At 60.6% G+C, this 116,382-nt stretch overlaps 1 protein-coding gene across 5 annotated transcripts; it reads left to right on the plus strand.

Annotated features, from left to right (window-relative positions):
- Positions 1–11,385: 11,385 nt before the first annotated feature.
- Positions 11,386–114,964, plus strand: GSE1 (Gse1 coiled-coil protein). 5 transcript variants are annotated; one of them, XM_054269535.1, is made up of 17 exons: positions 11,386–13,326; positions 48,678–48,840; positions 98,827–99,045; positions 103,049–103,248; positions 104,541–104,722; positions 104,858–105,055; positions 105,443–105,634; positions 106,153–106,457; positions 106,812–107,136; positions 108,719–109,299; positions 109,810–109,922; positions 110,741–111,011; positions 111,115–111,237; positions 111,344–111,712; positions 112,663–112,923; positions 113,289–113,392; positions 114,719–114,964. In XM_054269535.1, exons 1-17 carry the CDS (start codon positions 11,386–11,388, stop codon positions 114,851–114,853), a joined length of 5,682 nt encoding a protein of 1,893 aa, XP_054125510.1. In that variant the 3' UTR covers positions 114,854–114,964. The 5 variants fall into 5 exon arrangements, with proteins under 5 accessions (XP_054125510.1, XP_054125511.1, XP_054125515.1 ...); XM_054269536.1 differs by having other exon boundaries at positions 12,788–13,326; positions 111,130–111,237; XM_054269540.1 differs by lacking the exons at positions 11,386–13,326; positions 48,678–48,840 and adding an exon at positions 50,485–50,537.
- Positions 114,965–116,382: the final 1,418 nt, after the last annotated feature.

Consider the following 116,382-nt stretch of genomic DNA (forward strand, 5'->3'; position numbering starts at 1 on the left):
GGATGGGCTGGGTCACAAGGGACATGGTCAAGGGACATGGTGGGGCTGTGGGACCATCATGAGAATGGGAGAGTTTTCCAGTCCCATCTTCTGGTGCTCTCAGCAGGGTCTGGCTGGGGTTTTATCCTGTCTCCCAGTGCTCTCTCCATATGGGTGATTGCTTGGCATAGGCCTCTGGCCCAGCAGAGCTGCCTGCCCTGGGAGAGCTCCTGAGAGCCACAACTCGGCCTGTGGACAGGTATCTGCTGCTTTTCACAGGCTTTGCTGCTCACCTCCAGCTTTTCCATTGATCCTGGGGGATTTGGGGGATTTGATGCACTCAGCATCCTGCCTATGCCATCCCACCCCGGAGCACCTCACTGCAGGTGAGCCGCTGGCAGCTGAGCCAGCCGGGAGCTGCTGCTCCCCCACCTCCTGCTCTCCCTCCCTCCCTCCCTCCCTGCCGAGCGTTTGGACAAATAAAGTTCGGAAAAAATCCGAGCTGGAGCTGCTGACTCCTTGTGCAAGCGGTTTAAAATAGGCCACGCTGTTCCAGGCTGGCGGCAGCCAGCTGGCCCCGCGGCCTCCCCGCTGGAAAACAACCGGCAACAAAAACACGGGAGCCCCGCGCCGGGCCTGCCACCGCGGCCAGGACGTGACCTGCTGCCACCCGGGGCTGGGTGACACTGCCAGGAGCACGAGGGCAGCTCCATGGACATTTCCCTTGGCCGTGCAGGTGGGATGCCAAGTCTGCGATGGGCAAGGAGCATCTCCGGTGACATCTCCGGTGACATCTCCGGTGACATCTCCACCCGCGTCGCTGCCGCCCCAGCGGGGTCCTGGGCAATCCCCCCGCTGCTCCCATTGTGTTTTTGTTGGTTTTGAAGACAAAGCAGCGGCGCTGCTGGCCGGGAGCCCGGCGGGAAGTGGCCCCAGGTGGGCTGGACAAGGTGCCGGGGGGCAGAGCCGTGTCCCCCCGGGGCTGGCCGGTGCCGCAGCCCACGGTGCCTTTTCCGTGCTCGGCGCTCCTTCGGGGACAGGAAGGGCTGCATTGTAAGATGGCCTTCCAGGATTTCCTCCAGCGGCCCTTGGGGCAGGATGCGGCGCTGCACCGGCTTCCAGGGGAACCTGCAGGGATGCTGGGTTGTCCTGGACACTCTCCACAGCTCCTTTGCGAGCCCAGGTGGTGTGGTCCTGGTAATCCCAGGATTGGGTAATTCCTCGGGGGAGGGCCAAGAATCCAACAAAGACACAAGAGCCCCGTCAGCCCTGAACTGATCCAGCTCACCCAACAGGCCCATTCACCACCCTGACCCCAAAGAAGTGTGTGAAGAGAGCAATGGGATCCCAGTGCAGGTGGGTTAGCTCAGAGATGATCCTTGGCAGTCTCAGGGGATGGATGATGTGGCAGTGAGAGCTCAGCTGAGCACAGAGCAGGAGGAGCACAGTCCCCTGAGGGAGAGCTGAACCGCAGGTGTGGTGATGCAGCTTGTGAGGATGTGAGCCATGTCCCTGGGCTCCCAGGGGTGTCACCCCATCCCAAACCTGCCTGCACACACAGTGAGACTGTCCCTGCCTTGCTCTCTTGTCCCTGGACACCCCTGCTGGCACCTGCTTTGCTTCCCTTTGTCACAGTGAGCATTTTGGATCTTCCTTCCAATGTGCTCTGGGGAAGCAGGAGGGCAAGGAATCCACCCACAGGGACAGAGCAGCTGTTGTGTGCTCCAGCAGCACATCAGCCCTGGCTTGGGGCACCAACCCAAACCTCTCCAAGGAGTGCAGCAGCTTCCCTGTCACCTCCACGGGGGACATCAGCACTGCCCCTTGTCCTCTGTGCCCTGATGATGGCAATTCCTCGTTGCAAGGTTTAATGGTTGTGTGCAGCTTGCCTCAAAGAGCTCTGCACCTTGGCTGGGGGGAGGAGGAGGAGGAGGAGGAGGATTTGGCAGCCGGGAGCAGGGGGATTAGCAGAGATTTGCTGGATCTCAAGGAGAGAGGTGCCAAGTTTTATTTGTCAGAGCAGGAGTCCTGCGGGCAGGGCACGTCCCCCGAGGATGCTGCGTGTCCCTGTCAGCTGGATGCAGCACCCAGGGCTGGCTCAGGGGGATTGGGGCTTTCTGTGTGGGGAACCCCACGGGCCACTGCTGGGGGAGATTCCAGGGAGACAGATTTTGGTTTGGAATAACCACAGGCTCCTGGATGAGGATGTCCTGGAGGATGAAGCTCTGTGGAGCAAACGTGGCGCTCCTGGAGATGTGCAGGTTAAAACCAGCTTGGTTTTAAGCAGAGCCCACGCAGTGCTGGTACCAAAACGCCCTCAGGATGCAGATCCCTGCTGTTGGGGAAGATGCTAGAGAGACAGATTTTGGTTTGGAATAACCACAGGCTCCTGGATAGGGGTGTCCTGCAGGATGGAGCTCTGTGGGACAGCATGAGATGCTCCTTGAGATGTGCAGGTTAAAACCAGCTTGGTTTTAAGCAGAGCCCATGCATTGCTGGTCCCAAAACGCCCTCAGGATGCAGATCCCTGCTGTGGGGAAGCAGGGAAGGTGGTGGGAGACAGATTTTGGTTTGGAATAACCACAGGCTCCTGGATAGGGGTGTCCTGCAGGATTGAGCTCTGTGGGACAGCATGAGATGCTCCTTGAGATGTGCAGGTTAAAACCAGCTTGGGTTTAAGCTGAGCCCACGCAGTGCTGGTCCCAAAACGCCCTCAAGATGCAGATCCCTGCTGTGGGGAAGATGCTAGGGGGACAGATTTTGGTTTGGAGTAACCACAGGCTCCTGGATAGGGGTGTCCTGGAGGATGGAGCTCTGGGGCGCTCCATGAGATGTGCAGGTTAAACCCAGCTTGAGTTTAAGCTGAGCCCATGCAGTGCTGGTCCCAAAACGCCCTCAGGATGCAGATCCCTGCTGTTGGGGAAGCAGGGAAGGTGGTGACTCCTACCCAGGGCACGGCGAGCCTGCAACATCTTGTGTAACAAGGAGCGAGCATCAAAGGGAAATGCCTGAGCGAAGCAATAACCCATGCTAACAACAGAGAAAAAAAAAAACCCTCTCCCCTTTCATTTCCCTCCCTCCCCTCTTGACCTTGAAGAATGCTGGAAGGTGTCATGTCATCAGCATTTCCCAGCCGCTGGGAGCTTGGGGGGGATTTTTTTCTTCCTTCAGGGCACCCTGCCAAGAATAACAGCCGACTCCAGCAGGTCGGCACAGGAAGGGAACGGCTGGAACCTGATTTGCAGTCAGACGCTCCGAGAGCCAGAATGCGTTTTATTGAAGAGGTCTCCAAGGAGGCATAAACCTTTCCCTCCCCTAAAATAAAAAAAAAAAAAAAAGGAAAAGAAAAGAAGAATTTTTAAAAAAGCCTTTCCGATGAAGCTGTATTTTTTTATATGGGTTTTTAAAAGTCTTTAAGATAGATTTGCTTTTGGGTCATGCTGCTGGTGTTGATTTAGGGCAGGAGCGGGAATGGGGAGGAACGGGGTGCATGGAATCCCTTGGATGAAGGGACATTTATTTTCCTGGTGGGATCAAGCCTCCTCCAGCAGGGCCCTTGGGATGGATGTGTTTAGCAGAGGTCAGAGAGAGACACAGGCACGATTCCTCCCAGGAAGGGGATGTTGATTGTCCGGGAGACAACCTGGGCACAGGTCAGGAGGTCCAGTGTCCCCATGATGACCAGTGCTCCTGTGTCCCACAGTGTGGGAGGTGTGGGGGCACTGAGAGAGTCTGGAATGGGAAAATCCCTGCTGGAAACCCGGGTTTGGTCAGGGAAGTGGTGAGCAGGACAGAGGGATGCAGCTCAGCTGGACAGACAGGACAGGAGCTGGCAAAGGAGGCGATGCTTGGCCCAGGTGGAATCTCTGGGATGAGGGCAGCTCTGGGGCTGGTGGTGCCTCCCAACAGGCACAGGGGGAGCAGGGCTTGGAGCAGGGGAGCCATGAGCTGGTGGTGATGGCAATTTGGAAGGGCTGGGCTCACATTCCTGCAGATTCCTTGCCTCAGTTTCCCCAGGTGGGACAGCTGCAGTGTGTCTGGAGGGAGGTGCCCATCACAGCTGATGGGTTCCAGTGCCACGTGGGCAGGGGGAGCCCACAGTGACAGAGGTGAGTGCCCATCTCACCTGGATGGTGGCACCTTTCCTGGGCATCCATGCTTGCCATGGTGGGGCTGGACCCTTCACAGGCTGCTCTGGCTGCTGCATGGCCACGGATTTCTGCCCCATTATTGCCAACAAAAATCTTTCCAACACGGGAGTTTCTCTGGTCACCCTTTGGCTACACAAGGGGACAGTGATTCCTGATGTGTTCCATTGATTCCTGATGTGTTCCACTGATTCCTGATGTGTTCCATAGATTCCTGATGTCTTCCATTGATTCCTGATCTGTTCCATTGATTCCTGATCTGGTTCATTGATTCCAGATCTGTTCCATTGATTCCTGATCTGTTCCACTGATTCCTGATCCATTCCATTGATTCCTGATCTCTTCCATTGATTCCTGATGCATTCCATTGATTCCTGATCCACTCCATCCTGCCTGCACCAGCCTGCCCTCAGAAAAGAGCCAAACCAAACCCCATCCATTGCTCGGCACCCCAAGGCACAGAAGAACCTCCCAAAAAAGCTCTTCCACCAACTCTTAGAGGGAAAACGCTGGTGGCAGCCCTTGATCTCTGGGGATGAATCTGCTGAGCTCCCAGCCCTTGTTCCTCTGATCACATCCCCCAGCTCTCTAAATCCAGCAAGACATTCCCAACCAGGAGCAGAGACCAGGCTGCTGGGTTGTTTGCAGAGCTCCATCCTTGGGAACATCTGGAACCGCTGGCTCGTCCCACCTCCAGCTGGCTTTGGGGCAGCAACAACCATGGGTGGTCACCCTGGGGTGCCGCAGGGCTGGTGACAACATCCATGGCATGGATCTCTGTGCTGGCGGCTTGGACCCTGCTGAGCCACCCCAGGGCTGGTGGCAGTGACAACATCCCTGGGATGGATCTCTGTGCTGGCAGCTCCTGGCACAGCCCCATCCCAGCCCCGGGAAGCTCCAGGCAGGAGCAGGATCCGAGGGTGAGGTGATCCATGCAGCTCCCAGCTCCCCTCTAATTCCTTTCCCAGCTGCTTTTGCTCATGGCCATGACCAGGCTGTAACCGGAGCAGGTCAGCGTTTTGCTGATGGAATGTTTTTCCATCGGGAAATACCAATTTCTGTGGGAACATCTCAATTTTGACCAAAGTTGTCTCTTTTTTTTTTTTTGTTGGGGAGGTGGGGGAGGGACAATACTTGAAAACCAGGCTTTTCCAGAGGTTAACCTTCTGCCATTGCTTGTGAGATGAGCACAGAGGGTGGCTGTGGCATGGGAAAGGTGGGAATGAAGGGTGGTGTGGGAATAAAACCATCGTTGCAGACATCTTTTATGGAAAATCTTTTCTTTAGGATTTTTCTTCTTGAGAAGCTGAGAAGCCTCAAGAACAAAATGTAAACAATGATTATCTGCTGCTGTGGAATGCAACAGGTAGATCTTTGATTGGCCCATATTAGATGTTTGTAATTAATGGCTAATCACAGCCCAGCTGGCTCGGGCTCTCTGTCTGAGCCACAAACTTTTGTTATCATTCTTTGCTATTCTATTCTTAGCTAGCCTTATAATGAAATCCTTTCTTCTATTCTTTTAGTATAGTTTTAATGTAATATATATAATAAAATAATAAATCAAGCCTTCTGAAACATGGAGTCAGATCCTCGTCTCTTCCCTCATCCAAGAACCCCTGTGAACACCGTCACAAACCACGGCTAAGGACAGACCATGGTGCAAAACGGTAAGCAAGAATATTTTTTAAAAAGTCAAAATGAAGTGAACTGGTGGATTATCCTCAAAAATACTTTCATTCTGGGTTTTGGAGTAAGATTTGGGCTTTGTCTATCTCTTCCTCTGCTTGGTCTTTTCCCAAGTGCTGTTACTTGAGCATCCCCTGCACCCGCTCGGGTTTGACATGCAGGCAGGAGGGAGAGGAGATTCCAAGGGGGATTTTCAGCTGGGCAGGAGCTGTAAGCTCCACCTGCCTCCCAAGGGGATGAGGTGCTTGGCCCCGGCTCCATCCCCATCTCCCGTGGCCACCCTGCAGGGCAGATCCACCTTGGGGCGCTGAATAACGGGCTGGGAATAGAAAGCTGAAACCAGAGACCTCATCTTCCCGCTGCATCTTCGCAGCCATGTGAGAGGCTCCTTCCCTCCCATCCCACTCGGCAGCAGCCAGGGCTTGCCTCGAAATAGCTCCTGGCACTCAGGGGCAGGACCTGGACCCTGCCCATCGCGGGGAGCCCGTGCCATGCCCGGCCCTGCTGTGGATGGAGCCCTGCAGCAGGGCCCGGAGGCCAAGCAGCAGCACAGCAGGCTTGGAACACCCTCGGAGCTTGGAAAACACTTTGTGCCGCCCACAGGGGATGCCGAGTTGCCGGGATGGGTTTGTGCTCTGGAAGGACACGGGGTGCAGAGTCCCCGCTTGGTGCCAGCGCCCAAGGGCGCTGCAGGGGTCTGGCTGCTGCTCCCGGGTTTTTACTGCTCTGCAAACTGTTATTATTTGCAGTGACAAACCTTTTCTTCTCTTTTTCACCCCCCCTCTCTCCCTCTCCTCTCCACCCTTTTTTAATAGCAGCCTCTAACAGCCACACTCATTCTTCTTTGTTGACACGGCCCTTTGGCATCAGCACTTGGCATTTGCAGAGCTGCTCGCCCTGGAAAGGAAAAGAAAAAAAAAATCTCTTTTTTTAAAAAAAAAAAACTTCTGAAAAAGCCCCACAGGCAGCAACTGGGCCCTTGTGCCTTGCAGGGGACGTGGCTCCCTCCTGCCCATGGGAACATGGGGGGAATCAGGGCTGGTCCCACTGGAGGTGAGCAGGAGGAGCAGCACGAGGTCAATGCTGTGGGTGCCCATGGAGGGATTTGGGGCATGGACTGAGGGTTCAGGATTGTCCTCTTAAATTCATGGACTCACAGGGTGCTCCTGCTTGGACTCAGCCCCTGTGACCATTATGCCAGGCACCAAATGTGTCCCCACATGGCTTTGTCCTGCAGGAGCAGCCGTGTCTTTGCCACAGCCTGGGAGCACCCAGAGAGGCTCAGAGTGTCCCCAAAGGGCTGTGGTGGCCGTCAGTGGTCCCCTCCTCTCCCCAGAGCCACCTCCCTCCTTCCTGCCTGCTGGGGACCCTGCCAGCAGCATCCTCCCCTCCTTCCCTGGCTCCTCCCTCAGCCTGCAGCTGGGACTCCATTGTGGTGTGGCCGTGTCCCCGTCCCCTCCACCCTGTCACAGCTCCCTGTCACCTGTGCGCAGCTTTCCCTGGGTCATTATTTTTTGATTCCAGGCTCTCCGCTGTGCAGAGGCAGATGTTGCTGCTCTCACCAGCTGGGATCTTGGCCAGGAGCATCCTTGACTCACCTGCATGGCCACGCGAAGGACTGGGGGAAAACAGTTTGCAGGAGAAAAACTGCCTGGACTTTTCCAGCGAAAAAATCAATGAAGCCAGTCCAGAAGTTCAAAGAAAGGTTGAAGCAGCAGATAAGGGATATATCCCCACCATTTCCATGAACCAGCCCTATCTCTCCCATCTGAAAAATCAGCACCAACCGAGAGCAGAGATCAGCCTTTTTTCAAAACAACAGAAAAAAAAAAAGGAAATAAAACTTGCCGAGACAAATACAGCTGTTAAGCGCAGAGTTCAAGGTCGCTGAACTCCAGACCAGTGCCCCAGCATCCCGTGGCAGCCACTCTGCCACCTTCACCCCGGGCAGGTGACACTGTGGAGCTCAGCCTGGCGGCGCCGTGCCTCAGTTTCCCCAGCGGGAATCATCACCCATGCTGGCACGTGGTGGCATTTAGCTGGATTTTGGGCAGGGATGATGCCAGGGCTGGGCTGCCCTTCCCAGTGCCCTTCCCTGCCTGCCTTTGCTGTCGGGCAGGACGCCAGGAGCCCACGGGCAGAGGTGGGAGCCTGGACGGGCGCCGTGCAGGCAGCGGCTGTTCTGCCTCCCTGGCCACTCTCAGCTGGGAATTGCCTCCTTGGAGAAATATTCCCTTCTCAAACACCAGGCCCTGGCGGGGATTATCCAGAGGGGGTGGCTGGGGCAGCAGTCACGCTGTCTCGAAGGCACTGTGTTGTTTGAAATGCTCTTTAAGGCACTTGATGACTCACAGCAACAGCTGGAAGGAATAAGCAGTTGGTAATTTCCATATTAACCTCCCGCTCCCAGGGATGTGGGATCTGCAGCACGTGCCTGCTCCAAGGGATGCCAGGGAATGGGTGCTGCCGGGGCCTGTCCGGCAGGGCAAGAGGGCAAAAGGGACTGGGATAGGAACAGGGACAGAGATGGGGATTGGGACGTGAATGGGAATGGGGATGAGGAGGGAGATAGGGGTAGAAATGGGGATGAGGATGCAGATGAGGATGGGAATGAGGGTGAGGATGAGATGGGACAGAAGTGGAAAAAGAAAGGGCTACAAGGATAAGGATGGCAACAGGGACAGGAGTGGAAATGGGAATGGGGATGGCGATGAGAATAAAGATAAGGTTGAGGCTGGCAGTACAGATGGAGGAATTGAGGCAGGAATGGGGATGGGGACAGTAATGGGAATGGGGACAAGGATGGATCCAGCACGCTGTGGGCTGCTCATGCCTCCACCCTGAATCCCTGCCCCATACAAGCCAGAGGAGCCCCACGGGGCCGGTCACAACTGTTTGCACACCTTGCACAACTGCTGCTGAGTCCTGACACAAGACAGGGCCTGTCCCCTACCCTGTAAGGGACATCTGTCCCTGGCACTTGTCTTTGAGCAAGGCACAGTGTGACATTGGCCATCCTGAGCGAGCCAGGAGCCGCCTTGCCCTGCCTCCCGGTGTGCTCACAGCGCTGTGGTGGGGGAGCAGACCTGGCTGTCACTGTCAGCACCCCAGCCCAGCCCAGGGGTGTCTGTGCAGGCCCAGCTCTGGCAGCAGGGCTGCGCGCCGGCCGCGGGAGCCGCGCTGGAAAATCCTGCGCTAGGCTCGCCTTGATCCCCACGCGCCCCGGGGGACGCGTTTGCCGCCAGGGCATGTGTTTTCAGTTCTTGCCGAGGCCGACTTGAGAAATTTTCTCTCCCTCCCAGCTTCTCTGTTGCAAACAGCAACCGCAGGGCCGGGGCGGCTCAGGATGATAAATGAGCTGCTCTGTCCGGGCGCAGCCGAGACCCGGGGAGCTGCTCCGAGGCCGCGTCCCAGCGGGGCACGGGGGGAACGGGGGAGCCGGGGGCTTGTGGAGCCTCAGGAGAGGGGCACGGGGGGTTGGTGTTCCATGGCAGGCTGGGGAGGGGGGTTTGGCCCTGCTGAGCTCCGGACTTTGAATACGGCGCGTTGTTTCTGGCCCATCTGCGGAGCAGGCGGGGGAGCATCTGTCGGCTGTGCTCGAAGGGTGGGCTGAGCTGGTGGCCGCGGCTCCCGGGGGAGCTCCAGCTGGGCAGCTGGGCTGAGGCATTCCCGGATCCGCTGCTGCTGCTGCTGCTGCTGCTGCTGCTGCCTGGGGTCAGGGATCCATCCGGCCCAGTGGCCCCTTTCCATCCGGGAACAGAGGTGACACCGAGACACCGTGCGCGGCTTTAAAGAGCATCTGAGTCATGCCCACCCCGAGGCGCGGCGCTCCCGCTGCCCTCGGCGCATAGAGCAGCCACCACATCAGCCCTATAAATAAATAAAATACAACGAGGCCCTGCTGTCTTCTGGAAACCCCTGAAAAAGCCCCGTGGAGCCAGTTCTCCCAAGGTATCGTGTTCCCGCTTTGTGCGTTGCCTCCCACCCCCTGCTCCTTTACTACCGGAGCCATCTGCGTGGAAACTGGACCCGGGTCCCCGAGGAGCCCTCGTGCCCCTGCCCGCGCTCCAGCTGATGTCACACAATCTGGTTGATCTCAGGGCCAGTTGCCGGGGAGCACCGGACGCTGTCACCCGCAGTCCGGGTGGGAGGTGACACTGAGGCTTGGCCAGCCCCAGGGGGACCCGGACGGGGCGGCCCGAGCAGTGCTGAGGAGCAAGGGGCAGCGTGGCTTCTGCGCATCATCTGGGTGTGCTGGCACGTGGCTCAGGCATCCGTCCTGCTGTCCCTCTGTCCCTGTGTCCTATCCAACCTTGCCTCTTTGGGTTTCATCCTGCACCCTCCCAGCTCAGGCGGATTTGCAAGGACAGCACCTGGGATATTGCAGTGACTTGCTGTGAACTCAAACTCCACAGCGCTTCCTACTAAAACGACTGTTTGAAAAAAAAAAAAAATCCCCCTTCCAGTTCCTAATATATTTATTTAATCGGGAGAGCCGTGCCGAGCCGGTGGGCACGCTGACGAGCCGCTGGGGTGGTTAATCAGTCAGGTTTAATTGAGGCTGGCCCTGGGCACAGTTTGCGCTTCCGCGGTGCCTATTGTCCAAGGACAGCAAAGTGCTTTCCAAGCATTAAATCTTATCGCGGGCTGCGAGGCAGGTAAGGATATACCGGGATTATTGCATGCGCCGCTGAAACGCCGCCAGCTCCGGCTGGGAACGCATCAGCTATTTACCAGTGAGTGGCAAAGCGACGCAGCATTTTAGGACCGAGCGGGAAATAGAATCTGGTATTGAACTGGAACAGCGGCAGCAGTTTGAAAGTGGGAAATAAATTACCGGGGGTGGTCGGGACACCGAGTTAATGGCTGGAAAGGGCAGGAAAGGGCCGCTGCTCTCGGTGGGATCCGTGAAGCAGGACGCGGTGCCTTTAGTGGGTGCGAGCCGCACAAAGCGCCGTGGGGCGGCTTGGGGGTGCCGGGTGGGACACGGGTGGGACACGGGTGGGACACGGGTGACGGGCGCGGAGGGGACATCGCGCGGGGGCCGGTGCGGGGATCCCGGTCACAAAACGCTCGGGGGCCGGCCGTGTAAATCCCCACGTCCCTCCCCGCCGTGGGGTCCCTGGGCCGCGCTGGCTCCGCGCTGGCTCCGGGCGGGCTCCGGGCGGGCGGGGGGTGGCAGGGGCTCGTTCCTCCCTCCGGGCCCCCCCGGGCGGGCAGGTCGCGGCGGGGGGGCCGGGGAGGAGCCGGGCCGGGGGCGCCGGGGCCGGGAGGCGGCCGGCAGCCGCCCTTCCTCCGCGCCGCCGGCGGGACCCAAACTTTCGCACCGAACTTTTATCCCGGGTTTATTTTTGTTGCCGTCCGTGGGTATTTTGTTGTTGCCGCGGGGAGCTTTTTTGTTGTTGTTGTTGTTGCCGTTGTTTTATCATAATTTTTTTTTTCTTTCCTTTCTCGCTGCCTTCCCCCCGGCGGGAGGAGGCGGGCGGAGGGGTGGGGGGGGGAGCGCTCCGCAAACCCGCCCCCCGAGCCTGCGTGTCCGGCGGAGCCGCGGGATGAGCCGGGGGCGGCGATGAGCGCGGCGGGGCCGGGGGCGGCGGCGGGGCCGGGGGCAGCGGCGGCGCCGCTCTCCCGCAAGCAGCGGCTGATGGCCGCGCTGGCGGCCGGCGAGGCGGCGGCGGCGGCGGCGGCGGCGGCGGGGGGGGGCGGCCCCGGGACCGCGCAACCCTCGGCGCCCCCGCTCTGCTGCTTCATCTGCGGCGGCGGCATCAGCCGCGGCAAAGAGCTCAAGCTTCAAGTGCGACCCCCCCGCGACCACCGGCCCTTCTTCCCCTTCCTGCAGCACCAGGAGCCGGCGCCCGGAGCCCGCGCCGTCTCGGCGGAGGGCTGCGCCCTGGTCTGCGCTGTCTGCCGCTGCTTCCTGGGCGAGCAGTGGGACTCCTTCGAGCGCAGCCGCACGCCGGTGGAGAAGCGCATGTACTGGCTCAAGCGGCCCCATCAGTGCGAGGCGGCGGCGGCGGCGGCGGCGGGGGGAGCCGGGCTGCGGCGGGGGGCCACGGGCTGGGACCCCGCCGCGCCGCCGCGCCGCGCCGCCGGCCACCCGGAGGAGGAGGAGGAAGAGGAGGAGGAGGAGGAAGGGCCGGCAGCCGGCTCCGAGCTCTCCGAGCTCTCCGACGCCGAGCCCCTGTCGGAGCCCGAGGGGGCGGGCGGCGCTGTGCGGGCCCCCCCGGCGGCGGGCAGCGAGCGGGGGCCCCCCTGCTGCTCGTCGGACAGCGAGATCAACATCACCAGCGAGGAGGAGGAGGAGGAGGAAGGCAGCGAGCGGCCCGCTTGGGCACCGGGCACCGCCTGCTACATCTGCGGCAGCCCCCTGGCACCGGGCGCCCAGCACCGCGTCCACGTGCAGAAGCAGGAGAAGAGCTCGCCGGGACCTTTCTTCCCGTTCCTGTGGCTGCACAGCCCCCCGGCGGGCGCCCAGCCGCTGTCGCCCACCGGCAGCACCCTGGTGTGTCCCTGCTGCTTCGCCTCGCTCATGCAGCAGTGGCAGAGCTTCGAGCTGGCCAACGTGCCCGTGCTGCAGCGGCTCTACGTGGTGCCCCTGGGCGCCGGGGCCATGCCCGCCAAGGGCCGCCGCGGCGTGAAGGAGGACGGCTCGGGCATCCCGCCGCTGCCCGAGGCTTGCTACCTGTGCGGGGAGGAGTGCGGCAAGGAGGCGAGGCCGGTGGCGGCCAGAATCACCAACGGCAACGCCAAGAGCACGATGCATTTCCCCTTCCTCAGCCTCCTGCCCTGCCCGCCCGGCGCCAAGGGGCTCAACAAGCACTGGGAGGTCAGCAGCTGCCGCAAGTGCTTCGGGGTGCTGCAGGACCTGTGGGCCATGTACAGGGCCTGTCACAACGAGGAGCTCATCTCCTCCGTGCAGAGCTTCCTGGGCAGGTACCACCAGGTCTTCTCGGCCGGTGACCTCGCCGGCCACCCCGCTGCCATCAAGCCGGGTCCCACCTCCGTCTGCTACATCTGCGGGGCCGAGCTGGGGGCTGGCAAAGAGTTCCAGCTGAACGTCAACCCTCCGGGGCGCTTTGGGGAGAAGGAGCCCTTTTTCCCCTTCCTCACCGTGTACCCGCCCGCGCCGCGGGCCAGGCCGGCCGACTCCACGGGGCTGGTGGCCACCTGCATCCTGTGCTACCACGACCTGCTGGGACAGTGGCTGCAGCACGAGGGCAGGAACTCCCACCACCCCAGCAGCGCCTGGTCCCGCCAGTACAAGGTGGAGACCTTCGTCTGCTTCTTCTGCCGGCAGGAGAAGAAGCGGTGCCTTGGATTAAGGGCGGTTCAGGTGGCCAGGCTCCCCGTGTTCCTCTACACGCTGCGCGTGGCCAACAGCCTGCTGGTGGACGATGGCAAGCAGCTGACCATCGGCGCCTGTGCCGAGTGCGGGGCTGTGGTGCTGGCTGGCAAGAGCGTGACCCCGCCAGAGCTGCTGGCAGTGGCGCCCCCGGCTCTGCTCCCCAAGGTAAGGCAGCTGGCCAGGTCCCCGTCCCTCCTTTCCCTGCGCTTCCCACCTCTGGGATCCGGGAGGAGTTGGAGCGGTGACATAGATGGATGCTCGCGCTTTGGGTCTGGGTGCTGGGGGTGGATGCTAATGGATGGGGTGCCTTTAGCAGTGAACTTTTGGAGCTGTCAAGCTGCGAAGGAGCAGATGAAAACCCTTCCAGGAGGTGGGAAGAGCCAAGGGCTGTCCCGTTCCAGAAGTGTCGGTGTTGTTGGCAGCTTCGCGTGAGGGAGGTGGGAGCCAGGACAGAGGAAATGCCAACCCTGTCCTGCTGGCCATCAGGGGTGCTCAGAGGTGCCAGGGAGGGCTGCCTGGCCTGCCCTCCTTGGAGCATCCTTGGGAAGCTGGAAGGAGCTCATGGGCTCTGTAGGAAACTTCCCAACTTCTCCCCAGTTTTACAAGGTGCCTTAATGAGGGGATTTCCCTTGGAGGAGCCCCAGTTCTTCCCACAGCTGCTGGGTGAGCACAGGGCTGGGTTCCCCCCACTTATCCTGCAGTGAGGGCTCCCCAAAAGCCCTGCAGCCCTGAAGGTGTCATGGGTGTTGTGGCCCAGGTGCTGCCAGATTCCCCAGCTGCTCCTTTCTGGGGTTACGCAGGTTGCTTTGGGGCCATCACCTCAAAAGCACATGGCAGAGCAAAAGTTTATTCCTCCCAAGCTTGTCTTTCTCGTGGGATGGGAAAATAACAGCTTTTCCTCCCAAATTTCCAGCTTCTGGGAGCTCTCCAGAGCCGCTGCTCTGTACCACCAAACCAGGCCCGGGCTGGGCTCTGTCAAATGCCAACATCCCAAATCCCCGAGGTCATTTTCAAAGCCTTTCAGCTCCATCCGTAGCCAGAACCCTGCGGCTCTCAGAGGCGCTGGCATTTTCTTTAGAAATGTAAACCAGTCCTTCCCAGACAGCACTCCTTTTCTCTCCCACCACTCTCCCTTGGCTGCTCACAAATATAATTTCCCATTCAGCTGTGCTGGCTCCTGACCTGGGGGGACACTTGGAGAGGCACCAGGCAGGAGCTGCATCCACCTGGAGGTGCCAGGATGGCACAGGAGGTTGGGTTGGCACCAGTGCTGGGAATCCTCTGGAAGTTGTTCCTTTTGGGGGGTTCCCCAGCTCTGTCAGCCTGAGCTGGGTGGTCCTGACATAATTTTGGGTGGTTTGTGGATGGATTTCCATGGTTGCTGGGTGGGTTGTGATGCCCACGTGGTCATGGGTCTGGTGGCATTTGCAAGGTGGCCACGGAGGACTTGGGATTCAGGTGAGCAGCCCGTGGTGCTGATCCAGGGTGGGTGCAGCTGATGAGAGGGGCATCACCTGCATGTCCCCAGCTGCTTCTTCAGGCCTCTGCCCCCTTGGTGTCCCCATGATTTAAATCATTAAATTAACGTCCCTCGTGGGGACGTTATCAGCAGCAGTTTGTTCCAGCATGGGTGGGTTCCTGTGTGGTTCCTCAGTGACCCCCCCAGTTCCCAGCGTTTTTCAGGCACTCCCGTCCTCGTCCCCACTGGCCCCAATCCCAAACTCCCAGGAGGACACAGAGTGTGTCCCAGGGAAGGGACACTGTTGAGCTCCTCCTCTTGTTCCAGGTTTGCTAATGAGCAAATTAAGGGGCTGCTGCAGGGGGTTGGTGGCAGGAGGGACAGCAGGGCTGCCTGGGGACATCGTGGCCTGGTGGGGACTCTGGCTGGCCACAAGGTCCTGGCTCATTTTCCCTCCCTGTCCCCACATGCTTTCCAGCAGGCTGAGACCTCACAGATGTCAAGGTTATTTAAAACACGGCTTAATGCTTGGGCAGGGCACTTGGTTAATTTAGCTGTACCCTTGTTCAGCCATTCTTGCTGCTCAAAGTCACCCCAGATGAGCCTTTCACTCTTGTGTGACACCCAGGGCCCCGTGATGGTGGGACCAAGCTGGAGGGAATGAAATTAAATCATTAAATTAAAATGATTTAAATTTAATAAATCATTAAATTAAAATGATTTAAAAATCATTAAATTAAAACCCCAAAAGCCGCCAGACACCCCCACATGTCCCTGTTTGGGGCTGAGGTCCCCTTTGTGACATTGTGGAGGTGCTGATGAGGGACCCCCACATCTGGGGCTTGCCAGGAGGGAGGAGCCACTGATGTTTGGTATGGGTGGTGCTGGTTTGGTGGTGGGGAGCAGTGGAGCAGGCAGGGCTCTGGGGAGCTGTGGTGGTGCCTGAAGCTCTCCCTGCTGCAGGAGGATCTCCTGGAGGTGAGCTCTGCACAACCCTGCTGTGGTTGGCACATGTGGGGCGGGTTTGGGTTGTCCCTTCCAAGAAGAAAAGGCAATGCTGGGTGTAGAAGGGGAATCTGGCTTGGGCATCCTTTGGCTTGTCACCCTTGGTGCCCAGATGTGCGCTGTGGAATGGATTTTCTGTCCAGCTGTGCCCCTTACAAGGGGAAGATCAATGCACTTATTAGTGCATTGGGGCTCTGATTTTGGAGTATCCAGGTGGGATTCTCCTGCTGATCAGGATAAATTCCCTGTGCATCCCCCTGGGGAGTGCCTGAGCTGGTTCCTCGAGCGGCTGCTGCTGGGAGCCATGGCTTTGCATGGACCCCAAAATGCCCAGGTTTGGTCGCTTCCCAGAGGTGACAGTGACCTGCTCCAGGCTGGCTGTGCCTTCTCAAGCCACCCCCAGGCTCTCCAGCCTCTCCTCAGGGGTGGAGTGATGCATTCCCAGCTCAGGGCTGCTTGTCCTCAGCCTGTCTGGCATCCTCAGTGTTCTTTGCTCACCAGGAACAGCTTCCCCTGTCCTCCAGCTCTCCCCATCCTCACCTTCCACTGCTCCCCCTGCACTTATGTACGACTAAAAGTGACTCTTGAGGTTTTCTGGGTTTTTTTCCCCCTTAAATGCAACTTTTGGGAAATACTTCCAGGTGTTTGGAAAGCTCTCAAATCCTACCATAACTCAGGCACAGCTGTTTAGGACAACCGAGTGATCAGGCCCAGCCCACACAGGTTTATAACCAGCAGGAATTGTCACCTGATGTCCTGTGACAAGGTGACCCACTCGGTGGCTCAGGGATCTTGTCTGTGTGGATTTTAGTAAAGGCTTTGGCAGCATTTCCCTGCAGAAATTGGCTGCTCATGGCTTGGATGGGTTGCTGTTCCTTGGGTACAAAACTGTCTGGGTGCTGGGCCTGGAGGGTGGCAGGGAATGGGGACGTGTCCAGGTGGTGGCTGGTCACCAGGGGTGTCCCCAGGGCTCAGCGTTGGGGCAGCAGAGCTGGGAAGGGGCTGAGGGAGCTGGGCAGGGGCTCAGCTTGGAGAAAAGGGGGATCAGGGGGGCCCTTGTGGCTCTGCACAGCTCCTGACAGGAGGGGACAGGCTCCACTCCCAGGGAACAGGGACAGGAGCAGAGGGAACAGCCTCAGACTGGGCCAGAACAGGCTCTGGGTGGTTATTGAGGAAAATTTCTCCACTGGAAGGATCACCAAGCTCTGGCACAGCTGCCCAGGGCAATAATGGAGTCGCCATTCCTTGAGGGATTTAAAAAACGTGGCACTTGGGGACATGGTCACTGGTGGCCTTGGCAGTGCTGGGAGAGCAGCAGAAAGATGATCTCGGAGGGTTTTTCCATTTTCCAGCCCAAACAAATCTGTGGTTCTGTGCTCAGTGTCCTTTGGTGCTGTGGAGGTGTTGGCATGGATCTCACTGCTGTTCCTCGGGCTGGTTTCTGGGAATCTCATGGAGTTTTCCAAGCCCCATTCCCGCTTTTCAGAGCACACCTGGGGCTGGCGGTGTGGCTGCTCCCAGCTGCTCCTCAGCCTGGTTTCTGGGAATCTCGTGGTGTTTTCCATACCCCATTCCTGCTTTTCAGAGCGCACCTGGGGCTGGCGGTGTGGCTGCTCCCAGCCTGCTCCTCAGGCTGGTTTCTGGGAATCTCATGGAGTTTTCCATGCCCCATTCCCACTTTTCAGAGCACACCTGGGGCTGGCGGTGTGGGGCTGTGCCTGGCAGGGCACAGCCAGGCCCCAGGGGCTGAGTTCTCTGTATTTGCTAATTGCCAGCAGTGCTGTTGGCTCAGCTGGGGATTTGGCCCCTGCTGCAGGTTCCCAGCTCCAAAGGTCATGGCTGCATTTCCAAATCACTGCGTGGAGCTGACAGCTGTTGGTGGGCACTTTCCTTTTGGCTCTCAGAAAGGGCTTTGGGCAAAAATCAAAGAGTTTCTTGTGTTCTCCACTAAACCTTGTCCCACTGATGCTGAGCAGCAGCCAAAGCTCCTGGGTGCCAGGAAAACAAACCCAGAAGGCAGGGAGTGATGCCTGAGCACTCCTCCTGCATTGCACCAGGCCAGATGATGGGATATTTGGGTGCACTGCAGCATGAGAATTGAGAGACCTGTGTAGGAAGAGCCCCAGGCACTTCTTTGCATCTTTCATGGATTTTGAAGGAAATCAAAAACCTTCTGGCCACTGGCAGTGTTCTGGGTGGTGGTGCCTTTTTGGCCAAGCTGGTGGCACCTCTGTGTCCCTGCCCAGGCACCATGTGTGGGCTCCAGGGGGGTGGCACAGGCTGCGCTTGGCTGCTCCTCATCCCTTAAATAAGGAGCAGAGCTGGTCTAACTCACCTCAACCTCTTGGCTTCCAGCTTGGGTTGGTTTTGGTGGTTTTACCTTTGCTTTGTGTGGCAATTTTTGCCATCAGGAATTCCAGCAGATTCAGAGCAGAGTTTTAGCTAACTCTACTGGGATAAACCTGTTCAGTCTGCAGATTCAGAGCAGGGTTTTAGCTAACTTCACTGGGATAAACCTGTTCAGTTTGGAGATTCAGAGCAGGGTTTTAACTAACTTTACTGTGGTAAACCTGTCCAGTTTGGAGATTCAGAGCAGAGTTTTAGCTAACTTTACTGAGATAAACCTGTTCAGTTTGCAGATTCAGAGCAGAATTTTAGCTAACTTTACTGAGATAAACCTGTTCAGTTTGCAGATTCAGAGCAGAGTTTTAGCTAACTTTACTGAGATAAACCTGTTCAGTTTGCAGATTCAGAGCAGAGTTTTAGCCAGCTTCTCTGGGGTAAACCTGTCCAGTTTGCAGCGTGTGAAGTTGTTTTTAGTGAGGCCTTTCAGCAAAGCAGCTGCTCAGCCAGCGCCGACCCGGGCTGGCATTTTCAGCTGAGATCTCAATCCCAGCATGGAGGTGGCAATATAATCATGAGATGACTTCATGTCTCGGGGCACGGCCTCCCCTGGGATCGTGTTCCCACATGGCAAACAAAGAAACAACTCGGGGAAAATGCACCCTGGGCTGTGACAGTGTTCACAGGGGTCCCGGGATGAGGGAAGAGATGAGGATCTGACTCCATGTTTCAGAAGGCTTGATTTATTATTTTATTATATATATTATATTAAAACTATACTGAAAGAATAGAAGAAAGGATTTCATCAGAAGGCTGGCTAAGAATAGAAAAGGAAAGAATGATAACAAAGGCTTGTGGCTTGGACAGAGAGTCTGAGCCAGCTCACTGTGATTGGCCATTAATTAGAAACAACCAACACGGACCAATCACAGATGCACCTGTTGCATTCCACAGCAGCAGATAATCAATGTTTACATTTTGTTCCTGAGGCCTCTCAGCTCCTCAGGAGGAAAAATCCTAAGGAAAGGATTTCTCACAAAAGATGTCAGTGACACTGGGCTTTCCCCTGCCACTGAGCTCAGGGCTGCCCTGCCGAGTGGGACCAGCACCTGGCTGTCCCTCCTCATCCTCACCTGACACTTTGCCTGTGTCAGTCACCCCTGGGGTTTCCATCTGGGGCTGTTTGTCCTTCATCATCCCCGCTGTGGGGAGCAGCACAGGGGTCTTTGCTCAGGCCAGGCTGACCTTGCTGGACCAGCTGTCCCAAATTCCAGGGCTGCGCTGCCAGCGCCGCGTCCTGCAGGCCTTGTGCTGACTCCACAGCTCACCAGCTGGCTGCTATATATTTATATTTATTTTTCACCCTGCCCTCCCTGCTCTCTGCTTTCTCCCTGCCTTTCCCAAAAGCAGCAGCTCCGGCAGGCACCTGCCACAAACGCTGCTCTGCCAGCGTGCTGCACGCCCTGAAACACCACCCTGGGGACAGGCAGCGGCTCCGCTCCCACCCCATGCAGGCAAAACGCTTTTGCAAGCTCTGCAGCATCCCCTGGAGCGGCAGCCAAGTCGGGGACGGGGTGAAGGGCCGGCTCTGGCTGCTGCAGACGGACAGATGTTGTGTGCAGGCTCTTGGCCCTCCCCAGCCGTGCGGGAAGCTCGGTCACGGGGGGCAGCCCGGGATGCTCCTTGGCCGCTGCCCAGCCAGCAGGGACTTCCCTGCACAGCAGCGCGGGTGCCTGGCCTTCCAAGCGCATCAGCAACGGCAGGAGTTGGCTTTTCACCCCTCAGGAGACCGGCTGGGTGCTGTCCTCACACCCCTGTCACTGTCCTTGGGCGGCGAGGAGCCGCCTCCGTCTCCCGAGCAGGTTTTGGGGACCCACAGTGTTTTGGGGCAGGTTGTGGGGACCCACAGTGTTTTGGGGCAGGTTTTGGGGACACACAGTGTTTTGGGGCAGGTTTCGGGGACACACAGTGTTTTGGGGCAGGTTTTGGGGACCCACAATGTTTTGGGGCAGGTTTCGGGGACACACAATGTTTTGGGGCACTGGGCAAACCTGCTTTGCCAGGAGCCCGTTTACACCTCTCTGGCTGCAGGAGGTGCCCTGGATATGTTCCCACACTGTTTTTTTGGGATTGGGAGAGCTCTGTTTGCCCCCTGATGGCACCTTTGGCTCCTTTTTTAGAGATGATCCTGTGCTGCTGGGCAGCATCTGGCCAGATGTTCTTCCCTCCAAAAGGCCATGATGCCATCCTGGCTTGGTAGGGCTGGCATGAAAGTGTCCCTCTGGTGTGTCAGGGGGACACTGCCCTCCTTGGGGACTGCCAGGGTGGGCATTGGGTGCAAACCCAGGGAGATGCTGAGGCAGGGGCACCCCTGGGAGCTGGGGCAGAGCCTGGCTGGCTGTGCCAGCCTCCCGGCCGTGCCAGGCTCTGTTCCTCAGGGAACAGCTGGCACTGGGACCCTTTCCAGCAGCACGGCTCCCCCAGGCCCCGTCCCAGGGCAGTGACAGCCCCGGGTGCCCACGGCCAGGGCGGGTGGCAGCGGTGCCCCGGGCGTGCCTTGGCTCCTGGCGGTGCCACTGCGGGGCTGCTCCTGTGCCAAGGGCAGCACTGCCAGCCTGGGTGCCCTCCCTGGGCCCTGTGCAGGGTGCCAGAGCCCGGTGCCAGCCCAGGCTGCTGCGGGCAGGTCGCGGTTTGCTCCCAGTGCTGGGGGAGCAGCTGAGCCGTGCCCTGGCTGGATGGGCAGCCTCGTGCAGCTGCTCTGGCTGCTGAGTGACTCCTTCTCCCTGCTGGATCTTCGGGAGCAGGGCAGGGATGGAGGGGATGGCTCCAGGGTGGGTTTTTGGCTGGGCTGGGAGAAGGGTGACGTTACCTGGGCGCTCTTCACAGCCTGCCGTGGGCATGACGCTGCTTCTCCCTCTTTGGTTTCCTCCTTTTCCTCCCCCCTTCCCCGTTAGCACAAGTGCTGCTGGGCTTTAGGAGCTCTCTTCAGGGAGGCTGAAGTCATCTGTTTACCCACGGAGCTGTGCTTGGAGCAGCAGCTGCCCCGGCTTTGCCTCTGCAACCTGCGGGAGAGGGGCCTGTGCTGAGCGTGCCGTGACCTGCACTGGGGCAGGGCGAGCCTGGGGGGCTCCAGGGTGCCTCACATCCAACCCCATGCCATGCCATGCCATGCCATGCCATGCCATCCCATCCCACCCCATCCTACCCCATCCCGTCCCAACATGGGCCTGAGGTGTCCATGCTGTGCTGTGCAGGTGTAGGAGCTCCTTTCATCCACAGAACTCCCAAATTTCTGTGTTTTGGTGGCCATATCCAGGCACCAGTGCTGGATGGGCCGTTCCTGGTGGCACAGGGACCTGCTGCAGGATTTACCAGGGGTTATTCCATTCCAGCATTGCCTGCCCTGGTGTCGTGGCAGAGCCAGGTCTTGGCAGGGGTGAGCAGCTGGGTTTTGGGGCTGGCTTTGGCCAGGAATTTGTGGGAAGGGTCCTTGGTCAGGAATAAGTGTGTGTATATATATATACATTTAGATTTAGATTTAGATTTATTTATATATTTCTATATATATATATGGATGGATGGATGGATGGATGGATGGATGGATGGATGGATGGATGGATGGATGTCTCCTGCCCCTCTCCTTGTCCTCACTGCCAAACCAGCCTCATTTTCCTCTCCCCGTCTCTCCCCCTGGCTGTGGGAGCAGGCAGCAGGAGTTATCCCCGAGTGCAAACACTGCAAACACAAACACAAGGCCTTTCAGTTCTCGCTGGAGGCAGCGCTGCCAAGGTCAACCTGCTGTGGGGACAGGCCTGGCTCGTCCCTGCTGGGCCTGCTCTTGGTGAGGGTGGCACCCCAGAGGTGTCCCAGTTGTTCCCAGTGTGGCACCCCAGGGGTGTCCTGGTTGTTCCCAATGGGGGCTCTGGGGGTGTCCTGGCTCTTCCCAGTGTGACATCCCAGGGATGTCCCAACTGTTCCTGGTGTGGGGCTCCCAGGGGTGTCCCGGCTTTTCCCAATGTGGGGCTCTGGGGGTGTCCCGGCCATTCCCAATGTGACATCCCGGGGGTGTCCCAGTTGTTCCTGGTGTGGGGCTCTAGGGGTAACCCAGGTCTTCCTGGCTGTCCTGGGATGTCCTGGCTCTTCCTAATGGGGTCTCTGGGGATGTCCTGGCTCTTCCTGGTGTGACATCCCGGGGCTGTCCTGGCTCTTCCTGGTGTGGGGCTCTGGGGTGTCCTGGCTGTTCCCAAAGGGAGCTCTGGGGGTGTCCAGGCTATTCCCAGTGTGACATCCCAGGGGTGTCCTGGCTGTTCCCAGTGTGGCACCCTGGGGCTGTCCCAGTTGTTCCTGGTGTGGGGCTCTGGGGATGTCCCGGCTGTTCCCAGTGTAACATCCTGGGGGTGTCCCAGCCGTTCCCGGTGTGACACCCCAGGACTGTCCCTGCTGTTCCCAGTGTGGGGCTCTGGGCTGTCCCTGCTTTTCCCATTTTGGGGCTCCCAGGGCCGGGGGCAGCCGGCTCTGCTGCTGCAGACACAGTCCAGATGCTCCGGCTGCGGCGTCTCTGGAGGGGGAGATGAATTCGCTCCTGCCGTCTTCTGTTTTCAGTCCAGAACATCTGCACAGTAACTGGGAAATCTGGGCTTTCTCCTGCTTCTCAGCCAGCTCCTGTCAGCCCTTTCCTCTTCCAAAAAGGGGTTTGGTGGTTGTTATTTTTTTTCCCCTTCCCCTTCCCGCTATTGCCTGTGCTGTGTAACCTGCTCCCTGCTGTGCATCCTGTCAGGGCTCTGCTTGGGTTTTACTCCAGAAGGAGCATTTGGAGGGACCTCCCCACCTCAGCCACCTCCTGAGCTCAGGGATGTGGATCCCCAAGAGCAGATTTTCCTGCTCTTGTGGCACTGGCATCACCCAAGCTGCTGTATCACCCATTCCAGTTTTTTTCCTCATGCTGCTCCTGGAGCCTGGGTGCTGCACGCTGAGCGCCTGGGGCTGGACAACCCCTCCCAAAAGCTGGCACTGGGAAGCACTGGAGGCTGCAGGGTGGCCCCCACCCTGCTCCCTGTTCTTTCCAGCCCTGAGTGGCTTGGCCAGGCCGGCCCTGGGCTGGCCAGGCCAGCTCTGGGCTTGGCAGCATCCCACGGGGTGAGGTTTGTTCCGCAGCCGCTGGCTCCGGCTCCTGGCACGGCTCTGGTGGGTACTGGGCACCTCCTTCTCCTTGCTGCTGCTTCCACCGTGCCATGGGGACCCTCAGGAAACGTCACCCCAATAACTGAGCCCCTGGATGAGGAATAAATCCTGCTGTTGTGTCCTTCCTCCCTTTCCATGCAGCCTGTGCTCTCACCCTGACCTTCCCCACTGGAGATGCTGGGGTCCAGTGAGCCCAAACCGGGCTCCATCCTTTATCCACCCTGCTCCTTCTGCTTCACTCACACCGATTTCCTGCCTCTTTGCTCCTCTTTTGGTCCTTTTGCTGTGTTTTGCCCCACCCCTTGGTGCCCTAGTTGTGGCTGTGCTGGCGCTGTGCCCGGTGCCCTCTGCTCCGAGCGGAAGGAAGGGCTCCAGGGAGGGATGGCAGCGTTGGGGTGATGCCAGAGGGGTTTGGCCTTGCTTTGGACAGGGAACTGGGCTCCAGGGAAGGATGGCAATGCTGGGGTGATGCCATCTGGGACGGGGGACTGGGCTCCAGGGAGGGATGGCAGCGTTGGGGTGATGCCAGAGGGGTTTGGCCTTGCTTTGGACAGGGAACTGGGCTCCAGGGAGGGATGGCAATGCTGGGGTGATGCCAGAGGGGTTTGACCTTGCCTGGGACCCCTCAGAGGGGCTCTGGGGTGCTGGGATCATGGATATCATGGGTGCTGCTCCCCCAGGTGGAGAGGGGGCTTGCAGGACACAAAGAGACAGTGGAGGAAGGAGATGCCACCTCTCTCTTTGGGGACCTTGGGACAAAATGCAAATGGTGCTGCTCCCCCTTGGAGGAAGGGGGGAAACGCTCAGGATGAGATGATTTTGGGTGGCCTTGAGGGGCCAGCAGGCTGCCTGGGGGGATGGCTGGCTGCGAGCTTGGCACCCGGAGGTGACGTGTGCCCGCTGTCCCTGTGCCGGGGACAGCCACACAGCCCCGGCCTCGCAGCTGCTATTTCTGTCCAGCCACCACCGTCGGGGCCAGCAGCTGCTGCCCTTTCCCTCCCCATGCCCTCGGATCCGTGGGATGCATGGAGACAGGATGAGGAATCCCCCCAGCGTGGGCAGCAGCTCAGTCCCCCTCGGGATCTCCCTTCCAGCCCCGTTTTCCTCCCGTTTAACCCCGGGCTGTGCCTGAGTTTGGCAGAAATAGCGCTGGGCTGGAGAGAGGAGGGTGGCAGGGCCGGGAGGGGGCCGGGGTGCAGGGGGAGGTCCGGTTTCTCCCTTTCCTGGAGGAATTGGGGAGGCCACATGCTGCCAGCAGCGTTTGGCTGGTAGAGGCAAGCGGAGGCTCCGAGGAGGCGAGCAGGCGTCTGCACAGATGGAAATTTGATCACCCACGGCTCAACAGATTGTTTGATTTATTTTAAAATCAAGCAGATGGCTGCAACAGGAGTTTGTTTAAGTTCAGCTCTGAGCTGGGCCAACGGCCAGGATACTCGGGGGTAGGCGTGCCAAAAAATGTTCAATGACTTTGGTCATCACCCACCTCTCCTCCTCCTCCTCCTCCTCCTCCGCCTCCCTCCTTGCCTCGCTCCAGCACACACACACCCTGCTCCCCCTCTTATCGCATCCTCGCCTTCATCTCTTGGCTCCTGCAGCTCGCTTTGTCTCTCCCGGCGGGCGCAGCCTTGCCCTCCACTTTTCCTCCCCTTCCAGGGGCTCCGGAGGGTTTAACTCTTCCCCAGCCACCCCCTCGCCCTGCTTCCCTTCTGCTGGAGGGGATTGAGGGAGAGCCCCCATCCCTGTCCCCTCTGGGACCAGTCTGGGGGGATGGAGAGCTCTGGGAGCTGGCTGGATGCCCAGAGGGACACCCTGCCCCACACCCTGCCCTATTCCCTGCTCCACTCCCTGCCCCACACCCTGCCCTATTCCCTGCCCCACACCCTGCCCCACACCCTGCCCTATTCCCTGCTCCACTCCCTGCCCCACTCCCTGCCCTATTCCCTGCCCCACACCCTGCTCCACTCCCTGCCCCACTCCCTGCCCCACACCCTCCCCACTCCCTGCCCCACTCCCTGCCCCACTCCCTGCCCCACACCCTGCCCCACACCCTCCCCATTCCCTGCCCCACTCCCTGCCTCACTCCCTGCCCCACACCCTGCCCCACTCCCTGCCCCATTCCCTGACCCCATGGCTGTCCCTCTGTGGTGAGGAGGGGGTGGATGCATCCTGGTGTCCCCCAGCCTGGCTGGGTTGGGGTCCCAGCAGTGTGGGACCCCCATGGTGGGCTGTGAGGGCTGATCTGGGCACGGAGCAGAGCCCCTGCTGCAGCCCTGGTGGCTCTGGGTGAGTTCCTGGCCTCGCTGCCACATGGCCAGCGGGGCAGGGGCTGGAGGAGCCAGTGGGACCGGCCTGGGGTGTGCTGAACTGCTGTAAATGGGATGGGGCCTGCTACGCTCAGGCCTTTAAATCACCCAGCGCCACCAGGCTGGCACCACCCGGGGGTGGCACAGGGTCCCCAGCACGTGTGGCCATGTCCCCCCAGCCTGCCAGGGGCCATCTGGGATGCTCTCTGTGGCAGGGACACGGAGCTCTGGGACAAGTGGGTGGGATGCTCCAGGACCACCGGGCATCCTTGGTGCCCTTGGGATACCCCTGTGCCCCACAGGACCACAGCAGGCTGAGTGCACCCTCTCCCTGCAGGCTTTCCTGCCAGAGAATCACCCATTTTCCCATTTTTGGGAGCAGATCTGTGTAATGGGACCCCTCCCCAGCTCCCCTCTCCCCTCCAGGCGGGGCTGGGGGCTGCGGCTCCTGCCGGGAGCAGCGTGTGGGGCTGGAAGGGGTTAAGGCAGGCAGAGGAAAACAAGAGTGCTGCAGGGCCTGGGTGGCTGACAAGCCAAACAACTGTTTTTGACTCACTGCTGCTGCCTTGCCAAGTGCAATTGCTTCCACATTCCCATCCCCTGGCTGCAGGGGCGCGGGGAGATGTTGGCTTCTTGTGGTCAGCAGCGGAAGGGGGATGCCGGGGGAAGGGCTGGCTCTGCACGGCTTTTCCTCAGCTCTTCCCTCTTCAGTTCCCCTCCCTGGCCAGGGGCAGGGGTGATGGTGGTGCCAGGGGGGTGATGGTGGTGCCAGGGGGGTGATGGTGGTGCCAGGGGGGTGATGGTGCCATGGTGATGGTGGTGCCAGGGGGGTGATGATGGTGCCATGGTGATGATGGTGCCAGGGGGGTGATGATGGTGCCAGGGGTGTGATGGTGGTGCCAGGGGGGTGATGGTGGTGCCAGGGGTGTGATGGTGGTGCCACAGGGGTGATGGTGGTGCCAGGGGGGTGATGGTGGTGCCAGGGGGGTGATGATGGTGCCAGGGGTGTGATGGTGGTGCCAGGGGTGTGATGATGGTGCCAGGGGGGTGATGGTGGTGCCAGGGTGGTGATGGTGGTGCCAGGGGGGTGATGGTGGTGCCATGGAGGTGAAGGTGCCAGGGGGGTGATGATGGTGCCAGGGGGGTGATGGTGGTGCCAGGAGGGTGATGATGGTGCCAGGGGTGTGATGGTGGTGCCACAGGGGTGTGATAATGGTGCCATGGGGGTGAAGGTGCCAGGGGTGTGATGGTGGTGCCACAGGGGGGTGATGATGGTGCCACAGGGGGGTGATAATGGTGCCAGGGTCACTCAGCCCAGCTCCTGGTGGAGCATCCCCTGTGCCAGAGTTGAAGGTGGGAGAGGGAATGGGGGGTAAAATGCACCCCCAGGGTGTCTGTGCTGCCTTTCCCTGCTGTTTGTCTGCAGGGAGGAAGCTGAGGAGTGGCTCCTTCCCTCTCAGGGGGTGTTGGGGGCCAGCAGCTCCCATTTCCCCCCCTCTCCATCCCTTCAAGCCCCACATCCTCAGTGTCCCCATTCCGACCCTCCGCAGGGGTGGGGAGTGATCCCATTGCTCTGAGATCTGAGCTCTCCCGTGGGGCTGGGCCCCCCACCTTGCCTGGGTGTCTGCAGGCTTTGGGGGACACACACACAACCCCAATAAAACCCCCAGGCCTCCGGGTGCTGGTGCTGCGGTGCTGGAGACAGGAAGAAATCATTCCTTGGAGAAGAGGCTGGGGAGTTACAGCGAAGATTTGAGCCGCTCAGGGTCGCTGCTTTGTGGAGTTAATTATCTTTTGAGTCTGGGTTTTTTGGGTGTTTTTTGAGTCGGTGGTTTTTGGTTTTTTTGTTTTTTTGTTTTTTTTTTTTTTCTCCTTGGGATTATTTCTTGGCAAATGAGGCGTCGTTGTGAAGCGCTGAGCTCTGCTCCCTCCGAGCTCCTGGCTGCTAAGTGCTGTGGAGGAGATCCTGCTCTTAAAAAAAAAAAAAAAACAAAAAAACCCCAAAAATCAACACGTGCAAAAAAATAAAAACCACCCTCAAAAAAAGCCCTGCTGCTTTTGCAGTGTGAATATGGGGTCTGGGATAGCTCAGGGGGATTCTGTGCTCCTGGAGGTGTCTCTTTGGGGAAGCTGGAGCAGGAACCTCCTGTGGGCAGCTCTGGGATGGGCAGGGGAGGATGTGGAGGTGCTTGGAGGGTACCTGGGCCATGCAGGGCCAAGCTCCAGCCTGGATTGGGGTCTGGAAGGAGCCCCCAGCATTTGGGAAGCTGTGGGGGTGTGCTGTGAGCTGGCCCTTGGGTGAGGAGGGCGTTTATGGGGCAGCTGTTTCCCCATTTGGGATGTTGGGATATTGCTCCAGCACCGCATTCCCGTCACCCTGCGGCTCCTGGGGCTCTGCTGCTGCCTCCCCCACTTTGGAGAGGCCATTTCCCCCTGCTGGCTGTGGGGAGGGTCTGGCTGTGCTGGGACAGCAGGGCTGGGGTGCTGAGCATGCCTGGATGCTGTGGGATAAATGGGATGCACACCTGGAGCTGCTCCTGCAGGCTCGGGCTCCTGCTGCTGTCCCTGGTGAATCTCAGCCTCCTTTGCTGAGTCCCAGGGGAGCAGGAGCTGCTGCTGCTGGAGGTCAGCATGGAAATCCCTTCCCCTGTTCGTGCTGCAGGAAGGAGCCCCAGAGGTTCCTCCAAAACATCCCAATGTCCATGAGGGATGGGAGAGGCTACACTGGTCTGGCAGCTGAGACTGCACCACTGGGACAGACAGAGAGACACAGTATCCATCACCCCACCTTCAGCAGGGCTGCAGCCCCATCTCTGCCCCTGTCCTGAGCACCCAGCACCCTGCAGGACCCACCCACACCATCCACACCATCCTGACACCCTGCAGGACCCACCCACAGTATCCATCACCCCACCTTCAGCAGAGCTACAGCCCCATCTCTGCCCCTCTCTGAGCTCCCACCACCCTGCAGGACCCATCCATGCCGCTCCCACCCCGCTGGCGCCGGGGGTGTCGCCAGTTTGGGTGCAAACCCCCAAACTCTGCCCATCACGCCCAGGGGCCCTCCCAGCCGCGGTGGCAGGGGACGCTGCTGTCCCCTGTGATGTGGGACACCTTGCCAGCCCCTAATCCCGACATGAGAAGGCAATTAGGGGCCGGGATGGGCAGATGGGGCGCAGTGCCGCCGCCGTGGGGCTGCTGCTGGGGCTGGGGCTGCCTGGGCTGCCTCTGCCGCCTCCTCCTCCTCCTCCTCCTCCTAATGTGTTTGCAAATCCTCCCCAGCTGAGGGGATTAAAGCCGGCATCTGGCTCGCTTTAGAATATTAAAACAAAGGGAGTTGTAGGCGCCATGATCGGGGGCAGGCGAGGGAGGGAGCGGGGCCGGGGCTGGGGGGGCTGCAGGGAGAGCCTGCAGGAATCCCCCCCTCCCTCCCCAGCCTTCCCACCGGCGTTTCCCTAAGGAATAAAGCATTTCCCGTGGCTTGGCAGCAGGGCACAGCACCGGGGCGCCGGGGGGATGCTGGAGGCGGGTGGGCCGCGCTGGGGGTGCTGTTTGGGGGGGGTACAGGGAGGTTTCTCTCTCTCTCTCTGTGCTTTTTCCACCCCGTGGAGCTGTTCTGGAAGCGGCAGGAATTCAGGAAGCCGGCGTGCGGCGGGTGCCAAGTCAGGCTGTACCGCAGCCAAGCCCCTGCTTGTTTTCTCGTCTTGCTGGAGCCAGTAAGTGACCTTATTAGCTTAGGGGGCAGCTGCCTTATTAACACACATCTGGCGGCGAGGGGGCCGCATAGGCCCGATATTGTCTGCCTGCCTGCTCCCGGCGTGGCTGGGGGGCTCCCCCCGTGGTTTTGCCACCCCTCCCATCGGCAGGGCTGGCATCCAGGCAGCCCCACTGCCCCCCATCCATCCCCGTGCAGGATTAAGCAGATGGGGTTAGGATTTGTTGAGGATTAATAATTTAAGGTTATAATCTGTGTGAGGTTATAATCTGTGGTGGAGAGGGGGAGTGGGGTCCCCCAGCAGTGTGCTGTTGGCATTCCCATGGATGCTGCCCCATCTCCCATCTTGCTTTTTGGGGCACAGCATCGCCCTGCAGGATGGGATCGCTCCGAGGGGCTGGACCACCCATGCAGCATCCTCGCATCCCTGCCAGCAGCCGGGGTGGGCACTGGGGTTTCCTTCTGGATTGGCGTCAGCGTCTCCTGCAGCAAGGAGAGCCTGGAGCGTGCTGGGTTCGGGGCTTTTCCAGCACATTTGGCTCCTGAAGCCGGGGGGTTCCCAGGAGGATGGGAGCTGGGAGGCTCCTGCTGTGCCAGCACAGGGAGCTGGGCGCTTTTTGCTGGTGTTGAACCACCCCGGGCTCTGTGGGTGCCCATCCCATCGCAGCCACCATCCAGCCCTGTGCCAGCGCCCAGCCTCACCCAGGGCTGCCCATCTCCCCTCCCTGGCTGCAGTCAGAGCCAGGCTGGGAGCGCCCCTGTGCCCCATGCCCTGACCTGGCACATCCCTGGGGGGCACCGGGTGCCCGCCCTCCCCTCCAGCACACAGGGATGCCCTTTGTCCTTCTTGGCCTGTGGTGGAACTCGGCAGCTCTTGGCTTCTCCCTTCTGTTTTGGGAAACTCAAAACATTTGCAGGGCGGCCCACTCGCGCCCTGCCGCCACGGAGAGAGGCACTTGGCTGACTCCTCTGCTTTCCTTGGCCGCTGCTCGCGCTCGGGGGGGGGCTTTTCTCCACCTCCTCACCCCTCTTTTTTCTTCCCTCCCCCCCTTTTTTTTTTTTATTTTTTAAAAAATTTTTTTCTTCCCTAGGCTGTAAGCTTGGAGAAATATCCCCAGCCTGCAGGAAGAGCCCAGGGGGGCTTTTCTTCACCTCCTCACCCTCTTTTTTCTTTTTCTCCCCCTTTTTTTTTTTTTTTTTTAAATTTTATTTTTTATTTTATAGTTTTGGGGGTTTTTTTTGTTTTTTTTTTCTTCCCTATGCTGTAAGCTTGGAAAAACACCCCCAGCCTGCAGGAGGAACCCAGGGGGTGGCTTTTCTCCACCTCCTTACCCCTCTTTTTTCTTTTCCCCCCCCAATTTTTTTTTTTTTTTGGGCTTTTTTTTAATTTAATTTTTTTTTATTATTTTATTTATTTTTTTCTTCCCTATGCTGTAAGCTTGGACAAACACCCCCAGCCTGCAGGACGAGCCCAGGGGGGGCTTTTCTTCACCTCCTCACCCCTCTTTTTTCTTTTACTCCCCTTTTTTTTTTTTGGTTTTTTAATTTTATTTTTTATTTTATGTTTTATGTTTTTTTTTTTTTCTTCCCTATGCTGTAAGCTTGTAAAAACACTCCCAGCCTGCAGGAAGAGCCCGGGGGGGGCTTTTCTCCACCTTCTCGCCCCTCTCTTTTCTTTTTCTTCCCTTTTTATTTTTATCATTTTTTTATTTTTTCCTTCCCTATGCTGTAAGCTTGGAGAAACACCCGCAGCCTGCAGGAAGAGCCACCCAGGGGTGGCTCTGTTGGTGCCCACCAGCCCCTGGCACTGACCTTGTTGTCTGCTGGGAAGGGCGGCTGTGCCGGGTGGCCGGAGCAGCCCCAGCACTAATGAGCTCTGCCTGAGCAGCAGGATTAATTAGCTGCTGGGAGGAGAGGGGGGAGCATCCTTGTGCGGGGGCTCGGTGCCACCCGAGCCTGGCACAGGGGTGGGATGCTCCAGGAGGAGATGTGGCTCTTCCTGGAGCAAACGCCACGAGCCAGAAGGGGAGAGGGAATCCAGGTGCGAGAGCTGCTGATCAGTCATGCAGGCTCCTGCTCTCTGTATTCTATTTTTTTTTTCCCCAAAAAAAAGCGTTGTAGGTTTTTTAATTGATGTTCTTGTGCTGTTTCCAAACCCAGGGTGTGACATGGATGTGTTCCATATGTCCTGTGCAATGTAAAGTGACACTACAGGGGACAAAGTGGCAGCTGGCTGGGAGCTGAGTGTGGACAGGGCCTGACTGTGTGCTGGGGTGAGCCCTCACCCCAAAATCCCGAGGGATTGGAGATGATCAGGAGCGTTCTGTTGGTGGCTGTCACCCTCCTGGAGGGTGTCCCCAAACCTGGCTTTAGGTGTCCCATTTATCTGGGTGGATTTTTGGGGGGTTGGCTCTGTGCCTTGTCCTCCTCCAGCCCCTCAGTGCCCCTCTGCTCTCCAGAGAAGCATCCACGGGGCAGAGGTGACATCAGGGGGCCCTGCAGAGACAAGCAGGGACACGGTGACACGGTGTCGGGGCCGGGAAGGTCGCGAGGACGCGGAGCTTGAACTTGAATTAGACGGTAATTGCGCCGTGCCTAATTACAGGCAGGGAGCAAATCACTGCGGTGCCGCACAAAGTGTCTGACGCGGAATAACGAGCGTAATTAGCAATCAGACGGGAAGCTGCTGCCCCCCCAGAGCCCTGGGGAGCCCCTCACGCAGCATCTGCCCCTGCCTGGGGTGGTTTGTGCCCCCCAGAGTGGGACATCTGCCCCCCAAACCCCCCAGAGGGGACATTGGTGCAGCAGGGACACCTGGGGTGGGCTGAGGTGCAGCTGGTGGCTGTGTCCATCCCTGTGTGTCTGTGTGTCCAGGTGTCCGTCCCCATGCAGATCCGTGTCCAGGTGTCCCTCCCCATGTGTGTGTGTGTCCAGGTGTCTGTCCCCACACGGATCCGTGTCCAGGTGTGTCTGTCTGTCTGTCCCCTCCCAGATCTGTGTCCAGGTGTCTGTCCCCACACAGATCCATGTCCAGGTGTCTGTCTGTCTGTCTCCACACAGATCCATGTCCAGGTGTCCGTCCCCATATGGATCCGTGTCCAGGTGTCTGTCTGTCCGTCCCCACACATATCCGTGTCCAGGTGTCTGTCCCCTCCCAGATCCGTGTCCAGGTGTCCGTCCCCACACACATCTGTGTCCAGGTGTGTCTGTCTGTCCGTCCCCACACAATCTGTGTCCAGGTGTCCGTCCCCACACACATCCGTGTCCAGGTGTCTGTCCCCACACACATCCGTGTCCAGGTGTCTGTCCCCACACAGCCCCATGTCCAGGTGTCTGTCCCCACACACATCCATATCCAGGTGTGTCTGTCTGTCTGTCCCCACACACATCCGTGTCCAGGTGTCTGTCCCCTCCCAGATCCGTGTCCAGGTGTCTGTCCCCACACAATCCGTGTCCAGGTGTCTGTCCCCTCCCAGATCCGTGTCCAGGTGTCTGTCCCCACACGGATCCGTGTCCAGGTGTCTGTCCCCTCCCAGATCCGTGTCCAGGTGTCTGTCCCCACACACATCCGTGTCCAGGTGTGTCTGTCTGTCTGTCCCCACACAGATCCGTGTCCAGGTGTCTGTCCCCACACAGACCCATGTCCAGGTGTCTGTCCCCACACACATCCGTGTCCAGGTGTGTCTGTCTGTCTGTCCCCTCCCAGATCCATGTCCAGGTGTCTGTCCCCACACAATCCGTGTCCAGGTGTCTGTCCCCTCCCAGATCCGTGTCCAGGTGTCTGTCCCCACACAATCTGTGTCCAGGTGTCTGTCCCCACACACATCCGTGTCCAGGTGTCTGTCCCCTCCCAGATCCGTGTCCAGGCGTCTGTCCCCACACGGATCCGTGTCCAGGTGTCCGTCCCCGCCCCCGGGTGTGTCCAGCTGTGCAGCCCGTGCCTGCTGCCAGCCGTGCATTAATGCAGCCTGACGCTAGAGCGCACCAGCAGCATGTCGTGACATCCTCCCTCCCTCCCTCCCTCGCGGGGACACGGCTCCCAGCAGGGCCACCTGCCCCGGCCACCCTGCTGTGACCTCCCCTGGCCCTGGTGGCCGCAGGGGACATCAGTGTGTGTCAGGGCTGGGAGTGACAGTGCCTGATTGCGCTCGGAGGGAGTGGGAAGGGAGGAGAGCTGTGGCACCCCAAAATCCCCCCTGCCATCCCAGCCTGGCTGCTGTCACCCCTTGGGGACCGGGAGGAGGGCAAGGAGTGTCTGGCTGCTAATTAGCTGCACTTTTAACGATGCCGCTGTCGGTTTAGGGAATGTGTGTCCCCCCCTCGGGGAGGCTGGGGAGCTGATCCTGAACCTCCTCTCCTCTACCCCAGCACCCAAGGGCTGAGGAATTTCCTCCCTGTGGGCATGAGGGCACCTCCCAGCCCCAAAACGCCCCTGCCCGAGGGTGCCAGGCTGCTTTGGTGACTTCACTCCAACTCCTGCTGGCCCTGGAGCCACCTCACTCCTGTCCCCAAGTGCCATCCCTCTGTCCCCTTCCCAGCACCTTCTGGGAATCCCAGCAGGATTTTTGGACTGGTTTGTCACTGGGTTTTTAGAGGGGTCTGAGCACATCAGTGGCACCATGGGGATGCTGTCCCTGCTGTCCCTGAGTGCTGGGGCAGGGTGAAGGTCACGCCTGCTCCTCCTCCTCCTCCGTGCCCGTCTCCTTCCCGCCTCCCCTGCTGCCTTCTCCTTTTTTTGTTTCCCCCTCTTGGAGCAGCTGTTCTCTAATAAGCTGTTAATGATGATACAGTAAGTAGGAGCAGAGAGTCCTGCGGGAGCTGCCACGATTTGTGTAATTGGCCTCAGAGGAGACAGAAGTATCTAATATTTACATGCCGGTATTAGTCCCCCGGGAGCCCGGCTGGGCTGGCACTGAGGCAGCTCCAGCCTCAACCTCCCTGCTCCCCCCTGATGGATCCTCAACATCTCCTGTGGCTGGGAACTGCTGGATGGGAATGGGGGGGATCCCCCCCAAAAAAACGGCCGGGGGTGGCTGAGATCCCCAGCAAATCTGGGGTTTTATTTCAGGTGTTGGATTGCTGCAGGAGTGGCTGAGCATCCCCAGTAAAATCTGGGGGCTTTTTGCAGGTGTTGGATCACCCCAGGAGTGGCTGAGCATCCCCAGTAAATCTGGGGGCATTTTGTAGGTGTTGGATCGCCCCAGGCTCTGCACATCCCACTGTCCCCACGTGCCACCAGCCCTGTGCCAGTGCCCAGCCTCACCCAGAGCTGCCCATCTCCTCTCCCTGGCTGCAACCAGAGCCAGGCTGGGAGCTGCCCTGTGCCCCATGCCCTGACCTGGATGTTTGTGGGAGCAGCAGGGCTGGGCTGAGCTCCCAGAGGGGCATTGTGAGGTTTGGGGAGCGCTGTGCTGGGCAGGGCAGCTGGGCATGCCCTGTGCCCATGGCTGGGGTGGGTCCCTGGGAGCTGAGCTGCCCCTGGTGCTGCTGCCTGCAGCCGTGGGGCCGGAATGATGGGGGAAACTGAGGCACGGCTGGGGAAACTGAGGCACACCTGGGGAAACTGAGGCACGAAGGGCTGAGGAGCAGCCTGCCCACCCTCCTGCCCCTGTGGGGTGTTGCCCTGGGCTCCATCCTGTGCTGTGGTGTGGACAGGGTGCCACCAATGCTCTCCCACGTCCCTCGGTCCCCCTGGTGTCCCCAGGGCTCTGGAGCTGTCCCCTCCTGCTGGGGGTCAGTCTGCGGCCAGGATCCCCTCAGCTGAGCTGTTTTGGGGTGCTGGGGCTGTGCTCACTCCAGTGCTCACCTTCCTGCACCCCCAAACCTGCAGAGGGTAGGGACTGGTATGGGGGCACCAATGCAGGCAGTGGGAACATCCCAATTCCCTGCCTGGGGTGGAACTGGGGGTCCCCCCAGCCCATCTCCCTTTGCATCCTGGGGAGCCCCCAGCCCTGTGGGATTGCATCCCAACCTTTCCCACCCAGATTCCCACTCTCCATTGCCCTGGCAGCCCCGGAATGGTGGCTCAGCTCAGGGGATGTCTCACTGTGTGCCCTCCAGGGAGGGTGAGGGGGATGTGGGGGCTGATGTGGGTGCCCAGGGGGGATTTCAGTGGGGTGCCAGGCTGGGCACAGCTGCTCACCCTGCACAATCGAAGGCTCGGTGTTCTCCAAGTGTTTTCCAGAAGGCAAATGGGCAGCTTTGCTTTGGAAGTGGGATGGGCTGGGAGCCACCAGGACCTGGCATGCAGGGGTCTCCAGGGGGCTGTGGTGGGGAAGGGCTTTGGGGTGGAGGTGGCTGAGCCCTGGCAGGGCCATCACACGCTGAGCTGGTGGCAGGATGGAGCCCCGTGGTTCTGTGCTGCTGTGGCGATGGGGGTGAGGAGCTGCTGCCTTCTGTTCTTCCCTCATCCCTCCTGTCACCCCTCCATCCTTCCCTCTGCCCGTCCCTCCCTCCCTCCGTCCCTTTAGGGCTGTGCTCGCTGCTCAGGGCGTTCCAGGCTGTCCCTGGCTCCCTGCCAGCCCTTTCCCACACTCCCTAATCCCGGCTCCAGCCCTGGCTGCTGCTGCTGCTGCTGCTGCTGCTGCAGTCCCCCCCCCCGAGCCAGGGAAGCAGGACCTGGCCCCTGACCTCCCGGGGAGCCTGGGGGTGGCAGCTTTGGCCTGGGGACAGCAGGGGTGTCCCCAAGTCGCCTGCTGCGTCAGCCACCCCTCGGCCAGGGCGGATTGATGTTGGCAAGGGGTGCAGTTTGGCGGAGCAGGGCAGCACCGCTGGGTGCTCACAGGCTCTCATGGGGTGCAGGGGGGCGTTCACAGCCCCTCACACCCCCGTTCTGTGCGTGTTTGGGGGGGACACCCCCCCCCCCACCACCACCTCCTTCCCTCCCTCCTGCCTGATCTGTTCAATCTGCTAAGCAGGGGAATAGTGCAGCCGCCATCTGTGAGCCTGCCAATAATGGGATTAACTCCTTCCCCTGGCCGGGCGCTGCTTCTGGCACCCCCTTCCCGGGGCACCCCCTCCTCCCTCCCGCCTGCCGATGCTCCAGGACAGCCCCGATTTGCCCGAGCCACCAGCACGGACTCGCCCTCTCCTGCCTCAGTTTCCTCTCTCTTCCCTCCATGTCCCTCTTGCCTCAGTTTCCCCCATCCTGCCTCAGTTTCCCCCTCTCCTGCCTCAGTTTCCCCCCTCCTGCCTCAGTTTCCCCTCCAGCCTAGCGGGGTGGATTTAGGGCATTCCAAAAGGCTTCCCAGCGTGAGAGTGGGAGCTCACTGAGCTGTGCGTGAATCCCTGCGTGTTTGTGGCAGAAGAATGCAGGATTCGAGCCCACCCCCTTCCCCTCGGGATGCTGCCCGGGCAGGGACGCAGGGATGCAGGGTTGGAGCCCACCTCCCTCCCCCCTGGATGCAGGGTTGGAGCCCACCTCCCTCCGAGACGCTGCCCGAGGCTGGGGCAGAGGCGACCCCGCACGTGGGGGGGTCCAAGGGACCCCCACCCCCAGCCGTGCAGCTCCAAGCCCTTTTGCCGGGGGCGGGATGCCCTCGCTAATCCTCTTAGGCTGCGCCCCGGAGCAGCTGGCGAGGCCGCTGCCCATCCTCCCTCCCATCCTCCCTCCCTCCCAACAGGTGCCCCCCGGCCCCCTCCCCGCCGGGGCTGGGCGGGGGGCTCGGGGCTCCCCGCAGCAGGCAGCCCCCCCTTCCCCTTCCCTTCCCCTTCCCCTTCCCCCGGGGCCGGCCCGGGAGCGCTCATTAATTATCTAATCTTCCCTTTATGTTTAATTTACAGCCCCGCGCGGCTCTGGCCATATGCTGCTTTTGTTGTGTCTGGCTCTTTGTTGTGGCAGGCAGCGGGGGCTGGCGAGACCCCCCCCCCCCCCCATCCCACCCCCAGCCTTTGATCCCCCCTCCCTCCCCTCGCAGCGCCACCCCGCAGCCACCCCCGCGCACGGTGCGAGCCCCGCCGAGGGGTAAGTGCCTTTTTCTCGGGTGTTAATTCGCTGACCCCCCCCGGCTCCCCCAGCAGTGTCTGTGTGTCTGTCTGTGTGTCTGTCTGCGTGTCCCCCGCCTCTCGCTGCCGGCTCGCTCGGATGTGATCTGGGATCTGTGATCGCGCGTGTGCGTGTGCGCGGCGCTGCCGCCTCCTCCTCCTCCTCCTCCTCCCGCTGCCGCCGCCCGCCCGCCGGGGTCACCGCGCTGCCCGCACCGCGCCCCGCGCCGCAGGTACGTGCAGGGCAGCGGGCTGCCCGTGCCCTGCCCTCGGAGCGTGCCCCCCGCCCTGGCTGTGCCCCGCTCACACAGCCCGAGGGTACCCCCATCCCATCCCATTGCATCCCATTGCATCCCATTGCATCCCATCCCATTGCATCCCATCCCATTGCATCCCATCCCATCCCATTGCATCCCATCCCATCCCATTGCATCCCATCCCATTGCATCCCATCCCATCCCATCCCATCCCATCCCATCCCATCCCAGTACTGCCCCTACCCCCGGTCTGCACTTCCCTCCTCTCTGCCTGTACCCCATTCGCACTTGTACCCCTCCATCCCCATCCTAAATGCCCCCCACCCCTCTGTGCCCCCCGATGCAGTGTCTGTATCCACCCTGTGTACCCCCAATCTCTGCCTGTACCCCCTCACACTCGTACCCCCCATTCCCATCCTTAATGCCCCCTGTATCCCCTCCTGTGCCCCCCTTGTACCCCTCCATCCCCATCCTAAATGCCCCCCACTCCCTCCTGTGTCCCCCCACCCCTCTGTGCCCCCCATGCACTGCCCATGCCCCCCTCACCTGTCTGTACCCACCCTGTACCCCCAATCTCTGCCTGTACCCCCCTTGCTGTAGCCCCCCCTCCCACCCCTGCCCAGCCTTGAGGGAGGTTGGCACCCCATGGGGGTTGTTGGGGGGATAAACCCTGTGTCCCCCCTGACTTGTTGTGTGTCCTCCTCCCCAGTTTTGCAGGCTGTGTTTGGGGTGGCTGTGGGGGGACCCCTGTGTCCCCCTGACCCGGGGGGGGGGGGGACTTTGTGGAACTTGCTGCAAACTTTGTGTGCTGCTGCTGCCCGGTGCCTTCTGCACTTCTTGTTTTGGGTTTTTTTTGGGTTTGTTTTTTTTTTTTTCCCCCTGTGGTTTTATTTTTAAAAAGTAACAGAATGGGTTTTCCTGCATCCCAACAGGCCCATGCACAGCTCTAATGGGGTGCACAGGGGGGGCACCCCAACCTTGGGGTGGCAGCAGATGTGCCCACCTTGGGGGGCTCAGTCTGGCTCCTGGGGGGCAGTTGGCAAAGGGGTTTGGGGGGCAGTGTGGGGCTCTGTGTGTGGGTGATGGTGGCACCCCCTGGTGCTGAGCTGGGGTTTGCTGGGCTGGGGTTTGTCCCCCAATGAGAGATGCTGCTGACGCATGGGGTGCCCCCTTTGGGCTTTGCCAGTCCCGTTGTGGGCAGGGGATGCCCAAACCCCCACCCCAGAGCTCAGGGCGGCACACAGGGGGCTGTGCTGGTGCTGTCTGTCCGTCTGTCTGTCCGCAACTCCCGCCAGCCCGGGCTGGGAGGGTGGCTGGCTGCCCCGTGGCAGGGTGGGTGCCAGGCCAGCAGCCTGCCTTGGCCAGGGGAGCCGAGCGCTGTGCCAGGAGCTGTGCCAGGAGCGCTCTGGCAGCGGGGTAAGGTCACTGTCACCGCCAGCCAGGTGGCCATGCCAGGGCGTGCTGGCTCCTGCTGCGTGCCAGGAGCCACGGGGTGGTGGCAGGAGCTGCAGCTGGGGTCACCGAGCCGCTCACCAGGTGAACAAATCTCATTTCGTGGGCACAGGAGGCAGCTGGCTCTGCAGGCATCCTGCTGCCCGGCATTGTGGGGTCTCTGGAGGGATTCCTTGTCCCCAAGGGGGTGCAGTGGCTTGGGGAACCCCTGTCCTAAAGGTGGGATGTGGCAACAGGGGACAGTGCCAGCTGCTGGCGTGGGTGATGACATGAGGGTGGCACTGGATGGCCAAGGCACCTGTCCTGGCAGCACAGAGGGAAACAGAGTGCACACCACCAGCACTCCTCGTCCCTGCATGTGGGGCTGGCTGTCCCCATGCAGCCCATGTGCCATCAGGGTGACAGGACCGGCCCTTTTTGGTGTTGTTTTCTGCCCACCAGGTGTGGGCAGCTGAGGAGGGGTCGTGCCACCATGGCAGGTGCTGCCATCTGTCCCTGCCTGTCCCCATACAGAGTCCCAGCCCCACACTGAGGGTCCCTTCCCGAGGGAGTCACCCCAGCTCTGTGTCACAGCCAGTTCACACTGCGTGCCACAAGGAGCCACAGCACGAGGCCGGGGTCCCCCCACGGCAGCCCAGCCACCCCCTGCCAGCTGGGGAAACTGAGGCAGTGGGGCAGGACTTGGCTTGCCCAAGGCAGCCGGTGCCAGGGCTGGGGAGAGCAAACAGGATTCTTGGCACGGGCTGGCAGTGCCGTGCTCTGCCTGCAGGCCAGGGTTGCTCTTTGCTGGCTGTGCAGTTTTGCTGCTGCTCTGCACCCCAGCTCTGGCTCCCTGGGGGCTGTGCCTGTGTCCCCACAGGTGCCGCCCCTCACCTTGGCACTGCTCAACGGGGCGGTTGTTGTTGCCACCCGGTGCCCGGCGCTGTGTGTGGCAGGGCTGGCACAGAGAGAGCAGCTTGGCCTTGGCCCCCTGCCCGCTGCCGTGCCCTTTTCCAGAGGCAGCTGCCTGTGGGCATGGCTTGGCAGCCGTCCCTGCTGCGGGCTGGGCCGGGGCAGGACCCTGTCCCCTGGGTCACCCCCGTGCAGCCTTGCAACATCCCTGCCGTGAGTTTGCAGTTCTCAGCTCAGCCGTGGCTCTTCCTCCCGGCTTTCTGCGCCAGCTCCGTGCCCAAAGCAGAGCAGGGGATGAGCAAGGAGCTGCTTCTCCGCAGAAAAGTCCCTCTGGAGAGGCGCCCAGTGCCGTCACCCCTTGCAGAAGCCACGTGTCAGCTCTGAAATCCCCTGGTTTTCCACCTTGGAGAGCCGTGTGTGCGGGAAGGGGGCGGTTCTGTCCCCGCTTCCAGGGCACCCTGGGGGTGGTGACATTCCCTGCTCCGTGCTGGGCTCCCTGCATCCCTCCCCTCCCAGCTCGCTTGCCAGCTAATGGCGCGGCTCATTCCTATGGCTTTTTAAGTGCTTAATGGCGCGCGGGGCTAATGATGCAGCTCCCTGTGTTCCTGCCGCCTGGGTGGAGGGATGGATGGGTGGATGGATGGATGGATGGATGGGTAATGGATGGATGGATGGAGTCTGATTTCGCTGCCCAAACCTCCAGGAATGGGGACAGGGACATGAGGAGGGGCACAACCGGTGCCCCGTGGGGCTGGGAGCGTCCTCCTGCCTCTCCTCCCTCTCCCCTGCACGGCTGCTCGGAGCAGTAATGTCACCATAAACGATATTTATCACGAGGTGATAAAAATCTATTTCCAGCGACCTCTTGGAAATGGCCCTCATAAAACCAGGCAGCAGACGGAGGCAGGAGGCAGACAGCGGGGAGGGAGGGAGGGGGCACGGGCAGGGAAATGGCTGTAATCAGCCTGGGAGCAGAGGCTGGAGCTGCCGGGGAGCCGGCCCTGCCTTTCCCGACCCCGGGAAATTGATGGCAGCCGTCAAGGCCAGAGGGCTGCCCGGGCACAGCTGGGAGGATGCTCGGGCATCCCAGGGCTGGAGCATCCTGGGAATGGAGTATCCAGGCTGGGAAGGGAGGGCCAGAGGGGTTTTTGTCTTTGGGTGAACGGGATGGGAGGGTTCTGTTCCCAGAGTGACACCTGAGGGATCCTGGGCTGGAGTTGGTCCTGGAGCAGCACGCTGGGATGGGATGCTGGGCTGCCAGCTTTCCTCCAGTGTTGCCAGCCACAGGGATGGCCCCTTCCACTGGCAGGCACTGCTGGGTCACCCCAGTGCCCCCTTTGTCCCTCCTGGGGGGCCACCATCGGTCCCAGAGCCCCCCCAGCTCCATCCCTTCAGTACCAATGGCCAGGTGCTGATTCAGCGTGCCAACACTAATTACTGAGCCCACGGTGGATCCTGGCTGTAAATTCTCCATCAGGAGTGGTGGAAAACCTGCCTGGCTCCTTTCCCTGCTGACCTGAGCAGGGACTTGTGATCCCGTGTAATTCACTGGGGTGCTGAGTTGGCAGGAGGTGTCTCATCCTGCCCCACCCAGCTTTGGGGCTCACTGCCCCCTAGGAATCCCTTCTCCCTCCCCACAGAGGTCATTCCTGGCTGTGTGATGCTCCAGCTTTGTCCCCACTAGCACTAGGGACAGCCTGGGTGACCCCATGTCCCCTCTGCACCCCGGGTGATGCTGCTGCTCTGGCCATTCATGGGGGTTTCACCAGGCTGGGAGGACAGAACACACCTGAACCACCTTTTTGGGGCTGGGGAGGTGGGATTTGCTCCTAAAAACGGGGACAGTGCAGGACCCCCCCTTGTTGTCCCCTGGGGGAGGAGATTGTGAGGGAAAACAGCTCCCAGCTGCAGGGTCTAATCTGCTGCCCCGATGAAGAGACTTTAATCACTTAAAGTAATTAACCAGGTGGGGCATTGGCTGGACCCCCCCCCACACGCTGGGTGTCCCTGCCTGGGGTGGCTCCTTTGGGGAGGGGGACACGGGCTGGGCGTGCAGCTCCCACAGGGATCTGTGCCAGGAGGGGACAGCAAGGACCACAGGGACATCCAGGAGGGTGGCGTCATCATGTGCAGAGCCTCAAGACCCCCGTGGAGGGACGTGGTGCCGCTCAGGGCCTCGATGGCACGGCGGGGTGTGTGTGGCAGGTATTATCCTGCATTAAGGTTTCCCCTTGCAGATGGTTCACATTTAATCTGAGGCTTAAGGCAGCGCCGGACCTGGCGGTAAATCTGTCTTTAGATGGCAGGAGGGAGCCGGGAACGGCGCTGAGCTGGAGAAGGGGGACACGGATTGGGGCTTTATTGCCACCGTGCCACCAGCTGATGGCCCTGGCTGGGATTGCCGTGATGTGCCCCCCCAAAAGGGATGGGGACCCCCCCCTCACCCAGCAGAGAGCCTGGCTGCTCCTCCCTGCCTCAGTTTACCCCTGGGGATTGTTACGTGTGGGAATGTCCCGAAAACCTGAGCCGCTGTGGGGTGGGTGGGGTTTTCCAGAGTGAAAAGCCCCTTGTGGCTGCCTCTGCTTCCCATGGCAGGTACTTAGGGTGGCGGGGAGGGGACACAGGTCACAGACTGCCCGGCAGCTCTGGAGTTGGAGGTGGGTGAGCTGTGCTGGGCTGTGGTGTCCCTGAGGTGGGAAAGGTGAGCTGTGCTGGGCTGTGGTGTCCCTGAGGTGGGGATGGGAGCAGGGGCTGTGTTGTGGTGTCCCTGAGATGGGAAAGGTGAACTGTGCTGGGTTGTGGTGTCCCTGAGGTGGGAAAGGTGAGCTGTGCTGGGCTGTGGTGTCCCTGAGGTGGGGATGGGGAGCAGGGGCTGGGGCTGAGCAGCAGCATGAGATCTCAGCAGGATTTGGGTGGCAGACACCAGGCTGCATCCCTCCCATCCCAGCTTTGGGCCCTGTGGCCTCAGAGGGACCTACACCAGGGCTGGTGGTGACAGAGGGAGGTGGGAGCTGCAGGGACACCTGAGGCCAGGGGGTGACTGTCCCAGCCAGGGCAGTTTGTGTCAGGGTGGAATGGCAGCACTGCAGCTGTTAACTCTGGACTCTGATGATGACAGCGAAGCCTCTGTGCTGCTCAACCTTGAGGAAATCCTTGTGGATTTGAAAAAGCTGATTGTTCCCTGCAGGGCCGGGACCAGGAGCGGCAGCGCTGCCTGCCAGCCCTGCTGTCCATGCATGGGTGGGATGCTCACACCCTCCTCTGCCTCAATTTCCCTGCTGGAAAGGAGGATGAAGGGAGCATTCCCTAGGCTGGTAGGGACTGGTAAACACGAGCCAGAAATGTCCCTACAGTGGGACAGGGACTGAGCAGGTCCCATCCAGCCTGGTGCTGGGGTGATGGAAGGATGAGCGCAGGGGGAATTTTGTGTGGATGTGGAGCATTGTGGAACACAGCCTGGAGAAACTGAGGCACAGGAGGTGACACGGCATGGCCAGGGCTGCCAGAGCAGCGAGCAGCCGCCGGTCCCCATGGCCAGAGCCCCAGAGGAGCTGGAGGAAAAGCCGGGAGCGGGCGGCTGCGTGCCCCCCGCCTCCCCCTCCATCACCTCCCTGTTCGCCGGCGAACAAATGTCTGTTCTTGCAAAAAAAAGAAGTGACAGGGGTCGGCGCAGCGCTTTCCACATGACCTGCCCGGGAACAGAGGACGTCTTTGTTAATCCAGCGAGCTGTCAGTTCAGCCTCTTCACAAAAGGCATAAACCACTTATTGCTGCTCTCACCCCTGACCCCGGATCCGCCTGCGCGCCCTCCATTGTGCCGTCTCGAGGAAGCTGGCAAACAATTTCGGCTCCGGCTCCCCCTCCCCACGCTTGCCCCGCCGGCGTGGGGAGCCGCTGCGGGGGACCCCCCTGCACACACACACACACGCACACACACACACACACACACACACACACACACACATATATACATATATACACAGACACAGCATCTCCCTCCCCCGGCCGCATCTGCGCGCCCGCCGCCTCGCCTGGCAGCTGCTGCTGAGGGGATGGGGGCTGCCACAAAGGGAGCACCTCCCTCCCTCCAGCCGTGCCTCCCTCCCGGGGCTGCCAGAGCAGCTGGTGGAGCCCACAGGCTGCTGGGTGCTGCACCCCGTGGCCCCCTGGCCGAACCCCGTAATGAGAGGGGACAAAAGCTCCTTAGGGTCCCTGGTTGGGACGGGCTGGGACGGCGGCTTTAGGCAAAGCCGCTTATGGCCTGGCACAAAGCTGCCAGGAACGGCCCAGCTCCTCGAGGCTGGCGTGGATGGGGTGATGGTTGTGCCCTGCCAGCCTCAGGGTGCCCGGGGGGTCACACGGGGTGACAGCCAGGGGAGGGGGCCGAGCACGTGCCGCTCACCCTGTCCCCTTGAGCCCAGCGCCCGGACCCCGCGGCGGGGCCGGTGTGCGCTGGAGCAATTAGATGCAGTCACTTTGGGGCTATATATAACCCAAATTGCTGCCTGCAGCTCGTTAGCTGCTGTCAGAGCGCTGCGGCCGCGGCGCTGAGGTGGTGTCGCCGGGGGGGGGCTGGAGAGTGACGCAGGGACCTGCTGCTCCCCGGGGATGGGGCATGAGGAGGGCTGTGGTCATGCTGGGGTGGCCACAGGGTCAGACCCTCGCTGGGGATGGGGTCTTGGGGGGGATGTGTGTGGCACCAGCTTCTGCTCCGTGTGGTGCAGGATGGCTGCAGTGACACACGGGGGTCACAGCCAGGCCTGTCCCCCTGTCCGCTGTACCCAGGGCTCGTGGCACAGCCTGGTTGAGTGTGCTGGGGCATGGGGAGCCCCCGGTGCATCCCTTGCCCATTGCAGTAGCGTTTCCAGCCTCGCCTGCCCTTGTGGCATCCAGCCTGACCACAGTCTGCAGCCCCTTCCGTCCGTGCCAGTTCCCGGCCGGGCACGTCGCGGCTGTGCCGGCACGGAGCGGCCCCCGCGCCGGCGAGGAGCGCGGCACCGCGGGCTGTCTGGGGGCAGCTGCGAGATGAGTGCGAACATATTGTGTGGGCTCCTGGAGCAGGCGTCACGGTGTCGCTGCTGGAGAGGAGAGCGAGCGGGAACCGCAGCCCTGCCGTGACAAACGGCTCCGGCACAGCCGCAGCCGTGCCCACGCGGGCGCCGCGGCACAGCCGGCACCAACGCTGCGCCAGGACACGGAGCAGGGATCCAGGTGGGCACTGATGGGCATGGGCAGACCCTCGGTGCATGGTGTCACCTGCCACCACTGTGATCCACCCCTCCAGCTGTATGAATTTTGTGGGGGGGCCACATCCCCATCTTGGGAAGGGTTAACGGCGCTGTGTCTCAGTCTGGAGCCTTTTGTTTCTTTGCCTTTTTTTTTTTTCCCCCTTCCCCTCTTTAATGAGGAGTTAGCACAGCTGTAATTGTAGGTTCCAACTTTCCGCCAGCAAACACGCCTGAGAAACTTTAAATACGGTGGAGATGCATGGAGCCAGCCACCACCCCTCCCGTGGGCACCCATCGGGGCCAAGCCATGCCACCGGCAGGCACCCCAGCTCCCCAGGGGCACCCCAGCCTGCTCTTGTGGGAAAACCCTCTGTTTTCAGGCTGCTGGGACAAGGATGAGAAGGGCAGAGGCCTCCTGGAGGGAAGAGCAGCTGGAACCGTCTGGGGGCACACACGGCAGGGGCTGTGCTGTGATAAAGCCCCAGCAGGAGCCAGGGGGCTTGAGGGCCTCAGCGACAAAGGGACCTGGGGGGAGCCTGCTCCTGCAGCCCTCAGCACTCCAAAAGCACCTTTTATCCTGAGCGCCGCCTCCAGGCCTGGGGGCAGCCGGGGGACAGCGAGGGGCTGTGTCCCCGAGGCCCTGCAGCCAGCCCCTGCATCCCCTGGCAAGTGCAGGATGCAGCCCCTCCGTGCTGGGCATCCCCCTCACCTCACCCCGTGCTCACTCACCAGAGCTGGCATCCACGCTGTGCCAAACCCCGGAGCCGGTGCAGCTGTGCCGGCGCTCGCCAGGCTCCGTGCCCGCCGCCCTGCCGGGGTGCTGCCAGCCAGGAGCCAAAGATTGCATCCACCCCCATACCGGGGTTTTCCGGGGTGCTGCCAGGTTGGGGCGATGCTGGCATGGGGGCTCTGCCGTGCCGTGCCCGCGGCATTCCCGTGGGCGGCGTTTCCGTGGGCGGGTGGCACCGGCGCCGTGCACGCCGCAGCCTGTCCCGGCAGCAGGGGAGGCGGAATGGGGAAGCCACGTTTTGGGTGTCCTGGAGGCACAGGAAGTGTGCTGGCGTGGCCTCCTGCCCTTTGCTTTCCCACTCCGTCAGTGCCATCCCAAAGCTGGGGCAGAGCTGGGAGCTGTGGCAGGCATTGAGCCCAGAGATGGGAGCAGAAGAAGTGTCCTTGGTAGGGAGGGACACACTGAGGACATAGGGACACCATCCCCTGCCCTCGGTGCCATTCTGTCCATGGACTGCCACGCTGCCTGCCCTGGGCACCCTGCTGCTGGTGTGTGGCACAGGTGACACAGCTGATGTGGTGTCTGGCAGTGCCTCTCTATACCTGTCCCTGGGGGCCACCAGCTCTGTTTTGACCCTCCTCAAGCTCTCCACGTCCTTCATATCAAGAACTTGCTGAGGCAGATGGGGACAGATGCCACCCAGGAGGGGTTTGGGAAGTGCGATGCCGTGGGGCCATCCCTGCCAGTTCTGCTTGGAGCCTTTGCCCCGTGGTTTTGCCACTTGTGGAGCTGGCCCGTGTGCCAGCTCCATTCTTCCCATGTTAATAACATCACATAACGATGTCACATTGCTGTCACCTCGCTGCACACCTACCCCTGACCTGGACATGCCTGAGGCTGTGCCCTGTGTCCCTGGTCCCTGTTGTGGGTCTGTCCTGGGAGCTGTTTCAGGCTCATCCATCTGTGTGTCACGAGTGGGCCAGCCTCAGCTCAGTGCCCTTGGGCAAGCACAGATCCTGGTCCCCTCTCTCCATCCCTGGGAACATTTGGGATAAGCATCTCCCAGAGCCAGGAGGAGCTGAGCTTTATCACACTGGGACATCGGGGATCTGCCAGCTCTCCTTTCAAATTTCAGCACTTGGTGGCAGAGCACCCTTCCCTCCCAGCCTCTTCCCAAGCACCTCAGGGTGCTGCTTAGCAATTTAGCACCCAAATCAACCTGCTCACCTCTAATTGGGGGCGAGTCTTTGAGGATGAGTCTGGGGAGGAAGGCCCCCGCTCCGAGGGGCTGCCGCCATGCTTTATCTGGGTGGACAGATCCCTCCTAATTGAGCAGATATTCCGTGTTCGCAAACAGATGGCTCCTTTGCATCAATTATTCCTTATCTGTGTAACCGGGGATGATTTGCTGACAGATAGTGCCGGCTGAAGTTAAAGCAAGGAGGCGGCCGGTGCTCCGTGCAGAGCCTGGAGGTCCCAGGGGACACGGGTGGTGAGGGGGGGTGGGATCCTGGCTGCCCTTGGGCAGGTGGGACCCATCTCTGGTGCCTTTGCATCTCAGCATCCCTTGGCAGGAAAACAGAGGGGGTGGGGACGGCTGATGGGTGGGTTGGGGTCTGGGGGGCTCCTTGGGGAGCAGGAGGGTGCCAGCCTTGGCCCAGCTGTCAAAATCCACCGAGACCATGGTCTGCAATTTCCCAGCTGCGTCTTGCCCAATGCTGCTGTGACACGTGATGGAGAGTGATTAACGCTAATTAATGATTAGTTGCTCCGGGTATCAAAGTGCGCCCCAGCCTTTCCCATGCCCACAGGTAGGGGATTGCTGCCTGCTGCTGCCGGTGGCATTGTCCTGGGAGGAGGAGCAGTGGCACGGCCTCCCCCCCGAGACATCCCTGCCACCTCCAGGGGTGGGGACTGATCCCTGGGCTTGTCCCCTGCCCGCTGTGAAAGTCACCTTCTGTTAATCACTGGGGAAGAGAAGAGCATCCTGCCATCACCGGGTCAGCTGGTGGCACCCCGCCAGTTGGGGCTGGGACGTGGTGGCACTCGAGGACTCACGGGACGTGCCAAGCGCTCGCGATTGTGCGGTGCTGCCATATGGATTCCATAAATTAAATCTTTCCAGGGAGCAAACGGTGAATTTATACATCCGCTCGTGTGCGTGGCTCATTGAGTCTGAGGGCTTCCCAGCAAAGCATCCACCGACCATCCATCTCCTTGTTTATGGGAGTAATCCTGAGCAAAACAGGATTAACATAAAATCCTCACCACGTCCTAATGTCCCCAAATCAGGCGCACGGTGTCACCTGTGGCAGGGGGAGGCCACCTGCATCCCACCTTACCCGGGGTGGGCGCAGCATCCTGTGAACCTGGGCTGTCTGTGTGTCTTTCCCAGGGTGGCACACAGTGCTGGGATGAGCGTTGTGTCACTGGCTGTTGCTCTATTAAAGCTGAGCAGGAGCGGTGACAGCCCAAGCTGTGTGCCCGGGCAGGAGGGTGACAGCTACAACAAACCCTGGGCCCCAGCAGCGCCCGGGGGTCGAGGGGGGGGACTGTCCCCGAACAAGGCACAGCGGGAATGCCATCCCCATCCCAGCAGCACGTTTCCCTCGCCCGCCTGGCAGGGCAGGCGATGGGGGGTTGTTGATCTCGAGTAAACACTGCCCGGTTGAGTAATCGGGAGCTGCCTAACCGGCCAGCTGCCGCCGGCGGGCGAGGGGACGCCGCTTTGATTCATGTCCTCACCCCCCCTGCAGCCTTTCTTGTCTGGCTGTGCTGGGAGCCATGGGCCGGATCCAGCTGTAGCCCCTGCAGCGCAGGCTGGCGTGCGGCTCCCGTGCTGGCCACGTGCACCGGCCGGCAGGAAAACAAAAGCATCTTGTGTGTGTGTGCGCCCCGAACCCCCCCGTGCCCCCCAGCCCTGCCGGGAGAGGCAACGGCGCTGAGGCTCTGTCCTGCTTCTCTTCCAGGCTTCCTCTTCGTCCCTGGAGACAGCCGCCACCAAGCCTGCGGGCGGTGAGTCCCGGCACTGGGTGGCCAGCGCTGGGGAGAGCCCGGGAACCGGCAGCACTGCCCCGGACATCGGCCAGCGGACGCCTTTGGATGCGGAGGGTGCGGACGCTGGAGCCACAAGTAGGTGATGCGGGGGGGGGTACAACGCTGCCATTGCCAAGGGATGTCCCCTGTCCCGCTGTGGGGTGACCATCAGCCCCGTTTGCTGTTTGGGACTCCCAGTAAAGGCTCATGCCCGGCGGTTGGGGTTGGGATCCAGCACCCGCAGCCCCGCTGGGAAGGTGACCCCGACAGCACCGCAGTCCCTGCCCGCCATGCCCGGGGCCGTGAGTCAGGCCGTGGGCGCCAGGAGAGCCGCGGTGTTGGGCTGGCTGTGCTGGGGAGCTGGGGGGCCCCCGGGGCTGGGATGGACCGCGGCTCCAGGGACTCGGCCGCCCTGTCCGTCAGGAGCAGCAGCATTTTTAGGAGAGGCATCACGCGTGCTTCCCGCCTGCCGCCTCCCTGGCCCGGCTTGTTTGCCAGCCCTTCCCGGCGGGCGCGCCGGGCCGTGTTGTGCTGGGCCATGCCAGGCTCCTTTGATCCGTAACAAGCGCCGATGCCGGTTCCTGGCGTTGGGCTGGGGAGAGTCAGGAACCGCAAGGTGCAGCGGGCGGGAAGCTGGGGCGGGCAGGGAGAGCCAAGGGGCAGCCTGCAGGGCCAGGGGGCTGCTTGCTGGTGGGGATTTGTGCCCCTCACATTCCCTGAGAAGGACACCTCTCAGGAATGCAGTGGCCCGTGTCACCCATCGATCAGCCCCACAGGGATTTGGCTGTGGGTTGGGGACCCCGCAAGGCGCTGTGTTCCCTGGCGGGGGGCTGGGATGCATTTACAAGCTGCTCACAGCCCAGCCGGCAGTGGCGTGGAGGCAAGCTGGGAGCCGTGGCCTGGAACGGGCCCGCTGGAGTCAGCCCGGGATTTATTACCCTGCCAGTGGCTGCCGGGCAAAGGTGACAGTGACTAATGGCTTGTTACACGCCTGCCACATCTCATCTGCGCGCCGCGTCCGGCTGCCGCGCTCCCAGCCCTGCTGAGCGGGCAGCCTGCGCCGCGTGCCCTCCTGGGGGTGACACAGGGGTGACCCCCCCTTTGCCCCTGCGGGGACCTCGGCCAGAGGGGGTGACAGTGACAGCTGGACAGCTTGGCATGGCATCTATCCCCGTGCTGAGCTTGGAGACCCACAGTGTCAGCGTTCCCTGTGGCCAGGCAGAGCCAGGCTGGCATCTGTGGGAGCACCTCCATATCTTGGGGGTGGTGACACATCCCAGGTGTCCTGCTGAGCTTGGTGTGACACACGGGACTTCCCAGTGCACAAAATCCCTTTGTGGTTGCCAAACCATGAGGCGCTGCTCTGCCAGCACGGCGTCAATGCCATGCCAGGGTGGTTGGGCTGGGATGCCGAGGGGATCCTGCGTGCGTGTCCGGATGGATGCTGACGGAACCACAAATGCATTCACCAGGAAAATTAAAAAATTAACAGGCATTGGCTCGCTCTAGATTAGTAAAGGCAAGAGATAAAAGCGGCTCTTTATACCTTGTGAGAATTGCTGATAAGGGCATTTGTTCCTCTGTATTCTTTAAAAAGAATGCAATAAAAATTTAAAATAGAACGGGAAAAGGGAGTTGGAGGGGGGGGGAAGCACGAGGAGGGTGGGGGGGAGGCACGAGGAGGACTGGGGGGGTGGCGGGCAGCAGCAGCACCACGGCAGCACCGGCATGGCCAGCACTGGGGCCTGTTGGAGGAAGAGGAGGAGGAGGATGGAGGGGATGCAGAGGCAAGGGTGAGCTGGGAAGGGATTTGGGGGGATGTGTGTGTTGTGGTGTGGCAGTTTGTTTGGGGCTGGGTGTCCCTGTCATGGCCTGTGTCTCCCTCTGCAGAGATGCCAGTTCAGGCTGGCAGTGCCAGGATGAGATTCCTCATGGAAGCCTCCTTCCTGCCCGAGGGAGATGGGGGATTCCTCACTGAAGCCTCCTTCCTGCCCCAGGGAGGTGGGGGTCTGGCCTGGCCGAGCCAGCCGAGCCTGTCTGGCACGTGGAGCCGACTGGTGTGGCCGGTGAATGATGGGCAACTTCCTCCTGTGCCAGTGGGCTGAGCCCCACCCCACTCATGTCACTGGTGTCCCCAAGGCCAGGTGACGGTGGGATGGCACAGAGGTGACCACCACCATACCCACCTGGGAGGGACAGTGCTGGTCCCTCTCCCACACCTGGAGCAGGGTGTGCCTGGGGCACTGGGGTGCCCCAAGGGGGCTGCCCTGGGATCACCCCTTATTTCCATAGGTTTTGGGCTCAGGACTACCCTGGGTGCCCACTGTGCTGGGCCATGCTGGCACCCCTGAGCTCCAGGGGATCTTGGAGCAGTTTTGGGGTGGGGGCCAAAGGCCTGGCCCCCATCAGTGCCTGGCACATCCTTACATTTGGGGAGGGGTCACCTGTGCGCCGTGATCAGGAGTGATACCCCCATCACCCAAATTCTCGGCATGCTGCAGAGGGACGGACACCCCGTGGGACCCCCTGCACGGGGGGAACCCCCATTCCTGGTGAATCCCGGGTGGTCCTGGGTGGGTGGGTTCCTCCCCCCTTCCAGCATCCCCTCATCTCTACATTTGAGGAGGGGTCCCCCGTGCGCCGCGATCGGGAGTGACACCCCCATCACCCCAATTCTTGGCATGCTGCGGCGGGACGGCCACCCCGCGGGACCCCCCATTCCCGGTGGGAACCCCCATTCCCGGTGAACCCCCGGTGGATCCCGGGTGGGTGGGTGGGTGTGTTCCTCCCCCTCGCAGCATCCCTGAGTTCGGGGCTGCCCGTGCCTCGCTGCCGGTGCCCGCCGCCCCCGCCCCCGCCGCCCTGCCCTGCCCTGCCCTGCCCGGCCCGGCCCCCGGTGAGTCACGCTCCAGCCGTGCGGCTCTCGGGGCGGCGGGCGGGCGCCGAGGGAAGCAGGAAGCGGCGGGGGAAGGCTCGGCACGGCTCGGCTCGGCTCCGCTCCGCTCCGCTCCCTGCCCATGGAGGAGCGCAGCCCCCGTTGGACAGCGCGGCCCGCGGGTGAGTGACCCCCCCCCCCCCCGCCCGCCCAGCCCAGCCCAGCCCAGCAGCGCCGTGGGGAGGGGGCAGCGGGGCCCCCCCCCAACCCGGGTGGGAGTTGTGCTGGAGGGGTGGGATGGGGCTGGTGTGATCCCGCTGCTCGCAATCCCCCCCACCCAAAGCCCCTCTGCGGGGGGGTCTGTGGTGGGGGGACAGAGGTCACCCTGGGGCTCAGAGAGACTGTGCTGGGGGGATGGAGGTCACCCTGGGGTTGGGGGACCCCACGGTATAGCGGGTGGAGGTCGCCCTGGGATTTGGGGGCGCAGTTGTTCGGTGAATGGAGGTCACCCTGTGGTTGGGGGAGCTCGTGGTGTAAGGGGCAGAGGTCGCCCTGTGTTTAGGGGAAGCCGTGGTATGGGGGATGGAGATCAGCCTGGTTTGCGGAACCCCGTTGTAAGGGGAACAGAGGTCACCCTGGATCTGGAGGAACCCATGGTTTGGGAGACCAAGGTCACCCTGGGGTTGACAGACCCCATGGTTGCCCTGGGGTTGGGGGTCCCTGTGATATAGGGGATGGAGGTCACATTGGAGTTTGGGGACCCCATTGTGTGCGGACTGATGTCACCCCAGAGTTGGAGCATCCCATGACATAGAGGGTGGTGGTCACCCTGAGCTTCGGGGGTCACTGCTGTTGGGGGATGGAGGTCACCCTGAGGCAGGGGGGACCCTGTGGCCTGGAGGATGGAAGTGGCCTTTGGCTTGGAGGTCTTTACTGTGTGAGGAGTGGAGGTCACCCTGGTGGAAGGGTACCCCAAAATGAGGGGGACAGAGGTCACCCCGAGCTTCAGGTGCCCTGTGATGTTGTGGACAGAGGTCACTCTGGCCTTGGGGGACCCCATGGTGTGGGAAATGGAGGTTGCTTTGGAGTCGGGGATCCAGCTGGGGAATGCTGTGAAGAGATGAGACCCTCTGGGTTCTGTGGCCTCAGGGTCTGGGGCCAACTGAGGTCCTCAGTCCCCATGACCCACATTCCAGAGAGACCCTTGGGGTCATTTCCCATGGCTGGCAGGGCACAGGGTGGCCCTGACCTTGACCCTTCTCCTTGCCTTGCTGCCTGCCCATCTCTCCATGCGGGCACACAGGGTGCAGCGTGGGGCCGTGCCTCAGTTTACCCACCAATATTTCTGGACTCCCAGGACCTCCGGAGCTGGGCAGGGACCGTGTTGCTGACTGAGCGGGACGCGGGGAGCCCGGGCACCGCACCCTGTGCCGGGGTGATGCCACGGCCCCGGCGTCTCGCCTGCCTCCGCCTTTATTGCCCTGCTCCGTCCTGGCTCTTCCAGCCCTGCCTGTGCAGCCTGCCGTGCCCTTCGCCCTGGGGCTGGCAGCTCACCGTGCCCTGTGTCTGCTTTGCATGGTGGCATGGGTGCCAGTCCCCAACGGGTGGGTGGCATCTGTCAATCCAGTGTCCCATTGGTGGCATCTGTCCCCAAGCCTTGGGCAAGTGCCCATTGCCAGCGCTTGGAGCAGCAGGGGTGAGTGCCCTGCTCTCTTCATCGTCATCCTCATCCTCCTCCTGTGGCTGGGGGCACAGAGCTGGGCCACGAGCAGGATCCAGATCCAGGGAGGGAGTTAATGGAGGGAAAAGGCAGCGGGAAGCCAGCGCCTCTTCCTGCAAGGGCGCGCGTGCGCCGGCAGCACCGGGGTGAGCCCGTGTGGTTTGTGGGTGTGAGCGAGGCGAGCGTGCGCCCGGCTGCGTGTGCGCCCTGTTTGTGTAACCTGCCGGGGAGTGCCACAGGGCTGGCCAGCCATGGCTGGGGCTCAGCGTGCAGGGGGGGCTGGCTGTGAGCACACTGAGCACACGTGTGTCCCTGTGTGTGTGTGTGTGAGTGTGAGCGTTGCACAACCGCGGGGTGTGAATCTGTGCGTGCTGACCCCTGGCTGGGGGCACACGGGGTGCGTGTGCCTGCACGTCCCGCGGGGCTGAGCTGCTGTGTGCACACACGGGGCCTGTTCTGGCCGGTGCTGGCTGCAGGGCAGGGAGCTGCAGCGGGGAGATGGTGGCTTTGGCGGGGGGCCAGGCTTTGGCGGGGGGCACAGGGGGGGTGCCGAAGGACGCAGGACAGTTTATTCCTTGCTGGCACGCCAGTGGCTGGGACAGGGGTGCAGGTTGGGGGGCAGCTTGAGGAGGGGGGGGTGTTAGTTTTAATTGCTGCTCCTCTGTTTGTTGCCAGCCCTCTCCCTCAGCTTGCTGTCTGGCCTGTGGGAGGTTGAGGCCTGGAGGGGCTGTTCCTAGGGGGTTTGTGCCTGTGCCAGCCGTGTGGGAGGTGCTGGTGCTCTCCCCCATATCAGGGCACGGTGCCATGGGTCACACCTCTGTCCCAGAGCCCTGGCACTGCCGCCAGCTCCGGGTATGAGGCCTGGCCTTACTGTGGGCAGCGGCAGATGGCCTCTGCCATCACGGCCCAGTGGGGACATCACCGTGTGCTGGCAGTGCTGGGGTGCCTCACCCACCTGTGGGGTGCTGGGTACCCTGAGGGGCTGTGGGGCAGCCCCACCGAGCCCCAAGAAGGAGCAGCTGGGACAGAGCTTGGCCTGCGGCGGCTGCCTGGGCAGGCTGCCAGGGGGATTGCCCTTGAACCGGCCCTTTCCGTGCCTCGTGCTCCATGCCCCGGCTGCCCAGTGTCCCCTCCATGTCCCCCCACACCGACACCCCACTGCCCGCGGGCGGTTGCACCGCGGGGCGGGAGGAAGCGGCCCAGAGCTCCCGCGCTGTAACGGCGGCCGCCTTATCTCGAGCCCTTCTGGGCCCCCCCAGCCCTTATCTGCCACGGCCGTTGGCCCTGGCTGGGCTCACGGCCCCCCCTCGGCCCCCCCAGCCCCTGCGGGGTCAGCCCTTGGGGGCGGCCGCTTGGCAGCCTGCCCCCTCGATCCTTTTTGAAGTTTCAAATCCATTTAAGTCAAGAGGAGGGAAAGTTATTGCCTCTAAAGCCCCTTGCGTTGAGCAGTAAATCCTCTTTGCTGGGCCAGCGCCGCCTCCGAGCACCCGCGGGACTGGGGGGCTGACTCCCAGAGGGGGGGTACAGCCTGCATGTGTGTGTCCCCAACACCCTGCAGGCGGCTGCTTTGTGGCTGGCAGGGAGTGGGAACCCCAAAACATGGTCAGCGTGGGGTGGGGGTTCCTTTGAAACCCCCCAGCTGAGCAGGCAACAACATCACTGCTGCTTGCTCACCATTTGCTCGCTGCCTCCTTGCTCACCCTGATTTGGCCCAGAAAGGGGGTTCCCCTTGTGGCATCAATACCCTGGTGTCCCCAGCAGCGTGGTGTCCCCAGCAGCGTGGCACAGCACCCCCTCTGCCACCGTGCACCGTCTTTGAGGCGATGGAGCAGGAGCTGGATGTGCTGCCGGCACGCTGGCGTGTTTTATTTGATTTCCTTTCTCCCGAGCTGGCAATATTTAAATATTAATGCCTGCCTCTAATTGCTGGGTCAGAGAAGCGGGGCGGCGCGGGAACGGGCGCAGGGGCGGCTGATTTTGTTGTCTCGGGGAGTGTTTGCTGAGGAAAAATGTTTGTGCACACACACACACACATAATTTTACTCCCTTGGGAGTGATGCAGAGGGGGGAAGGCTGAGCCGTGATGCCACCGGGCCATCATTTTGCAGCAGGGCACCCACCCCCCGCATCCGGGGGGCCCTTCTCCCGCGCCCGCAGAGGGATTGCTAATAGCAGGGGCGAGGGGGGTGTTTTATTTTCTCTCCGGGCAGCGCGGCGTCAGATGCTTGCGTGCTCGCTTCCTGTAATAAAGCGACCGCCGGCGCGCTTGTCACCTGCTCTCTGTTGTGCTGCCAAGCGCAGACATGCCGCTCCTCGCTGCGGGCCCTGGCGTGCTCCCCGCTGCCGCCGCCGCTCCGTGCCCGCCCCGGGCGCTCGCCCCGTGCCAGCGCGGCGGTAGCAGGTGTTTGGGCAGGGCGTGATGGTGCCTGTTGCCGCACGCCCCGTGCGGGCGGGGGCCGTTTAACTGTTCCTCGCCGCGGCCGTGCCCCCTTTGATGCCCTCCCTGCCTGGCGCTGGGGTGTCCTGATCCCCCTGCTGCTCCCCCAGCGTTTGGGGTGCGCCGTGGCAGAGCCAGCCCAGCTGCAGGCAGGTGGCTCTGCTTGTCCCCAGCTGTGCCGCGCAGTTGGAGCGGGGAGGTCCGTGCAGCGTGTGCCATGCAGGGGATGGCATGTGCGAGCTGCTTGGCACTGCTGTTGCCCACTGTGCAGCGTGTGCCATGCAGGGGATGGGATGTGCAAGCTGCTTGATGGGCACAGACTGGCACCAGTGACACAAGGCATCACCTCCTGCTTGGCACTGCTGTCGCCCACCGTGCTGTGCTGTGCCATGCCATGCAGGGGATGGGATGTGCGAGCTGCTTGGCACTGCTGTTGCCCACCGTGCTGTGCCATGCTTGGACACCAGGTCACTGCCCACTGTGCCATGCTGTCCCTTAGCACACACAGCCCTGGTGCCAGCACCTTGCCAGTGCTGTTAGGGGATTTTTCCCCCATTGGGAAATCTCTCTGCTCCCCTTTGGATCCCTCGCTGGTTTGCCAACCCCCACAGCCGTTGGTTCTTGGCTGTGCAATCTCCTTCCTCCTGCCCGCATGGCAGTGCTGGTTAACCCGTGTTTGCTGGGTCCTGCTCCTGTTAACCCCGGCCAAGGGAACTCTGTACCCTTGAACCTGGCAGGGAGGCTCCTTGCACGGGGCTAACACGGGGCCTGCTCCCCACAGGCAGCCTGCAGCGTGGTAGATGTGGGGTTTAGGGATGAATTGCACCCACCCATCCCCCGTGGAGGAGGCAGGCTGGGTTTTCCTCCTTCCCACCCGCATCCTGCCCCGCTGCAGCCCCGGCTCCCGGCGCTGCCTTTGTTTCCGCTGTATAACAAGATGATGGGTTAGGGTCAAGCTGCGGGTTCATAACTTGTTGGAAGACTTTGCCGAACAATAAAGGTGTCTGGCTTTATATCTGCTCGTATTTTATCCGCGCCACGGCCTTTCCCCAGCGCCGGCCGCGATTTATGGCGGGGGATATTTGAACGTGTCGAGGCGAGCTGGGGAAGCCGAGGCCGACCCCCTCCCCACGCCTTTGCATTCAGTGCCTGGGCGCTGAAATATTTACCTTCCAGCTCCTCTGACAGTTCAAGCCGTCTCGTGAAGCAAAGGTTATTGAACTGCGAATGTTATGACATTACATTTTTGTGTCTGCACTTTCTGGATGCGTGATGCAGCCTGAATGATAAGTGATCTCGGGGTTAAGGGTGGGGTTTTTTTTTTTTTTTTTGCCTTTCTGTTCCTTTCCCTCCCTCCCTGCTCTCCTCCCTGAGCTGTCAGCTCTGCTGGCGCTTGATAACGCTCCCTTTTATTGCCCTGCCTTTGCATTCCTGCTGCTGGGCTCCCTGCAGTTGGGGTGGGTGCTGGGAAGGCGGGAGAGGGACATTTCCAGCTCAGAAGCCTGCCTGCCTTGCTGTGTGCCTCAGTTTCTCTAACCCTCATGCCCTGAGTGGTCACCCATGCCAGCAGCCCCTCTTCATGGTTGGTAGGGAAATGCTGCATCCTGTGTCCCACCAGGGATAGAATCACAGGACAGTTTGAGTTGGAAGTGACCTCAAAGCTCCTCTCATCCCAACCCCATGCCATGGGGGAGACCTTCCACTAGTCCAGGTTGCTCCAAGCCCCATCAAACCTGTCCCAGCCATGCCATGGGGCAGGAGGTGATGCCCGGTGTCACTGGTGCCAGTCTGTGCCCATCTTGCAGCTGCATTGGTAGGATTTTGGGGTGCTGAGGTGATGCTCCCTGGTATTCCCCTGGTACCCTGTCTGTCAGGGCTCTGAGCTGTCCCCACTTGAGATGCAGCCTGCTAGCTGGCCAAGTGGCCAGGGGGACAAGTGACAGCGGGCCTGGGCTGTCCCACACTCACTAGAGGGCAGCAATAAACTGGATCAGTGGGCTGTGCTCTGTCCCTGGGGGCGTTGAGGGGTCTCACCCCCCAAATTTGCCCTGGCACAGTGAGGTTGCAACAGGGGCACGCTTATTTTTCATTGCAGCAGGATGAAGCCTCTCCAACCACTCGGACCCGCAGTGTCGTTTCATCCCAACAGCAAATTAATTAAGTCATTCCATAAATTTGGCTGTGTTTGCTGCTGGTGAATCACATCTGCACATCCCCCCCCCCCCCTTCTCCCCTGGCTTTTCCCCCTCCCTGCTCAACTCCCTGCAGGAATCAAGATCTCACCCTGCAATGCCTGGAGATTTCCATGGGCTCAGGGCTGGCCGAGCATCCCGAGCATCCCGGGTTGGGGCGGCTGCCAGAGCTAACAGAATCCAGCTGTGCTCCCAGGCAGGCAGGGGGGGCCGTGGGGAAAAGGGGGGAAAAAAAAAAAGAGGTCAGGGCCCGGGAAATTAAATGTTCATAAATGTAGGCCCGAGCGCTTAAAAAGTAGGGCAGTGCCATTAAATCTCATTAAAGTTTAATACCTATCAGTGCCACTTCAGGCAGCCCTTGGACATTGCTTTAATTTGATGGGTGTTAAGGGAGAATTATCAAATAATTGTGCTGGCTGGGGACTTGCTTTTATCATGTTACATGGAAAGCTCTCCCGGCTTTGTGCCGCACATCAAAACAGCGGCGGGTAGGTATTGTTCTGGGGAGGGGATGGGGGCAGCTGCAGGGGGGTCCCCACTGTCCCCATCGCCCTCTGAGGTGGCAGGAGGGATGAGGGACACCGGATCAGGTTGTTACAGGGATTAGCTGCCCCACTGATCAGCTTTTTCTGCCCAAATTTAACCCATCTGCCCCCAGCAAGGGTTTGCTGCCTCAGGCTGGCAGCCTTGAGGGTGGCATGGGGACAGGGAGCATCCTGCCATTGTCCCCATGGATTCTGCCATTATCCCTGTGGGCCCTGGCAGTGCTCTTATGGGTCCTGTCACCATCCCTACGGGTCCTGTCACTATCCCCATGGGTCTTATTGGTGTCCCCAAGGGTCCTACCATCATTCCCATGGGTCCTGTCACCATCCCCATGGATCCTGTCACCATCCCCCTGAGTCCTGCCCTCATCCCTGTGGGCTTTGCTGGTGTTCCCATGGCTCCTGCCACCATCCCCAGGGACCTCACTGGTGTCCCCAAGGGTCCTGTCACCATCCCCATGGGTCCTGTCACCATCCCCACAGCTCCTGCCATTGTCCCCATGGATCCTGCCAGTCTCTCCATCAGCCCTCCTGCTGTTCCCATGGGTCGTGCCGGTGTCCCCGTGTCCCAGCAGGGTTGTGCCGCTCTTCCTGCCCTTGCTACCCCAGGATGGTGCTGCTGTGGGACTGTGGGTGCTGCTAATTAATGCTAATTTTTGGAGAGGCTGTGGGGTCTGTGGGGAATTGCATATGGGAGGAGCTGGGGATGGCTGGTTCCGTGCAGAGGCGAGGACATGGGCCCATGCATTTTTTATAGAGTGCACCCGGGGTTATTTTTATTTCTTTCTATTTCCTTCCTCCTCCCCTCGCTGTAAAAGTCCCTGTTGATAAAGAATTAGTGCCAGGTCGTTAGTCCTGGTTTTTATGAGATAAACCCAGGCACAAGGTGCTGTCGTGTAAACGCCGGGGCCAGGGGAGCGCGGGGACGGGGAGAGCGGAGCTGCCGCCATGAATTATTCAGCAGCTCCTGATTTCACATTATTCTCACTGATACTTTTACAACCTGTCAGTAAATAAAAAGATTCTACATTATTTATAGAAATGGACCCGAATTGGGTAGGAGAATTTACTGTTGCTATTATTAGGGGCTGCTCAGCACCGCGGTAATGAGGGATGGGTGGTGGCAAGTGCTGCTTTCTGTGGGCACGGTGTCCCCCTTGTCCTTCCGGGTGCCACCTTGGTCCCCAAGGATCACTGTGTCTCTCACTGCTGGGGCTCCATGGCTTTGGGCTGTTTGAAGGGGGATATCTCCATCCTAAGGACATCTTCTTCCCAGTGACACATCCCTGCAGGTGACACCTGCCCCAGGACATCCATGTCAGGGATGTCACCTTCCAGGGGATGGCATCTTCCCAGGGATGTCTCCTTCCTGGGACATCTCCTTCCCAAATATGTCTGCTTCCTGGGAGCACCTTCCTCAGGACTGTATCTTCCTGGAGACATCTTCTCAGACACATCTCCCTCCTGAGTATCACATCTTCCCAGGGACATCTTCTTCCTGACACTTTTCCAGAGACGCCTCCCCGTGGATGACACCTTCCCAGGGACATCCTTGTGGGGGATGTCTCCTTCCAGGAGATTATATCTTCCCAGGGACATCTTCTTCCCAGGGACAACTCCCTGTGGATGACACCTTCCTAGGGACATCTTTGTGGGGGATGTCTCCTTCCAGGAGATGATATCTTCCCAGGGATATCTTCTTCCCTGTGGATGACACCTTCCCAGCAACGTCCCCTTGCTGGGGACATCTCCTTCCAGGGATGTCTCCTTCCTGAGCACATCTCCTTCCCAAAGACATCTCCTTCCTGGGGTCACCTCCATCCCAGGGACCACATTTTCTCAGGGTCATGCTCTGCCTGGGGATGTGTCCTTCCCCACGACATCATCTTCCCTGGGACACCTTACCAGGAGCATCTTTGCTGTGGATGTTTCATTCCAGGGAATGACATTTTCCCAAGGACACCTCCTTCCCAAAGTCATCTTGAGAACATCTTCCTGAGAATGTCTCCTCCCTGGGGACCACATTTTTAGGAACATCTCCTTCCTGGTGACCACATTTCCCCGGGAACTTCTTCTCAGGAATGTCTCCTTCCCTGGGACACACATCTTTGCCAGAGGAGGATGCTTTCCAGTTATGATGCAGTTACATTTCTGTCCCCATCCAGTGAGTTGTTCCCACCATCCCTCCTGGCTCTGCATCCCACCCTGCTGCAGGAACTGGAGGGGCTCCACTTCCATCCTGTCCCCCCCTTCCCATCATTTGCCTGTCACCAACACGGGAGCCATCCCACCCACAGCCCCGCCAGCCCCCCAGATCCCATCTGGGCTCCCTGCATCCCTGATGTGACAGCTCCAGGGAGGTGGAAAAGCATCTCACGGGGCTGGGAAGCCCCGAGGAGGGGAGGGGGGTGCTGGGCTGTGGGCAAACCAAGGCACGGCAGCAATGGAAAAACCAGGAGGAAACCCAAGCTGTAATGGTTTGTCTGCGGTGTCCTAAGGTGGCTGCTCCCAGGCTGCCGGTGACAGGTTTATTGGCAGGCAGGCTGGGCTGGAAGGATTGTGGGCTATTTACAGTGCTGGGGCCGTGACTTTGCGAGCAGACAGTTAACATAAATTCACATGATGGATCAGTTATCACTTCATTGAACTGGTGGCGGATCCATTGAAGGCTGTGCAGTAACATACTGTTTCCTGGCTCTGCGCAGCGCTGGGATACATTAAATACACTTTATTTATAGCTTACCATTGCTGCACTGTGGGCAGGAGAATGCAGCTTTTGCAACTATCATCTAATTTTATGATGAGCATTAAAGCAAGGCCTATAATTTGCACCTTTTTATTCATTAGACACTGGTGCAGCCATAAGTCAAGAATGCCCAGGGATTTAGATGCAGATCCAGAAGATAAACTATTGACAAGCCAGATGTATTTTTACATTAGTGTGCCTTTACAATAGTTTATGTTGAGAGTGGAATATAAATTGCATTATTAAATACGAACCACTCTTGTAACCGCTGCTCTTCCTGCGTGTGTGCAGGCAGGGTGGGATTCGGAACCGCAGAGCACAGAGGCTTTGCCTAATGGCTCCAGGTTGGGGGGAGATTGTTATTTTGGCTTATTTTATCCCTGGATATGCTGATGCATCAGAGCAGGGGTCTGTCTCAGCGCTGCCCCTAGGAGGAGGCATCCTGAGGGACGAAGAGATGTGGGATGTCAGAGCAAAACCGTCCCAACCACGTGCCCCCAGCAGGGACCTCGGCTCGGCCGCTGCCACCCGGCCAGCAGCGAGTTAAATCCTTTTGTTTCTGAGGCAATACAGTTTATATTATGAGCATGAATAAAAGATGGTTGTGCTAGGGGTAGCTGTCAGGATCTTCGTCGCCTATAAAGGCTTCTACTGTAGCTTGACAGTAAAAGACTGTGTTTGGGGACTGATGTGGTTTCTCAAAGGAGCTAAATAAATAAGGGACGCTTATTTTTACACCAGTAAAGGCTGCTGGAAATTTAAAGCCCTGTTTATCTCACTGAAATCACGGTGTTTATTGTTATCTCGTGGAGGGGGAATTTGCATGTTCACTAATAATTAACCCAGCCCAGCGTTCTCCCTGCTGTACCTGTGGCAGCCCTGCCGTTATCTGGGGGGAGGAAACGCTTGCAAATCAAATGCAAATATTGACCCTGCCTGGGCTGGGCGCTGCGGTGGCAGGAGGGCAGGATGGAGGGGCTGGCTGCTAGTGTGGGACATGAGGGGGCTGATGGGAGCCACCCCCATGGCCACCCCATCCTTATTTCTGCCCTTCACCCATTGACATCCCATCCACACTGAAGCTTTTCCGTATTTCCACCCCATTCCCGTTGCCATCCTGTCCCCATTGCCACCCTGTTGCCATTACCACTCCATCCTTATTTCCATCCTTTTGCCATGGCCACCCCATCGCCACTGTCACCCTCTGCTCTGTCATTCCCATTGTCACCATGTTGCCACCCCTTCTTTTCACCTCAAACTCATTGCCGTCCCATGCCCACCCTATCTTCATTACTACCCAGCACCCATTGCTATCCTGTGTCCATTCCTGTCCCCATTGCCACCCCATCCATATTTCCACTCCATCTCCATGGCCACCATTGCCACTCTGTCCTTATTTCCACCCTTGTCCTACGGTCACCTCATTCTCATGATCGTTGCCACCCTATCCTTATTGTCATCTTGTCCCCATTGGCACTCCATCTTTATTTCCACGCTATTTCCTTTGCCACCCCATCCCCTTGGCCACCCCATCCATATTTCCACCCCACCCCGTGGCCACCCCTTTGTGGCGGGCGCTAACAGGCGTCCCGTCCCGGTTGCCAGTCCCGGTGCCACCAGATGCTGCCGCTCCGTGTCACACCATCATGTCGCTAGCAGAGTGTAACGGGGAGAGCAGTCGGTGCCTTTGTTTCTCCTGCTCTCCGCACAGCTGTCACTTCCAGTGATCAGTAGAAAAATCATCACCCCACCGGATCATACATATGGAACGGTGTCTGTGCGGAATATTTATTGTAACATGTGTCGAGGCCGCGCCGGTCGCGAGCCCCGGGCTGGGCTCACGCAAGGATGCTCCAGTCCCTGTGCTCTGCCTGCTGGGGAGGTGTGGGTGTCCCCACAGCAGTGTCCCCACAGTGGCTGGGGGACTCGGGGCTAATTGCGCTTGGTGGCCTCAGGCTGTGCAGCATCATCTGCTTCATGGGGCACTGGGAAAGTGCTCCTTTTCCCAGCCTGTCCCCACCTTGTTCCCAAAGGATGTCCTCAACCTGGGGGAGCAGCTGAGGTGTGGGGGTGTGCAGAGCTGCAGCTGGTAAAGCTGCAGGGGAACAGAAGCCTGGGGGCTGCCCCTTGCTGGGGTCACCTGTGGGGTGGCCCTTGGCGTCTCCAAGGGCAGGAGGCGAAGGCGCTTGGGCACCTTGGCCCCGTCAGTGTCTCCGGGAGCTCTCTCCCATCCCTGGAGCTGTCAGCTCGGCACCTTTCATGTGTGATGGGTAAACAGCGTGGCGCGCCTGCCGGGGAAGGCTGTTGGATCCCTGCTGGTGCTAAAGCGGCGTCTGGCAGGGACGGGGAACGTGCCGTCGCCTGCGCGAGGCACGGCGGACGTGACGCCCCGCTGGGGCTCCGTGCGGCTTTCCTGATGGAGAGCAGAGCCCCAGCCCGCCCTGGTGTCAGGGTGAAGCTGTGCTGATGGCATCCGTGGTATTCCCTGCAGGTGTGCCACTCCCACCACCAAAAACCACATCTCACATCCCCATCCCATGTGCTGGCAGGGACACAGAGCCCCCCTGTGCCCCCTCTCTGTGCGTTTTCCCTCTCCAGGGTGGACAGATGCCGCGCGGGCAGGACGGGGTCACCGGGTCCCCCCAGCACATGGCTAGGGGAAGGTGTTGCCAGCGCCTTTTGGCACCCGCTGCCACACGAGCGCGCTCCTCTGACAGCTTTATCAAGCCTCCAGACTTCCCAATTCCATTGTTCCTGACATCTGTTTCGGTAAGTGATTAATTGCAATTAGTGAACGGTTTGAAAGCCTGTGGAAGAATATTCAGCAGAAAACTCGTCAAGATTAATGAGTGGTGGCAGTTGTCAGAAGGGCTGCTGCCTCGCCGGGTTGCGGCGGCGGCGGGGAGGTGCGGGAGGCTGGGCGAGTGGGGTGCCCCCCTCCCCGTGCCCGTGTCCCCCCCCCAGCGTGTCCCCCCCTCCCGGAGAATAACACGGGCTGATTTTTCATCCGAACGCATGAATTATCCACTAATGCGCTATTAATAAAGCGCTGTGGAGTTTCACCGAGATTAGGTCCTAAATCATGCAGAATGAATTTTAATCAGTCCGAAAGACACCGGTGCTAGCCACTCCCGGGGACCTGCGGGAAACCAGCCTGGATCCGGCTGGCATCTGCTGCCGGAGCAGCCACGCCTGCACCTTTACCCCCGTGCCATGCCGTGCTACCTGCGGGTGCTGACAGAGCCAGGCACCTTTGTGCCTGGCACGCCGCTGCCGTGGAAGGAGGGTTGCAGGATATGAGCTCTGTAGGCACAGCCAGCTCTCAAATCCTTGCCAGTGGGCACAGGGGGGTGACAGTCTCTGAGGTGGCACCTGACTGTGGTGCCCAGGGTGCCAGGAGGGAGCAGGGATCATGTTCTGTGCCCAGATTCCCAAAGGCCCCATATTTTGGGGGGTGTCACTCCTGCAGTGAGATTCCCAGGTCTCTGCAATGTGCCTTTGCCCTCTGGTTGTGCCCCCAGCTCGGTAAAAGGGACCACCCCGACGTGCCAGGGGGTTTGTGGGGGTGCCAAGCCAGAGGGATGACACACCCTCAGCCCCACGGGGAAGGGAGGGTGCGACATCTGCTCCTGCAAATTGTTTGCCTTGCCGAGGTCAGGGCGGCTCGACAGCCCCAGGTCCTTCGAGCAGATGGCTCCGGCATGTTCCCGGCCGCGCTCCGCTGTGCCGCACCCATGAAATTCCCCATTAACTGGCTGTGACCGGAGGCTGGAGGGGGAGGAAGCATCCCTCGCTCCTCTGCGCTCAGCCTGGGAGCACGCACAGCCTGTGTGTGTCCCCAAGGGCAGCAGGGACTTGTCCCCTCTGCCGGGGAGGGGGATGGCAACCATGCTTTGTATGGCCTCACTAATCCAGGGGGGCTGTGGAGCAGCCAGGCCTCATCACCCAGGTGCTGGTGGGGAGCAAGTCCCCATCCCCTTCCCTGCCTGCCAGCCTGTCCCTGTCCCATCTCTTTGATTTATTGCTCTTTTGGCGGAGGACAGGGGTGGCGGGGTCGCCAGGGGCTGGCAGGGGTCGGGAGGTCCCGCCGTCGGCCGCCCTTTGTTGGTGTCCGGCACAATGACCCGGCGCAGGCTGTTTGCTGGGTAATTACCGTGCCGGGGAGGATGAGGAGGTCAGGGCCGATGGAGCCGCTGTGACCCGCTGCCGTCGAGGCCCTGTGTGGCAGCGGCTTGTCCTTCCCCTGTCACCATCTGCTTGGAGGCGGCCGCTCGGAGCGGCGGGGCTGCGGCGCTCAGACGGACGGACAGATGGTGGTGGGTTTGAAGAGGTAGAGTGTGTACTTTGTTCTGGAGAGCTTGGAGGAAAAAAAAAAAACATTAGAAGGAGAAAAAGGCAGGGTGAGGAGAAGGAGGGGATGTCTTCCTGTGTCCTCACTGCCTGCCACCGTGCCACACGTTGTAGTGGAGATTGTCACCGTGCCATGGATAAGGCTGTGAATCCTGTGCCGTGGTGTGCCTCAGTTGGAATGACAGGAAGATGGGATGGGTGGTCACTGCCCCTCTGAGTGTCCCCTGTGCCACCACCCCAAGGATGTGGGCATCCCTGCAGTGTTGCCAGTGATGCCCTAACCCTGCTGCACCTCTCCAGGGCCTGACCCCGCTGTGCTGCCTGCCGGCGCTGCACGTCCCTGCCTGCCAGCGGTGCCAGCCATGCCGGGGCTGATGCAAGCGGCATTCCCAGGCAGGCCCGGCCGCTTCCCAACCGGCTGGGGCAGCCGGGCCGGGGGCGAGGCGCGGGCGTGGGGTCCCTGCAGCGGTGCTGCGGACGCCGGGCACAGGCAGGGCGACACGGCGTCTCCCCGGGGCGCTCCTGACCCGCCGGACCCGCTCGGGGAGCGCTGGCGTGGGTTGGCGGCTTTGGCTCCGCTGCAAGAGGTGGGGCCCGGCCGCCCCTGCCGCCTCGCCGCCGCCTGCTCCCCCGGCGCCGGCCCTCCGTGTCCCGGCATCGCCTCTGCGCAGCGGGCCGCGCTCGACGCCCATGCAACGGTGCCACGGCGGTGCCTGCCCGGCGCCCGCGGGCAGGGCAGGGGCGCTGGCACCGCGTCCTGGCACCCGGGTGGCTTTGCTGGAGCGCGCCGCTGTTGGGCCGTGCAGGGGGGTTTGGCGCGAGCAGGTGGGGCTTGAGGCTGTGGTACACAGGGCAATGTGCTGGGGTGGGGATGTGAGTGGGCTCCCCGAGGAGGGATTCCCACGGAAGTCAGAGGCTCCGGGTTTGGGACCCTGCCCGCTGCCTGCCACCGTTGCAATTCTGGCTTTGCTGCCTTTTAATTACCGCCCGCGCCAGGCCTGGCCCTGCGTTCCACTTCATTACGCGATTGCGATCGGGGCCGCTCCTCCCTCCCGGTGGATAATTAGGTGTGTTTTCTCCCGCGCGCAGACAGACACTTAATACAGCTTTAATCACCTGCTCCAGCGGCTCCCACCCACCGCCCTGTGCCCGCTGCTGCCGCTGCCCACAGCCGCCCAGCCAGGTAATGACAGGCTGCGGGTGCCCAGTGGAACGCCCGCTAGTAACCCCCAGTGCAAATGCCCGCTGCAGGTGCCCAGTGCAAACAAACACCCCCCGCCAGTGCCCAGTGAGTGTGCCCACTGCAGCAGCCCTGTGCCAACACCTCATGAACACCCCTGGTGCAAATCATGGAATCGTGGAATGGTTTGAGTTGGAAGAGACTTTAAAGATCTCTTTGTTTGAACCCCCTGCAGTGGGCAGGGACACCTTGCACTGGACCATGTTGCTCCAAGCCCTGTTCACCCTGGTCTTGAACACTCCCAGGGATGAGGAATGCCCAGTGCCAATGCCCAGTGCCCAACCCTGATGCAAATGCGCCATGCAAACACCTTGTGCAAATGATCAGTGCCAGCACCCGCTGGACATCCCCAGCGCATGTACCCCGTTCCAATGCCCATCCCTGGTGCCAGTGCCCGGTGCAAACACCACCCAGGCGGGGAGCTGGCATGTCCTGGGGTGCTGTGGCGCTGGCAGGCGGCGCTGCCCGGCTCCCGGCCGGCTTCTCTGGAGCAGGCGGCCGCCGGCTCCTCGCAGGTGTACGCACAGACTCCGCGGCGCCCGAGCTTCTGTGCGGCGGGCGCGTGCCAGCACACTGCTGTGCCTTGCGAAGGTAGCAGCCATCTGCACTGTGATAAAAAGCCCTGAGGATGATAAATAGACAAGTAGCACTTTTATTGGATTGCCGTTCCGAAGCAGCCACTTTGGGTTTGGCACGGCGCTAACGACAGACTCGCCGCACGCTGTGCCCAGCCGCCCCGGCCGGGGGAAAGGGGCTGCCCGGCAGCGATGCCAGTGCCTGCCTGGGCACCACTGCTCATCCCTGCGCGCTCCCCCTGCCTCTTCCTTCCCCCCTTGGTTTTCAGGAGTGACATGGATCTGGATGGGAGGGCAGCGTGGCTGGCTGTGGGGCAGGAGTGGGGCTGTCCAGCTGGCACGGCGTGGCACAGCGTGGCACAGTGTGGCACAGTGTCCCAGCTGCTGCGCTGGCCTCGGCATCACCTGCACAAAGCAGCTTGTTTGTCAATAATGGAGCAGGGAAAATTGCACCCGAAATGCCTCTCGGCTCTGCTTTGTGCTGCCTTAATGCATCCACCCCGGAGGTGCCGGCTCGGCGGCGGCACAAAGGCTGCTGGAAGGGAGGGGAGGAAGGCATGGGGAGCTCAGAGAGGTTCCAGGGGGGATTTACTCCCCACTGGCCCACACAGTCCCCCAGTGCCAGGATAAGGGGGCAAAGACAGGCTCTGACCCAGGTGGTTGGCACCATCATGCCCCCACAGCTTGGCTGTGCCGGATGCCAGGGATGTGGGATTGATCCCAGAGGGATGTGAGTCTTGGGGAGGGCATCATTGCTTAGTCCTTGCCCAGAACTCCTGCTGCTGGGAGCAGGGAGTGGGGTCCTACCAAACATCCCCATCTCACTGTGCTGGGACATTGCTCCGGCCTTGGGGATGTGATTTCCAATTAACTCCATGTGAGTCATGGCTGCAGTTGCCATCCCACCCTGCCCGTCCCACTAGAGCCCTGACATGGAGGTGACACTGAATTTTGGGGTGGCATGGGAAAAGTGGTGACCCCTGGTTGCTGGTTTGGCTTGGGAGACACTGGGGTGGTTGTAGGGTCTGTCTGTGTCCCCTTTGTGGTGGCAGCTTCTGGGATGGGGCAGCTGGGGACACAATTCCAGTCTGGGACATGACAGACTGAGGAGCCCAGTTCAGGGATGGGACAGGACACCACAGCTTGGGGACAGTTTCAGGGCACAGCCCCACGTTACAAAGGGAGGCTGGGCTGGCAGCACAGGCACTGGGGGTGCTGGGGGGTGGGTGTCTGTCCCCACACCCTGCCAGCCCCCACCTGCAGCTCCGGGGCCGCACGCAGCTGCCTGCCCGGGCGTGCATGCCAGGAATTTGGGATTGCAGGGGGGGCTGGCTGCCTGCGTGCCCTCTGACCCCCGGATGATACAAGCCCTCTTCTGTTTCTCCTCAGCCCGCCGGCGGGGTCAGCCTGACGGCTGGCGCTGGCTGCCTCGCTGCGATAAAGCAGCTCGTCTGTCACGACACAATGGATCCGCCAGGCTGCTGGCACGGCCCAGGGGACACGGCCCCGGGGCTGGGTGGGTGCTCTGTGCCCCTTGGAGCTCCCCAGGGTGTTCAGGCTCTCAGCAGAAGGGTAGGGACAGAGACAGGAGCCAGGTGTCCCGGCTGATACCCTTGCCAGCCCCTGCTCTGCCGCAGGGAGATACAGCCCCGTGTCCTGGCTCCCTGCCATGCCCGCTGCCCTCACTCCTCACCATCCAAAAATACCTCGGGAGGCCCCAGCATGAGGTGCCCCTCACGCAGGGGATGTTCCTGAGGGAATTGCTCACCTTCATCCATGCCAGTCCCACTTTCCTCGTGACTTCAGGGTCTTTTTATCCAATTTTACATCAGCCTCTCACTAATTTCTGGGATCTCAATATCCAGGATGCATCCCCCTTCAGCACCACCCCCTGGCATGGGTGCAGGACCCCCCTAGGATGTCCCAACCCCAACTGGGTGGTTTCTGAGAACTCAAAAGCATCTCCAATTAGGAGCAACCGTGCCGCGGCGCTCTGGCGAGGCGCTGGGGCTGTCACTGTGCCGCCTTAATTAGCAGCGCCAGGGCAGGGGTCAGCGCAGCTCGGCGGGCTTGACAAGGCTGCTATCAAGTGCAAGGAGGGAGGAGGAGGGAAGGGAGGGAAAAGCGAAGCTCCCCAACTCAGGACCAGCCTGGGCGGCGGGGAGGGGGAGGATGAGCGTGCCGGAGCCACGCAGGCAGAGTTAAAAGGCAATAAAATGGTCGCTGTCACCCGCCGGCGGCTCAGCACCGGGGCTGTGCCTCCCTCTGTCGGGGTGTGGGACCGGTCCTGGGCCCCCCCAGCAGCCTGAGCACCAGCCTGGGGAGGGGGGCACGGGACCCTCGCCATGCTGGAGATGAAGAGCTGGTCGTCTTTGCTGCAGAGCCTCAGTAAGTGATGGGGGCGGCGAGGCTGGGGCTGTGGGGACACCCCTCCTGTGGGGACACCCCTTCCTGTGGGGACACTGTGATGTCCCCACAAGCCGTCCCCTCCCTGGCCCCACCGTGCAAGGGGAGGTGGGTGGGTGGCACGGCCGGGGTGAGGGTCCCACACCCCCAGGCCCCGTGTGCCGCCCCGTCCCCTCTCCGGCGTCCCCGGCTGCGGGGTCAGCGCCCGGCCGCGGCCAGGCTTAACCTCTGCCCTTGCCCTGCCGACCTGCAGCCCTGTTAAAAAGGGTTTAAATGCAAAGTTATTTGATAGCTAATCCCAGCTATCCTGGGGGCAGCCCCGGGCTGTGGCGCTGGGAATCGCCCCGAGCCGGGACCCTCAGGCGGCAGCGCCGGCACAGCCGGGGTTGCGCCGGGGCTGGAGGTCAGGCAAACGCGCCGATTAAAGTCCGGCGGGTGAAAAGAGCTTAAACAAATCCCAAATCCCTCAGATGCCAGATGAGGCTGGTTGAAATTTGCTCGGGAGCCACTGTGGGGAGGGGGAGAGAGGCTGGAACTGGTGGGAGCACTGGGAAGGCTGAAACTGAGGAGCTATATGGGTGCTGGGGGCGTTTGGGGCTGGGCAGGGGGCTCAGCTGGTGTTGTGGGGGCCCTGTGTGCCTTCCTGGCCTACATCCCTTTGCTGCTGGGCCATGAGGGACCAGCACCAGGGGACCCATCTTAGCACGCCTCTCCTCCTAAATGCCACTTGTGGGGTGCCAAGGGGAGACACAGGTGAGTGGCCTCACTGCTGAGCAGTCACCCAGCCAAACTTGGGAGCAAAAAATGCTGATTTTTCTCCTTCCTGGCATCATGACATGGAGGTGCTCACTTGTCCCCAGGGCTGTGCCGCTGAAGAGGTCATGAGTCCCTGGCCTGCTGTGTGTCCTTGCTTTCCCCAGGTATAACGTGTCCTGGAGGTGCCAGGCTGCAGTCTCACATCAGCAGGATAGGCACTGAAGTGTTCTCAGGTAGCCAGATCCTGTTGTGATGCTGTTAGGGAAACTGAGGCTGGCACAACCTGGAGGTTCTGGTGTGGTGGGACCTGTGGGGTGGCGTGGGGGCTGTGGTGGGAGGCAGCCAAAGGAGGAGGAATAGGGGGACAATTCCTGGTGACAGCTGTCTGGCCTGGGGCTGGGGTGGCCAGACAGGCTCTGTCCCCTCAGTCCTTACCTGTCCCCCATGGCAATGAGTCCCCAAAGAACCGTCAGGGCCAGCTGAACCCCAGCCCAGGGACAGAGGTCACGGATGCTGTGAGGAGCCACGCAGACCCCCAGGCCTCCCTTAATTGGGGAGGATGGATGTGCTGCAGGAAGGGCTGGGGACCCCAGTGCTCCCTGCCCAGTGCGGCTGAGGTGCCCTGTGCTCCCCTGCCAGCCTCTGCATTGCCACCTTGCCCCTCCATCGTAATGCCCATTCCATTGGGGTGCACCCTCCTTGACATCCCCTTGTGAGCACGGTGACAGCCCCAAATCAGGCAGCTGGTGGCAGGGTGTGCTCTGTGCAGGGAGCACCGGCCTCCCCAGCTCTGCCACATCCCACATCCCTGCCCACCAAGGGTTAACCCTGCAGAGGCAGGATGCCTGCAAGCCCTCGTGCCAGTTCAGAAATGAATGTTGCCTTTAATATACCATCCTTCAATCCTTATCTCTCCTAATTTATTGGACATAACTGGTTGCGCTGATGGATTCGTGGCTTAGACCTTGGCTTCTAAATTTCAGCATTAATAATCTGCCCCTTCATTCTGCTCTCCAGATGTCTTTCATTTATCTGCTTATTCAGTAGGGGTGCAACCTCGCGTCCTCCGTGCCAGCGCTAATGTGGCCCGGTGACAATAAATTTGGACTTGTAATAACATGGCCAGATGAATGAATTGACCTCTTGGTGACTGTCACTCCCAGCCTCCCCCCTTGTTAGGGACTGCTGGGGACCAGGGGGGCCCCTAACAATGGCTGCTAATGTCAGTCCCCTCCCCTTTGCTTTTTTCCCCCCCAAATTTGGAAAAAATATGGAGAAGCAGATGAGTGGACCGCTTAATCTTTAATCAGCTTTGGAGCAGGGTGAGAGCAGCCATCCTTAGGGGAAATCCTAAAACCAGGGAGCCCTGATAGGGCCCTCTAGGGGCTGTGACCCCTCGCCCAGGTGGGGATGTGTCAGTGCTGCGGGGCTGAACCTGAGCCGGGCAGGTTGCACACCTGAGAGCGTGCGGAGGAATGTGTTTGCTTAATTAATTGGCGGCGGGAGCGCGCCGGGGGTGTAAATCTAACGTGGGCCTTGGCAGCCTGCAGTGCTGCGCACGCAAGACTAGACTTTAAATAAGGGTGCAATTATTGTTTGAATAATTGACGAACAACGGGCGCGCATCGGCGCTCAGCCTAATGGGCTTTGATCGCTCGCCAGGGCCGCCCGGCGCGCCGGCATCCCGCCCATGGAGGATGTGAGGGGTCCAGCGAGGGGTGTGCGTGGGTCGCAGGGGCAAATCGGGGTGCTGCTCCCCTCTGGGGGGGTTTATGGGGCAGATGTGGAAAGTGGGGTGTTGTTCCCCACCCGCCCCGGCCGACAGCGCGGCGCCGCGGGGTCGGCCGGGGAGGAGGAAGAGGACCCTGCACGTAGCAATTGATTTAAATCATTTTAGAGAGGACCTATGGAAAATAAAAAGCCTTTAATCACATTTGTATCCATTTCCAGCCTCAGTAAATCAATTTGGATTGAGCTGGGTGCCACGGTTACAGCTGATTAGCGCGCGGCGGATGGGGTCAAATTAATGCTAGCTGGGTTCGCTTAATGGGGTCACCGTCGTGAGCATCCCTCCTCCGGGGCACTGTTGTGGGCAAGAACATTGTGGTCCTGTCCATGCCACAGGGAGCTTTTCCAGCAAGGAAGTGCCAGGGTGTGAGCTCCATGCTGCTCCGTGCCTCAGTTTCCCCTTGCTCACCAGCATGAACCATGGCAGAGGAGCCAGCGAGCAGCTCTGGGGATGTTTAGGGGGATATTTGGGTTGTCCCACCTTCCTCCCCTGGTCCCACCGTGCATCACCCACGTGTCAGAGCCCCTCACGTGTCCTCCCTGCTGCCCCACAGAGGAGCCATAAACAGGTCCCCGAGCCCCAGTGCCGGTTAATTTGTTTTCAATAGGTTCCAATCAATTAAACGTGGTCCTGGCGAAGGGAAAAGTGCCCTGGTAATTGGTGAAAATAAATCACTCGGCAGAGCCGCGGTGCTGCCTGGGAGCCTGGGCTGCAGCCGCGTGGCACTGTGGGGATGGGGACACTGGGGATGGAGCCCGCTTTGCCTGGCTGGGGTCCCTGTGGGGCTGGGATCCCTGTGTGATCCGCTGGGAATGGCGTGCTCGCGAGCTCCCAGCTCGCTCCCTTGGCGTCTCCCCGCCTGCCCTGCCTGCTCCTTGCACGCGATGCCTGCCCGCACCCCGGGGCGAGGGCGATGCCTCCGTGCCCGTCCCCACGGTGGGGAGCATCCCCCCCATCCCTTCACCCGCCTCCCCCAGCCCTGCCCCAACCGGGGCTGTAATTACCGCACGCTGTGCTTTGATTGCTCCATTCCAATTAATTAAACCCGGCGGTGACCCAAATTATGATCCCTTGTCTTGTCAAGCGCCGTATTTTTAACCTTAACTGGCTGGGCTGTGTTTAGATTTCCAATCCGGGCAGAAATGTCACCCGGGGAGAGTGACTGGCGTTGAACCCAGCCTTCCCGTGACGAACCCCGTAATTAGAAACCCTCGTGTCCCCGAGACGGGTCTTTAAAGCTGTCAGAAGCCAAGATCCAGCCATTTGATACAAGACTATCATTAGCTGCGCCCAACCTATTAGCTGCAGGTAAATAACAGGCTGTACCGGAGCCGGGGAACAGGCGGGTTGGGGAATTGGATGGTTCTTAATTAGGAGAAGCGGTGCGAGGGATGCTTTCCCCTCTAATTGCCTTCGTTAGCAGCCTGGGTATGAGTCCCTGTGCCTGGATCCTCTTTCCTGGCACGGTGACGGCTCCTGTGCCCCATCTTCCCATCGCGGTGCCCATCCCACCTGCTGGCCCGGCCATGGGATGGGCACCGTGATGGGGAGGCAGGGGCGTGAAGCCATTTCCCAGGGTTGGATAGGGATGGATGGTCTCTGGTCCAAGCAGAGGATAAATCTGGGCTTGCCGCCGCTTTCCGAGGGCTTGTCTGGGTGACATATTCGGTTGGTTTGAATGTCTGGATGGAAAATCAATCACCGGGGCCGTTTCCGTCCCCCCTTTCGCGCTACGTTTTAATTTGCCAGGCTGCAGGGTCCGTACTCCGAGGATCCATCTATATTTGTGTCAAGTGCCGGCGTCTTTGTCTCCCTGGTGCAGAATTGTCCTTCCCAGCTTGGCACACTCTGCCCTGGGCACGGGGTTGCGGTGCGCGTGGGCACCGGGGAGGTCTCCAACCCTCCTGGGGTTTTACCTGATGTGGAGCTGCCCTCCTTCAGCAGGTAGAGGGGCATGGAGTGCGGGGAAACTGAGGCACGCAGTCTGCTCTGGGCTCTGCTTTCCCTTCTGGATGGGTGATGAGGATCCCATCCTGCTCTGCCCTCCTGACAGCAGGAGGATCCCCATATCCAACACATGTGGGGGTCAGCAGACACCGGGCAGTGCCGCGGCAGCGGTGCCGCCCGCCTGGCCCTCGCCGGCCTGCCCCCGCCTGATCCCTCTCCTGCAGACGCTCTCCCTGACACTGGCTGACAAGAGCCATTTCCAAGATGGATTGATTCAATTTAGCACCGATTTTTTGCCGGGGCCGGTGACGTACGGCTCCCCAGCCGGCGCTGGGCGGCACGTGACTCCCCAGCGCCCGCCGTCATTAGAGCAGCTCAGCACCGGCTGCTGCAGCCTAATCAGCCCTGGCTGGTGCAGGAGGGGGGCCCCATCCTGCCCTGCCACGGCTCCCACCCCCGGCATTCCCACCAGGATCCTGCCCTGGGAATGCTGGGGTGGTGAGGTACCCGGGATTGTGGCAGCTGGTACCCGGGGATGCTGGTGCTGGTACCCGGGGATGCTGGTGGTGGCAGTCAGGGACTGCCAGCAGCACCCAGGGATGCTGGTGCTGGTACCTGGGGATGCTGGCAGTGGTACCCAGGGATGCTGGTGCTGGTACCCAGGGATGCTGGCAGTGGTACCCAGGGATGCTGGTGCTGGTACCCGGGGATGCTGGCAGTGGTACCCAGGGATGCTGGTGTTGGTACCCAGGGATGCTGACAGCACTACCCAGAGATGCTTGCAGTAACATCCCAGGGTGCTGGCAGTGGTACCCAGGGATGCTGGCAGCACTACCCAAGGATGTTGATGCTGATACCCAGGGATGCTGGCAGTGATGTGCAGAGATGCTGGTGGTGGTACCCAGGGATGCTGGCGGTACCCAGAGCCGCTGGTGAGGCTGCGCAGGGGTGATTTTGTTTGTTCCCTCGTTTTCTGGGTTTTTCTCCAGGCTTGATGAGTATGTCTGGTTCTTTCTCGCTGTCTGTCTTCTCTCTCCTTCCTTTGGAGGCAAATGGCTGACTGATTGCTTTTCATCTCCCACTCTGAGGAGCTGTAAGAGCTACTTTATACAAACATCAATTACAGGCACGTAATAAATTAAGGCTCCCTTACACCGAACCCATTAGAGTCCACTCTCATATCAAAGCGCTCCCATCACACACGGATTGGGGTGGAGTGGGGGGGAGGAGGGAGAGGGAGGAAAATGTCTTATTAGCCGGCAGATTGTTAGCAGAACACTGATTTAATTGTGTCCCCGCGCCCGAGCGCGGGAGGAGGATGGGGAGGGGGGGTTCGGGGGGGGGCACCCGGGACCTGCCAAAAAAGAAATGCCCAGGGATTGTTCCCTTCCCCGAGGTGCTGGGGGGCCACCTCTCTCCCAGGCTTGTCCCCGTGCCAGCGCCGGCTGCCAGCGATTCTCCTGGTAACGGCCGAGGGGGCCGCGCTTCGGAGGTGCCCCCCACCCCGGCGGGCACCGTGCCAGGGAGCAAAGCCCAGGGGTGGGTATGGCTGGGTAGGGGTGGGTGCCCACCCTCCTCCTACCGCCACCACCTTTGGGGCGCCGCCTCCAGCGCCTTGGCCTGACTGGGTGATGCTGAGGGCTGCTGGGGCAGGGGGAGCGTGGCAGCTGCCCGGTGTCCCTGTGTGCCAGCGCCTTGTGGCGAGTCCTTTAGGTATCAGGGCTGGGAACCCCGAGCTGGGAACTCCCCCAAATGCCTCCCTGTGTTTGGATGGTGCATCGGGGTGTGGAGGTGGAAAACCAGGGGAGATGGGGGCCAGGCAGGAGGCAGGGAGCAAACTTCCCTGCAGGACAAAGGCGGCTGCATCCGCCAGCAGCTCCCGCTGCCTCTGCCTGCGAATAAATAGCCTCCAGGCTGTCAGTCTGGCACTACCCCGGGGCTGGAGGCTCTTGGAGAGGAACGGAGCCCAGGAACAGCAGGCATGGCTGGAGCGCTGCCCGCCGGGGCTGTGCAGGCACTGGCACGCCGCGCCGGCGCGCTCTGCCCGGCCGGGGCTGCCTCCAGCCCGGCGTGCCAGCCCTCCCATGGCCTCACCACACATCCCTGGGGTGGGCACGGCTCCCCGGGGCTGTCCTGGGTGCGTGGGGGTGCTCAGGTGGTGTGGGGGTTGTCCATGGGTTGTGACACATGGCAGGTCACCGACGTTGTGTGTCCTCCTGCAGAAGTGAGGCGCGTGCGCATCCTGCGCTGCAAGGGAGAGGTTGTGAGTGCACACACAAGAATCCATCCCTGGCGCACACATGTGTGGGTGCACACGTGTGTGAGTGCACACGCAGGAATCCATCCCTGGTGCACACATATGTGAGTACACATGCAGAAATCCATCCCTGTCTGCTGAGGGGTGCTGTGCACACGTGTGTGAGTGCACACACAGGAATCCATCCCTGGTGCACACGTGTGGGAGTGCACACGCAGGAATCCATCCCTGGCGCACACGTGTGTGAGTGCACACGCAGGAATCCATCCCTGGTGCACACATGTGTGAGTGTGCACATGCAGAAATCCATCCCTGGCGCACACGTGTGTGAGTGCACACACAAGAATCCATCCCTGGCGCACACGTGTGTGAGTGCACACACAGGAATCCATCCTTGGTGCACATGTGTGTGAGTGCACACGCAGGAATCCATCCCTGGTGCACACATATGTGAGTACACATGCAGGAATCCATCCCTGTCTGCTGAGGGGTGCTGTGCACACGTGTTGGTGCTCACACACACACACATCCCTCTCAGCTGAGGCTGTGCATGGTGCACACACGTGTGCCCACACCAAGCTCCTCTCTGCACGCTCCATCCCAGCTGTGCCTGCCCCTTCCTGCACACCCCAGGGTGCGGGCTGGGGGTCCTGCTCGCCCCCCTCCCTGCCAGGGCAGGTTTTATCTCCCGGCCTGCTCCTTGCCTGCCGTTCCCTCGCTGCCCTCTGAGCCTGACATTTACATATTAATATTTTCCAGGGAGGCAATGCGTTGCGGTGCAAGTGTCTGCATTGTGGTTGCACATAATGTAAAGTGAGATAAAGCGCCCGGCTCCGCTATGAATAACTGCAAATGAAAACCCATGTGGCCATAAAAGCCTTCACATTTGCCCTGTCAGCATGTGGTACATCGGCTAAACAACTGATTTAGCTTTTCTCTTTTTTTTCCAAGGTTTATCACCACTTACAGAGGACATGCTCTTTGTGTACTGCCTGTCGCTTTCTGCTCAGCTTCCTTGTCACTTCCCCTCGGCGTCCTCCCAGCCGGGCCCCGAAACGATGCTCTGCTCCTCTAAACCGCCCTGACAGCCCCTATTAGCTTCTGGCCGAGTACAGCTTGGCGCTGCTGGGGCTATTTATCTCGCCGGCACAGAGGGCTGTTATCTATCACCCTCGCTCCTCACGGCCCCGCTCCTTCTTCGCTTCTGCTGATGGCAGGGATTTGGGATGGGGTCCTGGGGGGAACGAGACCTGGGAGTGCTTATCCCTCCTCCCAGAGGGGCTGCATCCACCCATAAAGCTTTGCATTTTTGGCCATGGTGGCTCCTCATCCTGGTGCTGCTGTGCCAAGCAGGATGCAGCCAGAACCGCTCGGGATAACCTGGAGAATCATTCCCGCTCCTACGCGGCGTGGCTGGCGTGGCTGGTGTCATCCCCGCAGCGGTGGCCCCGGGCAGGGGTGATGTCCCTGCGGGACCGCTGCCTCCTGAAGGCGCCGGCTTGGGGTGCCAGACCTGAAATTCCGGGTGGGGAGGGAGCAGGCGGGGCGGTGACGCCGGCGAGCGGGACGAGCAGCTCCGTGCGGCGCCTGCGGCTCGGGGGGGAGGATGAGGATGGAGGATGGGGCACGGGGGTCCCCGCTCGGTGCCCATGGAGCTGCCTGGCCCTCTGCCAAGGGCGCTGGCACCCAGCCGGCCCCCGGCACCGCCGGTAACCAGAGCTGCCTCCCCTCGCTGTTATTTCAGCAGGTGGGGGCAGATCGGTTTACAAGGCCAGGGAGATGCCTATCAGTCCCCTCCCGCCACTTCGTCCCCATGCCACCTCCTGTGCCATGTCCCTGTTAGCAGGGCTGGGCATCACCACTGATGGCAACTGCCAGCATCAATGGTGGCCTCTCCTTCCACGCTGCTCGCTGGAAGGTGCTGGCAGAGGGACCTCAGTGTCACCACCATGGTGTGCTTTGCCCCTGGCTGCCCCGTGCCACCACCTCTGCTCATCCCCTTGAGTCACAGCAGCAGCTGGGATGTCATGGCAGGCGCCAGCGAGGAGTTGTCCTGCAGGGCCAGCCCGGGCTGGCGCAAGCTCTGCGTCACCCCACGCCCTGCCCGGGCTGCCAGCGTCCCTGGGCACCGGGCAGGGGCTGGGGGGGCCCGTCCCCCTGGCAGGGCTTGCATCAGGGCACGAAGGGGGTGTTGCACAAGTGTTTTCTGTCTCAACCTGCCCCCGGCCAGTGCCGGGGGAGGGCTGTGGGGGGCCGTGGGTGGGAAGCGGGGGGCGGGGGGGGTTGTTTACAGCCACGGAGCTTTGTTTCCTTCCACCTGCCTCGGGGGAAGCAGTTAGCGATTTGTTAGTCAAACCAGATGAGCCTTCCTGGAGCGGCTTCCTGCCAGGCTCAGCGCAGCCTGGCTGCCCTGCCGCTGGGGTCCCCGTGTCCCCTCGCCCTGCCGTGTCCCCTGTCACAGCCAGTGCCACATGGGACGTGTGTGGGTGGGGTGTGGTGCGGCTCGGCAGCCCCCAGGCATCGCCACTTGGTGTGGGCACCTCTGGAGCTTGGAAAAGCGGGGTGCTGCTTGCTTTGGGGCCTCTCCCCAGATGCCTCCAGGGAGGTGGTGCTGGCCCTGGCAGAGCCCGTGGTGGCTTGGCGGGGTGGTGAGGTGGAGGGGAGCTCTCCGGGGAGATGTTTGGGTGCTTGGGTGATGGTTGAGCATCGTGTGATGCACCGAGCGCCGCTGTGACAAGGGCCACGCGTGTCAAGGCCCGTGCACTGACCCCTGTGCATTGTGTGTCAAGCCCTGTGCATCATCCACGATGAGCCACATGTCGTGCATCGTGTCCCATGTGCCACAACCCTCGTGGGCATGCTGTGCTGAACCCCACACACCACCACACATGGCATGTCAAGCTGAAAATGCTGCATGGTGCTGCTGAGCACCAAGCTCTGACCCTCACACACCAAACCCTCCATATCCCACACCCCTGGATGCTGTGCCAGGCCCCTGCACCTATCACTCTGTGCATCAGAACCATGCTATGACCCTCACACACCAAACCCCACATATCCCACACCCCTGGATGCTGTGCCAGGCCCCTGCACCTATCACTCTGTGCATCAGAACCATGCTATGACCCTCACACACCAAACCCTCCATATCCCACACCCCTGGATGCTGTGCCAGGCCCCTGCACCTATCACTCTGTGCATCAGGAGCCCTGGGGTCAGGCAGGCACCGTGCCCTGAGCCCCAGGAGCCCTGCACCGTGTGCATCCCCTCACATCCAGCACCCCTGACCCTGCGGGATGAGACCCACGCAGGAAGCTGGAAGTGCCAGCCCGCGCCCCCTCGCTCACCGAGTGGCGCCGGGTGATAAATAAGGAAGTTAACACCCAACCCGAGTTGCTAATTAGCGTTTAACCTGTACTAGCAGTTAACTACAAAAGGCAGTCATTTGTTCCGGGGAGCTGGTAGCGTAGAAAGAACGAAACATGGCCAATTTTGTTCAGGATGAATTAAGACTTGCAAATGTAAAATGAGTTCATCTATTTAATTAAGTAGCGGCAATATGGATGTTAAATTAAGTTAATGGCAGGCATGCCAAAACAAGGTTATACAAATCTTGGCCTGGCGGCGTGGGTTCCGGATCCGGCCCTTGGATGTGGGGCCCTGGGGTGGGCTGGTGGCCCTGGGGACACTCTGCTGGCCTCCTCAGGGAGGGAGGGAGAGGGAGGTGGAGGTGGAGGGAAGAAAAAACGAGGCAGGAGGAAAGGCAAAGCGCGTCTCACCCAGCGCCGCAATCTTATCAGGGCTGAACTTTACTCTCCCGCTAAAGATATAGGATACTTTAGGGACATCGGAAAGAAATAATAACCCTCTGATTTGTAGCTCTTGGGCTCTGGCAACCGAGGGGGAAGGAGGACTGTCTTCTGCCATTACCATTTTTTGTATGAACTATTCCCCAAAGAAATCAAACCCTTGTACAAGCCCTCCCGTGCGGCAGCCCCTGCTCCGGCGCTGACCCGAGCCGTACGGATTATCACCGCGCATCGCAGCCGGAGACAGGAACATTCATTAAAATTTGAAACACAAATGGAAAATTGCTACTTGAAGCCTCCTTGCCGGAGAGCCAGCCGCTTGATCAGAGACCTCATTAATGTATCTAATGTGTAAGGAACAATTAGACTTTTCAAAGACATCCTTTTCCCAGCCAGGGGAGGAAAAAAAAAAACCAGAACACCAGAAGCAGCTTGAACCCCCCCCACCCCAATCCAAAGCAACCCCAAATGTGCCCCAAGGGATTGGGGTGCACAGCCCCAGGGGGGGCCCAGGAGCCGCCCGAGAGTCTGGGCTCCATGCCGGCGCCCGAAATGCCCCTTTCTCCTTAAGTTAGATGGGGAGGAAAGTGGGCTGATTAAAAAGCTGATTTCTTTTCCCAGCGACCGGCGGGGTTTTGCCATCCTCCCGTAATTAGCCAGTTACACGGCCGTATGTTTTATTTATGAGCCGAGGGCGGAGGGAAGGGGAAGCGGAGGAACGACCGTGCCCTATATATCTGCAAATAAAACACTTCATTTCCCTCCTGGGGAATGTCACCTCGAGAAACCATCGCTTTCCTGCTCACTGCCCCGTCCAAATCGCAGGCTGTAAATGGCTTTGTGGGCCTGGCTGGCGCTCAGATGGGTTTAAAATATGGATTTATGTCTTTATTCTGCATAGTCAAAGGTCAACAAGAGCAGGAAATCATCGCTGAGCTGCTTATTTACGATGGGAGGCGACCGCTCGCTCCTCTTGATCCCGTGTCCCCACTGCTGAATGCTTCCTGGACTGCAGGGAAAGTGGTGGGAGCCCGTGCCTCAGTTTCCCTAGAGCGGGCATCCCTTGGGTTGGGTATCCCTGGGGTGGATATCCCCAGCGTGGTCGTGTCCCATTCCATGGGGAGGCCCATGGGGAGGCCCGTGGGGAGGCCGAGCATCCCCAGGGAGGGTTGTCCATCCTGGTGTCCACCCGGATGGCCGTGCGGACGGCGTGGGCAGGGCCGGCCCCGCGAGCTGCGCTCTCATGCTTTGCTAATCCCGCCTGGCACCTGCCCCAGCTCCCGGCGGCTCCGCGCGAGCAAAGGAACCAATTAATCCTCCCGGCGCTCGGGGAAGTGGGTCAGGCTCGTCAGGCTCTCCCGCTAACGAGGGCCGAGGCGCGGCGGCGCGGCCCAGCCGGCTGCTGGGTGGCCGGGCGGGTGTCTCGGCCGGTGCCCGGTGTCCCGCGGGGTTGGTAAGTGGGTAAACTGAGGCAGCAGGGTGGTCGCCCGCCTGAGAGCGGGCACTGCCCAGGAGGAGGGTGGCGGATAATTCGGTTGGGACGATGTCGCAAAGGTTTCCCAACGGGGCTGCCGCTGTGCCTCGGTTTCCCCATGGCGGCCAAGCAACGGGTGCTCCTGGTTTGGGGTGCTGGGGTTTTGGGGAGGCAGGGCGGGGAGCGCAGGCAGGGCGCCCCTTTGAAGTGGAGCCCAACTTCCAGGAGTGAAGCAATTCTCGTTTGCATAATGAATAAAGGCAGCGGAGAGGAGGGGGGGGGTGATGAAGGGGGGGTGAAACCCCAAAACCGGAGCTGGCAGGCAGGTCTGCCCTCCCTCCCTCCCCTCCCTGCCTGCCCGCTCCCCCAGCCGCCTGTAATTACAGGTTTATTGCCTGCACAGCTATTGTGTAATGACATGTTTGCAAATTAATTTTTACGGCTCCTGCCGTGTTGCGGGGGGAGCAGGGGAGGGGTCCCCCGGTGCTTGCCTGAACCCAGCAAATCCAACCCCTCTGCAAGCGGGCTGGGAGCTGGGTGATGTTGGTGACCCCAAAGCTCTCCCAGCCTGGGTTGGGGGGTCTCCATTGCACCCACACAGTGGGTTTGGGGCACCCCCAGGTGTGTCACCCCATCACCAGTGAGGTTTGGGAAGGGGTTTGGCTGGGGTGGAGGGACACGGAGGAGCGGCACCCCAGGGTGGGAGCAGCACCCCAGGGTGGGAGCAGCACCCCGGGGTGTGAGCAGCAGCTCCCAGTGCCCCACAGAGCCCGGTGACGCTGGGGAGCTGCCTGGGAGGGAGCGGGACGCGAGCGACGATGACTCAGGGGACGGGCCAGAAATACTCCCAGCGCCGATCTTGACAGATGTAGGTTAGGAAGGAAGAGAAGACATAATAATAATCCCCCGACCTGGAATCGGGAAAGCAATATTTAACGGGGGGGAGGAGGAGGAGGGGGCAGGTTTGCTCTGTCTCTGCCGAGTGGGATTTTGGGGAGCACGGCTGGGAGTGCAGGGATACCTGTGTGTGTGTACACACATGCACGTGTGTGCGTGCAAGTGTGCATAAGTGTGCACAAGTGGAACTCTGACAAACCCCCTCCAACCATCCATGCCCAGCCATGGGGTTGGATAGGTTTGGGGTGATGCTGTGACCCCTTTTTCCCCCTTGTGCCCACTTCTGGTGAAGTTAGGCAGGCAGTGGGCACTTGGAAACGGCTGGGCAGATTTGGGGTGACACCGTGACACCCATGCCCCTCTGTCCTCACACCCAGTACAGGCAATGTCCTCCTGGGAACAGCTGGGTGAGTTTGGGGTGACATTGCAACCCCCTTTTCCCCCTTGTGCCCACTTCTGGTGAAGTTAGGCCGGCAGTGGGCACTTGGGAATGGCTGGGTGGACTTGGGGTTACCCTGTGACCCTGTACCCCCCAATCCCCACACCCAGTGCAGGCAGTGTCCCCCTGGGAATGGCTGGGCAGATTTGGGGTTACCCTGTGACCCCCATGCCCCTCTGTCCCCACACCCAGTGCAGGCAGTGGGCACTTGGGAGGGACCTGGCTGGATTTGGGGTTACCCTGTGACCCTGTACCCCCCAATCCCCACACCCAGTGCAGGGAATGTCCTCCTAGGAACAGCTGGGTGGATTTGGGGTGACACCGTGACCCCCATGCCCCTCTGTCCCCACACCCAGTGCAGGCAGTGTCCTCCTGGGAACGGCTGGGCATATTTGGGGTGACACCGTGACCCCCATGCCCCCCTGTCCCCACGCTCTGGAGCAGGCGGGGGCCCCCCGGGAATGGCTGGCTGGCTTTGGGGTGACACGGTGACCTCGGTGCCCCGTGTCCCCACGCTCGGGCGCAGGCAGGGGCGGGCGGCGGGCGCCTGGGAATGGCCTCTGTATCTTTAAGCTGTTTGAAGGGCTGGCCATTATCATACAGGATGTGGCTTCTCTTGCAGGGGCGAGATATCGCACGTCGCCCCGGTGAACTTTGGTGTTAAAACCAGTTTGGGAAGAGCAGGACGGGGCTGGGCGGGGGCGCGCTGGGAGCGGGGTTGGTGTGTGGGGGGGAGCCACGCTCGGAGAAGCGCGCTCCCGCGAGAAGCGCGCTCCCGCCGCGAGGATGCGCGTGCCCGCGGCGGCGCGCCCGCGCGTGCCCGGAGCCAGCCAAAGCTCCCCCCGATCCTGCCCGTCCCCTCCTCTCTCCACCCCGCCTCGGCTGATCGTTTGCTTAAAGCAAATTAAGCCGGGCCCTCGTTACTATGGTGCAGCCAGGATCTCCAGCCTCCCTCGCGCTCCCGTAATAGCATTTATTAGCCCTATTTGCCTGCGAGCATGTCTTCCCGGATCTGCTAATGCATCAGCGGGCAGGGGATGGGGGAGATCCTATCGGGCGGCTCATTACAGCCCCCGACGCTCGGCCAGGGAGGATTTAGGGGCTCGGAGGGGATTTGGGGGGGCTAGCCGGGGTTGGGGCAGGCGGCTTTGCTCGCCTGCCTTTTGTGAGGCAGCAGGCAGCTCCCGGCAGGCAGGAAAGTTGGGTTATTTATTGTTTTATTTCCTAATTTTCCCTCCTGAAGCGACCGAGGGGGGGGGGGGGGGGTTTGCCTTCCTATTTTTATTTTGCATTTACCTCTCCCCCCTCCCCGCGCCCCGCTCCGCCCGCCGCATCGGCAGCTGTTTGAAAACAGAAAAAGGCTAGAGAGAAAAGAAAAAAAAAAATTTAAAATTATTCCGTCTGTAGGCGAGGAGGAGGAGGAGGAGGAGCGGGGGGGATGAAGGGGAGGGAGATGCTCCCCGGGGCGCCCCGGGGGTTCGCCCCCTCCCCCGAAAGCGCCGGGGCCAAGGGCTGGAGCCCGGGGGGCGCGGGCGGTGGGCGGGGGGCGCTGGGGGCCAGCAGCTGCCGGCCGCCCTCCTGCCCGCTGCCCGTCATTAGGGGAGACAAATCTGCTGTCAAGGAGCCAGATTTCCAATTTACCGATAATGATTCTTGCATGAAAATTGATCGAGGGGCAAGCCTGCCGCCTCTCGCCCGCCCGCCTTGGCGCAGCCCGCGGAGAGCGGGGCTCTCCGGACGGACGGACGGACGGACGGACGGACACTCGCGACCCCCGCCCCACGCCTCCATCCGCTTCCCCAGCGTGGGGGCAACCCCAGTGCACACTGCTCAGGGGGTGCGTTCCCCGCCGCCGAGGGTCCCACCGCCTCTTCATCATCATCCTCCTCCTCCTCCTCCTCGTCGCTGGCTTTTTGTGTGCCTGCGGTTGGCAGCTGGGGGCTCGGCGGCAGGAAAAGCCCCGGGAAGGCGTCACGCGTGGCAGCCGGGCTCCTGCCCTGGCCCCGCCGGTGACAGCCGCCACCGCCACCCTCCGCCGGCGCCCTGGGCTCGCTGCTATTTCAATTTTTATTTTTCCTCCTCCCCCCACGCACTTGATTCCCCCCGCTCCTCCTCCTCCTCCACCTCCTCCTCCTCCTTCTCCTCCTCCCCGCTCCACCGTATTTTTTCGCCTCTGGTTTATTTTTCCAACCCCCTCCGTGTGGCTTGGTGCTAATTTTTGGGGTTTTTTTCTTTTTTTTTTTTTTCCTTCTTCTTTTTTTTTTTTTTTTTTTTTTTTGTACTGCTTCCTGACACATCCTCCTCACGTTGGCTCTTTTATTTTTATTTTTAAATTTTTTTTTTTTCTTCCTGGCTGCAATGGAACTGTAACATAAATCATGTTTGGGTTGAAACCACCTCTCTATTACTTACCAGGTAAGGCACCGAGCGATGCTGCCGCCAGCCCTCTGCACTCCCTCTCCCCCCACTCCGGGGGCTCCCCCGGGGTCCCCGCCAAACCCGGGGACTCCCCTTTGTCCGCCCCAGCCAGCGGCAGCCAAGGGCGGTTTGGGGGTGAACTTACTTTCTTCCAGCACCTTATAAGAGGTTTTGGGGTCGGGGGAAGCGGGGAGAGGGGGGAGCAGAGAGGGGGGAACACTGCCTGGCACGGCACTGCAGTGTTTTGGGGTGCTCGGATCCCCCTCTCTTCTCCTGCTGCCACTCCCTCGCCCTGGGGGTTCCTCCCTCTCCCCGAGGAGCCGGGGCCGTTCTGGCCGGGGTGGGATTGGGGAGAATTGTGGCATGTGCTGTGTTTTGGGGTGCCAGCCTCGTCGCTGCGAGGGCACGGGGATTTGGGGCACCAAAGTTTGCTGTGCCACCCCAGCCGGCAGCTCCGGCTCCTTCGGCTGCCAGCAAGGGAGGGGATCCCCCCGGGGGGCTTTGGGGAGCACCAGTGGGGTTGGGGTGCGAGCTCAGTGGGTGTGCTCAGGGTGAGTGTTTTGGGGGGCTTTGGGGTGCTTGAGGGTGGGAGCTGGAGGTGCTCTGGGGGCGCAGGCTCAGGGTGCGTGTTCGGGGTGCGCTCCGGGTGTTTGACACGCTCGGGCTGTGAGCTCAGGCTGTGATCTGGGGGTGCTCTGGGGTTCACGCTCGGGGTGCAGCCTCCGGATGCAGCCTCAGGCTGGCCGTGAACTCGGGGCGCTTTCGGGGCGCGGGCTCCGGGCGCTGTCCCCGAGCCGGGGAGCGGTGGCAGGGCCCTGTGCGGGGCTCGCTGCCCGCGCGTGGCCGTTCCCCCGCGGATGCCTGTTTGTTTCAGGAAATGGCTTTGGCATGTGGCCGCTCTCACCGGAGCCAGCGGCTCTCCCCGCGCGCCTGCGCCCGAGCGCACGAAGCCGAGCCGGGAAGGGCGGCCGAGGGGCACCGGGGTCCAGCTGGGGGTCCCCATGCTTTGGGAGGGGATGTGCTGTGACATCCTCTGCCAGCCCTGGGCCACCGTGGGGACATGGGTGACCTGCTTTCCTGTGGCACCCTGAGTGCTCCCACCCTGCTCCGACCCTCACCCTCCTCTGTGCCGGCTCTGGGGGTCCCGCTCCCCGTGTTCCCCCCAAAAACCATCGCCTCGCCTGCTCCTCGCTCTTCTCCACTGCCTGCAGCAGCTTTGGGTGATTCCTGCCCGGCCTCTGAGCCGTGCTTTGCTGTGGGGACCCTCCGAGGGCTGCAGGTGCAAGGAGACGTGTTCGGGGTCGGTTTTTTTCTCCCCTTAAATTCCATATTTAGCACGCGCCGGTCGAGCCGGGGTTCCCGGCGGCAGCTCCTGTTGCGTGAAACTTCTGGTTTTGCCGTTGTGACTGATGCACTAATTCCTGCTCCCTGGAAAACCCTGCTCCGGCCGGCTCCCCAGCCGCCTGCGAGGAGGGGGAATAATAAAACCGGAGGAGAAAGGCGAGACTGGAGAGGAACATGGAAGTGTCAGGCTGCGAGGTTGGAAGCAATTAGGGGGAGCGGTGCTGGAGGCGCTGGCACGCAGCGGGATCGCTGGCGGCAGCTGCCCGGCGTTGGGAGATGCCGGTGGGCCAGGTCGGGCGGCAGCAGATGGAGATGGGAGCCTTCCCCCCGCCCTGGGCTCGCGGGGCTTTCGGCAGCGCCGGGCTGGTGGCGGTGACTCAGCGGCGCGAGTCCTGCTGGGGACTGTCACCGCCTCAGGGACTGCCTGGCCCTGGCCCGTGTCACACGCTGCTCCTCGGTGGCTTGTTCCTGGCCCAGGATCCAGCCGGATCCTCTGTGTCCACTCTGGTCACCGATGCTGCTGTCCCCTCGTGTCACTGATGCTCCTGTTCCCTGTATCCCTCTGGTCACTGATGCTCCTGTTCCCTGTATCCCTCTGGTCACTGATGCTTCTGTCCCTCTTGTCACCAATGCTGCTGTCCCCTTTTATCCCTCTGGTCACCTCCCCTGTCACCTCTGTCTCTCTGGTCACTGATGCTTCTGTGCCCTTTTATCCCTGTGGTCAGTGATGTCTCTGTCCCCTGTGTGCCTCTGGTCATGAGGTTGGATTTGTGCCACGGGGCTCAGCTGGCTGCCAGGGGACACTGGGCACTGTGGTGACCTGCCACCAGGCATGCCTGAGAGCCAGGGCACAGGGAAGGGACCCCATTGCCTGCTGGTCCATATGGGAGCCACGCTCAGGCTCATCTTCTGGGATAACATGGGTGCAGTTGTCACCCTGTGGCCGATGTCAGTGTCCCTCAGGGACACCACCCTCCTTTGGGGACAGCATCACCCTTTGGGGACACGGAGCATCCCCGGAGGGCCTGGCCGTTTGCTCCAGCGGGCACAAGGGTGGCACCTGGATACACACAGCTTTTTGGGGGCTCCCCCTTGCCGCGAGCGTCCCCAAATCCGGCAATCCCCCAGGTGGCCCCGGGGCTCCCCGTGCCGGGGAGGATGGCGGTGGGTGCCGGCAGCGGATGCTGCTGACTCAGGACCTTCCCAAATGGTTCCTATTTTTATGCCGGGGCCGGGAATATTTAGCCCCTGGATCAAAGCAGATGGAAGGAGCCGGGTGATGCCGCGTAAACACCCGCTCGGCTCGGCGGGTGCCGCGAGCTGTGAGTCACCGGCGGCTCTCGGCGGCGCTGGGCGGGCGCAGCCACCCCCAGGCTGCGTTTGGGGTGCTCGGGGCTGAGCCCCGCTCTTGGCGTCCCCTCAGCTGGCTCTGGGGTTTGGGGATGCCCTTCCTCATCCTCGCCGGGTGTGGGGTTGAGGGGTGCACGAGGACGTGCTGGTGGGGGGCTGAGGGGGGCTGGGTGATGCCCAAGCTTGTTGGGGTGCCGGGAAGTCCTCCTGCCTTCCTCCTTTGCCCACCCCACCATCTTCCTCCTCCTCCTCCTCCTCCTCTCGCCAGTCCTAAATTCGGTCGCCATGGCAACCATGTCAACCACTTTCCAGCTTCCCCGTGATGGTTTGAGGAGGGGAGGGGGGGAAGAGGGAAGCCAGGGGAAGGGGGGGACTGGGGGCATTGCTCGGAGCTCGGGGGGCGGGGGGGGACGCTTCCCAGATGGTTTTTTCCTGCTGGATCTTGTCTGGCAAGTGAGGCCAGTGCCAGCCCAGCCTTTGCCAAGGGGTCAGGGGGTCCTGGCCTGGGGAGGGGGCCGCGTCAGCTTTGAGTGGGTGGGTGGGCACCCTGAAAATCTGGTGCCTTTCTGCAGCCATCCTGTTCATGCCATGGCCCTGCAGGCACCCAGGATATCACACAGCCGGGAAGGGGGTGAATTATTCCCAGACACCCCCTTTTTCCTTCCTTCTTCCTTTCTCACCCCCCTCCCCTGTGTAATCTCTTTATTCCCAGGCTAAACCCAGTTCCTGGTGGTTTTACAGGCAGATTTCTCAGTAGCTATATAGGACAGGGTGCAAAGCTGTGTCTGGCTGGGTGGGTGGGTAGCGCCAGCATTGGCATCACCCCATGGCCGGTGGGCACCCGTCTGCCCCCCAGGAACGCCTGTGCCAGCACAGAGCTGCTGGAGGAGAGGTGGAATCACCCCAGGGCGAATTTAGCTGGCGATTTGGGGCACCCCTGCCACCCTGCCACATCCCCTTCCCCCCTGGCACCGCCGCACCCCAATCCCTGCGCGCGCAGCGGGCACCGCTCACCTCCCAACCTCCCGAGGCACCGCGGGGGTTTCGAGGGGGAGCAGGTGCTGCCTTTCTCCCCGGCGTGTCCCCCCCTTCTCCCTCGCCTTGGCACCGGCTGCCGGCACCTGCCGGGATGCTCCTTGGCACGGCACCGCGGCACGTGCGCGGGCACCGCCGGCAGCGGCAGCCGCGCTCGAGGCACCGGGGTGGGGGGACAAGAGCGGGGCCAGCCCTGCCCCGAGCCTGGCAGCAGGAGCGTCCCCTCCCTCTTAATTTTATGACTGATTTTTAACTTTTATTTCCCAAACGCTGCGCTTAATTAAACCCAGGCGCCTCTCGCCGCGAGCGAGCCCGACGCTGGGGGATTTATGGCTCCAAACATGGACCCCCGCCGAAAAAAACCCCTCTGACAGATTCTTCTCCTGGAGTCAAAGTGGGGGTGACGCTCCAAACCCCCTCCCCTCATCCCTTGCAAGATGCTCTGAGGGTAAAAGACGTCTGTGCTTCAGCATCCCCAAGCTTCCTCCTTCCCCCCTTCTTTTAATAATAATGCTTTAAAGATGTTTGACATCTGTAACAAACAGCTGGCATCCTGTTATGGAAGAATGTCCTTTTATTTCCGAGCAGGTTGAACTGTCATTAATAGTATAATTAGGTGATTATCGGCGTACAGCAGAAAACTGCTTAATTGCACAGCCAGCTTTCTGAGGATCCCAGCTCCTTTATTGCTGGATTTGTTTTAGCCGCCTGAATATTTTCTCGCTGTTTTGTTGGGTTCGGTTGTTGGTTGGTTTTGTTGGTTTTTTGTTGCCTTTTTTTTTTTTTTGCCACGTTGATGATTATTATTTTTTAATGCGTGTGACAGCTGGGGGAATGTGGCAGCACTGGGGGGGGGGGACACACACACACGACAGCTCTGGCACTTGTCCCCATGTGTGTCCCCCCCTCCTTTCCAGGTCCCCAGGGGGTTTAGTTTTAACCCCGTGTGTGCTGAAATTGGGCAAAAGGGCTTAGAGGTGGCGTTTTGCTGGGTGTAGCACCCATGCTTGGGAGCTGAAAGTTATTGAGGGAATAAAGGAGATGTCTTTGTTGGGCAGCAGAGCTGTGGCACCTTCTCAGAGGGCACCCATCACCCTGGGCATCCTCACCCTGCCCTCCCTGCTGGGACCCTCCTTTTGGATCTCTGTGTCACACAGACATGATTCCCTGTGTTTCTGCCATGCTGTGGCTCCGTGGCCATCCCCACCCTCATCCCTGAGCCCGGGATGTGTGGGTTTGGGGGGCACGGCAGCTTTTTTGGCGCCTGCCAGACAATGGCGCTTTGTATGTCCCCCCGGTGCCGCCAAACACACTTGTTAGCGCCGCAGCTTTGTGCTGTAAATTTCCATGGAGTAATTACGTCTTAATTTATGATAATCCCGGCCGGGCGCTGGTGCAGGGGGGCAAGCGCCACTCAAGTTTGGAAGTTTGGGGTCCCCTGTGGCTCCTGCTGCCCGTGAACTTCTCCATCCCGGTGGGTGGGGAGAGGAGCATCCCCGAGCAGGGAATGGGGATGTTCCTGGGGCCAACAGCGAGTGAGGCCAGCTGGGTTTGGGATTTGGTGTCAGTTTGTAGGGTCAGAGCCGTGTGTCCCATCCCAGTGGCCATCCAGGAGCTCGGCATCACGCCGGGGTCATCCCGGGGTGAGTGTCCCGTCCTGTGTGCGTGTCCCCAGTGCTGGCTCCCCTGACAGGGAGGGGATCTCTGCCTTCCCCCAGCCCCTGGCACCGCTCCGGCGTGGGGCCGGACCCTTCCCCCTTGCCGGCGCTGAATGGCTCATCCCGCCTTTGTCTGGAGGGCTTATTACAGCAAAATAGAGGCTCTTTTCCCTCGGCCTTCCCAGCGGGCAAATTAGATGCTTTGGCAATTTGCGAGGAGGGAGGAGGAGGATGGGGAGGGGAGGAAGGCTCTCGTCGCCCCCAGGGTGGCTACAATGCCAGGCAGGGCGCTGGCATCTCCAGCACTGGTGTGGGAAAGGGAGAGAGGGGCTCCCAGTGTCCCCTCCAAAGCCACCACGCTGGGAATCCCATGGGATTTGGGGAGCTTCCCTCCACAGGAAGGTTTGCCTGGTGTCACTGAGCATTCCTGCAGAGCTGGGAGGCCGCTGCCATCCTGGCATCCTACAGGGCACCCTGTGGGCACCCTGTGCCCTGCTCCAGGGTGGGATTTATCCCTGGAGAGCGCTGAGAGCCGGGGGCTGTGCCCGCTGCACCTGCAGCCGGGTCCCCGTTGGGAGGCAGCGTGCACCCACTGACATTTGCCAAGCGTAAAAATTCAATTAATTCCAGCAGGCAGATTAAATATAAGTGAATTTTAATAATTTGCTCGAAAGGCTGAGGATTACTGTAGGCGAAAAGGAAAGATGCTGCTCAGGGGGGCACGGGCCGGCCTTCCCACCTCCAGCACATGGGATCACTGGCATTAATCACCCTAAATCCCGGCGTGGGAAGAGAAGAGGGGTCTGCTCCTCTTGCTGGGCTTTTGGTTGATCTTCCTTGCCATGAGGAACGTGCTGGATCTGTCCCACCAGTGCTGGCAGCGTCCCCATCTCCAGCAGAATGGCTCCAGGGACATCTCTGCTCCTTCAAACCTTCCCTCATTTTTTTGTGGGGCTCCACGAAAAGGGAAATACCCATCAAGGCAGCCCCGGTGACCCTGCAGGTGCTCCCAGGCTTGGAGAAACCCAAGTCTTCCCCAGAACTCCACAACTTCTCATAGCTCAGACGTGGGGCACCGATCGGGAGCAGATGGTATTGGGAAAATGAAAATCCACACAGCAAATTCTCTGTTTGCCAGGGATAATTTCTTATCCCAAGGTAAAACCTTTCACTCTGGCCTGTGCTGCACCACCAGAAAGTGCTGGGGGTGAAGGGGGGACCCCCATCCTGCCTGCACCCCCCCATGCTGCCCAGACCCCCTGCTCTGCAGCGGGATTGATGGAGATTGCCTGTGACCTTTGCTAGGACACGAGGAATTACCATTAATGCTCCTGTATTTCCGGCCTTTGCGCCATCCATAAATCTCATATCAAGCCGGGCGGGCGGCGTAATCTGCCAGGCAGTGTTATTAATGCTCCTTATTAATGCTCCTTATTAATGCCCCTTATTAGTACTCGTTATTAATACCTGTTATTAGTACCTGTTATTAATTGCCCCTGATGCCTGGCACGAGCTGCCCTGTGGATGGGGGCTGCACTGTGGAACCCCTCTCAGCTTTTTGGGGCGGATGCTGGGCAGTCCCTGGTGCCAGCAGAGTCACCCACCAGCAGCAGGGATGCCCTGTGGGCACCCACCCCATGATGGGGGCAGCTTTTGGCTGTGCTTCATGGGGGTGGCACGAGGCATCTGCTCACCTTGTCCTGGCACTTCCCAGCTGTGTCCTGCAGCCCCTTCCCACGGTTGAGTCCTGGCTTCCCACCCTGCCTGCAGCCCCCTGGCCCTCTCTGCAGCCCCCTGGCCCTGCCTGCAGCCCCCTGCCCCTCTCTGCAGCCCCCTGCCCCTCTCTGCAGCCCCCCTGCCCTGCCCCTGCCCCTCCAGGACCTGCCCCATGCAAGATCCAGCCTGCGTGAAACTCTAATCTCCAATTTTATTCGCCCGGCTCCAGCCGATTTGCATAATCCACATAATCACCCCGGTTTTAATTGCCTACAACTCTGCAGAAAGATCATGTGGTTAAGTGGTAAATCATAATTAGATAAATAATTGGCTTGGCCGCAGCAAGCTGCTTTGTTATACCTGCCATCTGCTGGGCAAGGGATCCTGCGCCCAAAACAATGCACTGCTGCTGCTGCTGCCGCATGCCTGCGCCAGCCTGGGCACCTGGGCACATGGGGCATGGACGTGTGGGCACGGGAGGGCGGCCTGGGGGTGCCAGGCATTGCCTGCTCTTGTGGCTGGTAGCTCTGTGTAAGTTTTGGCAGCACCGTGTGGTGCCTGGCTCCCACCCAGGTGCTGCCCGAGGGCTCTGTGGAAAGGCCAGTGCTGCTGTGCAGTGCCCTGTGGCACCAGGGAATGCCCAGTGCCACCTCCAGGGGATGCCCAGCAGCGCTGTGGAATGCCCAGCGATGCTCAGTGGCACTGGGGAGTGCCCAGTGGCACCATTTAGTGCTGCTGTGCTGTGCCTGGCATTACCCAACAGTGCCTGGCAGGGCCATTAGGTGCCCATCAGGGCAGTGCCCAGCTCTCTGTCAGACCATACCCAGCATCCCAGTGCAGTGCCCAGCGTCTCCAGGCAATTCCAGCATCCCAGTGCAGTTCCCAAATCTCCTCCAGGCAATTCCAGCATCCCAGTGCAGTGCCCAGTCTCTCCCAGGTGATTCCCAGCATCCCAATGCAGTGCCCAGTGTCTCCGGACAATGCCTGGCAGCCCCATGGAGTGCCCACTGCCCCACAAAGCCACTGAAGAGCCCCAAAAGACACCAGGGTGAGGGGGTGAGGGCTGTACCCCACTCCCCCCAAAGCAGAGGGACCCTCAGCAGGCAGCTGGCACCTGGATCTGGGCATCAGGAGCCAAGAGGAGCTGCCAGCCCAACCCTGAAGCTGCAGAGGGGAGTTCAGGACCCAGCAGCATCCTGGGGGCACAGGGGCTTGATTTTCCAAGCTCCCAGCTTTAAAACAGGGCAGAAAGTTGTTTTAAAGTAAATTTTCCCCTGGCTGGATCTCCTGAGGGCTGCAGAGGCTCCCAGGGCTGCTGGGCTGGGCACGGGAGGGTTGGGAAGGGAGGGAAAGCGCCCGGCCTCACTCCATCCCCGGCGCTGCGCCCTCCAAACGAGCTCTTATTAGTTTGCTTGTTGTCGTTTGCCAGATCAATGGTCCATGCAGGAGTGATCGATGGAGGCCCAGCCTCCAGGATAACAGTGCTGGATGCTCCACAGGGAGCCCAGATCCCACCCAAGGGGCTCCTCACCACGGGGAACCCATCCAGGCCCCTCCAAGGGGGTGTTCCCAGGATGGGCCCTGGGTTCTACCTAAAATTGGGCAGAGGCTGTGCTTGTATGTCTATGCCTGGGGACACCTGGGGACACCAAGCCCGTGCTGGGAAGGGGGGAGTGAGGGCAGGAGCACGGGCTGGGATCGATCAATTAATTAATTAATGGAGCGTGTTGGAGGTGCGGCGGCGGAGCTGCTTTAATGAGGGGTGGAAAACGTGCAGGGCATCGCCAGGAGGGAGGGCAGCTGCTCACCTCTGCCTGTCCCCTGCCTGTCCCCTCTGCCCCGGGGGGTGACAGGGTGTGTGACAGGGCCACCGCAGCACGCGCTGGGCCTGGCCCCCTGCCCTCCGTGCTGGGGCTGTGCCCGTGCCTCCAGGCACGGAGGGAAGAGGGGCTGACAATGCGAGGCCATTAGCATCGGCAATCCATGCGGAGCAGCTGTTCCTGCTCCGAGCGTGCAGCTGGATGCGGCTCCGGAGCGGGAGAGGGGGGGAAGGCTCGGGGGGGATCCTCAGCACCCCGAATCCCTCGGGGAGCCAGCAGCAATCGGCGTGGTGGAGCCTCCGGAGGGTTTGGCCGAGCGGGCTCCGTCCCAGCTGCGGCGCTGCGGGCTGGGTGCGGATCCATCCCCGGGGAGGAGGAGGAGGAGGATGCAGGATGCTCTCGTCTCTCCCCACTCCCTCGGCTTCCCGCCGCACTGGGTTTTTTTCCGCTCCATTTGCCAGGGGCTGGAGCTGCTGCCTGATCGTATTTGGTAATAAATTATTAGTTCCAGCACTTGGGAGCCCGGCAGCTCAAAATAGCTGCTGTAAGAGCGGGCGGCTGGTGCAGGTCGAGTTCAATGGCAATCTGCTCCCAAGGGCACTCCACGCTCATTAGAGGCCTTTCAAGGTGCTGGGAAGGGGGCAATGGGAGCCGAGGTGCTAAACCTGCCCAATTCCCCCTTTCCCCACAGCCCTACCCCGTGCCCAGGGATCTCAGGGTGCTGGGAGCCCGTCCCTGCCCCTCGCTGCCCGCTCCTGCCTGCCCGCAGCGGCTGCCAAGGGCTTTTATTTGTCTCCAGCCCCACCAGGCAGCCAGACTGGTTCTGCTCTCGCTGCCGGAGGAGGCTCCCGCTGCCAAAAAACCCGCCAGCATCATCAGGAGCAGATGGAGAGAACATGGCACGCTCCCAGCTCCCGGCTCCCAGCCCTGCGCCGGCGATGCGGGGGCTCGGGGGGGCTCCAGGAGCCGGGGCTGGGGGGTTCTGTGCCCCCGGAGGTGCCAGCCCTGCGGTGGTGCCGTGTGTGGCACTGCGGGGAGCGTGGCGGTGGCCCTGCCATGCCCGCTCCTCCTCCTCCTCCTCCTCCTGCTGTGCCTGCTCCGCGGGCACGCAGCCAGCGGGCACCGGGAATGCCAGACACTCCCTGCGCTGCTGTGCCCGGGCACATGCTGTGGGAGGGACGGGGACACGGTGACACATCGCCAGCTCCCCAGCCTCCCCCCGTGGCCTCAGCGGGGCACCCAGGTGTCCCCAAGCCCCCCTGCCTCGGTGCGTGGGGGGTTCAGGCATCGCTTTGCCAGGGAGGTGCATGGCAGTGCCAGCTGTACCCACCCAGGGCTGGGCACACTGCAGGGACAGCCTGTCCCGTTTTGGGGCTCCTCTCCCCGCCCTGCTGAGGCAACCGCTGCCGTGACCCCGGGCCGCTCCAGGCACCGAACTTGACCTGGTTTTCCGCACGGATCCGCCTGCTGAGAGAAGCAGCCGGGGAGGGGCAGGGCCGGGGGGGCCCCACCTCACCGTGGGGCGTCACGGCGTCCCCAGCCCCCCGCAGGGGTGAGCGACACCCGCGCCGTGCTGGCAGTGGGGTGCCGCAGGGATGGGGGGTGCAGCCCCACATCCCATCCCGGTGTGGACGCTCCCGCCCAGCCCGCTCCCCGTGCCTCAGTTTCCCCAGCTGGCAGCCGTCCCGCAGAGCAGCCCGGGGACGCCCGGACAGACGGACGCCAGCGGCGGCGGGGCACGGCGGGTGAGCGGCGCTGCTCGGGCCCCAGCCGGGGCGGAGGCGCCGATTTTATCGCGGGCAGGGAGCGGCAGAACTGGTTTGGAGCGCGGCTGGGGCAGCGGCTCGGCTCAGCCCCGAGGGCAGGAGAGCTCCCCGCACGCTGCCCCGGCCTCTCGCTGCCCTGAGCTCGCCTGGCAAATCCCACTGCGATCCGCAGTTGGCCGGGAGGCGTTTGGGGATCAGCTGAGCATCACACGGGTGATGCCCTGCTTCAGCGCCGTGCCCGTGTGCCAGCCTGCTGATCCCTGCTGGGGGCTGGAAAAGCATCTCCAGACCTGGATTGGGGCTGGAAATGTGGGCTATGGTGGGGTTAAAGGTGGGGAGGAGCTGGGGGGCACTGGGAAGTGTTTGAGGATGTGCCTGGAGATGTGTGGCAGTGCCTGGGGGTGCAGGGCCGTGCCAAGGGGATGCCAGGCAGTGCCAAGGGGATGCAGGATTGTGCCTCGGGATGCAGGATTGTGCCTAGGGGATGCAGGGCTGTGCCAAGGGGATGCCAGGCAATGCCTGGGGGATGCAGGATTGTGCCTGGAGATGCAGGATTGTGCCTTGTGGATGTGGGGCAGTGCCTGGGGGTGCAGGGCAGTGCCTGGGGATGCCAGGCAATGCCTGGGGGTGCAGGATTGTACCTGGGAGATATGGGGCAGTGCCTGGGGGATGCAGGGCTGTGCCAAGGGGATGCCAGGCACTGCCTGGGGAATGTGGGGCAGTACCCAGTGGATGTGGGGCAGTGCCTGGTGGATGTGGGGCCGTGCCTGGTGGATGTGGGGCAGTGCTCAGGCGGTGCATGGGAGCTGCAGGCTGTGCCTGGAGTGCCGTGTCCCCTTTGGATGCTGCGTGGGTGCCCGGTGCTGCAGGCAGATCCCGGTGCCCGCTCTGGGCGGGGGGCACCGAGCCCCCATCCGGGGCTGGAGCAGAGCCCGGGGGTGCCGGGGCCGGGCTGGCGTGGCGGGTTGGCTTCCCAGCTGTTCCGGTAATGAATTTACATGAGCCCGAGCGTGTCGACAAGGCGGCAGTCAATGGCTGAGAGCAGCGGAGTTAATAAATGCTTGTATAATGAGGGCAGAGGGGAGCGCGCCGCCGCGCCGGCCGCCTCTCCTGGGGCCGGGGGGCAAAGATTAATCCACGCTGAGTGCCCCCCGTGCCCCCCCGGCTCCCGAGGCGCCCCCCGCCCTCCTGCCCGTGCTGGAGCTGCCGCGGGATGCTCGGGGATGCTCCATCCGCCCTCCCTCTGCAGTGGATGGATGCTCCAGGTGCTCAGTGCCCCTCCAGCCCCGCTGGGAGTTGGGGGCTGCCCCACGACCCCCCCCCCCCATCCTCATGCCCACCTGGGAGCCGGGCTAATTTTAGGCTGGTGTTAATGAAGCTGCTGGGTGAAGTCTATTTTAAGGGCCCTGACATCAGCAGTTGCTGTTTTGGGAGGTGGAGAGCCCTGGAGCAATTGGTGTGACAGCTGGGGGGGCTCGGGGAGGGCTGCGCGCTCCTGCTCAGCACCTGAGCCGCACTTTTGGGGTCACTGTGCCCTCTAGGACCTCGGTACTTTGGGGGGCAATGTGGGGATTTGGGGTGTGAGGATTTGAAGGGGCAGTGTGGGGAGCTGGGGTGCAGTGCTGGGGATTTAGGGATGCAATATTGGGGTTCTGGGGGGTGCAGTTCTGGGGATTTGGGGGTGCAATATTGGAGTTTTGGGGGCGTGCAGTGCTGGGGATTTAGGGATGCAATATTGGGGTTCTGGGGGGTGCAGTGCTGGGGATTTAGAGATACAATATTGGGGTATTGGGGGGTGCAGTACTGGGGTTTTGGGGGTGCAGTGCTGGGGATTTAGGGATGCAATATTGGGGTTTTGGGGGCTGCAGTGCTGGGGATTTAGGGACGCAATATTGGGGTTTTGGGGGCTGCAGTGCTGGGGATTTAAGGCTGAAGTTCTGGGGATCCAAGGATGTGTTATTGGGGATTTGAGGGTGCAGCACTGAAGACCCAGGGATGAAATATTGTCAATCCTGGAATGCTGCAGTGGGAATTTGGGGGTGCAGCTCTGGGGATCCAGGGACGCAATATTGAGGATTTAGGGGTGCAATGGTGGGGATTTGAGTGTGCAGTGGCTGGGATTTAGGGGTGCAGTATTGAGGATTTAGGGGTGCAATGGTGAGGATTTGAGCATGCAGTGGCTGGATTTAGGGGCGCAACAATGACAACAAGGGGTGCAGCAGTGATGCTTTGAGTTTTGGCAGCACCATGCGAGTCAGGGGACCGCGCCTCTCCCCACCACCTGCATCGGGATGCTGAAGTCCCTGTGTCCCCCAAAACATCCTGCAGAGCTCTGCTGAGCCCTCCTGCTCCATTATCCAGGGGGTTTAGTGGGACTCTGGAATGCCGGGACACATTCCCCCCGTTACCTGAACTCGGGGTGCATTTTGGGGAGTGGGATGACGAACTAGAAAAAAGGAGCTGCTGGGGGAAACCGAGGCCCCCATCTCCGCGTGCCTAACCCGCTGTCTCTGCTTGGCAGGCATGAGCCATGAGCCGAAGTCGCCGTCGCTAGGAATGCTCTCCACGGCCACCCGCACCACGGCCACCGTCAGCCCGCTGACCCCGTCGCCCCTGAACGGCTCCATCGTCCCCAATGGCAGCCCCGCTGCCAGCAGCACTTTGTCCGTCCAGGCAGCACCTTCCTCCAGCTTCGCCGCCGCGCTCCGCAAGCTCGCCAAGCAGGCCGAGGAGCCCAGAGGTGGGGACGGCCACAGGGGCAGGGACAGGGCGGTGACGATCGCTGGTGCCTCCCCCAGGAGCTGGAGTTGGTGTTGTCCTGCCATTTCCCCACTGATGCTGTGTCTGGAGGGGGCAGTTTGGGAATTCAGTTCATCCGGAGTGAGCCGGGTGCTGTATTGCCCTGGGAGAGCACAGCGTGGCAGGGATCCCTGCCATGGGATCCCTGATCCCTCCCACCACGCTGCTTTTTCCCCAAATTTGCTACTTTCCCAGCCAAATTTCCCAGTTAAACAGTGCCAGGGGTGCCCAGCCCTTGTCACCCATATCCTCCATCACCGCCCTCTCTGTTTGGATGTGGGGTGTGAGCTGCTTCTGGAGCACCCCGAGGTTCCCCTGCCACAGGGAGCGTGTCCCATGGGAATTGCCAGGGCTCCCACAGCCAGATGAGGAGGCAGCCAGTCCCCAGGCTGGGAAGTGTTTCAGGAGACTGCTGGTGTCACCAATTTGGGATGAAATAGTCTTTATCTCTGCTATTTGCATGGGTGGGTGCTCCCCTCGGATCATTACCCACTGCCTGGGCACTTTGATCCCTTTGCAAGATGTTTTTTTGCACCCAACCCCTTTGCAAGGTGTTTTCTGCAAAGTCTTTTTGGAAAGCCCTATTTAAAAGGCCCCTTTGGCACAATCCTTCTCCCAGGACCCCTTTTGCGTGGCTCTTTTTGGAAAATCCCTTTTGGAAGCACCATCTACAAGACTCTCCTTGCAGCCCAAAAATCTCTGGCACAGCCATGGCCTGAAGCATCAGCTGCTCCCAAGGAAAAGCGTGGGGATCCCAGGTCCTTGTAACTCTTAATCCTCACTGGAAGCTCCTGGTTTTTCCCAGCTGCTTCCTCTGGAACCCATCTGCTTCCTTTGGAGCGATTGATTGAGTTTGGGGAATTATTTTGCTTTTTTTTCCCCTTCTCCCACCCCACAGCTTGTGCCCTCCCTGTGCTGCTCAGCCCATCCCAAGGGACATCAGCAGGTTTGGGCATGGATTTTGTGGCACTGGAGAGAAGCAGCCACATTCCCTTTGGATTTCCCATTAACACCTGCATGCTTTATTTGCAAAAACCCCTCCCTTGCCCATTTGGGTGCCTCATCCCAGAGGTTTTTGATCCGTGTGGGTTTGGGTGTGTGTTGGGAAGGGGTTTTTTTTCTCCTTGCTGTGGTTTTTAGCACCAGGAATCGAATTGCTTTTCCCTGAAATCCTCACCCACTTCCCACAACGGGAGATGCTCCCTCCACTCCCCTTCCCATGCTCTGCTGTGGCAGATGCCGGATTCACGCAGGATCACTGGTTTTATTCCAGCTTTATGGGCTCACAGGTGTGCTGGCGCATCCCTGGGGAGATCCCCTGCTGCTCCACAGCATCCCAAACCACCAGGGCTCATCCTGACCCACCCCTTCCCAGCAGAGCCCCACAAAGCCACCGCCTGCCTGGGGGCTGCTGCCTCTTGTCCTGCCCGGGGCTGTCCTCAGGGTGGGTTTAATCCCACCCCTCCCTCCCTCCTCTGTTCCCAGTTCTCCGTCAGGGTCTCAGCTGTTAATTACATTTGCCTGTCAGCCCGGGCTGCTAATCTGCTATCGCCGAGCGGGGGAAGCGGGAGGTCAGAAAACAAAGGTGACACCATCACACTGTGCCTCTTGTCATCTCCAATCCAGATTAGTTTCATTGACTAACTCCTGGCTGAATACCACCAGTTAATTATAACGATCACAAACCCTCCCGTTTAAAGCCACACAGCGAGAATTAAGGTTCTGAAGTAAGACTTTAGCTTCATTAATTGCCGGGCTCATTGTGATGGTATTGATTGTTAACGCTATCGCGTGGTGAGTAATGGCTTCCCAGCTCAGAGGGGATTAGGCTGCTAATTGTTGTTGGCCTTGCGCTGACAAGATAGACTTCAGTGGGTGTCAAATCGGCCTCCTTTGTCGGGGACAGCCTTTCTCCTTCCCCCAGCCTCGCTGCTCTTCAAATGAAAGCGATTCGGAGCGACTCGGGGATCGTTAATCGGGGAGGGCAGCGGGATGCTCCTCCCGGCCTCTGCTCTGCTGAGCATCCTTCCACAGAGCGTCCTTCTGGAGCATCCTTCCTTCCCACCCTGCAGCCCGGGGATGCTCCTGCTTCCCCTGGCATTCCCAGCCCCTGGCTCCCTCCTGGCGTTGTGTGGCCTGTGAGGGCAAGGGGATGAGGTGGGGTGTAATGTGAGGAGATGCTGGCACGCTCTGGAAGTGGCTGCTGTGCCCACAGGATACACTCAGGGGAGTGGCCTTGCACACTGGGAAGGTGATGAGACACCCTGCACACTCAGGGGACACCCTGCACACTCAGGGGACACCCTGCACACTCAGGAGATGTCCTGAATACTCAGGAGATGCCCTGCACACTCAGGAGACACCTTGCACACTCAGGAGATGCTGTGCATGCTCAGGAGATGCCCTGCACACTCAGGACACACCCTGCACACTCAGAGGATGCCCTGCACACTCAGGACACACCCTGCACACTCAGGACACACTCTGCACACTCAGGGGACACCCTGCACACTCAGAGGATGCCCTACACACTCAGGGGACACACTCTGCACACTCAGGGGATGCCCTGCACACTCAGGACACGCCCTGCACACTCAGGGGACACCCTGCACACTCAGGACACGCCCTGCACACTCAGGGGACACCCTGCACACTCAGGGGACACCCTGCACACTCAGGAGATGCTCTGCATGCTCAGGAGACACCCTGCACACTCAGGGCACACCCTGCACACTCAGGGGACACCCTGCGCACTCAGGGCACACCCTGCGCACTCAGGGCACACCCTGCACACTCAGGGGACACCCTGCACACTCAGGACATGCCCTGCACACTCAGGGGACACCCTGCACACTCAGGGGACACCCTGCGCACTCAGGGGACACCCTGCACACTCAGGACATGCCCTGCACACTCAGGGGACACCCTGCACACTCAGGCCTCTCTCTGTGCCCTGCTCAGTGCCTGGGAGCGTTGCTGTCACCCCATCCTGTGATCACAGCCCACTCCTCAGCTGATCCCTGCTGGCACATTGGAATCTCCCCCCGACCCAGACTCTGGGATGGAGGGAGCAGAGTTTGGGGTTTGGAGCCCCCCAGGCTGCCCAGATGGGTTTGAGGAATGGGAAATGTTCTCACCAGGCTCCCTGTGCCCTGCTTAATGTGGAATTTGGATTTCTCTGCCTTTCCTCTTCTCCACCTTCACTCCGTTTCTGTTTTCCCTTTGGAAACATGGCCAGCATCCCTGGGGTGGGGATAACTTAAAGTACAGATGTGTTATGCAAACGAAACCAAAGCCTTGCCCAGGGGTTTCAGGGAGCCACTGCTTCATCCCAGTGTCCCCAGAGGCCCTGGCCTGTCCCTGACAGTTCTGCAGCTGGATTAGGAGTCTCTGGGTCTGCCTTGGGAAGATCTGGCTGTCTGATATTGGTGTCACTCATGCCAAGGGGCTCTGTGGGACCGGGAGTTTGGCAGTCCCTGTTAGGTGGGAGCAAGAGGCTGCCCCATCCCACCTTTGGCACCACTGGGAACTTCTGGGATGGAAGATGGGGAATTTCCTCCAGTCTGGGAATCTGGCAGGACGCTGAACACCCTGAGTGCATCCCAGTGCCCCAGCCCTGCTCCCTGCAGTGAGCAATGCAGCTCCATCCACTCAGCCTCTGGGTTCTCTCCTGGTGTCCCTAAGGGTCTTGGTGTCATTGATTCTCACTTCTTTTTGCCCTTGTGGTCTTTGTGCCTCTTTCTCTCTCTCAGAGATGGGATTTTGGGGTCCACATCCAAGCCCAGTGTCTCATTTGAGCATCCTGAAAGCTGAAACATCCCCAATTGAACATCCCAACCCTGAAGGGTTCCAGGTGTCCACAGATCCTCCAGCTCCTCCAGAGGGTTTCTCCATCCAGTTACCTCCCTTTCCCCTAACTTCTTCAATCTCTGCTTGAATTCCAGGCTCCTCACTGAGCAGCGAGTCGTCCCCAGTGTCCTCTCCAGCCACCAACCACAGCTCCCCTGCCAGCACCCCCAAACGTGGCCCCATGGGCCCCATCATTGTCCCCCCGGGGGGACACAGCGTGCCCAGCACGCCGCCCGTGGTCACCATCGCCCCCACCAAGACGGTCAACGGCGTCTGGAGGAGCGAGGGCAGACAGGTAGGGCTGGCTTTGGGGCTGCCCTGAAGGATGCAGGGTATGGGGTATCATAGGGCTGGCTTTGGGGCTGCCCTGAAGGATGCAGGGTATGGGATATCGTGTATGTGCTGCCCACATTCGGTCCCTTCCCCTCCCTGCTGTGTCCCCGAGCTGGCACCGTGCTGACAGCGTGTCCCCCGTTGTTGTCACCACCGGGGCTGCCATCCGGAGGGGAGGGCAGGGAAGGAGGAGGAGGAGGGAGGGATAGGGGGGAGAGCAGCTAATTAAGAAGCATCGTTAGTGGTTCTCCTCTCCTCCAGCATGCTACAAGCAGATTCCCGGGGGGATTATGCCACTTGGAAAGACTAATTAAACCACAAAGAGAGGCAGGCTAGGGGATGAGAAACGCCGGGGGTGAGAGGGGGGAGATAAATGGAACTGGGATTCCCGGGAGCTCAGAGGGATGTGTGGGGTGTCAGGGTGCTCCCCAGCCCTGTGTGCCCCCCGTGTCCCCCCCGGTGTGGGGATTAACCCAGCATGGGGATGTCTGGCAGAGTGTGACACTGCACGATGGGGACACCTCACCCTTTGTGGTGACCTTGGGGCTGGCCCTGCCCTGGAGGGATGGGATGGGATGGGATGGGGTGGGGAGGGATGCACGGGGTGGGGGATGCTGTGGGTGCCACCATCCTCCTCCTCCTGAGCTGCTGAATGGAGAAGGTGCAATGAAAAATCATCATTTTTAAACCAAGACTTGTCTTGCTGGTGGGGTCGCCCCACTAATTGTCAGATCCTGTGGGGTCTCTTGTCACCCCAAGTGGTTCCCCCTTGCTCGGGGTCCCTCCCCAGCTGGCGGGGGTGACCTTCATGCTGACACCAGGGCTGGAGACTGATGGAAAGCAGCTGAGGCCCCGTGGGAGGGTGCTGCTGCCGGGGGGATTGTGGGCTGACCCCTGGGTTATGGCCCTTATCAAAGGCTGCCTGGATTTCCCCCGGCCGTGTCACTCCTCCCGGGTGATTAATAGCCCAGGAGAACAAAGCAGCCATAAATCTCCAGGCAGGTAATGGGTGTCTTGCCCTCAGCTCTGCCCTGGCTTCAGCACCTCCTTTCCCACTGGGGCCCCTCAATGCAGCCTCCAGACCCTCCCACCCCGTCCGGCTGCCCTTCCACAGCCTGGATGCAGGAGATGAATCCTTCCCTGGGTGCTGGTGCCAGCCAGGGCACGCTGGGGACCTCCTGAGGGTGTTGGGGTGGGGACACAGCGGTGATTCCCCATCCCCTGCTGTCCCTAATGCCCACCTTGGCCTTGCAGCAGGAAGCAGGGTCACGAGGCAGCAGCAGCAGCGCCGGCCGCGAGCGCCTCATCTCGGAGCCCCCCCTGAGCCAGGAGAAGGCAGGGGGTCCCACCGTGCCCTCCCACCTCCTGGGGACACCCTACTCCTTCGGGCTGCCCCCCAGCTCCGTGGTGCAGGACTCCCGCTTCCCTCCTCTCAAGTGAGTCTGCTCGGAACGGATGGGAATGGTCGCAGGGCGAGGGTGTCCCCTCTGAGCTCTGCTCCCACCTGGGGGAGGGAGGTGACATCTCCTGGGGGGACAGGGAGGGATGGTGACCATCTCCTTGCCCCCCAGCCTGCAGCGGCCCGTGCACCACGTGGTGCCTCCCAGCGCCGTGACCGAGGATTACCTGCGGAGCTTCCGTCCCTACCACACGGCCGAGGACCTGCGCATGTCCTCCCTGCCGCCCCTCGGCCTCGACCCCGCCACCGCCGCCGCCTACTACCACCCCAGCTACCTGGCACACCACCCCTTCCCTCATCCTGCCTTCAGGTGGGCACTCCAAACCTTGGGAGATACCTCTGCATGAGCTTTGGGGTGCTGGGGGGTGGGAGCACTGAGGGCATTTTGGGGCTCCCCATCCCTTTCTCCCAGTAAAAGGCAGCGGTTTCTAGGTGGGTTTGGGGCACCACCAAGTCCTTAGAGTTCTATGCGTTGGTGCTCGTGGTTCTTGGGCAGATGCTTTAGTAGGGGTAAGCATCAAGATTTAGGGCCAGGCATGGTGGGGTATCTAATCCCAGTTTGGGCCCTGGCTTTCGTGGGGTTCAGTTAATCGTCGTTCTAAGATCTTCTTTGTTGGGGGGGCCTTATTGGCCGATCTGGCTCCTGGGAGGGGAACTGGGAGGTTCTTTGCCTGTCTGAGCATCGCTGTCTCCCCAGGATGGATGAGTCGTACTGCCTGTCAGCACTGAGGTCCCCCTTCTACCCGCTGCCAGCGCCGGGCTCGCTGCCCCCCCTGCACCCCTCGGCCATGCACCTGCACCTCTCGGGGGTCCGGTACCCCCCCGAGCTCTCCCACTCGTCCCTGTCCGCCCTGCAGTCCGAGCGCATCTCCAGCCTCGCCGCCGAGAGGTACGGGATGGTGAGGGGATGGTGGGGAGCTCCAGAGGATGGGGATGGATGGGGAGCTCCAAAGGATGGGGATGGATGGGGAGCTCCAAAGGATGGGGATGGTGAGGGGATAGTGGGGAGCTCCAAAGGATGCTGATGGGGGGGGTATGGATGGGGAGCTCCAAAGGATGGGGATGATGGGGAGCTCCAAAGGATGGGGATGGATGGGGAGCTCCAAAGGATGGGGGGCTCCAAAGGATGGGGATGGATATGGGGAGCTCCAAAGGGGGCTGATGGTGAGGGGATGATGGGGAGCTCCAAAGGACGCTGACAGAGGACCAGGGGTGATTTTGGGGTGCTCTAGGAATGCTGGCAGGTGACTTAGGGATCTGGGAGTGCTGCAGGAATTGTTTGGGGATTCTCTGGAGGTTCAGGGGTGCTCCAGGGGATGCTGACAGGCATCCAGGGTTGATTTTAGGGGGATGCTCCAAGGGGGATGCCTGGGGTTGGTGCTTTTGTTTTTGTTTTTCTCTCTGCAGGCTGCAGATGGACGAGGAGCTGCGGCAGAGGGAGCGGGAGCGGGAGAAGGAGCGGGAGCGAGAAGCCGACCGGGAGCGGGAGAAGGAGCGGGAACGGGAGCGCGAGAAGGAGCTGGAGCGGGAGCGGGAGAAGGAGCGGGAGCGGGAGCTGGAGAGGCAGCGGGAGCGCGCCCGGGAGAAGGAGCTGAGCATGGTGAAAGCCATGGAGGGGCCCTTCCTGCCCGTGGCAGAGCTGCACGGGCTGCGGGGGCACCCGGCCGAGGAGCGGGGCAAGGCAGTGGAGCCGCTGGCGCCCAGCAGAGCGGGTAATGCCTGTAATGCCCGCCTTCCAGAGCTTGCCTTGCTCCCCTCTCCCTCCAGATGGCAAAGCTGAGGGGGTTGGTGGCCCCGGGAGGTGGCTGGGGACAGGGATGGGCTGTCCTGGCTGCCAGATTGCTTTGCCAGGAGCCCAGCTGCGGCAGCAGTGCCTGTGCCATCTGACTCGGGCCGGCCTGGCACCGTGCCCAGTGCGTGCCCAGCAGCTGGGCTGGCAGCGAGTGGGCAGCCCCCTGTGCTGAGCTCTGACCAGAGGCTGCCCCACACCCCCAGGTCCCTGCTCACCCCAAAATCCCCCCCTCTTTTGCACACCCTGACTCTCCATCACCCCTTTTCCACCGCAGACAAGCTCAAGGACTCGGTGCTGCCCACGCCGAAGCCCATCCAGCACCCTCTGCACCCTCCACCGGGCTCCCACCACCCCGTGCCCAGCCTCATCCCCAACCACAGCGTGTTCCCCCTGCCCGGGAGCAGCGCGGCCACGGCGCTGCTCATCCAGCGCACCAACGAGGAGGAGAAGTGGCTGGCCCGGCAGCGCCGGCTGCGCCAGGAGAAGGAGGATCGGCAGTCGCAGGTGTCGGAGTTCCGGCAGCAAGTGCTGGAGCAGCACCTGGACATAGGGCGTGCCCCCAGCCAGGCTGAGCCCGAGCACCGGCCCGAGCACCCCAGGTAGGGATGGGATGATTGGGCTGTGTTTTCCCATGTCACTGCTGTCCTTGCTGGAATATCTGTGTCTTAAGCTGGAGAGGACAAGGGAAAGGAATGATAGGATGGGGGGAATGTCTTTATATAGAAAGAGGGCAGGGTTATGTGGGGTATTGGGAAGACGTTGTTCCCTGTGAGGGTGGGGAGGGCCTGGCACATGGTACCCAGAGAAGCTGTGGCTGCCTCATCCCTGAAAGTGTCCAAGGCCAGGTTGGACAGGGCTTTGAGCAATCTGCTCTTGTGGTAAGTGTCCCTGTCCATGGCAGGGGCTGGAATAGGATGATCTTTAAGGTCCCTTTGCCCCACACCATTCCATGATGCCATGATATGACGATGTATAGAGTTTTCCTCCCAACCTGTGGCTGTGCCCACCCCCTTACCCTCCTCTGCCCCCCATCAGGCATCCACCACCCCTCAGCCGTGCCCATCACACATCCCATAAGCCGAAGCCACAGTTCCTGGCCGGTGCCAGCAGGTTCCTGCGACGCAGTGCCAGCCAGGCCGGCTGTGCCGGCAGCGCCAGGCGTTCCTGGTGCCCGACATCTGCGCGGCGGCAGGCGCCGAGCCCGGGAGGTGGCCGGGGGCCAGCGGCGAGTGGCCAGGTGCTGCCAGCCACCAGCCCTGCTAATTGCAGCTCCCCCCTCGCAGGCAGCGGGGCTGGGCGGTGGATGCCTCGTTTGGGGGGCACCTGTGCCAAGCCCGGGCAGTTTGGGGGGCAGCAGAGCGCGCCCACAGCCCCGGATTGATTGACAGGGCCTTGCTCGCCCCCGTGGCTGAGCACTTAAGCGGTGCAGGCTCATCCAGGCAGCTCTGCCGCCCGCTCCCTTTGTTATTTTTGGGTATCCAGGGGATTAGCGCGGCTCATCGAGGATAATAAGGAGCGGATCACGGGGCGGCACAAAGGCGAGCGCCCGCCGCAGGCTCCCTTCCCCATCCGCTCCTCCCACCCCAGAGCGGAGAGGAGGCAGCAAGGTCACCCCCAGACACCTGCAGCTGGGGATATTCCATCCCCATCCTTCTCCTGCATCCAGCGGGGCGGCAGAGGGATGGATCCCGGGGGGCAGGCGGTGACTCTGTGGCGGCGCTGGGCTGAACTCGCTGCTCCGCGCGCGGAGCTCCGGGGCGCTGGAGCGGAAAAGTGTTAAATGCACAGCTTGGGCACATGAAATATTTATCCTGTAACGGGCTGGCTCCGGCTCCTGCTGTCAGAGGAGGGCTGTGCCGGGGTGCTGCCCTCGCCACGGGGCTGTGGCAGGGCTGGTGGCTGGCTTGTCGCCACGCAGGGGTCAAGGCTGGGGTCTCCAGCCCTGTGCTCCTGGGATGCAGCCACATCCATGCTCAACCTGCCCATGCACAGCCTTAACTCTGCCCCATCCCTCAGGTTTGTGGCATGGATGGGACAAGTGTGGCAGCCCCACGTGCACAAACCCCTTTGGGTGTTCCTAACAGGCGTGTTTTCCCCCAAAATCCTCCAGGGCTGGAGCGCTGCCAGCTCTCCATTGGCAGTGCCAGCTCCTCACTGCCCGGTGCTCTCCTCTCCCCGCAGGTTGGGATCGAGCCGCCACGAGCCGAGCAGCCGGGAGCCAGGGCAGCACTTTGGTGGGCCCCCACCCCTCATCTCCCCCAAACCCCAGCACCACCCCGTCACCACGTCCCTCTGGAACCCCGTCTCGCTGATGGAGAGCCCCCCCGACCCTCCCCGGCGCCTCCCCGAGCCCCACGCCCTCCACAGCCACCCGGCGCCCTTCGAGCCCGGCCGCCAGGGCATCCCTCTGGTGAAGGTGGAGAGGGTTTTCTGCCCGGAGAAGCTGGAGGAGGGCCCGAGGAAGAGGGATGCTCTGGAGAAATACCCGCCGGGACGGGAGCCCGGCGCCCCGGAGCACGGGGCCTTCACCCACACCCCCTTCCTAGCTGAGCTGGAAAAGTCCACTCAGAGCATCCTGAGCCAGCAGAGAGCCCCGGGCACGCCGTTCCCCGAGGCCAGCAAGCCCAGCTCGCCCTACAGGCCCCCCCAGCCCCGCGCCCAGGACCCCATGTACATCTACGACGAGTTCGTGCAGCAGCACCGCAGGCTGGTCAGCAAGCTGGACCTGGAGGAGCGGCGGCGGCGGGAGGCCCGTGAGAAAGGTGAGGGAGCAGGGGTGTCCCCCCCGGCCCCGGGGGGCTCCCGGGGATGCCGACGTTCCGAGCGCTCCGGTAAACCCTGCTGCGCTGCAGACGTGCCCCATGAATAAATGATGAACTGGAGCTAATAAGAGGGTTTTAAATATTGATGGGGCTGATGGAGTGGGGATGAGAGCAGCGGTGAGGAGGAGACAGAGAGCTGGGAGGGGCTGGAATTGCTGTCCCCGCTCCAGTGGGATGGGGGCTCCGCCACAGTGTCCCCAGCCTGTGCCCTATTGACCCCCTGCCACCCATCCCAGAGCGATGCCAAGAGGATACACAGGGATGGGCGATGCCCTCCGAGGTGCCACAGCTGGTGGAGAAGGGACAGGGCTCCATTGGGTTGCACCCCCCACATCCCACTCCTCTCTGACATCCTACCCTGCTGCACCCCCATCCCCAGTGGGGTTCCCCGGGGTCCCAGCAGGTCCCCAAGGTGTTCCCAGCCTCACAGCAGCCTCTCCCCATGCCCAGGGTACTACTACGACCTGGATGACTCCTGTGACGACAGCGACGAGGAGGAGGTGCGGGCCCATCTCCGCTGCGTGGCTGAGCAGCCCCCGCTGAAGCTGGACACGTCCTCTGAGGTACTGGTGGCACCCCTGTCCCCTCCCTGTCCCCTGGGGGAGCAGCTCCTCCTTTACGCCAGTTCCCAGTGCCCAATGCAGCCATCACCCCACATGTGTGCAGAGGCACCAGAGGGATGATGAGGATAGAGATGGGGATGGAAATGGGGATGGGAATGGGGATGGCAGTAAGGATGGGCACTGGAATTGGAATGGGGGTGGGATGAGGATGAGGATGGGGATAGGAATGGGAATGAAAATGAGGATGAGGGGAATGGGGATGAGAATGGGGATGGGAATGGGAATGGAGATGGGGATTGCAACAGGGATGAGGATGGGCAGGGGGATGGGAATGGGGATGGCAGTAAGGATGGGCACTGGAACGGGAATGGGGGTGGGATGAGGATGGGGAATAGGAATGGGAATGAAAATGAGGATGAGGGCAGTGGGTATGAGGATGGAGATGGGGAATGGGGATGGGAATGGAAATGGAGATTGCAACAGGGATGAGGGTGGGCATAAGGATGGGGATGGAGATGGGGATGGAAATGGGGATGGCAATAAGGATGGGCAATTGGAACAGGAAGGGGGGTGGGATGAGGATGAGGATGGGGATAGGAATGGGAAGGAAAATGAGGATGAGGGGAATGGGCATGAGAATGGAGATGGGAATGGAGATGGGAATGGGGATGGAGATGGAGATTGCAACAGGGGCGAGTGTGGGCATGAGGATGGGAATAGGACTGAAGATGAGGATGACAGTGGGCATGGCAGTGAGAATGGGGATGAAGGCGAGGATGGGGTGTGACCCTGCTCTGCTGTGCCCCTGCTCGCCCCAGAAGCTGGAGTTCCTGCAGCTCTTCGGGCTCACCACGCAGCAGCAGAAGGAGGAGCTGCTGAGCCAGAAGCGGCGCAAGCGGCGGCGGATGCTGCGGGAGCGGAGCCCCTCTCCGCCCACGGTGCAGAACAAGCGCCGCACGCCCTCGCCCCGCCTGCCCCTCTCCACGCGCTACAGCCCCGACGAGATGAACAACAGCCCCAACTTCGAGGAGAAGAAGCGCTTCCTCACCATCTTCAACCTCACGCACATCAGCGCCGAGAAGAGGAAAGGTAACAGCCATGGCCCTGTGCACGCTGGGGCTGGGGGTGCTCTGGGGGATCTGCCTGGGGCCCTGAGCTCGCTCTGCTGAGCTGAGGCTACACTAAAGCTCAGCTTCCCATGCTGCAGACAAGGAGAAGCTGGTGGAGATGCTGCAGGCCATGAAGCAGAAGACCACGCCGGCCGCCGTGGTGGTGAAGAGCTCCCCGCGGGACAGCCCCGGTGCCCCCAGCACTGGTAAGCACCTCAACCCTTTCCTGGGTCTTGGGTTGGGGGGCAGAGCTTAGCCCTGAGGGGCACACACAGTCCTGGCTGCAGCCAACTGCTCCTCCTCTTCCCAAAGAGCCTCCAGTGCCTCCGCTCCTGCTGGACCTGGATAAACCCGTGGGCATCGCCGTCTCCGTGCCGGAGGCGCCGAAGGTGGCAGAAGCCTCCAGGTTGGAGCAGCTGAGAGCCCAGGAGCCAGGCAGACCCAAGGAGTCGGGCACGGCGCCGGAGAAGCCCCGGCTGAGCGATGGGCACCCGGGAAAGAAGGCTCTGAGCATCCTCAGCTACGTCAGGGGTCCCCTGCCCAAGGACATCCCGGTGCCGCTGTCCCACAGCATGAACGGCAAGAGCAAGCCCTGGGAGCCCTTCATTGCTGAGGAGTTTGCCCACCAGTTCCACGAGTCGGTGCTGCAGTCCACGCAGAAGGCGCTGCAGAAGCACAAAGGTAACGTTGGAAGTTGTTGGCAATTAAAGTCACTTAAAGAATCACCAGCAAAAGCATCGGCAAAGCCAGGTTTAGGGTAAAACCAGTATTACTACAAAGTTTGTTGGCAAGGTTCTCTCTCCTGTTCATTAGATGGTTAAAGCACTCTGAGGAAAAGCAAACAAAAATGCAAAGTCAATAAATAAACCCCAAATAACCTGTGTGAAGGCTGGGGGAGGGGGAAACAAAAGGATAGGAAAGGGTAAGGACAAAAAGGAATGTTGGAAGACCCTCGTGTTGAGTCACCAGTTCAGAGTAGATCCCTGTACTAAACTGAGCCTGGACTTGATCAACAGGTTATGTTTAAAGGCTCAACAGCACTTAACTTAAATTTAACAGCACTTAAACTTAACAGCACTTAAGCTTAACAGCATTTAAACTTTATTGATAACTTAAACAATATAGCAAGGTATTAATAGAGAATTTACCATCCCACAAAACAATAACTTCCTTACAGGCCTAACTTACAAATCTAAAGTGATAGAGGAGAGCAATACTCTGCACTGAGTGCCACGTTGAGCCCTCCGTGAATCCCTCCAGGGATGGTGACTCCACCAGCTCTCAGGGCAGCTCCCCGCAGTGTTTAACAACCCTGCCAATCAAAAAATTCTCCCTGATGTCCAGGAAAAGCAGCAGGGATGCAGGAGGCTGGTTGGGTATTGGGATATCACTCCCTTATCCCCTCCAGGGTTTGGCACTGGCAGCCTCATTGCTGAAGCTAAAAATTAGGGGTAGTACAGCTCCAAAGGCTCCAAACTCACTCCACTGAGTGGCTGAAATAAATAAAATTTTCCCAGTGCACCAGGAGCGATAAAAACCCGCCTGTAATACCCCGAAAAGTCTGGGAAGGGTGGAATTAATCCTCGAGGGGCTGAGGGGAGCGGGCAGGGGCTGACTGTGGCTGCCCACAGCGGGGACGGCGGCGGAGCAGAACCACAAGCTGGACACGTCCATCCACTACAACATCCCCGAGCTGCAGGCGCCCTCCCGCCTGGCCCCGCACAACGGCACGGCCGAGGCGCCGCCCCGGCCGCTGCCCCCCCTGCCCCGGGACTCCGAGGACGAGGACGAGGAGGAGGAGGATGAGGAGGAGGAAGAGGAAGGAGATTACCCCAGGCCCAAGTGGCAAGGGATCGAGGCAATTTTTGAAGCTTACCAGGAACATATAGAAGGTAAGGGGTGTTGGGCAGGGAGGGTGAAATGCCAGTTTGTGCTTTGGGAGGTGTCGCTGGTTTCTGCTGGGATGGGGTGGGGAAGGGCTGGGGGGTCTCCAGCAGTGCAGGAGAAGCGTGAAAGCAACAGGCACTGTTGTTGTTTTTGGAAAAATTAATGTGTGCATGAAAAATCAGTGTGTTCACAGCTGCCCAGTGCCCTCCCTAAAGGCTCCCCACGGGCAGTGCCAGGGTTGGGAACGCTCTGGGATGCTGGGGGCAATCACTGCTGGCTGGGCAGAGCCCTGAGCAGGGCTGGCACCCTCCGTGGGTGGTGCAGGGAGCTGGAGGAGCCGTGCTCAGCTCTTGTCCTTTGGCTGTTGCAGAACAAAACCTGGAGCGCCAGGTGCTGCAGACACAGTGCCGGCGGCTGGAGGCCCAGCACTACACCCTGAGCCTGACAGCTGAGCAGCTGTCACACAGCATGGCGGTGAGTGGGGGTGGGCACACAGTCCCTGGGCACCCATCCCTTGGACATCCATCCCGTGGGCACCGATCCCCTGGGCACCCATCCCCTGGGCACCCCATCCCTATGGCACACCGTGCCCTCTGCACCAGGCTCTGTGGGCACCCAGCTTTCCTGGGGTCTTCTTGGGCACCCCAATCCTCCCACAGCACACCCGTCTACCTGCATTGCACCCATCCTGTGAAGCACCCATTCCCTGCAGTGCTTGTTCCCTGCAGTTCCCCATTCCCTGCAGTTCCCAATTCCCTGCAGTTTCCCATTCCCTGCTGTATCCCAAACACTGCACTGCCCATTCCCTGCAGCCCCCATTCTGTGCAGTGCCCCATTCCCTGCTGTATCCCAAACCTTGCAGTGCCCATTCCCTGCTGTATCCCATTCCTTGTAGTGCTCATTCCCTGCACTGCCCATTCCTTGCAGCACGTGTTCCCTGCCCTGCCTATTCCTTGCAGTGCCCATTCCTTGCACTGCCCATTCCCTGTGGTGCCTGTTTCCTCCACTGCCCCATTCCCTTCACTGCCCCATTCCCTGTTTCTTGCACTGCCCATTCCTTGCAGTGCCCATTCCCTGTAGTGCCCGTTTCCTGCACGGCCCCATCCCTGTACTGCCCATTTCCTGCCCATTCCCTGCACTGCCCATTCCCTGTCACGACTGTTTCATGTACTTTCCCTTCCCTGCACTTCCCATTCCCTGCACTGCCAGTTCCCTGCACTGCCAGTTCCCTGCCCCATTCCTGCAGTACCCATTCCCTGCTATATCCCATTCCCTTCACTGCCTATCTCTTCACTGCCCATTCCCTGCACTGCCCATCCCCTGCTATATCCCAAACCGTGCACTGCCCATCCTTTCCCTACCCCATTCCCTGCAGCACCCATTCCCAGCACTGCCCATTCCTGCACTGCCCCATTCCCTGTCATGACTGTTTCCTGCACTGCCCTGTCCCTGCACTGCCCATCCCTGCACTGCCCCATTCCCTGTCCATTCCCTTCACTGCCCATCCCTGCGCTGCCCATCCCTGCACTGCCCCGTCCCTGCACTGCCCCATTCCTGCACTGCCCTGTCCCTGCACTGCCCCATCCCTGCACTGCCCATCCCTTCAGTGCCCCATTCCCTGTCCATTCCCTTCACTGCCCACTCCCAGCACTGCCCCATTCTTGCACTGCCCCATCCCTGCACTGCCCCATTCCCTGTCCATTCCCTTCACTGCCCATTCCCAGCACCCTCCCCACCCTCTCCCCCTGCCGTTCCCCTCCCCTGGAGCTGTCTGACCGTTCCCATCCCTGCTGCCTGCAGGAGCTGAGGAGCCAGAAGCAGAAGATGGTGTCGGAGCGGGAGCGCCTGCAAGCCGAGCTGGATCACCTGCGGAAGTGCCTTGCCTTGCCTGCAATGCAGTGGTCTAGGGGTTATTTCAAGGGGTATCCCAGGTGACGCTCCTTGGGCCAGGCCGAACATATAGTCTAGAAATAATAATCTATTTTATTACCTTGAATATTTAATATTTTTCACTGGGAGGTTTGAAGCTACGAAAATAAAATTAAAAAAAAAAAAAAACCGAACGGGAAAAAAAAAAAACCAAAAAAAAAAAAAGAAGAAGAAGAAGAAGCCCAAACCATGACAACAAAATCATTAATAATAAAAGGAAGAAAACAAAACAAACAAAAAAAAAATAAAAAGAGAAATAAATAAATGGAGAATGTGCCATGCATGAAGCAAACGGGAGCCGGGAGGAGCCGGGAGCCCATTCCCACGGCCAGCAGCCCCCGGCATGTCCCCTCCTGTCCCCTCCTCCGGGGGCTCTGAAGCGCCCCCCGCCACCCACCCACACTTTATAACGCTCATTTTTGTTGGTTCTTTGTTTCTTTTTTCTAAAAAAAATAGGAAAAAAAAAAAAAAGAAAAGACAATGAAAAGACTCCACCGACAACACTAAACCCGGCGGGGCCCCGGGTGCTGCCGGATCCCGCTCCCAGCACGGCACCCCCAGCCCGGGGCTCCCCCTGGAAATGCACTTCGCTATCAAAAAATAAAGTCAATAAACTGGTTGAAGGTCCCTTTTTGTTCCTGGTTGGTGGGGAAGGGGCAGGGACACGCGTGGGGTCACTTTGTCACCCCGGCTTTGGGATTGAACAGGCGGAAAAAAAAGAGGAAAAAAAAAAAAAGGTGCTTCAGCCTTGTACTGTGTATATATATTAAAAAACAACAAAGTTTTGTATGTTTTTATTGCTTTAATTATTGTTATAAAAAGCTTGCCTTTTTTTTTAAGATGTTTCTGCTTTTTTTTTTCCTTTTCCCCCCCCCCCCTTCTCCCTCCCTGTTTTTGCTTTCTTTCCAGTTTGTTTTCTTTTTTTTTTCCTTTTGGCAAAAGGATTAACTCACTTTTAGTGTTTGTACTGCTGCTGGTCGGGCCAGAAAAGATATTGAAATGTTTTAAAAAGAATTGAAACCCAGGAAAAATAAATCCCCTTTTCCGCTGGGGCAGGTCCTGTCCCACCACCAGGCCCTCGAGAAGCTGAGCCCTTCCACCCTCCTGCGGTTCTGTTTTTTATTTTTACCCTTTTTCTTTGCTTTCTGGGGCTTTTCCTGCTCCAGCTGGGTCGTTGTGGGTGTCACAGTGCTGGGTGGTGCCTGAGCCTTGCCCAGGCTCCATCTGCCAAAGGAAAAATCCCAAGGAATTGCGTGGAGGGGAGTGGAGGGTTCAGGGGTGGGTGGCTCTGGGGTGTCTTTGTCACCCCCCAAAAATACCAAGACAATCAGAGCGGCTCTAAGGCAGTTTGGGCACAGGGAGAGCGGGTCCAGTGGGGTCTCTTGGTGGCACTTTGGGGACAATCCATGTGGGGCTGTGCCCGCAGGCGGGCAGGGATGTCCTGGTGCCACCAGGGTCGGGCCTGGTGACATTTTTATCCACTTGCTAAAAACCAGCGTGTGCCCCTCCTCCCCTCTCCCCGGGAGAGCCTTTTT

The sequence above is a fragment of the Melozone crissalis genome, unplaced genomic scaffold (assembly GCF_028551555.1).
Source record: "Melozone crissalis strain CALT ecotype California unplaced genomic scaffold, PUWL_Pcris_2 ptg000007l_1, whole genome shotgun sequence".
NCBI classification, from domain to species: domain Eukaryota; kingdom Metazoa; phylum Chordata; class Aves; order Passeriformes; family Passerellidae; genus Melozone; species Melozone crissalis.

Excerpts from the sequence above, each read along its gene's own strand:
- GSE1 (XM_054269535.1), top strand. The coding sequence starts at position 11,386 with ATGAGCGCGGCGGGGCCGGGGGCGGCGGCGGGGCCGGGGGCAGCGGCG. Across the intron at positions 99,046-103,048 it reads GCAGGCCGAGGAGCCCAGAG|GCTCCTCACTGAGCAGCGAG; the intron begins GTGGGGACGGCC and ends CTTGAATTCCAG. Across the intron at positions 109,923-110,740 it reads AGCTGGACACGTCCTCTGAG|AAGCTGGAGTTCCTGCAGCT; the intron begins GTACTGGTGGCA and ends TGCTCGCCCCAG.